Raw genomic sequence first — 144,179 nt, forward strand, 5'->3', positions numbered from 1 at the left:
TAGTCTGAAAACTGCAATTCTGCCAACAATTTATTTTTCTTATAGAAGTGTAGCTTTGTAAATGAGAGGTTCTTCCTACCTTGTGCTTGCTCTTCTCGCCCCTATCCCAAGTATCAAATTGAAACTAGAAATGTAATAGGTTTCTTTTTATTTTTCTTAACTTGCATTTAAATAAAAAAGGCAATAGACTAATTCATAAAATAGAATTTTATTGCTTTAAATTTGACCAAGAAAACTTAGTGGCCTGCCTATGCGTATGTTTTAAGCCTTTAAACCTAATGATTTGTATACATCTATTCTTGCCATCGCTTCTGTGGAATTCCGTTTGCTCCAAAAATGTGCCATCTGGTGTGAGCATGAGGTGCACGAGTAAATACGCAGGGGATTCTGGCCTCACTGAAGTCAAGAAGAGTTCTCTGTCTGCAGTAGAGCTGTGATTCTCAGGAAAGGAGCTTCCAAGAGTGGCTGAAAATATTTGAAGAGTGTGCAAGTCTGATACGCAAAAATGCTTCTCGGGTACAGCCTAGGAAAAGCGTGATTTCTACCTGCTGCTGTAACTCAGAACAAGTTAGGCAAGGTTAATTACAGCATAATAGGGTTTAATTTAGCTGGGAATGAGGGTATGGTGGCTGCTAGCAGTGTTTCTCAAACTGCAAGGCTGGCCTCCTTAGGCAAGCTTACACAAGCCCAAGGCAAATGGAAAAACACACTTTGTCTGGGACTTGGCAAACGTAGAACCCCCACATCTATTAATGATGAATCCTCATTTGCCAAGGCAAAAATTGAAATGCTCTCCCAAGGAAAAGATTAATGACCTGTCCCTCTTAAGGGTCTGATGATTCAATACCATTCTGTCTGGGTTCTAATATATGGTGCTCATTATCACAGTGTCTGAGCACCTCCCAAATAGTTAAAAAGTAATACTAGTGTTCTGCACACACAGTTCTCATTAATTTCAGTGGGTGTTGTGGATGTTTAAACAGAGCAGAGCCCTGAAGAGTTGAAAATAGCCTTGCAAAACACACTGTGAGTTTGATCCACAGCTGGCTTGAATCGGCACAGCCCTCTTAACTTCCATGGAGTTACACTCATTTACACTAGCTGGGATTTGACCCAGTGGTTTTTTTCTCATGCCTATCTGCAGTTGATAAGTCTGATCCTCTCACCTTGCTCTGTCAAGTTGTCCATTGGCTTCAGCAGGAGCACTAGCTGTACAAATTAGAATTTCCTGTTTTGAGGGAATCCTCTTCCCTCTTAGTACAGCTCAACATGATTCAGGTTTTCTTTCCCTGTTCACTCAGGTGCAGTGCGCCCTGAAAAAGTTTGGAAGAAACTTTTTAGGGGGTAAGGAAAGAGTTTTTGGTTTTTTAAGGATATTGTTAATCATGCAAACCTGTGGGGGAGGTTGTGTTTACACAGACAAGATCTTAATGTCTTGTACTGGGTTGTCCATGTAAAGACAAACCTCTCCTGGCTGCTTATACAAACTGATGTTTCAATGTAGTCCATTGCTGAAACTGGGGAGTGTCACAACATTACTGAAACATCTCTTTTACATGTGTTTTATTCTGTGACATTTTTAGGGTATGGTATCAGGTTGACTTCTAACCTTTGTTTTTCTTCTCTCAGACTGGGTGAATTCCTGATGACAGGCTTGTAGTTTTCATAAGCTGGCAGTAAGCCACATGGATGAACAAACAAACAAAAATCCCCAACAAATTCACAATGAAAACCTCTGGTTTCATTGGCAAAACAGCCCTTCCTTGTGATATTGTCTAAGCTAAGCAGAAGCCTGAGGGGATGAAGGGAGGAGACTTTTCTGCCAAACTTAGTAAAATGTTGCCCTGCAGTTGCAGAGCATGCTTTTAGCTCTTACTATTAAAGTCCCAGACAATGTTTCAGTTGCTTATCACTGGAATCTTGGCCTTTGGATAATAATATTTAATTTTTTTACTCCCTTTTAAAATGATTAGCAAAGGTACTACGACCAGACTGGAAGGATAGGTGGATTAAACCTCCTGGTTTTGGACTAACCTCTGGACCAAGGAGGTCTTTCTTAACTGTCTGCTCTGCCCAAGAAAAGGAAGTAGAAGCACATTCCTCCCTCCCCACCCTTTTCTGTAGGCTGCTTAATGCTTTGGCAGCATCCAGGAGTTTCAGTGCACACACGAATACATTGGGTGGGATGCTGATTGGTCAGAGATTCAGGTAGCAACACCGAGTAAAGTATGCATTCAAATCAAATGCACATTTGAATTAAGAAAGAGCAACCCAGAACACACCTTTCTTGGTAATCTGCTGAATAATGCCCCTCTGCACAGAAGCAATCTAGATGCTGGTGCTAGTAGCTCTTGAGTAATGCTGTAATCAGGGCATCCTAGGCACCATACTTAGGCGTCATGCTTATATTCTTGAACAAGAAGAGTTGCATCTCTCAACAAGGTAGTTGCATTTCTAGAACTCTTTAAAAATAACAGTAAAAGTTGTTTTATGAAAATACCAAATAAACAGTATATATAAATATCAGTAGTAAGCATTCATGGCAGGAAGTTTCTGCTTAACTTCTGGGATTGTACTTGCAGTGTTCACACAATAATTTTCATGCTGAGAGACCACACATCTACCACTTCTGTGTATCAAAAATTCTTAGCCCTGATCTGACCATGTGCTTTATTGACCTGGGGGACACAAAAGATTCACTCACTGCTGGAAGCTTGCAACCCTCTAGGCTTGAATTTAATGACCGTTCTTTCAGCCTGTGTAAATTGGTGTATGATCTTTGATTTCTGTGTAGCCATAAAGCTTACCCCAATTCAGGTGCAGGTCTTGAAGTTATTTCTCCCTGTGAGTAATTTTCTGCTCAAAACTGATGATGGAAAATGCAGATAATTTGTGAAAAATGTATTTTCCAAATACAGTTAATTGCCCATATCAACAGTAATAGCATCTCCATAAGATAAATGGGGTGACAAAGTCTGTGCTTGGTAACAATGAAGGCAGGATTTCTTTGCTAACTGGTTTGGTTTTGGTTCTGTAACTAAAAAAATTGACAACCTGTGATTTAGAATTTGCATGATGCTCATTTTAAGGGTATTCATAGTATCTAGCAATTTCTGAGAATAAAATTATTCAGTTGCTACAGTGTTTGTGGGAGTCCAGGGTGAGAGAGGTGGTGCTGGGTTAACAGTTGGACTTAATGACCTCAAAGTCTTTTCCAAACTAAACAGTTCTGTGATGTGAGTGGTGGTGATGATCTCACTAACAGAGACCAGTGATTTGCATCTCCCTTTAGCTTACATGGCTTCATGTCATCTTTTTTATGTTCTTAGATAGATCCAGCTCACAGATAATGGTTTTTGGTTGGTTTTTTTTATGGTATTTGGGAATACCGGTAAAGGAAATGGCTTTTGAAAGCACTAATTTCTGCCAAGCATATTGGCAAAGTGTAATATCCACTGTTAGAGCTGGTTTGTTTTCTCTCTTTTTTTTTTGTAACATATTTGAGTCCTGTGAGGTGGAGGTATAGCTGGAGTAGTGTTCTGCCAATTTACCTTTTATTGGACACTTGGATAATACTCACCTGAAAAAAAAAAAGCAAATAAAATTTCTAGTTGCCCAAACTAATTACATGGTTAGTGCAAACAAATGGCTATTCTCAGGTGTGATTCAACTTGTCATTTTAAGCTGGGTGGCTGAACTAAGGGAGTCTCATTCTGCCCTAAAAGTACCTGTTTCTCTTAGTTTGCCAGAAAGTGGGGCAGCATCACTGAATCAGTTACCAGACTTACACATTGTGGACCATGGCAACTTAAACCCCCTGAGAGTCCCTCCTCAGCCTTAGTCCTATACAAACCCTATAGATGCACAGCTCCATCAGTTATGTCCATCTAGTTCCTCAGCTGCCTAGGTTTATGTGAATCACCTTTTTTCTTGCTTCTTGGAGTGCAGCGGGAAGCAATTTTTAGAACAACAGGCACTAAAATTAGAAATAGTTCAGTGACACTTTTATAGTAGCAGCATGCAGGAGTACTTGTTCTGAAGTGGTTTAACCTTCACAGTATCATAAAACAGCTGTAAATTTGGCTTTGGTGTCAAGATGAAATCAATTTATAATAATGTTTAGTTACCACATTTTGAGAGTCTTACAGGGAGCTATCCTGCCAGCAGCTTTTTTCCTGACTCCATCAGATATCTGGTCTGGCAGAGCTGGCATAAAAACAAAGCCCCAACTGGTTTTTTTGGGGGTGGGTTTTTGTTTGATATTCTTTTCCCTAGGAACGTTGTGCATAGTTGATCTGGGTTAATACCCAAAATGTATTATGCTGGCTCTTTTTTCACTTCAGGCATTTTAAATCTGTTTCAGCAAATGTCATATTTTCTGGGTTTCACTGCACAGCCAACCTTATGAACCTGTTCAGTGTTGATGGTTCATTAATTGCTCTGGTATTTTCATCCCAACTACCTTCTTAGCTTAGTTTGTTAGATTTTTATCCCCAAAGGCCACAGCTTCAGGATTTGTGTGATTTAAAGACAATGAGAATCTTTATTTAAGACAGTTCCTAGCTCCCATTGTGGTAGAAGAGTCTGAAATAGTAATCTGACGACATAGAAATGCTCAGAAACTGGTAAACAAATGGAATTAGTGCCATTTTTACTCTCGTGATTTTTGTTGAAGGGTGGGGATGAATGATTCATTATGTCCTCTTTTTTCTTTCATTTTCCTAATACTTGGAATTGGCAATATTGCATTGTAATAAGCCTCTAAAGATGTTCTCTATTAATATTATGACATCCAAAAGAAAGCCAAATCTTTTCTCTTTCACATGGGCTTAAACCCAGAAAAACACCAGTTATTTGTGTACACTGATTGAACAGAATAAACAGAAGATGCTAAAACTGCTGCAATTATATGTGGATTTGTCATTTCAGGTAAAACCAGGGATTCCCAATCCCAAATTCTGTCTTGCCCTGTCTGAGTTTTGCTGATCTATTAGCAGGTCAGAAGCTCAACTGACACATGGAAAAATTAGTTTTGGTGAGCTATTGAGAAGAACAGTTTAAAATCTGACTGCAAGAGATAGGAAAAGAGGTTCCCTTGATGACTCTGTTGCCTGAGGACAGAATGCATAAGCACCTGGCTCCAGGCAAAAGGGATCTGTAGCAGGAATAAATGGCTCTGTGCACCATAGCCTTTCTTTTTCCAATGTTGAGAGCTTCCTTCTGGATTTTTCTACCCTGAAGATCAGCTTCCTCAGGAGTATGATGACTTTTGTGGATCATGTTCCTCTTAATCTCCCCTATAGATGGATAAGATCTAAAAGGTGATTTAGGATTAGGAGGTTGGACAGGATTTTTATTTCAGTTTGATCCTTCCCCCCTCACTGCAGCCTGTATGTAAACTTGCCACATTCACACAGCTTGGTGGGGACTCAGCAGAGCTGTGCAGGTTTCTTTGGGATCACTTTTGGGTTTGCACCTGAGCAGCACAGTGCCAAGTACTAAAGGTCAAAGTGGTGGCATCCCAGGCTCCCTCTAACCAGACTCAAGCACAATTGTAAAAGGCAGTTTTGTGCTCATGTCAAATTAATAGTGTTTTATTGTTTTCATAGACTTGAAGTTTGTAAGGCCAGAAGAGGATATTCACATGACACCCATTTTAGATGGCGTATCTAGAGAGGCTTATCTTCCCAGACATCTCCAAAGGGAGGACAGAGGGCTGTAGGAAGGCTCCTGGACAGCATCTCCTTTGCTGTGGAGGCAGTGTAGAAGACCCGCTTACATCAAATTCATGGCGGGGGGCAGTGTGAATGCCTTCCACTGGGATAATCTACTTCCTTCTCTTTCATAACACTGCTAATAGGATGTCCTTGGAATATTTATGGTTGGGAGTGGAACACATCTTTAACAAGGACATGTGGTCCAATTGAAAAAATAAGGCAATTTCCAGAGTCTCTAAAATAAACAGGAGATTCATCACATATAATAATGTTGTTCACGTCTTCCCTCTCTATTTTTCTTTCCCTAGTAAATACAAACATATTTTTCCTGGCTCTTCTTATGCATTCCATTTGGTAATGAGGGTTTAAAGAAAAAAACCAGAGTGACCACACTACTTTGAAAACAAGCACTGGATTTTAATGTTTGTACAGACTGTGTATTAAGGACCTAATATTCCAGGAGAGGCCAGCCTCCTGCAAAGTTCATTCCAGACCCAAGGACTAAACTTAGCTCCAAAATTCATATTTAGAATTAATTTTAAATGGTCTAGAAAGTCAACATGGAAGATACTGCATCTTTCAGGCTGTCAGCATCCAGGAACACAGACATTGCCAGTATTCATACTCATCACATCTGGGCTGGTGTCAGTCTGAACCCATACAACTGTGACATTAGATGCTATTTAGTGATGCTGTAGTGACCAGTGAACAGTGTTTCTATCACAGAGCCTGTGGATATGGCTCCACGAAGTTATTTATTATTATTACTTATTATTTATTGATCAAATAGAAACATAAAACTGTATTTTTTTTGACAGAAAGAGAGAACTAACCTGGCTTCAGGTAGCTTTCTACTGAGAGCACCTATCAATAGTCTTCCATGTACCACAAGTTCCAGAAAGAGCAAAAATATTATAGTCAGCTTTTTATATAACATCTCTTGCGAAACTTTCTAAATATAGTGGTAATAAGTTGCTGCCCATCTTCCTTTAAGAGATGACTTTCAGCGTGACTGGGCATTGTACAAGGGATACTTTGCTGCTGGTAGCAGCTGCTCTGTCCTGGGACACTCAGAGACAAGAGGAGACACCTCTGGGCGCTGTGTCCCTGTAGCTGCTTTGCCATGTTTAGCTGTACCAACAGTCATATAACTGAGGCAGTTAAGGAAAAAAAAGAGACTATGAGCTGACCTAATTGTAATGGCAAACCATCCACTCCTGTGCCTCTCCTTCTCATGTGTGGGTTGTTAGTTAAAAAAGAAAGTAGCAAAGGGCCATTTGGTGGTAGCATGTGCTGTGTCACCCTGTTTGTCCGAGCTGGAGAGAAGATGGAACCATTGAAATCCCAGTGTTATAGACTCTAATCTGGATGGCTTAGGTCTTTTGAGTGCTTTCAATCATGGGTTTGGGGTCACTGATGTTGATAAAATGGAAATGATCATCATGCCAAGGTAAATCAGCAGTATAACCAAAGACTTTACTGTTGTCACCATCCCAATAGGTGAATGACTTCTGAGTGTTTGGGAGTCTGGGGAGAGCACGTGCAACCTTGTACAAACTGGGGTTGTTCCTGACTCTATACTGCAAATTGAGCAAGATCTATTAAGGAGCTGAAAAGAATAGGTTATTCTGGGGCCAGGAGAGCTGCTGTGTTGCCAGAGGAGCTGGAAACTCTTGCTTGGCCTGGCAGTGGGTGGATGGGTATCTCGCTGCAGGATTGGTGTGGGGAGGTGCTGGCCTAGGAAAGCAGCCAGGCTAAGTGTTTATTGTGCTGTACTCAGCTCGTGCTTGTGTCTGCTTGATAAAAGAGGTGAAAGGAAGGCAAGAAGGGGATGGATGCCCTGGTATGGGATTTAGGATGAATCTGTTAGGAAAGGGCTAGAAAAGAAAATGTCTTAGGTATTCATTTATTTTGGGGTCTTTTGTAACAAAGGTTTAATTCTTTATCTCCCTCCCCCAGTGAGGCATCTTCCTCTGTGTGGGAATGCTAACTTTTTGCCCTCCGACTTTGCTTGCTCTCTGTTTTTTTCTCTTTTCCCCCTTGTCTCCTTTCATTTTCATGCCTCTTCTTCCTGTCTGCATTCCCCAAATCCTATTCCACTCTAACCTCTTCCTCCACTCCCACCTGCCAGAAGGATAACCAGAGGAGAAAGTAACCTTTGTCACTCAAATCTCTTGCTAGATTTTCCAGGTTAGACCCAGTTATGGTTTAGTTAGCAGAATCAGTCAACCAGGGAGATTGCCTCTCCCAGTTATTGTTTTAGTCTTCTGGAGAGATGTGTCTGAATTCTGTCCTTCCCCACTGGAAATAAACTTTTCCTTTGTTTGAATGATCAATTTGCATCTGTTATGTGATGGACTGTTTTGTCTTGATGCATTTAGCAGAGCCAGCTGAAAGCTTCTCAGCTATGCAGGAAAAAGAACCAAAATTTGACACATTGTCCTATAAATAAGGATTTGGCCAGGTATCTTCTGCAATAGGAAAAAACAACACTTGGGGGTGTGGGGTGGGGATTCTGGCCTGGTGTCCCTACAGTTTTGATAAAAATGTGCCTGTATGAGGGCCAAAATGATCTTCCATTTTTCCACAGTAGGGTCCTTACTGTCTGGCCTGGATTTCTAGAGCTTTGGCAAAGGGAACAGAGGCACTGGAGCTCATGGTCATTTGGCCATGTCTGATGTGGCCTGCTGCTCTAGAAAACTGCTTGCTTTGCCAGTGGCTGTAGCTGGTCCTGCTCTTCATTTCCCCCATGTGTGTTGACTCCTGGCACAGAATGGGCCAGAGGTACATTGGTAAGCCCATAGAAGCCTTGTGTGCCAGCAGGGTATTTGTAGCTTGAAAATGTCTGGGTCGGAATGGGTACAGAGGGAGTGCTTTTCCAGTTTAGGGAGCCATTCGTAGTTTGAACTGTCATATTTTGCAAGAACCTGTCATCACTTTTTGTGTCATAGGCTCTCCAGCAATGTTTTCCATGTGCAAGACTGATTCTCTCACACCCCCTTTCTGCCTTGTTTCACAGAAAACAACATTGATTCTCCTTTTCTTTCTCAGGCTGTCAGCGCCCTGATAGTGATTCAGGTCTTCGCCCTTTCTATCCTAGGACAGAGAAAAGACAATATACAGCCAAAAATTCAGTGTCAAAGCTGAATAACTAGAAAAAGGTTTTTTTTTTACTGAAGATCAATCAATTGATTGATTAATTAATTAATCTAGCCACTTGTTTTTAAAACTTCCTTTGTAAAGCACCTCCTTGCAGGATGGGGTGGGGTAAGGTGGGGAGAGAAAGAACTACTGATGGTCTGCTGTTTATTTATTGTGACATTGTGGATTGAGAACTGGCTGAATGGCAGGTCTCAGAGGATTATGATCAGTGCCACAGAATGTGCTGGTGTGTCCAGTTCTGGGTTCCTCAGCACGGGGCAAACATGGAGCTCCTGGAGTGAATCCAGTGGAGGGCAATGCCAGTGTTTAAAGGACTGGAGCATCTCTCTTATGAGGAAAGGCTGAGGGAGCTGGGTTTGTTTAGCTCCAAGAAGAAATGACTCAGAGGGGACCTCACCAGAGGATGTAAATATCTGAAGGGTATTTATAATAAATAAAAATATAGTATTATAACTATATATAATATATATTATAATAAATAAATATTATAGTATTAAGGTAAATATCTGAAGGTATCAAGAAGTTGTAGCCAGGCTCTTCTCGGTACTCCTGAGCCATAGGATGAGATGCAGTGGGCAGAAACCGAAATGCAGGAACTGCCACCTGAACTTGAGGAATAATTTCTTTACTGTGCGGGTGACTGAGCACTGGAACAGGCTTCCGAGAAAGGCTGTAGAATCCCCCTCACTGAAAATATTCAAAAGCTGTCTGGACACAATCCTGAGTAACCAGGTCCGAGAAACCCTCCTTGATCAGGGCGGTTGGACCAGATGGCCTCCAGTGGCCGCTTCTTACCCGAAGCGTTGTGTGATTCTGCGAAATGTGCTTTTTGGGGGGGCCTTTTCTAACGTGCAGAGAGCACGGCCGCATTCCCGCGGTGCCACGCGGCCGTTCCCGGTGTCCCTCGTGCCGCGTCCCGGAGCTCCCGAGCGCCCGCGCCCCGCTCGCCGCGTCCCGGCCGCTTCCTGGCGGGGCAGCGCCACCTGCCGGGAGCGCCCAGCACCGGCCGAGGGCGGCCCGGGAGCGCCGGGGGAGGGATGGGAGAGGGAGGGAGGGAGGGATGGATGGATGGATGGATGGATGGATGGATGGATGGATGGATGGATGGATGGATGGATGGATGGATGGATGGATGGATGGATGGATGGATGGATGGATGGATGGATGGATGGATGGATGGATGGATGGATGGATGGATGGATACTCGCTGGTATGTGTCTTTCCTCGGGTATGAGAATCCAGCGCCTCTGGTGTAGTTCTCAGAATTACCAATGTCTTCAGTCAAAAAAGTTCCTGCCTCTTGCAGCGAGTGGAATCTGCTCTGAGGAGCAACTCGATTGATGAAATATAATCACCTGCCCTGTTCTGCGCCTCTCACTGGCAAACCAGCCTCTTTTCGGTTGAAAGACACAATTTTCTCTTTTCAAATAAATATATTTTAAAACTTGGTTTGGGAAATTGAATCTCATTGCTTGGTTAAAGGATTAATAAAGTGCTCAGCTTTGGTTGGGGCCATTAGAAAAATGAACTCAAGGCTTAACGTGGTGTAGAAAACAAAACCAGTGATTTCTCCAGTAAGTAAGCTCCACTAATGTAAGCTGAGAAGAGATACAAGATGAGGCCACACCGAGCTCTCTGTAGCACATTTATTGACTTTGTTGCTTAGGATATAATCTTCATTGTGTAGGACAGGATAAGGGAGGGGAGGAAGCTTTACTTCCAGGCTATGCATGGCCAGCAGAGCTGAATCTTTCTGTTGCAGCTCCTTGGATATTCTCATGTTTGTTGTCATACTATTTTACCTTTGATGGAAATATGGTTGTGTAGATGCTTGCTTTTAAAGCGAGTCTTTTGTCACAAAGTGGACTGTTCCTGGGAATGCCTCTATGTGTGCCCTACTGGGGAGATGGAGAACTCTTTGATTAAGGCTAGAAGTCAGCGCTGAAAAAAAAATCCCTTTTTTTTTGCCCTCCCCCCTGCATGAAATCTTCCCTAGTTTCCGTTTTCTACCCAGGATTCTCACAGCCCCACGGGAGGGCTTTTTCCCGGCCATCCGGAGTCACTCTGCTAGGAGTGAGGAGGAGGAAGAGGACACTGCCAGTTCACACCCCTGCAGCAGAGCCGATTTAACCCGTGGCACCCTGGATCTGGGCAGCGCGGGGCTACCGCCTTGTTTAAGGAACAGGTGATTTTCCTTGCTTCTCACTCTGTTTGTGCGGGTTCGGTAATGCAAACCTATCACGGGAGAGAGCACAACAATCCTCCGAGCTCCGTTTCTGCGGGAGCGTCCGTCATCACCAATCCCTCGCAGCCCTTGCCATCCCTCTGCCAAAACCACAAGGACACTGAGCCACAGCTCCCAGCTGCTGTCAAAAGCTCTTTTTCCTTTGACATCTGCCCCTCGCTGAGGCGGAGTCGTGCGGGCACGTTCTCGGTTCCTCCGCAGAGGGAGCGGCCGCTGGCGCACGGCCGGAGCGGAGCCGCTCTCCAGGGTGCTGAACCCCGCCCGCCTCCCCGCTCCGGCTCCGGGAGATGCCCCGGGCTTCCCGTGCCTGCCGGCAGCACGGAAAATGCCTTTGTGCCCGCCCCCTGTACTGCACAGCCGTGCCGGGGACTCCTCGGAAGCATGTCCCGCACCGGGGGAAAAGGCGGTTCTAAAGTGGCAGGCAGAGCACGGAAGAAGTAATCCTCACTCCTGCCCTCCCCTTTACAAACCGCCCAACCAGACATTGAAAAGGAGGCAGTTGTGGGCTTTGGGATTTTTCGTTTTGTTTGTTTTTGGTTTGTTTCTTTGTTTTCCACTCTTCCTACGGGCTGTGGCTGCTCAAATGCATCTGGGCAGAAGTCACTGGAATAGTATTAGAACCTCAAATCTACACTGCAAGCAGGACACTTGTAATGTGCCTGAGCAGGCAGTTTCACAGAGATGGTAGCTAGGACTGAGCATAATAAACACGTAGGCAAGCAAGTGAGGGTTAAACTGGCATGATTAGGGTGACAAGAAATTAAACGCGAGACCATGCACGGCATACTGTCTCCCTTTATGACATGCAAATTAGAATGGAAATTAAAAAGCTTGAACACAGAGATCCCCACGCCTCCCAGACACGGACAACTGAGCAAAAGATTGTCTGTAACTGTCTTTCATTAAGTGGTGTCAGGCTTTCCTTCCCCTGACCTTCACCAGTTGTTTACAGGAGGGTTTTCCATCTCCCGTTGGAGAGCAGGGTCACGAAGAGGCGAGAGACCAAGACAGAGCAGACCCGAGATGAGCTCTGAGCTGCCAAGCCCAGGCAGGGACAGGAAAGCCCTTGCATCAAGCTGTTTCCCCCAGCCCTCCCTACGAGGCAGGTCACGACCTGGGCCTTGCTAAAGCCACTGCTTTGCTCCAGACTTGTGAGATCCACGCTGTGGCCTGCATCGCCCTAAATGCAGGCGGGACACGGCCTTGGCATGGCAGGGAGCCCCTTACTGTGGTGGGAACTGTGGAACGGTGTTCTGTAGGCTGGGCTGGGCCCCGCAGGACAACAGGTGTGGTGAGGAAGCACTTGTTAAAGTGAGCAGAGGGCAGAGCTCCAGAAAGAGCGCAGAGCTGGAAGGAGAACCACTGAGGCAGGACGGAGTTCCCTAGTCCGACTCACCTCGGGGACAGAGGGGAAATATGCCTGTGGGGGAGAAATTAGTCACTCTTCTCCGTGTGGTCCCCTCGTCCCTTCCAGTGCAGGCATATCCCACCTGCGGAGTCTCTGCTGAGCCATTGAAGAGTCACCCCGGAGCTGGTACTGGTGTCCTAATTGGTGACAAGGAGAGGGCCGGGGGCTTCTCCGAACACCCTCCCCCCGGGCCCCAGGGATGTCCCAGGCAGTCGGTCCAGCCCTGCAGCTTCAGCCGGGCATCCCCAGCTCCTCCGGGGCAGCCGCGTCCCCACCTGTGTGTGAAGAGGCGCGGGGGAAGGCGGGGGGCTGTGTCTGCCTTTCACTCCGGTTTCACCGATACCATCGTTATTCTCCCCGCGGTCTGCAAGGGCTGAAGTTTCCCTTGATGGTCTCAACTGCCCGCCCCGCAGATCAATTAAACCCAGAGCCGGCCTGATCAACATAAAGGGGAGGCCACACAGCAAACAAACAAGCCAACCCAAAACAAACGGGCGCCCCCGCGGCTCCCAGCGCCCCCCGGGGTGGAGAGCGCCCGGGAACGCCCCGAAACCTGCAGCGCCCCGCGGGGAAACAGCTCCCCTTTACCCGCAGGGAGCGGGTCCGGACACCCCCGGAGCCCCCCCGGCTGCTCTCCGAGAGGGCCGGGCCGGGGGCTGCCGCCTCCGGGGCGGCGGGGAAGGGGGTCCCCGAGGGGTCCTGCTGCCCCCTCTGAATTCCAGGCCCTGCTTGGTTTGCCTCGGGGCCGGCTTTGAATCGGGCTGTGCCCGCCTCCCTTGGCCACCCTCCCAGCCCGCTTCGCCATCGCTCTCTTTAAAGAACCACTCATTTATCGTGTTTTCCTAATTATGTTTTATTTAGCTATTAATGAGCTATTTGGTGTTCCACTGACTAGGGTTATTCCTGCTCTGCTTTCCTTTCCCTCCCTCCTCCTCTTCCCTCGCTTTGATGTCCTCTTTCATATTATACAAACAAGATCAAAAGCTACTTTTACCACCTCCGCCCACCTCACACAATATTTGTTACGGGAGAAAGTGTGTTTCGGGTCAAAACGCTGGCTTGTTAGAGAGAGGTTCTCCCCAGCTGAAACCGGGGGAAGGGAGGGGAGAACGGGAATGGGGGGCACAACATCAAGTACATGAACTTTAAAGTGAGCCCTATTACCACGTTATTTAAAGGTCTGATGGTGTCAGGTATAATACTGAAGAAAAATGTTATGTCGGACAAAATGCTTATATTTTCCTGCGGTATTAATGAGAAGCTTGCCCTGGGCTATTTCCCCATCTCAGAGGGCAGCAGATGCAGAAAGTCCTTGGGGAGTAGATCTTTGAAATTTCATCAGCATTCATGGGTGACCTAGCCTTTTCAAGCACAATGATAGACATGATAAATCATCTTTGCAACGAATTCTAATTATCCTTTATATGGCCAGGTTGCCTCTTGAAAAGCAGACTCCTAACACTTATCCATACTGCTTCCAGATTTCAGTGAGAGTGTCAAAAGTCTTGTGCCATCATTCTTCCGTGCTGCTGACCATGTTCTGTGACATCAGCCCTGAACTCCTGAGTGTGCTGGAGTCAAACTACTCTATTAAGTTACATGCTTGCCTGTATTGAACTAAATTTAATTCCTTTCCTCTCTTACCCAATGAAATTATGTGGTGCAGTGTAAGATAGGATTAGAAGTATATCATTATAGCAATTAATACTATAATGCCTTCATGATTAGTGTGCTACATTGAATTTCATGGATTTTTGCTCACTCTTGCCTAGATTTCCCTTGGGTCCTCTAGCCCAAACCATTGTATTCTTAGTAAATTAAATGTGAAATCACAGCAATATACTTAATAAATCCTCTATCACCTGTATGGTGTATTAATAAAGGGGTCCAGTGCAACCTGTACAGCGTCACCTTGCAGCCTGGGGTGCACACACTGGGAAGGCCATTTCCCTTGAGGTGGGAGCTGCCTGCCATGTCCCTCCTCTCCTCCTCAACTTTCTCTCTGTTTGCAGAGCAGGCCCATGGGAGCAGAACGGTGGGAGCCCAGCACTACTCACCCCAAAGCAGGGCACAAGGCAGATGGATTTCGGCTTGTGGCTAGCAGGCAGAATGCGTCACTCCATGGTTATTTGTGGAAGGGAATGCATTGTAATGCAGTAACCCCACACCATGCTTGGGAACTTGGATGAAATCCCCCACCCAGGGAGGTTCAAGCCTTTTCCCACCTCCCCTTAGGGAAGAGGCAGGGGTCTTTAAAGAGAAGCCTGTTTGAAGTGGCCCTGATGGAAATGGGGTTATTTCAGAGGTGCAGTAATGGCTGTCTGGTTATCTGCAGCCAGGGCTCTGTGGCGGGGAGATAAGATATTTATTAAGAGACCCATTTTAATGCTCAGGGATCGCTTTCAGAGGGCCCAAGAAAAATGGACTTTATCTAGTATATTATTATGTACAGTCACCCTGTTGATGTTTTACTTTAGTTTAGACACCACGAATAAAAGGTAATAACTTTCCCTTCAGCTTGTTTATCGGCAAGACACCTGAGGGCAGTGAGGTGGGGAGATATTTGCTTTAATAGGGGTGATTAAAGGGAGACTCTCCAGGATTAGGGGTGAGGTTGGGGTTGCATAGGGACCCTCAGTGCCTGACATTCAGGGCATATTTTAGACCCAGTCCTTCCTAGGGACTTTGCCAAGAGTCAGGGAAAAGGGATAAACTGTTGGGGAAGGAGGTCATGGTGGGCTGTAGGTGCCATGAGGACAGGGAAGGCCTGGGCTGTCTTTGAGCATGGCGTCAGTGCTTAAATTTGGTTGGTCTGAAAATGTGGGGGATGGTGACAGATGCCTCAGGCCTTCTTCAGAGCAGACAACAAGCCTTCCTGGCCTGGCTGAGTTTTTGTCTGCTGTTGAATGTTTCCAAGCCAAGCTGGGAAAGACTCCAGTGAATGGGAAATGACATTTCATGCTTCTGGTTCTGGTGAGGGGCACTGTTCTACATCATGCTGAACACCTGAACCGAGTGCCTGGGTGGGAACACTTTTTACCTGGATTGTTGATGTCCATACCACCCTTTTTTTGCTTGAATTGTCTTTCCTTCTGCACTCCTCTTCACCCACTTCTTCCTACTCCCTTGGTAATGGAGACTTTCCAAGCACAGGCATCTTCTGCGGTAGGGGAACATCCCACTTGTGCAGGGGAGGATGGTGGAAGACCTTGGGAAGCTGGGACAGGGTTGGTGGGGGATGAGAGGGTGAGTGGCCCAGGGATTGAGTCCCTGCAGACACCATTCCCAGATGGGTTCAGGGACAAGCTAACACACTGGCACGTCTCTGGTCTGATAGCTGGACATCAGGAAGGAATGCAGCAAGGATCCAAACAAACCCTTGCACCTTTGCTGTAAGCATCTCATCACTCCAACCCTCCTCTCCTCCCTCCCTGCACTGCTTTAGTGCCTGCCTGTTACACCTGTACCCCTCCATCCTACAGAGACACCTATTAACCCTCTTCCTTCAACTAACACACAGAATCATTGTGAGCTGGGAAGCCCAGAACAGACAACTGAGTAAATTCAGCATAAACTATGGTGTCCTTTTGTGGCCACAGAGACTTAAGACTTCCCTCTTTTCTCTCTTCTCTTTCTCTATTTCCTTTTCCTCCCTCCCTCCTCCCTTCCCTCAATTCCTCTTCCCCCTTTTCATCTCTATCCCTCCTTTCCTCCTTCCCTCCCCGCTTCCCAGCAGCCGGCACCGTTCCGTAGTTCCCTCCCGACGTGCTGGGCTGCGGCCGGGGCCAGGCTGCGGGGCAGGACCTCAGCCCTGCCCCGGACGCAGTTGCGGTGGGAGCAGCGGGCCCGGCTGCCCCCGCCCCCCGCCCAGCAGCAGCAGCCGGTGTCCGGGCGGGGCGGCCGGCGCGGAGCCGGGATAAATAGATTATTCGACTCCCTCTCACTGCAGGGCATATGAAGCTGGATAATGCTTTTGTCAGGGGGGATTATTTATTTAGCGGGAAAGTTGGCGGGAAGGGATTAGCCCTTTGCCCGGAGCCCCCTCCCCGCTTCCATCCATCCCGCCCGCCCCGACGGGACGGGCCGCGCCTCCGCGGGGACCCCGAGCCCTGCCCGAGCCCCAGGCTGGGACACGCGGCTGCGGCCGGAGACGCAGCCTGCAGGGAAGGCTGCCGGACCGGGAGCAGCCATCGGGCACCTGTGTCTCGGCCCCTAGATGAGGAGGAGCTCGCTCCCTCCCGCCGTCCGCCTCCCGCCGTCCGCAACCACCGCAAATACAATTAAGCAGTAGGGAAAAAAGAAGGGGGAAGCTTTTTTGGGGTGAAAGGCGGCGTTCCTTCCGGAAAGTGCTCTACTCTGCTCCTTCACGCTTTCCTTTTTTTTTTTTTTACCTTCCCCTATTTTTTTCCCCCCCTTTTTTTTTGTGCGTGTCTTTCTTCCCTCCTAAACTGACTTCACTGGCAGCTTTTCCCTCCTTGCGCTCACCGCGGAGGAGGAGGAGGAGGAGAAGGAGGAGGGAAAAAACAACCCACCAACCCAGCCACTAAACCCACCCAGCAGTGGATGGGGGGAGGCAGGAGGCTCGCAGTGCGGGCTCCTGGCCAGCGGGCGGTGGGAGCCCCCTCGCTCGGCGAGCTGATGGCCGGCGGCGGGGGAGCAGGGCGCTGCCGGCCCCGCGCACCCAGCGCAGCGGCGGCCCCGGCCGCGGCCCCGGCGCCTGTGGGGCGCTGAGGGCTCCGCGCCCGCACTCGCTCGTCAGGCAAGGTGCGCTGAGGGGGGGGAATAAAACGGGAGGGAGAGCGGCGGAGAGCAGCAGAGAGAGGCAGGGAGACTGGCGGGTCTGCCCGGCTGCTGGCTACCTCATCCCGGCGGCGCATCCTGGCAGATGACGGAGTAACTCACCCGCGTCTGGCGGTTTTTTTTTTTTTCTTTTTTTTGTCTTTTTTCCCTCCTTCTTTTTTAAAGGGGTGGGAGGTGTCTGCTATTTTATCTTTTTTTTTTTTTTTTTTTTTTTTCCTTCCCACTCTGTGTGCGTGTGTGTATACAAATACATCGCCTCCGCTCAGGGAGCAGGATATTTCAAACCCTAAACTATGGCTTTTCAAAAATCGCCCGATGCCTCCAACGCCACGAGGAAAAATCCCAGCCTCTTGGAGATAGGAGCCTTGTGCTTGGACTCGGAGATCATCTTCGGCTTCACCAGCCACCTCCTGCGGAGGAAAACCAGGGTAAGGGGATCTTGCCGTGGTCCGGGGGAGCTGGGGCCCGGAAGGGGTCGACGCTCAGCTCACGGGAAAGGGGTGGCAAACTTGGCTGTGCGAAGTTGCGGGCGGCGGTGCCGGGCAGGTTTCAGCACCACGAACAGTCCTGGCGGCTCCGCGGAGCGGCGCGGAGGGGCGCGGGGGAGCCGCGCTGCCGGACCCCTCCTGGGGCTTCCCCGTGGGCACCGCGGCACCTTATGTGACCCCGGTGCCAGATGGGGAATGGTGGCACCGCGTCCCGCTGTTTCCAGGAGGGTTTTGTACTTAACAAGAAAAGGAGATTGCTCAGCCCCGTAGCGCGGCTCAACCCAGCGTCGGCCGGGGAGCCCACCCCTTTACCCCCCGCCCCGTCCAACCCGAGCCTTGGAGCTGCGGGAGGGTTTTGCAGATGGTATTTGGGCACAGGAAATTTCGGAGCAACTTCCCGGAGAGCAGCATTGGCCCGAACAGGCGGGGAGAGGGGAGCCGGGGCGCGGCGTCCCTGGTGCGTGTCTGTGCCAGTCCCGGCTCCCCGCCAGCCGCAAGAGGGGCGCACGACAGCCCCCGGGAATCAGCCTGTGTCCCCTCGGTTTCCGCTTTACTCCCGCACCCAAACTTTTCCCGGGCGGGCGGGGGGTAGCGATCACAGTGCAGGGGGGGCTCTCTCTGCCCGCGGGGCGCCTCAGGACTGTGCTCGTCGCCCACTGCCCCAGCCCTGCCCCAAGACATGCATGCATCCTTAGGGGTGGGGCCGGTGGGGCGCTTCACACACGTGCTCGGGCGAGCCAGAAAAGTTTAAGCGACGATGGAAAGGTGCCTCCTGGGGCGGGATTAATTTTTCCGCTATCCGTATGTGTCTCCCCACTCTTTGTGCTCGGCGATGCCCACTTCACCACAGACCCCACGCGCCGCCAGCACCCACTCGCGCGGTGGTGGGGAAGGGGAAGGAACCGCGCTGGCATCTCCGGGGAAGCGGCCGCCATCACCCAGCGCGGCCCCGTGGAGCTCCGGTTCGGGATCGGGCTCGGGCTCCGGTTGGGGCTCGGGCTCCGGTTGGGACCCGGGCTCCGGTTGGGGCTCGGGCTCCGGTTGGGGCTCGGGCTCCGGTTCCGGCTCGAGCTGCTCCGTCGCGGGCGGGACCGCGGGCGCGGCGGAGCCGGCAGGGGGCGCTCTGGTCACAGGGACGGCGGCGGCCGCGCGGAGCCCGCGGGGCCCGGGCACGTCCCGGCTCCGGCGCCGCCGCCCGCGCGGGACCGCCGTGACAGACAGCGGCGAGCACTCCGCTCTCTGGGGGGAAAAAACTAAAAGAAGGAGAAAGTGCTAAATATACGAGCCGGAGCGGCAGCCAAGTAGACAATTAGCTGCGAACGTTAATTTCTCCATCTGTCAGGTCAATTTTCGCATGTAGGAGCATCCCGTCGCGCCCGCCGAGCGGCGGGAGAGCCGGGCCCGCGGGGCCTGAGCCCCGCGGCACCGCGCATCTGCCCGCGGGGGCGGTGGGCACCGTATCCCAGCCCGCGCAGGAGAGCGGCAGCCGCGGGGCGGAGCGAGGGGAGCGGAGCCCGGCCGGACCCCTGACCCCCGCTGGCAGCTGGCCCGCACCCCCAGCACCGCTTTTCTGACTCCGCGCCCCGCGGCGGGACCGCACCCCACGCCCGGCCCTTTTTTTCTGACTCCCGAGGAACTTGGGTGTTAGAGTGTGAAGGAAGCAACGACTTAAGTCACACTGATTTTGGCACTCTCCCTGTAGGGTCATTATGAAATGGTATCTTTATCCCCCCGCCGCTATCCCAAACCTAAACCCGAACCCCAGCCCGCCCCGGCCGAGGCTCCCCCGCCCCGCTTACCCCACCCCCCCCGCCCCCGCCCAGCCCCTCCTCCCCTGCCCTCGGAGCACTTTTCCAGCTTTTTTTGCCGACGTGCTCCCGTGCTCTGGGTCCTTCCCCGTGCCGCCGTGGGGAGCTCACTCCGCCTTCCTCTCCCATCCCAAACTTCGTTCCCATCTCAGCATGGGAGGCAACATCACCTAGAGCGGCAGTCCGGGCGGCGGGGACCCGGCGCGATCACTGTTGGCACCCCTGACCCTCGCCCCGCCATGGGCGCCCCGGGCCGGCCGCGCCGCCGGGCACCGCGCCGCCCGCACTAGCGGAGCGGGCAGCGGAGCATCCCCCGCTACCATGATCGCGGCCGCCGGCAGGAAGGCTCTGGGACCTGATCCCCGGGCGCCGGGGGTAAGTTCCTACAGCACTCATCTCCTCCCCGCGATTGAGCTTTTCTTTGGTTTTTCCTTTTTTTTTTTTTTTTTTTTTTTCCCAATAGTCTTCCTTCCTTACTTTTTTTTTTTTCCCCTTCTTTTTTTTTTTTTTCTCCTCGCGAGGAGGGTGGGAGCAGCGTTGCCTCCGCGTCCCGCGTTGCTGAGCTGTGCTGTCTCCGCAGGTGGCGGAGGGGAGCGCGGTGCGGGAGCTCTCCCCGCGGAAGAGGCCGCCGGCCGCCGCCGAGGAGGAGCGCTGCGCCAGCCGCCCGCCGCCCGAGGGAGCGGGAGCCGCCGCGGGGGCCGAGCCGCGGCCGCTGGAGCGGGCGGCGGCCGGGGGCTGGTGCCGGAGCTGCCAGGCGCAGCTGGCCGAGCTGAGGAGGCAGGCGGCCCGGCTGGCTGCCGGCGGCTGCCCGCCCAACGCCCCGCCGGTAAGTGCAGCGCTCCGCACCGCCGGGGGGTCGGGGACGGGGGGTTGCGGACCCCGGCCCGCGCGGGGTCACAAGTACATCCCCAAAGGATCTGGGAGGGGGAGCGTGTTGGAGATTTCCAACCCGGGGAGGTTCTTCAAAAGTTCAAGGATTTCCCGTCCCGGACTTTAATCAAAAAGCGAAACTGTGCGGCTGGACGCTCAGCCGCTGCTACGGCCACCGGGTGCCAGAAACAGTTAAAATGAAAACAGGGAGTTTGGGAAGAGGAGCTGCCGTGGAGGTGCTGCCCGGGACGCGCCCTCAGGGCCGCCCCAGACGGCTGCCGGGGGAGCTCCCCGTGTCCCTCCTCAGGACCGGGGCCGCCCAGACCTCCTGACACCGCCCCAGGGATGCCGGCTCGCTCCTGCGACTGGGATTTGCCTTCATCCTTCCTAAGAGAAGCTGCCGGTGGCGGGCTTTCAGCTCCTCCTTCCGAGAAGCCCATAAAGTGCAGCTGAGAATCAAACACTTGTGTCTGTGGCGCTGGAGGAAACTTTGAGTGGGATGATTTTTGAGTGGGCTGTGCTTTCGCCCTCTGGGTGCTTGAACGTGCCTGCCTGGGTGATGGGCTCACTCCTGTCCATAATGTCCCTCGGGCATGCACTGGCCGTGTCATTTTCCTCCAGTTTCTGCTGCACCATAGCACTTAATACCTGTAGGGAATGGGGAAAGTACATGAGGATGGCAGGAGGTTCCCTCTAACACAGGTGCAGCTTTATTAGCATGTATTCTGATTGTCTGCACCGTTTTTCCTTTCCGTGTTTGTTTCCTGTTTATCAAGGGCCTTTATTATCCTTGTCCCTTTTCCTTTGTCAGAGCAGGTAGAGCAAAGCTTTTGAAAGTCTTGATACAGTATTGCCTAGACATCTGAAGAGATCCTGAGAATTAGCTGATGGGGCAAAATACAACAGAAGACCCTGAGATTCTGTTTCAGGACACACAAAACGTGTGTTGGGGTTTTGATAACATTTGGAAGTAATGTATTGTTTTCTAAACAATGCTTATCTGGATGTTTGCAAGAATGGGGGGGAGGGTCTGAAGAGGAAGCCAAACCCTACTGACCTTCATTTTCATTCAAAGAGTTCCTGTATGATCTACAGAATTCCCATTGAATCTAAATATAGTTTTGTTTGGAAGTGCATTGTGCAGCAGTGTCCAAATGCACAGTGAGGTTTGCATTTTCAGGCCAGATCCAAAGCCTTTTGAAATCGACAGGAGTCTCTCTTTTGACTTGCTGGGTTTGGAGTAGGCTCTTATTTCTGTGGTGTAAAAGGTCACGTATCTTATCTTATTAGATTCAGGATTGCTGGACCTTTTGTTTTCTGGATTGCTGCAAATGGTGGAAAGAAGTTTTATTTCCCTTGTGAAGTGCCTGAGATAGGCTGCTTCAATGAGGAGCACAGAAACCCCTGTTCCTGTTGTTGGGGTGGGCCTCTGCCATAAAGAATCTGGTCCTATCTGTGAGCGGATCTCTGCCATGGGAAAAAAAAATTCCCAGTGTAGGAGAGTCAGGGGCCTCAGCCAGGTGTTCAGGTGAGGAGACCTGTGAGCAAAGGCCTATTTGTGTGGTCTCCTTCCTGCAAGTCTCGGGGGACTTCCTTGATAAGCACTCGATGATGGGTAAAATAATCCCCCTTTTCTGCAGGGTTTCAAAGCATGCCTTGGAACGTAATAAAATAGGAGTCATCACAGAGTCAGAACCTCAGCAGACCTGAGTACGGAGTAACAGATACCTGGAGTTTACTCACTGTGCAGCATGCAGTAAGGCTTGATGGCTGAAATTTCTTAAAAACTGCATTCTCTGACACTTGAGACCTGTAGCCTAATTGCAAGCTCAGATTCCCTCTAATCCTGGTGTGGTGAGCAGCTCCTCAGGAAGGAAGATGCAATAAACAGTTGTACTTACTGCCTTGTGAGCGTGAAGTAGGCTAGCGGGAGATAACAGTCAGGGGTTCGGCTACTCAGCTGCTGAGAATTGGCCTTGCAGAGGGAATCTGATGCAATATGCTGGCAGGGTGAGCACTGTGTAATGTTTGTGCCAAAAAGGCAGCTTGCTCGATTTCCCCCCCTCCCTTTCTTGTTTAATTATATAACAAGACATCTGAAAAAGCAGCTCCTCTCTCTAAGAGTTTCATGCCCATACAATGCAAGTCCAAAGTTCCCTACAAGCTCTTCTGATGCACTGTCAAACTAAGCAACTACTGGATGAGTAAACACCAGAAGGCTACTGCTTGGAGCATGCTGCTCTCAAAGGATTTACCTCCTTTGCCATAATAATTAAGAGATCTTTCAGCACAGATTCAGAAAGGTTTCCACACCTGGTTGAAAACTCTTTGGAAAGGTGGGTGGGTGCCTCAGAGATGAAAGAAGGGCTAGTTTCCTGCTGTTGATACCTTTCCTGATGAAAGAGTGGAGGTGTATTCTCATGCGTGGGGCAGCTGACAAGGGATTGAATTCACATTAGAATAGAAAACCAACATACTGTTTGCAGTCTGCAGGGATAACAAATCTAATTACTTGAGAGGGCTATGATTCATACAGTTTGTGTTGCTATCCTTTCAATTAGATGTATTTAAAATATATAAATAATTTAAAGTTTCAGTGCTCAGATGATGTGCATTGATTGTAGAATACTGTTAGTTGTTTGTGTCTCTTCAAAGTCCTCCAAACCTCTCTGGACAGCTGATAAAAAGATACACCTCTTTGCTTATGTTGAAACTCTTCAAACAGTCTCCCAAGCACAAGATTTATTGCATCCTACACTCTCAATTCCCTTCATTTTACTGCTGCTGCCTTTACAGTTTTCCACCACAGTGAGGCCTGTGTGTGAATCAAAATGCAATTTTCACTAAGTGTGGATGGAACCAAGCAAAGTTTAATCTGAAATTATCCCAGATTAACATTTTGGTATTGCAGTCTTGGCATCAGTTACTGGGTCATGTCCTGAACTAATGCAGGAGGGAAAAACAAGGTGTCTTGGTTTATCCCTAATTGAAAGTTTTGAAGGCTGCGTCCCTGGAGAGTCGGTAATGGGATACAGGATCTCCTAATGCCAGTTTTGGCTGGAGTGCAGAGCAGGTTGCTGTGCCTGGAAGTTGTTGCTGTTGGCAGCTGTGGGACAATCCATGGGAAATGAGTTGGTGGTCTGTGTTTCACTCCCAGTTGGCAAATAGCCTTGTCACAAACCACAATTACCACTAATTGGCATCATTGTTGGCAGTTTCAGGAAGACACTGAGGACTGAATGGGATGTAGATTAAATTAGTAATAATATTACTTAGCACCTAAATTCTTCATTGTGCTTCACAAATGCTAATTAATTAATTTGTGTGATTGCCCCTGTTAGGTAAAACCCAAACATGCTGTCATTTCTGAGGAGGTGTATGTCAGAGTGAGGTGTGTGTCTCCACAAGTGGAGAGGCAGGGACTGTTCAATATGAGAATTGTGCTCCTGGAGCTGCATTTCTGGAAGTAAACTCTCTGCTGCCTCTGGCACAGGAAATAGCCTTAAGGATATACAGCTACTGTAAAATGGTTTTAGCTAATCCCTTATGAGCAGAGGAGAAAAGCTCTCCTGGTGTGAGGAATGCACACATGGATGCAACTATATCCACAAAAGGGATTTATACTAGTGTAAATATTTTGGTTGCAGAAAAGTAATGCTTGTTCCTAGGTATACTGTATTACAAGATTTTTTTTTTTTATCAGAACTGAAAGGAGGCAAAGACCAGCAGAAGTTCACTTTGAAAGTGGTTAGCATTGATGATCATGTTTCTCCCAGCCCAGGGATTCAGACACTGCATTTCACTTGTCTCCATCCACACTCATGCCCAGACACCCCCAGTTTGAGCAGTGTATACTGTACTGCCAGTGCAGGCAGGTGCCAGAGGCAACATTAAACAGGGCAGAAACATTAATTTTGTGTTATAGCTTGAGTTCAAGAAATTCTTCCTGTCTTAAAGAGCTTATTTTCTTCCCTGTTCTGTTGTTTTGCTTTAAATTTTTATCCCCATGAGGCACACCACTGAACGGCTTCCAAGGGCCTGAAGGACAGACAAGAGAGTGTGGCTGTATTTCCAGTGGTGGGCTTGGCAATCTTCTGTTCCCCAATACCTAAAAAGTCCTGTATTCCCAGCTGCCCAGGTAAGCTGAGCTGGGTACAGAGGATCACGCTGCCAGCCCTGGTCTGCAGGGAGCCTCAGTGAGCAGAACAGGTAATACCTTTGTTGCTGATGAACCATGAATCATTTGAGGTAGCTAAGCAAGTCCTAGCCTGCTGTATCCTTGTCAGGGCTCAGTGTTAAACCAGTCAGAGTTGGAGGAATTGCTGGTACTCTGGGAAAAAAGGGAAGATGGAGCTGGCTTTATATGTGCTGCTTGTGTGGATGTCTTACCTGTGCAAATGCCAGGCAGTGCTGCGGGACTGAGCTCCCATCACTCCTCCTTCTGGTCAAGGTGATGGTCTCTTGGTGGGAGCACACCTGTGTGTGCTGCTGATTGCATCACCTCAAGGGGAGATGAAGAACAGAGTTTTGGGCTAGGCAGGCTCTTTCCTGTGGGTTTCTCCTGTATGCTAAATAACTCCCCCATGTTTCCACCAGCAGCAGAACTAGGAAGGAGGGTTTGGTAGGATGGATGTTCACTGCATTTGTTCTCCCTATCCTTCTGCATTAATCCCAGCTGTTTCCTCCTTGGAGATGACTCCATAAGAGGCAGCATCTTCTCTGCAGCTGCACACACTGTTTGGTTGACAGTAAGCTAGAACTTGGACATCTGGCTTCTGCCAAACAACTAATAACACGTGGGTACTGCCCAATTTCTCTCATAGTTTGCGGAAGTTGTAGAAACTTGTTCTGTGCCTTCTACCTCAATTTCAAATCATTTGACAGGTTCAAAAGCTGTTTAGGTGAGCTGTCAGTAAGAAGGATGGAAAGAAGGACCATGCAGTAGTTGTTATTGCTTTGGAAAACCAGGCTGAGAGGACAGGTATGGGATTGAGAGCTGTAGTCTTGATGTGTGAGAGTCAGGAATGCTTTGTAATTCCCATTTTGGCCACTCTGATGGCCTGCTATCAGCAGGAGCAGAGGCAAGGAGAGCTCATGTGTGATCCCTGGCCAATACCTGTCTCCTCACTGTGCACTGCTGGCTGCTCCAGGAGCCTGTGCTGCTTGTGGAGAACCCTAGGAGAGGGCTTTGTGTCCTCAGTGTTTGCCTGCAGGGTCATGCTTCCCTGAGAGAACAAGGATTCAGAGCATATGGAGACTTCTTGCAACACTTGAGGTACATGTGGAGTCGGTCTAAGCTTTTAGGAGCAGTCCTGGCTTCACTGAGTTTTCCTGCCTGTGCCCATTGTTTTCTGCTAGTGTGTCAGCACTTACTGCTGGGGTAGCCCCTTACTGCCTGGAATTTGGGAGTCACAGTGGTGACACAGCTGAGTCTTGGCTAAGTTTGGGGTCCTCTGTTACTTAGGGGCTCTTCTTATTTTCATGGGGGGGTCTTTCTGCATCTGGGTTGATATGGATAACGGGAATTGAGTGGAAGAGCTGTCTTTTACAGATTGCTCTCTAGAGGAATCCAATTTTCACAGCTCTTTACAAGCACTAAATGCGCCTTAAAATGTTCTATATTTAACATTTCAAAAATGCGTAAGTGGAAAAGTAAGGTCTTAGTTAATAAATATGAAACTACGGGGCATTTTTTTAAGATGCACATTTAATATTTAATTTTGTGAGAGAGACTCTTGCAGAGACTTGGCTGTGGAGTGCTCCAGGCAGTGTGCTCAGATGTGGATTGCAGGTACGTGTGCAGTCTAATAACAGGGTTAGTGACAGGACTGTGTCAAATGTGTTGACATGAGCAGTTCCCATCTTTGACTCGGCGCAGTTGTTCCCCGTGTGACGGGACAGGCTGTGGAAACTAATTGTAATGAGTTTGCTTTAGATGCTTCGGATTTTCAAGCATGCCCTTTTAAAATACAGGTGAGAGGGATTATCTTGCAGTTTGGATGCTGGAAGCAAGAGACCTCACTGGGGGATCTGAAGAGGGGATTGCACAATTAGCTGAAGGTACTGTGGTCTCCTGGGTAGCTGAGGGTAATTAGTGTTTCTCTGGCTCTTTCTCTGGCTAATTCCTTCAGCACCCTGCCCTATTAGGGGAAAGGGAGGAAACACATAAACCATTTCAAAATCCCAGGGGGTGGAAAAGAGCATCTGCTCCTAACATCTGAGGTTACTTTGAACCTGTTGAAATATGTAGTAGCTGCTTTATTGTTTTTGCCAAGAGTTTCCACCTACAGTGATCCCAACCTCTGACTTGTTAACAATGAGGTTGTTGGAGGCAGTAGTCATCCTCCTCCTCTTCCCCAGCTCACAGCAGCTGACAGTGGCTGCTGCTGTGGACCTGGCACTGCAGGGTACAGGAGTGGGGATGACTGAAACCATCAAGATTTTCATTCTTTTTTTTTTTCTCCCACCAAGACCAGGATTACCCACCATGTTCACAGTTGCTGCATGTGTCTCCTGCTGCTTGGGTACCCCAAAATAGCTGCAGTCTGTGGGCCTGAGTTGTCCTTGCCACAGTGAAGATGCTGATGTGGGGAAGAGCCAGCTAGTCCCTGGGTTTTCAGCTGGCAGATAAATGTTTTGTCATGAAAAGTGAGCAAAGATTTTGCTTCACCCTGGTTGGATGAGGAGAATCTCTCTGAAAGCATCTGCATGTCTTATGGAATATTTTTCCATATGCCAATGCTGTTGCCTTTCTCAAAATTGGATTACCTTCAGGAACTAGATCTGTTTGGATTTTGGTCACACTGTGTATGTCAGGCAGCTGTCCAGTTGGAAGTACTGTTTCTGCTCTTTATTATTTACTGGAAATCAGTGGAATTTAACTTGTCTGGATTTGTCTCCTTGTCCTCTGGCTGGAGACCTTCAGCACTGAAATAACTATTTTATATTTACGTGTCCAGTATATCTCCAGGTGGAAGGGATCTTTAGGAAGGTGGGAATCTTGGCTATTCTTGGCTATGCTTATGATCAAGACCTGCATGACTTCTTGAACAAGTGTCTGCTAATTTTGTATAATGATTTATGGGAGAAAACTTGAGCCTTACTTTAAGGAGAATCATACCCCCTGCTGCCTCTGTTAACAGGAGTTGTCCCACCTCAGAGATGCAAATTCTGAATTAATCCCTGGATCTGTCACTGAGTTTGTGAATTTGGGCAAGCAGCTTAATATCCATGGGCTTAATTTCTCCTTTGCTCAGCAGAGAAAAAATGCTTCCATCTTTTGTTCATTTCCAGTAAGAACTTTTCTTGTGATGGGGACTCTCTCTTGCTTGTATGGCATGAAGCATCAACTGCTGTTAGTAGAACTGACTGCTCCTCTAGTGTGCACAATAGGAATATATAACACAGGGACAGAGAAAATAGGGGACTCTGTGACTTGTAACTGAACTTTCAGGTCAGGTATTGGGGAGGAGTTTCTGGAGCTGGGGTCACTGCAACAGCAGAAAGAGCTGAAAAAGCCGGGAACTTCAGGTAAACTGTAAAGGCAGTAACAGGTAGTCCTGAAAATCTGCTAGTTCACCAGGAGAGGAGTGGTGAGGCTGTGGAAGGAGAGTGAAGGTCTGTGGTGTGTGTCCAGTTGAAGTGGAGCTTCAGTAAGCAGCAGGTATGAGATCAGCTTAGGGAGCAGGGGTTAGAGCTGTGCTGATGGTACCTAAAAAGGCTTTATCTGTGTACTGCATGGTGCCTTCCTGTAACTTGAAAGCTGCCTTGTGGAAATGTGATGTAGCCTTGTAAACTGGGAGCTCTCAGTGGCTTCAGTCCCTCCTACTGCTGTTGAGGTTTATGCCAAGGTGTATTAATTACTAGTTTTTCATTAAAAATATTTTACTTTTAAATGAAAAGAAAACTAAATTTTATGGAGGAACTTAAGAGCAAAGCTTCAAATTATTATTGCTATCATTTGGAATATGGTGAGAATATGTCACTTAGCAGGAGTAATATATTCTTCTTTAGAATAAGCTAAAGGAAGTGCAAATCTTTGGCATATAGTTCTTTGGACTGACTTTACTTCGAAGCTGCTCGATCCTTTAAGGTGTAGCTGGCAGATGTTCATTCTCATGTTGGAGAAAAAAATGTTTAGTATAAATATATCCATCTATTTTAGGCAGCATAATGGCATTGTTGCCTGTTTGTTTTATCACCAAGAGTCTGGCTGCTATGTACATTACCCTAATATACAGTGAATCAGGGAAATCTCAGCTCTTGCTCACAAAAAAAGGCTTAGGTGAGTACAACCCTCCTTGTTTGAGTCAAGTCTTAAAATTTGTCTTTGATCAGCATTCCAGAGCATTTGCAAGCTGCTCTGAGTTTCAGCTGGGGCTGGGCTGCTATTACCAAACATCAATACCTGTGCAGGATTGACTGGAACACTGGACAGCTGTGGAAAGATGATCAATTTTTGTTTAGCTCTTAACAAATCTTCCCCTGATGTTGCTGAGGGTGAATGGGATGGGAGGGATGTCCAAAACTGAAATATGATACTTCTGGCTAGGCTGGACATTGGCTTGGCTTTCAGCATGAACAGTGAAAAAGAAGCATTAGTCCTGGTTCTCACAGCATTCAAAAGGTTATGTTTAAATGTGTTTCCTGTTTTATTGCAACATACCATTTGTTACAGCATGGTTTGTGTTGCTGTCTGTGTGTATAAATTGATCAGTGCTGATTATACTGTAAATGGGCAGCGTTTGGCTTTGTGTTTGAACTCATTTGGGATGTTAAATGTACTCAGTTTGTATTGTATTCTGTTTTTATTACCTTATGTTGTTCTTACTGTATTGTATGTTGTAACATGTATTTATTCCTTTTGGCATTGCTGCTTTTCTTCTAGATCTCAGACTACAGCAGTTTCCTACAGCTTGCATGTGGCTTTATCAAGTAAAAATTTCTTTTCAGGGATTGCCTGGTGCTTTTGCATCTTATGTGGCTCCTGAGGAGTTCAGTGATGGTGTCTATGCCCAGGGTACATCACATGGCCTTCAGCAGAGTGGTGCTGCTGAGTGTTTTGGAGGAGATGAGACTGCTGAAGTGGTTGAGATCAATGGCACTTTGCCAGACTGGTGGCACATGTCCAATTCCCACCCCAAAACAGGGCAGCAGGAGCTGTCTCCAGAGACTCTGTGGAATGTGACAGTCAGAAACTTGAGGACTAACAAGTGTCTTGTACGATCAGGAAATCTGGCCATCCTTGTTTCAATCACTCTGCTCCTTGTGGGTCACCCGTGGTGTTCCCAAACTGCTGCATGGCCCTGGGAAAGGAAAGGCCCAAGGAAACACTCATTAATGATGAGAAACAAATTTGCTCTGTAAAATTTGGCCTTTGAAGGGTGGAGGTGAGGGACAAATGTCTTTGCCACTGTCATTTCTGGGCACTGCTTGGTGCTACTTCTCTGGTCAGTGAGCAGAAGATGGAAGGGCCAGTTTGTCCAAAATACCCTTTTTAGAAGATATGCCTTAGACTTAGTATGACCTACAGGTACTGCAGAGTTTTTGTAAGCTATCTTGGAAACCGTGCTGTGGGTGAAACATGGGGCAGGATTTAGCCTAGAACTATTTTGCCAGTAGCTTGAAATTCAAAGTTAAACCCTGAATCTGCTCTTAAAATGTTCAGGTGTTAGTGTAACTTGTGTAACTGTAAACTGAACTATTTGTTTGTCTTTTTCTGAAGATTTTGTTGCAAAGGCAGGCAGATACATTTGACATTCCTCCAACAAGCTCTCACAAGGGTAATTTTGTGTGGATGATTGAGTGACATGGAAACACTGTAAGATACTGTCCTTTTGTGGATTTTGTGAAGAGGAGATACAGTTGAAATAATTCATAAGTTGCACAGAATCTCAGCAGACTGCTGAGAGAGCTTCTTCCAGCAACTACCTGTAAGAGTAAAGTAAAAAGCATTTATTATTGATATTCACTTTTTACATATTAAGAAATATTTCTTCTCATACTTTTAATTTTTTATTTGTAGGCTCCAAAGGAGTCTAGAATAAGACAAATGTGTTCAAGGAAGAAAGATATATGAGTTAATACATTAAGTTTACATATTTTTAGTTTGATGGATTTATGGTTTTTAATTACATCTTCATGTCTTGCATTGGGATCCCTGGGGGCCCTTTCTGAATTTCATACTTGTACTCTTGTACACATGAGATGCTTTAACCTGCCAACTTGTGCAGTCTTACTGCTGCTTGACTGACCTCTGGTGAAGTTACTTGTTATTCAAGTTTAAAATCTGAGACTTCTACAAAGAGCTAAATGATTAGAAGAATATTTGTGTGATTGAGAGAGTTTCTCATGCTGACATGTTGTGAAACACACAGGCTGTGAATGGGTTTCTCTGATTTTTGTGTGGAAATTAGCGCTCAGCATTTGCTCATTTTATCATAAGGAGCAGCACCCTGGCTCAGTCTTACTGGCTCCCTGAGGGCAGTTTGGCAGTGGGAGGTAGTCATGTCTTTGGTAACAACCCTTTGGGGAGCCATGGCTGGGTTCAGGGAAGAGCATTTTCAGCAATACATCATCCTGAATGTACATCTCCCTCCTCCTGTCTCCGGTTACATGCAACACTGGATTTTCGTTTCATAGCAGTTTGCATCATGGTTCTTTTACTGACAGTGGAATCAATAACCTGTGTTAACAGGTGGGAAATGAAGTCTGTTTGCTTTGTGCAGTTTTGGTTGATTTACATGGGTGAGCTGCAGTGGAAACCAGACTGAAGAGCTGGTCAGTGTCAGTATTCCAAATCCATCTCTCAGTGTTGGTATCATTACCTCCGTCTGCTTTTCTCCAACACATCCTCTTCATTTTTCTGCTCAGGGGGAACATAATTACCTGTTTATGTGTATGTGTGTAGAAGTAGTGCCAGGATCTATTTGTTATAACTAGAGGCAAAAAACCCCAGCTGACAATATTCAGGCTTTCCAAAAGAAACTTGCTTTTGGGACTGACAGGGAGTGTGAATATTCAGGCACAACTTGAGCTCCTATTCTCAGATTTGTGCTCAGTGTTCTTTAATTATTCTGGTCATGTCTGCTCATAAGCACATGCAGCTCAAAAGCAAAATAGCTCTGTTTGTGCTGTAAGAATTTAGTTGGGTTTCAGCATCATGTTTCCAAGTCTTTTGATGACATGAAAGATGTGTTATATGCAGGGTTGGCTTTCCTGACTTACCCTGAGTTCTTCACTGAGTGTTTTATTCCTGTGGGAGGGTTTGGCTCTTGGAGGATTGGGTGCAGTGAGAAGTGTGGAGTAGATAGTAAAGAACTGAAATGCAGAACACTTCACCCTGGGGAGTGAACACAAGTGAAAACACAAAGTCATTGTCCTCTGAGGTGATTAACTGGAAGTCTCTACTTTTTTTGTTTTCTTTTTACAGTTTTTATTTTAATTTCTCTTCCTAGAATCATAGAATATCCTGAGTTAGAAGGGACCCACAAGTCCAACTCCTGGCCCTGGACCACTCCAAGAATCTTACCCTACTGGTCCAGGCTCAATCTGATTTTTCCTTCTTGTCACTGGAGCAACAGTCCTGTTTGCTAGTGTTAGAAAATTGTCCATGGCATTCTGTCCTTCCAAGAGGCTGTGCTTGTGCTTTCTTTGGGAAAGCTGTCTCACTAAGCATAATGGTAAGAAATGGTCCACCTGCTGCTAAGGAAGTGAGCTGAAAAATGTCTGGTTATTCAACGAGGGAAAACATAGATTCACTGAGTGAAAAACATACTTCTTTCTGTACCTGAACAGGATTCCTGATATCTGTGCAACAGCAGTTAAGGTAATCCTGATCTTACAGAGTGAGTTAACCCAGGATTTCTGTAGCTCAGCTGAGTACAATACAGCAGTGACATCAGTGAGAGATTAGGAGAAGCTTTGTTATCTTCAAAGACTGTTTACTTAGTGGTTGGAGGATCGCTGTGTTTGTAGGCAGAGGTAGGAAATGTCCTGGGGCAGGTGGGAGCTGACAGCAGCACACAGAGCCTGTAGTGCCTCTCCTCATGCATCCCTGTGTTACTTCCCAGCCTGCTGCCTGCCACTGCTTTTGTGTACACCACCCAGACACAGGTCTTTGAGAGATTGCCAAGGTTATTTTGGATGCTAAACACTGAACCCAAGCAATAGCCTTAATTTCTATGAATCCTGGAACAATATTACTTGCATTTTTCTTACAGGTATACATCTATAAGTTTTCCTTAAAATATTGGTTAGAGGTATTTTAAAAATCTCAGAGCTGAGTTCTGAGGATAGTTACCTACCCTTCAGCTATTGCTTGTTTCACATGTAGGATGATATGGTTTTTTTGAGGATTCTTGTGCAGCTCTTGGGTCCTTTCTGCAGAATTCCTTTTGACAGCTGTTAAGTCACATGTGATCTCCAGAAAGAGGACAACTCGATTTACAGATTTATGTATAAAAAACTGCTATAAACTTAATTTGAAGCCCTCTGGGATACATGTCCCACGTGCAAGGGTTTCACAAGTCCTTTTTTTCTCATGAAAAGTAGTCTTGAAACCGAATTTTTGCCTCATTGGCATTTTTCAAAAGACAAACACAGATGCAGTGTTCCAGGCAGTTATATTTTTGTTCCCAGCTGTTTTGAATACTCATTTGATGTTAAGTCTTTGTTCAATCCAATCCTGTCATTAATGACTCTGGAGTAAGTAGGTATGCAGAGCTGGAGGAAATCCTGTTTTATGCATTCCTATTCTAGGAGAGCCTCAGAAAGACTAACAATAATGCAGCTCGGTGAGGTAATGGGTAAACATAGTAAGAAATAAAATGTACTTGCTCCTTACTGAAGCAGAAAAATAGCTTATGAAGCATAATGTTGTCTTTGATAAGTGTAGATAATCTGACCTGCTTCAGTCTGTGGATTAAGACATTAACTGGGGAAGGTGAACGGCTTCTCGTAAAGAACCTGTCCCTCTGGTTGTAAAGCAGGTGTCAGCAAATGTTAATGAGAATTAAGAAGGAGTAGGAGCCCAGTCATAACCCAGCAGGCACATGAAAGGCTTGCCCTGCCCTTGGTGGTCAGTGAATTCCCACCTGAGGCTGAGGGTTGTGTTCTGCAGTTCAGCCTTACCCTGGCTCCCAGCTGGGTGCTGCAAGGCCAAGGTTTGGTGGAGCCTTGGGTCTGTGGGTGTCCTCTTGATGGTCCTCCCAGTGTGCTGTGGGAAGGAGAAAAATCCCCAGCTTTTCCTTCCCTCTGCTGTGTGAAGTTTAGGAGAAGTGTTTGTTTTCAAGAGGAACCAGAGTTCTTGTAGGAATTTCTTAATTGAGTTTTTGAGGAAGTTAAGGCTGGATTTAGAGCTTTTGATCCTGGTCAATGGATAGATAACAGGTAAAAAAACATGATGAAATTTTGTGGACTTTTTTTTTGAGAAGAAAATGTGAAATTGTTTAATTTTTCCATCATCCAGCTTCCACAGCAGCACGTGTGAATTCAGCAAAACAATCTGAACTCCAGCCCACTCACAGTGTGCTGCAGGCCTCCCTAGGGGCCCAGGGCAATTCAGCTAGCATTACATTTTTAGATAAGCTTACTCCATTTAGCACATGCATTTTGATCAGCCTGCGATTAGTGACTTGCATGCATATGTACCAGGGCCCCGGTGTTGGTGTTCCTTAGACATGCACTGGTTTTACGAGCATTAATCTGGTGTGTGCACTTCAACTTTATTTCTAGTCCCTTTCTACCTTCATCTTTTTGGCTGCAAAACAGCAGAGATTCCTTTTATTTGAGTGAGTAGGCAGAATCATACTTGTGACATGTTTTAAGACTGCTTAGAAGATACAAACTTATTAAAGTGCTTCTGATTTATCTGGTTTTGCTTTATTTGATTTCTTAAATTTCAGCCACTCTGAGCAGTTCTAGGATTTTCCTCCTTTATTTGGGAAGTGTCAGTTGATGAGAAGGCAGCTGATGTGCTGAAAGCATCACTCCTTTAGGAATTTGGTGTGTGAAGTGTTTAGCTGGGAAGAAAGCCCTGTGACAGTTACCCTTTTGTTTTTGTTTTCTTTTGCTCCCCCCCTCCCTGAAGAGCTTCGGTTTTGTCCTGCTGGTTTAATGGTTAGAGAATGCTGCAACTCTGTTCAGCTGTGCAGTGCCTTTCAGGTTAGTGAGAGGTATCTGAGGAATGAGAGGGATCCCATGGGAATAACTGGTTGGCACTTGGTTGACCTGATCTGACAGGTCCCAGCTCCTGCCAGGAGAGCATCTGATGCAGCAGCCGGGGGTGTGACCCCTCCTGGTCCAAGGGGCCTGTGTGGGCATGTGCCTCCCTACCTGTCTGGTGGGTGCCTCCAGCACAGCCTGTGCTCCTGGGGAAGGCAGCCCCTGCAGGAGACCTTGGCCTGGCTGGAAGGAGCTGTTGGAGCCCCGCTGGCAGCAGGGATACCTGAGTGCATCTTCTGTAGAGGCTGGTCTGGCTGCCTTATGCACACAGGGCTTCTTGGTGCAGTGTTTAGGGGAAGGGAGTGAAGGGGTGGAAATGCATTTAGCGTGATGAGCTTGTAAATGCCTGGTGGAAAGTGCAAGGCTGGAGAGGGCTTGAAGCATCTCCCTCTCCTAGACCCCACTAGCTGTGGTACTGGCTCTACGGGAAGGATGGAAACCATCCAGTTGCTGCTTTCCAGAAACACTCGAGATCAGTCTTATGGGTATGTATCGCCTCTCATGTATCTTGCTTGTTTCAGGTTATGTTGTGATGGCAGTCCTGATCATTATCTCATTTTAATTTTCAAGAGCATGATGTATGTGGATACACCTACTGCGCTCAGAGATTTCACTGCGAGATTAGAGACATGTTTAGGAAATTAGTAATGAGAGAAAAACACATAATTAAAAATGATATCAGTTTGGAAGCTCATCCATCTTCAGCCAGCTTGCTGGAAGAGAAAGGACTCTTACACAATACCTAGTGGTGGGAAAATGCATTTGGCTCTCCACATTTTAAACAGGAAGGAACTATTTAAATGACAGACTTACAATAGTAATTGGGGCATTTACTTTTGAACACTGGATAACGTATTGTAGCTGAATAATATTGCAGTAATTCTGTATAAAGTTAAGGCAGCTCTTGTTATATTTGTTTACTTTTAATGATGCCTTCACACAATTTTTAAAAAACTTATTTTGAGCCTTTCTAAAACAATTGGGTAATTGTACTGAAAACAGCATTCATATTTTGAGGTAGTCATATTTACATATGCCAAATACTGTCTGTAACATTACGAAGATGCACACTTAACAATTAATTTGTTTCCTGAGAGGCAATTTTATGTGAAATGTCTTAAATTTAAAATCTGCAGCAGAATTTTAGCTCTTCATCCCTGATGACCATTATAAAGTTGCCATATGTCTTAAAATGTGCTCAGCACAACTGCAGTTTTTCAGACTGAATTTCCTCACATTTTATGATGAAATCCTTAGTTTAGAATAATTTTATTCTTTAGTAGGAGAAACACCATTTGGTCATATATGGTTCATTATGCAATGTAGTAACTTTTAAGCATTTCAAACACTACACATGCTTCATTTGAGTTTGTATGCCATTTTTCATGAACAATTAGCAGTACCTTGTCATTTTTCTCATGAAATGCCCATAAACTCAATTATCTTCCTGTTTGGTCTCACTCGCAAAGACACAGAAAACCTAAGCAGATGTCAGAGCAATAACCAGGTGTATGTTGCAGTACTTTGCAAACTTTTAATTGCTGCAGGGATGTTTCCTAGTTAATGGCTGTGTTTATTAAATGCTCCTATCAGTTGTGCCTTGTTCAGGAGTGTATCTTACATGTGGTATGGTTTATCCAGTGACAGGGTTGGAGTAACCTCGCAGAGGGATGTGCTTTTTCAGTTACATTGTTTGTAGTGTAGTTAGCAAAACTGCTGAGTAGCTCATGGTGTAGGGTCCTGTGTCATCAAGTATTTTGTGACCTTTGGGTGGGTGCTCATGGTGGCTGTTGACTGTCCACCTCTCCAGAGGTGTTTTCTGGGAGGATGGACAGTAGATGAGGATGGTGTGGCTAAAATGACTCACCAAAGGCCAGCAGTTCTTGATGGTGCTTGGAAAAGAGGGCCCTTAGTTGGTGGCCAAGGGACGCTTTGTGTCTCAGAGCTGGAGGTCAGAAACTGTGGTGGAGAGGGTGGGCAGCTCTTGGCATTCCCTGTTGTGCTTACCCATGGAGAACTGGCCTTCCTGGAGGGATGTGAGGGGAAGCAGTTTTTCTTTACAGCCTCTTTGGGGTCTGTGCTGTTGTGCATAAATGGGGAGATACAGATATGGACTGAGGATATATCCAGTTGCTCGGTTCCCTGCCAGGAAGCAATGGCAGCACAGGAGAAGGAGACCCTTGATCCATGACTCTGTGCAGTTCTGCAGATTTGTACCCAGACCAGGCCAGAGTGCCAGGATTGGTTCTGAGATGTATTATGTATTGATGAAACAACAAGACAGATCATCTTATCCCAGGAATTAAATTATTGCTACCTGGATGAAAGGACCCAACATCTGGCTCTTGGGTTTCATGTATTTTATAATTTACATCATTTACAGATGTAACTGTTTGATTTGTTTCTGCAGTAACATTAACCTACTAAGGTATGAAGCTGTTTCAGGTCAGTGAAAAACTGCATATAAATCTTTATTACATGTACTTCATTTTCTTTAACTCTTTATAAGATATAATTAGCACCCAGTAATCATACTGCAGTGCTATTTCTGTGATTACCGTGGTCATTAGTGTGCAGTGAAATCCTGGTTTTATAGACTGGATCTAATGTTAACTTGATTGGAATAAAGGACAAACATCAGCCTGTGTTATTGGCCAGGTAATTTTCTCACCTTTCTGCTGCCCAGTTCCATTGCCTCCTGCAGTTCTGATTCAAAAGCCGTGGTCTTCAAAATGTGGTGCTTCAGGTTGAAGTGGGGCCACTTTCAGCAGTGGTGTCTGTGGTGGGAGGGAAGAGGAGGATTGTGGCAGGTCTTCAAGGATGGTAACTTGGCAAAGCGCTAGTGCCTAGAAATGTTTTGATCCTATTGTAATGAATAGCTGCTAGTTCCTGTTGTTGTTTCTGTTTTGATTGAGTGCCCAGCTGGTGTGTGGTGCAGATAGGATGCTGGGGCAGGGAAAGGAAGTAACTGTCAAAAGTGCATCTCCCTCAGGAAAGCAAGAATGTGGAGGCATGGTAGAATTGGGGTTTAAATAGCACTTATTTTTCCTTGGTTTTCCTAGTGCACTGACCATATGCAATTTTCCACATGCTGGGTAATGGAAAATTGGCCCCAGAGGAAGTCTCTTTGTAAGTCAAGTTTGGGATTATAAAATCAATCACTCTTGGGTCACTAATTGATGTGGAAGATAGGAATTTCCTATACAGCATGATAAGTTCATTGGTTTCTGGCAGGGCGTGTACAGTGCACTGTTTAGCCAACGATACTCTTTCCTGATTCTGTTGTTAACTCAGGAAAAGCATCAGGTCATTTACAGCTACACCCAAATTGTGGGTTTGTTTCTGAGTAGCAAGGGGAGGGTGGAGGGAGTTTCTCATGTAAGACCTACATGTGTTTCATGAAGTTTGTTTTCATCTCTTTGTGGCATAATAGCAAAGCTTGGCAGCCATGTGGGAATCATGAAGATTGATTGCTCTTGGTGTTAAGCATCTCGTATCTCTGAGTTTATATCAACACTACCCTTCTTCCAGCAGCAGCATCTGGCTCATTGGCAAGCTCTGTGGACAGTTGTTTTGACTGCTCTGGAGATGCCTCTGGCTGTCATGTGGCTGCTGCCTTGGCCATGCTGCTTTGTTATTCTAGCTGGTCCCATTTTACTTTGTTTAGTTTTTGGCTTGCCTTTGATTCTGATCAGTTGCTCCAGAGACTAGTCTTGAATAAATCTTGCCTAACACTCTCATGCAGGGACTTCAATGAGATGCTGATGTTAATTTATTTCAGTGACTGTTTGCTGATGGAGCTTGGAGCACTAGCAGCCCAGCCTTCTGTGCAGGTTTTCCCTGTGAATCACAGCATCAGGCATGTGGAGTAAAACACACATCTTTGAGCATATCCTGCGTAATGGCTTTCTCTGAGACTGGAGCTGCAAGCATACATCAAATATTAACAGTGCACAGTCAGTGCCTGGAATGGTGCTGAGAGTCCTGGAATCAGCCACTTGGATTTTCCAAGTTGACCATTGGGAGCAGAGTTTCTGGCTTTGCTGATACAAACTGTCACAGGAGCAAAGAGTAGTGTGTATCAGTTCTGGATTTATATCCTCAAGTGCTGTCCCCACCTGCTTGATTGTGTTTTTTATTCATATACTGTGTACTTTAAAAACGTTATTTTTTTCACAAGTACTGTGGGTTTGGAAGGTACATGGGCTTAAATAAAAGTGAGTATTTATTAAAATATTGAAGCATCTATTTTCATTAAAGAAGCCTGTCAGGATCATTACTTCTTATGGTTGAAATTATCAGAGCTGTGATGTGCAGGAGGTGGGACAAGGTACTTATCTTCACTGCCTTTTACCTCTGATGATCTCTAGAACTGCTTCACAGTGGGGGCTATTTGATAAGCTGTCAGATTTTACAAGGATGTTAGCAAGGCATGATTACACAACTGGTTTTAAATGTGTATTTATATCTGTAATGATAATACTAAGGGAACTTGGGTAGCAGGTTTTATTTTAATGATTCACTGCAAATTTGACACAAATAATGCCAGAAAACCTTGTTTTAAAACAAATGGGGAAATTTTCACACCAAATGTAACCCAACAACTATAAACATGCATTTCATGGGCATTTTATGAAATGGAGAGGCAGGTTGGTGAGAGTTCACTGCTAATTTGAAATTAGGAACAGGGATGTTTCAATTTAGAGGAGGATATAATGACTTGCACTCATTCAACTCAGTATGAATGTTGCCATGGATTTCTTTAGGGCCCAGGTCTCATTCTGGGGCTATAATTTCTATTCTTAAAAGAACCCTTTCTTCCTCTGTACTTGGCCTTTTCCAACAGGTGATGAGGCAGCTTCTTTTCCAAGGTCCCAGAACACAAATTAAAATAAAAACATGCTTTTATGTAGTACCTTCAATTGAACGGAAACATAAATGTATCCTATGATGTTAGGCATTGTCTACAGTTGTGGAATTTCTATGGAGGTAACGTTAGATACAGTAAATGTTTAAGAGCCTTGTTAAGTGTGACTGGTAGGACGAGCTAGTGCCTTTCATCTTTTAGTTGCTGGTTTTAATAGGATCTGGCTTGAAGGGTTTTGAAAGTTGTTGCCAGGTATTTGATTGCTTCTGTGTCTCGGGAGACAAGGCTTGTTTTGTGTGTGTGTGAAGAGCCTGAAAGGTTGCAGAGGTAATTTTGCCAATCATCCGTGGGTATGTCTATGTGTGCATGTGTTACAGGCAGACATAAGCTCACTTTGCTCATGGGTTTAATGTGTTTATATCCTGTGCCTTAGCAGAGTTTATAAACCCTATTAACATAGCTTTTGAGTTGCTTTGAGCATGGGTAGAGTGGGTTTATGTCTGCCTGTGGGCGTAGCCCCATGGATTTATGTTTGTAGAAGACAGACCTTAGGCAAAGGGAGCTCCTCTTTGATTGCACCAGTCCTCTGGATGGTGAGAGATTGCACATCTTGCAGGTTTCACAGGACTGCTGCAGGGCTTCCTAACAAGAGGGTTACAGCTGGATATTGATCACCAGACTGTTGTCATTCTGCTCACATGAGTGTGATTTGTTGGGCTGGTAAAGGCAGTTCTTACCGAGCCCTTCTTCTGAGAGCTGCTCTCAGTCTGTTCTTCCCCAGCCTGGATTGGTACTGGGGCTTGTCCTGACCCAGGTGCAGCACCAGCCCTTGGTCTTGTTAAATCTCATGAGATTCTCATTGAATCATCTCTCTGGATGGCATCCCATCCTTCAGGTGGGTCAACTGCACCACTCAGCTTGGTGTCATCTGCTGAGGCTGCCCTTGGTCGACCTTAACGAAGATGTTAAACAATGCTGGTCCCAGTATGGACCCTGAGGGACACCACTTGTACCTGGTGTCCATTGAGATGGACAGATAGGAGTAGATGGACTTGCACCTTCTAATTTAAGCACCTCATTTGGATTCCTAAAGCTGGTCTCTGAAGTTGTAGGGAGCAAAATGTAGCAATTCCATACTTTGTGTCTGTAAAGGAAGATTAAAAGTGGGATATAAAATGTAGCATAATTAATGGTAAAAGAAAGTTTTGTGTGTGGTGATGATTGGCTATATTTGACAGAAGATTTCAAAGTATATAGAGGGTCACAACTAGGACAAGAGGTATGAAATTAATGTAGGAATGATGAAAGTTGGAAAACGCTGTGAGCAAGATAGTGTAGGTTACATAATAACTAGCAGTCATCTAAGTAGAGCAGTATTTTGATGTCTGTGGGGCTTGGACTCAAGCAGCAAGTCTGTGCACAGATGTTGCCCATCTTCCCAAAACTAGTATCATAGGGCTGGGGAACGACCTTCAGATCTTAAAAAAAGTAGTCTAGCTTCCTCCACTGGAGTGGGGTCATCTATCTCTTGATAACCTCCACAGATGTTTTTCACCTGCTCTTCAGAAATTCTCAAAAGAACAAGATTTCTCAACACCATTCTGTAGCAATTGCCAATGCTCACTCACCTTTGCTAGTTTTTCTTGAGTTACCTTTGCTTAGAAGTAGAATGATTTCCTATTTTCCTTACCCAAGTGGATCTGGAAGCAATTTGTCAGCAGTCTCTCTGTAACCACTTTTTGTACTGCAGGGCTTTGATTACTTTTCACTCTTCTAAACTAAATAAACCAAACTCCTTTAACTTTGTACAACGTTCTTGTTTTTTAAAATGCTATTTGTTCTGTAGACACACCTCAAATGGTCTGTCTCCAGCTGTATTTTATCTGGCTGGGATCATACTTTAATGAGATTCCATAGGAGGATCACTTGATTCTTTGGGCAATGTCCTCTACCTGAAGATAGCCCTTGGGATCTGCATATTTATCTTTTCTTTCTAGTGTAAGTTGAGCTGAGCAGAACGAGATCAATTACTTCTATGTCCTGGCAGCCTATCTGAAACTGAGGGACAGCAATGGAACCTTACTAATATCCTAGTCCAGAGATACTGAGAACACAGGACCAGCAGGTAGCTGATCGCAGATTTCTGAATTTACTTGCTGAAGTTGTGGTATAAAAAAAGCCATCCAAGAATCCACATTAAAGAGCTGCTGGATGAACAGCTTGGAGAGGGAGGAGGTGTCTCATATGTGCCACCTAGTAAGCAAAGGAACTGAAGCAGACTCTTCAGGCAGAGTGTGGCCAGTTTATGGTTGAGGAGTTGCAGCTCTTCATCATTCCTAGGCTATTCATCCCTCTTAGGTTCTTTTTCCCTTGATCAAGTCCAGGCAACGAGAAAAAGTTAAAACTCAACTCCACTACAGTGCTCCCTAAATTCAGATGTAAACCCAAAATTTTTCAGCCAACAAGATTTTTTTTTTTTTTTTTTTTTTTTGTGAAGCAGTCAAACCGAGGCAGTGGAACTTAATTAAGATGAAGAATAAGTGAAATCCACTTTTGTAATAATAAAAGCTGCATGGTGTGCTAACTGTGCACTGTATGCAGTAATTTGTAGCTTGCAAGGGAGTGCACAATGGGCAGCCTTTTGGTTGTGAAGGCTAAATTGTTTCTGTATGGTCTTCAAGTATTCATTTACCAAATAATTGATAAAATGAGCAAGTGAATGAGACACTAAGAGAGTGTGATCCAATGCCAAGTGCTGGTTTCCATAGTTGATTTTAAATCTACATTATGCTAATGATGTTCATTTTGAAAATGTGTCCACTCCCTAACTTCTGCCGCTGAGCGTTCTGTTAATTGGATTCAGATGGTTGGACTGAAACAGTGGTAGTGTTCGTATACAGAGGAGTGTTCCAAGCACTTTTTTTTTTTTCCTATGCAGTCTTTCTAAGCTAGAGTTGCTTTCACTCTGGCTGGTGTCCAGCTGTTCTTGAGCTCCTTCATCAAAGGTCTGTCTGATACAAATGGGCACGGTTCTACTGGGACAAATGAAGTTATGATCACTTAAACATGAAGATCTCATCATGGGTGTGACTCCTCGCCCAGTCCATTGGGCTGGCTGGGCTGGGTTGCTGGTCAGAGTTCATCACTGAGGGAGTCCATTCCACCAGGCTCACAGTGCAATTTGTAATTCTGGAAACACAGGCTGTCGACTGAGTTCTAATAGCAGGAACAGCCTTTTGTTTCCCATGAAATGATATTAAATGTTGGTGTTTCTGAGGCATTTTGGCAAGGTGGCATGTTTCTGTGTAGTGGTGCTGTGCTCTGATTTTCATGCCTATGCTGGAATTGAGCTATTTTCTTATCTGGGCAGCCTCACTGAACTCAAGCTGTATGTGGAGTTGGTGGCATTCAATGTGCTGGCATTGGACAGCATTGTTTTCCCAAGTAGCTGTTCTAACCTGTGAGTGCTTGGCTTGCTTTGAAGAGGAAAGAGAAATTGTGACTTTTTATGCAGTTGCGACTCCAATGGGCAGAGTTTTTATAATCTGATTTACTGTGCTCATGGGCTAACCAGAACTTATTCCCTGATTTCAAAGAAAAAATAATTAGGGATGGAAAGCTCTTTATCTTTTAAACAAGTGTCCAATTTCTGTAAGAGGTTTTTTGCCTGAATTTCTGAAAGTCAGCTGCATCCAAGTGGCTATTTCTGAAAGCAGTATCAAAGGCTTTTCAGACACTGAGTATTGTGTGGTGCAACTATTGCTACTTGCTGCTATTCCAAGTGATAATACTTTTCCAAAGGTTTATAAAATGAATAAGAGAGAAATTAAAAAAGACACAACGTGTGTTGGAAGATGGTGTTTTCACATGAACAAAATCAGTACTGAATTTACATTATGAAGTTATAGTAAGCCTCAAACCCAAGAGGGAAAATTAAAAGATTACTTAAAACCAACAATAAACATGCAAATTAAAAGTCATAAATTTTAAATGAAGGCATACACTATTAAAAATAAGCATAAAATTGCATACTAGTTTGGATGCGTAGTTTATAGAACACACCAAATGTTAAAATTGGATGAAATTAAGAAAAACATTTTCCAAAGGCAAGTAAAATATCTGTTTAATTAGATTGTAAAGAAAGAAGATTAAAAGTAATATTTTGTGAAACAGTAATTACTGTTTTTCAGAAGTAGTCAGGTTCCTGTGTGTTGATCTAAATTTACCGGTGATAGCAGATCTCTTTGGGGTCTTTTGTTTTGTTTGTGTCTTTTAATTAATTTAAATGGCAACCACTACCTTTATTTTGTTTTCTTTGCGCTGAGCACACTGCATGGCTGTTTGCTCCAGTACTCTGCCATCTCATGAAAGCAAATCTGGGAGATCAGCTCATCCCCTCTGGTTCTGAGAGGTTAAAAGCCAACTCGTTGCAGGGGACTATACAGCAAGATAACAGGAAAGGCAGCTGAAGCCATTGGGAGGTGGGCTGAGGTGCTGATGGGAGCCTGAGATGTAAATAAACCAGATTGCTCTCATTTCCTCCTTCCACTGTATTATGCATTCCAATAGCACTATTCATCTTTATGACAGACACCTATTGCTTTAACTTTACTGCAGGCCACTGAAGTACATTAAAGTGGGCAGGAAATGGAAATAAATAGAGTTCAGTGGAGCTGCCGAATAACTAAACACGGCGCAGTCATTTTTAGTGCGGGGTCATGTGGTTTTGAGCAGATTTATCATACTGCTTGGCTTTTGTTAGAAAGATGGGCACTGTTTAAAAGAGATACTGTGTAATTTTTTTTTTTTTTATAAGTAAGAAAACGTGCTTGGATTTTTTTTTTTCAAACTCTTTGGGATGCCAGAGATGAAAAGAAATTGGGTTGAGTCTCAGCTGGGTAGAGTCAGGGGGATATGTCTGTGTGCATTACCTCAGGTTGTGGCTGGAAACAGAATAATGGAATTGGAGATTTGAAGAAATCCTGGTAGGAGATAGAATGGGAGAAGGGCCACACTCCTTTGGCTTAAATTAACCTTCCACCTAAAGGTAGTGAGACATTAGTGTAAAGAGGCCGAATGGAACTCAGCCTTAAAAATGTATCTACTTTTTTCTTAACGCCTGCACATTTTGCTCACTTTGGAAATGTGGATTGCTCTCCTGCTTGTTCAGAGGGATGTTTTCAAGGACAGTGAAGTTACACTGCAAATTCCAGATACCCTTAACCCACAGGAGATGGGACTTCAGGTGAATTCTGTTTTCGTGAAAGCTTCATGTGTTTGTTTTTCCTTGATTGTTTATATTCTGATAAGATGAGGTCAGTGACTAAATGAATTCACAACATGGGTTACTTGAAGACTTAAAGCTCATATTTTCAATCCCTTGAGATTAGTCAGATAGTTGGAAACTTTTCTTAAAAAAAATAATTATTAGCACTGTTTTTTTTCCCCCTTGATTACATTGAACACACTCTGGATTTGCTGAATATAGTGCTTTTTTTTTTTTTTCCCCTTGCTTATTTTTTTTTTTTCCCACGTTGACTGCTATATAGTTGAAAGCAGGCATCAGCCTTCAAGGTATTTGTCAATGTAGAAGATATTAGGGGATATTTCACAATGTCATGTAAGATAAAAACTAATTTGTAAGCAGTGTGGCAGAGATCTGGAAGGACAATTAAGACAAAAAATCGTTAGCATTGATTCTTTTGCACTGGGATAGTACATTCTTTTCTCCAAAAGCATCCTTTTAAAATGTTGTTCACCTCAGTTTGTATTTAATTATATATTTCAGTGTGACATTCAATGACTCTTCTTTCTCTTAAATTATATTTCTATCAAAACTTTAATTTCATTGAATGCCAAATACTTCTCCTGATACACTCGCACTGCAGAAACCAGTGCCAGGCAAAATTGTGGGTAATTACTGAGGATGGTTGTTGGCAATTTGACTTTTCATCATTTGTTCGTCATCGTTTGTTCGCACTCTGTGCACAGTTCCTCGCTGAAGGGATTAGGTTACAGATGGGTGGGTATTACTTCAGGGACTTCTTAAGTGAGAATCCAGATGCTTTTCTGCCTTCTCTTCTCTTGCTTAGTTTGAGAGTTAGAAGTCAGTAGCTGCAGGTAAGATTCAAAGCTTCTATCTTTCTTTCTCTTTTGCTATGGAAGAAAAGCTCTCTATTCTTTCTTGTTAGTTAAACAGAAAACCTAGCTGCAAACTCTAAGTACTTGGGAAATTACAGATTGACCTCTAATTTCAAAATAATCTAATTTAAGCGCAGTTATCACTGACAAACTGCTTCAAATTCTCAGAATAGTTCAGGTCCAGGGAGGTAATTTGGTGTTTCATGCTTTAAAAACCTGGCAGTGACTTTGGTGTCTAAGCTGTAGCAGGGATTTTTGGAGATACTGGCCTTTGGCCACATTCCAGTTGCTTTGAGTTATGGCTCTAGTTTCAAGGGCAGTGATCTGGGGATGTAGCATTTTACAGTTGTGAAATGTGGGTTTTGTTTGTGTCCCCACATGGTGTTACCCCAGTAGCTGAGACCCTGCTCGGTCCTCACTGTCTCTCCTGTGGAGGCAGCACATGAGAGCTCACATTTGAGCTGTTACATCAGAGAGGGAATCCTCAATTAGAGACTTCTGGTTTCCTTCTCGCTGTTACAAGTTGCTGGATGTGCTTTCAAATCTGTGCTTCTTTTCCCTACTTCTGGTTTCAGAGGTAAAGCCTGAAGGCAGGCTTCAGGCTAAACGCTGAAGGAAATGGGTGTTTTGCTGTGTGTTCTAGTGGGAGCAGTCCTGGTTTTCCAAGTTTACCATCCTGAACTTGCAGACCATTTCTGTGAGCTCCTCTCATGTGGGCAGTTTGCATGTGTGTGTTTAATCTCCCAGCTGCAGTTGGCAAGCTGGCTTGTGTCTGTAAGAACTGCTTGCTGAAAAGCAGTGGTAAATTCAAGCATTCAGAAAATTTGTCCACATATAAGAATATGGAATTATCTCATTATCTCCTGACCTTGCTGGGGGCGGCTGGGCTCCTCAGTTCCTAGTGAGACCATTTATTTTACAATTCTACCAGTCTGTGATGTTTGAAGATCTAAAATTTGTATGCAAAAGTTAACGAGCTGAGTCTGAAAGAAGGGTTTTGGTTTCTGCAGTGGGAGGGGAAGCTGTGAATGTTACAGCATCACAGTATTCTGCTTATCCTGCTTGTTCAGGAGGAAAGAAGAGAATTTGGAAAGTAGGTGTGACAAAGACAGCATAGTTTATTTATGCTGTGGAGAAACAAAGTAGTCACGTTCTTTGTAGCAGACTAAAGAGGTGTTGGAGCACTGTTTGGAACCGAGGCTTGTGTATTGCGTGTTAAATTTTTGTGCCATTCCCCTCAGCGATTTGCACACCCCCTTTGTCTGGTTTGCCTGTCTGCTGGTGGAGCTGCAGCAAGGATGGCTTTGGCTGCTTCACTCCTCCCACGTTTGTGTCACACATTTGGTCACCCAAGTTTTATTTCTTCCCTCTGTTAAACACGAGAGTGCAACTTCCACCCCAGCCTTGTTAGGGTGCGAGCTGCGGGAGCTGGGGCTCCCCAGGACCAGGCATTGTCACCGGCAGTAAAACCTCTTTAATGGGGCTGGCTAAACTTCTAAGTTATGGTTAATGCTTTTAACAGTAACTTGTGTTTCCTCTGGCCTTCACGCCCAACCATTAGCCAGGTGTTTTTGTCTCTCAGAGTGGAAAAATAAAAGTAATCTAACTGTCCAGCTGGGCCCTCCCTGAGGTGCTGGAAAAGGCTGGCCACGATGTGAGTTGGGGGTCACAGATCCTGGATGTGTGGGGTAAGAGGCTATTTGTAAAGCTTGGCAAAATATAAGCATTGAAAATGAGAAGCCTTTTTTTTAAAAAAAAAACCCCAAACTGTAAATAAATTATGAAGTTTAAATTTGGCATGCTATATTCCTATAAGCTTTGCTCTGTGTAATTTTTTAAATATATATTTTTAAAAAATTTATTTTTGTTCCCCCCCTTTAATATGACATCCACTTGATTTCTTTGTAACTGCGAGACAGGCCTGACTCTGATCTGCCTTATGCTGTAAACTGTGTTTATGGAGCTAGAATTGGGGTCATTAATTTTCTTTACATCAAAAGAAGTAATTTCTTTTAAATGAGAAGCCTGTTTCACCTAGTAATTCGCTTTAATTGCTTATTTGAAACTTTTGACATTTGATAGCAATTTAAGCATTGCCAGATGAGGCTCACACAGTTGGGACGTGCAGGTGCTTCCTTGTGTGCCCAGCTTGGATGAAAGGAGCGAGCCCAGGGATGTGCGTGGCCGCAGACGGGGCAGCCACGCTGGAAGGTGCTGTGTTTTGGGGCTGTTTGAATAGATGCTGTGTGTCAGCCTCAGCAAGTATTTGCTCAGAGGGCTCTCCCTTGGAGAAGTTTCTGAGGAGCACAGAGCACGGTGCTGTTTGTTTTTCTTGGGAGATAGACTGCATGGCCTTTGTTTTGCCTGAGGCTAAATAGTGCTTGCAGCGCTGAGTCTGTGTTTTTTAAAGTCTAACCAATAGCACTTTCTGCTGAAGGGATAGAAAAAAGTTTCTAAAATATTAATTACTCTTTCTTTTTTTTTTTCCTGACTATATCTATTAAGTCAATATTACCATCTTCTGGGAGGTTTGGTGGGAAAAGAATTTTCTTCTTCACGAGGGTAAGCAAATGGTGCAACTTCAAAGGCATTTTTGGAGGATCTAAAGCCCAATAAAGAGAAGAGACAAAAATGAAACAGTGTCTTTCCCTTCACTTTTAGTGAACATGCTGATTCACTAATGTGAATCAATTTATTGTTCAGTCAGTGGCAGGAGTAGCTTTTCTTAGCCTAAGAAGTATTTTTTATTTTAAGTCAATAAACAATAATTTAGATTATTGCAGAAGGAGCAAGTTTGGTTAATGGCTTTTGGCTGTGGAATAATGTGCTGCTAGATATACTTACAATGGTTTCTATCAACACTGACCTGTGTCTTGTGAAAGATGAAAACTATTGCAGTAGTAGTCCAACAGAAATAAATTCTGCTGCAGAAGTTAAGCAGTATTTCAGTACTTTCTGAATTCAGAGCAAAGCCAAAGTACCAGTGCCAAGACTTCTTTAAAGAGTTTTATTGATGTGCATTGTAATTAAAACCAGAATTAGTTTTCTAATAGGACATTCATTTCCTAGAGAGCAATTGCTGCTTGGCATAAAGTAATACATTTTTAAAAACAAGTGCCAATCTGGGGATATCCCCAGCATATGTTGGATGGCTGATTTACCAGCTATGTGTGTCCTACTTACTAACAAGAAAATTAAATATTTTCATTTAAAATAATTATACAAATAAACCTTTGGCTGCGCTGTGATTTCATTAAAACCTTAATTGTTCAGAGAGCTCTATGAGTGTGTGAAGCTGGGTCAGTTTTACTGCCTGGTGTTAGTCTCGATAGCAGATTTACGACAGGGCTGGATTTAATCTCTTGCCTAATCTTTACAGTAGCAGGCCTGGGATGGGGAGGCGTTTGTGTGTTTCAGGAGATAGGTAACTCTATCTCTGAAGTGGAAACATGGTGCTGGGTTTTAAAATGTCTTAGCAGCCTTAAAATGAACTAGCCAAGGGATAGTGGGGAATTGCTCTGTGGAAACAAAATAGGTGTTGCTTTTGAATCAGGGTCTTGGTGTGCACATTGTCACACCTTCACACATGGCTGTAGGCTCAAATCTATTTCTCATTAAAGCAACTGTAGCAGAAGGGAATATTGTGACCATCTGTGTTGCAAAGATCAGAGGTAATGGTCCTGTGGGCAGCACCATGTAAACTGGCTTTTATACCACTTGATTAATCATTTCTGTGGGTAAGGGTGGCAAGATGTTTACCAGGTAATGCATTTAATTTTCTTGGGTTTCTGATGGTGGTATGCCTTTGAATCAAGTTATGATATTTGTAGGTTCAGCATCTCAACTAACATTGTTCCTAGGCATGGGGAACACAGGCACTTTAGATGTCTCCAAAGGAGAGTTAATTAGAAGAATGAGCAGTTATCAAGAACGCCGCAGCTCTACTGTTTAATTTCGATGATAATTTTCATGCTGGGTCTAATACAAATGAATTCACTTATGGTTTATTAATCCACTGTGGGCCTGTTAGGGTATTCAGTGGGAAAAATGCTGAGAGTTACCAGAACAAATTTAAAGTAATTCTGTGAGCAGAGAGCAAATCAGAGAACTTTCTTTTTTCCTCTCCTTTTTATCTTTCTGCGCTGCTTTAACTGAGTATGGTGTTTTTCTCCCCCTTTCTTTGCTTCTTTAGGACCCACGATTATCAGCTTTAATTTTTGACAAGCTTCAAGTGCCTGACTATTTACAGAAAAACAGGAATGAAGGAGAGAGCAGATGCGAAACTTGTGCCACTCACTTGAATCAGCTGAAGCAGGAAGCCATTCAGATGATGCACACCCTCAGCCAAACCAGCTACCCAGAGATGCCTGACCTCCCGCCCGGCGCCGGGGCAGTGACCAGCATGGTACCCAGGATGGTCGCTGTCTCCTCCCAGAGAGACCTGCCACTCATTGCTGGGCAGGTGGGCAGGCAGCCTGGAAAGTCGCCCGGTCTCTTCCCTGCAGCAGACAGGAAGAAAGGACTCGGATGGTCTCAAGGCGTGGGCAGTTTTCCCAACTCCAGCGTTCAAGTGACAGTGGCTCCCAGCGGTCTCAGTGGTGCCCTGAGCTCCGTCACCATCCAAGCTCAGCAGTACCTCGAGGGCATGTGGAGTATCTCCAGGGTGAACAGCTTCCTGCCTCAGGCTTGTCTAGTAAGTAGTGATAATTCATCTGATTGAGTTTTGTTTGCATGTGTGTGGACATACAGAGAGATGTAGATAAAATTTGAGATCTATACATATTTATCTTTGTGGGGATCAGCTAACGGTATTCTAAGGCATGTTTCAAGAGCTGAAGGGTTAAAGAGCTTTGAAAGATATTCTATCAGATGTCACGAGGAATTTGCTTTCTTATCTCACATGGCAAGATCCTTTCCTCAGATGTTTTGCACCTATTCTAGCTCCATGTATGCGGGTGACGTTATTTGTCTGTCACATACCTGGTAACCCCTTTAGAGAAGCACAAAAGGCCAAGTTTGTCACACATGAAGCTCTGGGAGCTTCATGGGATTATATCAAAGATGAACTTGACCCTCAAGTCTTAGTGCTGAGTTTCTAATGCTGTGTGCAGTTCAGCAGTTGCTGTTGATGGACTGTGATGCACAGCATTAATCTGCAGCTTAGATGTGTTGCAGAACAGTTTGCTGCTGAGGAAGGGGCTCAGGAGGTTGCTTCAGAGCCACATGCCTGTAAATGTCACTGAACTTGGATTTTAAGCCTTGATGTTGATTTCCTGTATTCTGTGTGCATTTTATGAACTCTTGTGGGAAATGGAAAGGCTTTATAGAGGTGCATGTTCCCTTTAAAAGCAAGTTCATTATGTAGCTATCTGTGGAACTGTTCTAAGAAGGATGCAGTATGTGGCTGGTTTTGACTAAGATTTATTCCTGACCAGTTTTCAGGTAGTGAACAGGGGAGTATATATAATAATGAAATGTGTACAATTTGAAGTAATGCTTTTCACTTAAGATGACATAGCAGATCTTGCAAGATCAGGTATTTTGGTGCCAAGCAGCTTTAAATTTAACATAATGCCTTATGTGCTGTTGTATGTAAACACTGCCTAATATTGCTTGGTAGCTTCAGCTGGTTGAGCTCCAAAATCATCCAGGATAAATATTTGAGTGCTGCTATGTAATATTACTTTTCCAGGCTGACTTGTGTTTTCATCCAGAAAAGGCTTGGAGACTTGATTGCTCCCTCCCATACTTTCCTCTCTTAAAGAAATTTGTGAATTCACATACATTCCACCTCTGAGGGGTGTTCCCATTTAAGTCCAGTGAATCTCCACTGACATCAGGCCATTCACTGAGAAAAGGGGAAATGGCCCATTCACCTCTTCATAGTTTATAAGGAACTTCTGCTATGAGAGCTTTTCTCTAAAGCGTTTCTTCATGCATTAGGAATCAATTTGGCCATGTATGGTGTATGATGTTACATTTAAATTGCCTTTTAAGTTCTTTGTATATCACAGAAATAGAGAAAGAAAAATGGGAAAGCTGCTGGGCTAAGAAGCCTGCACTTTGAAAGCAGAAGTATTTGTCTGCTCATTCTTTGTCTGCCCTTATTCTTGTTCTGAATAATTCAGTTACAGCCAGCTACAGATTTCTTCCTGCTTAACCATGCTGACTGATAGATGTGGTCTTCCCTAACCACTATGCTATTCTAAGATAAAACTGTTGCCTCATTTAACCCCTGTGAAGGAAAAATGTGTATAATGCAGCAGAGCTTAAGTGTGATTTAGAAATGTGCAAAGAAACTCAGTAGCCTGGAAAACAGTGACCTTTAACGAAAGGACAAACACTGCAAGTGTTGGAGGCAGCTTGGATGTGATCCAGTCATCTGCAAGGATCGTTTAGATTTATAAGCAGTTTTTGGAGAGAAGCTAGTCTTCAGTTGTTTTATATCGCCTCTCTCTTTATTTATTTTATTCATTTAAACCTGAATGTAGTTACTGAAGACTGTGAGTGCATCTCTTTCCAGATGGTGCTTCTTGTGTCTGTCGGAATTCTTCCACTGCCTTTTGTATTGTTAAGAGCCTTGTCTGATGAAGTTGTTTGGGTGGGTGCTTCCCCTACGCTCTTCCCCTGAGGAATCACAGGTGTTGAAGGAAATTGGATTGGAGAAATTTCAGGAAACAGCTAGTCTAGCCCTTGTCTAGGACAGTATCCACTGCAGGACATTCTTGTCCAATTCTTATCTTACATCTTTTTACAATTTTTCAATGACTGGGATTTTCCAAGTTCAATTGATTGTCACATCTAAACTTCCTTCCCTATTAGAAAAGTTTATTTGATTGATTTACCTTTTTTCTTTTTTTTTCTGGTTAGAGAGATAAGTTTGTATTTTCTTTCCTTAAGTTAGAGACAGGGTTTAGGTTTCAGATTAACCCAGAAGAGAAATGTGCATATACATACTTTTAGTGATGTCTGTCTTTAGTAGTACTTCCTGTCTTGTGGAGGAAAGCTGGTCTGGCTAGAGGAATTCTGCAGCAAGAACTACTGCAGTAGAAAGAACAGCACTGAATGTACTATTTATTATGTGTGACTGGATTTTTAAGACTCCAGCCCCCATTTAGGCAACATACTGCACAAATGCAGAAGAAAAAGATGGCTCTTTTCCCAGGAAGTTTCCACTCCTGGTAGTGGCACCAGTTATTTTGACCACCCTGTAAATACTCCTGTTTCACTGAGAATCTATACTTACACCTTTTTTCCTTACTAAAGGGTACTTGAAACAGGTGCTGAACTCCCTGGTGGGAGGCTCCTACCCAGTGCTTACCCTCCCAGTGATTTAACTCACTGCTGCATATGAAGTGGGCATGATTAATTTTACAAATTTGGGAAGACGAAGGTAAAGGCTAGGGTTCATCTCTCAAGTATTTTTAATTGCCAAAACCCCAGGCATTTATTATAAAATAATTACTGAGGCTTCCTTTGTGGCTGTGGAAGACCAGCAGGCATTTCCAAGAGATTCTCTGTCTGTCTCATCTTGGATGTCTGTCTTGGCCTGCCTTGTCCTCCAATGGTCCCTGTGGCTTCCAGCTGGTGCTGCTAGAGCCCAGGTCAGTCATGGGGAGCAAATCCTTTTTTGGATGCAGGCTCCTGTGTATCTAGTGCCTTCTGGGTGTGAAAATACACCCCAATGTACATCTGCCAAACCTCAGGAGACCTTGCAGCCGCACACATTTCTCCAGGATCTGTATTTTTTGTTCATGGTTGGTTCTAATAGTAGTGAGAATGTAATTGTCTGTGTAGAGAAAATAAAAAAAAAGGTTTGATTTCTGCTCCTCTCATCTCCCTCCCCAAACTCACATGTATTATCTTGTAATGTCACTTATGGTTGTGAAAACACTTCTGTGCTGAATGTTGGGGGTCAGAAGTGCAGGACATCGTAAATTTTTAATATGTGTTTGGAGTTCAAGTGTGAAAAATCCATTATATAGATTATAAATTTTTTGAACAGGAACGTGTGTTTGAGGCATAGTGTGGGTGCTCAAACCAAAATAATAACCATGGGCTTTGGGAGCTGTGAAGAGGAACAATAATTAAGGATCTGGAGGAAGGTTCAGGGAGGGGAGGACTAGGATTGCAATCAAGGTGCAAAAGGTGAAGATGTAATCAGCTGCTTTACCCAAGTGGCCTGTTGTGAAAAATTACAGAAAATAATCACTAGTAACAGTGATAAGTTGTCTGAGCAGACAGTGAACACAGTGGAGGGGAGGGAGCTGGTGTAACTCTGGGTAAGGCAGCTGATTTGTGCTGGACACCTGACAACTATAATTAATAAACAGTTTTATATTGATGTTTTTATTTCTAGACCTGACAAGTGAATATAAGGTTACTACTCAAATGAAAAAAACACATTAGCAGTGCTCAGCACTGCCACTCAGTTTAATGCAAAAGGAGAGGACTGAGGGGAATTTGGGCTCCCCAGATGTCTTGGAATCTGGCTGAGAGGTAGAACAGTAAAACCACTTGTACACCTTGTATGCCTATTAGAAGTATCTGCATTTATTGTGTATTGTAGAAAAAAAGAGGTCTTACTGTATTTTTAAAATTGACTGTGTTATTATTATGCAGTGCTATGTACTGCACGAAAGTGCTGAAGTAGCCATGCCATGTGATATAAAGACATCTCAGTGAAATAGAGCTTATTTGCAAATTGCTTTTTCTTTCATCTTACACAAAATGAAATCTTGGTCACACTGTATTTCTTACTTGAATATATACAACTGGCACTGGTTATAAGGCAAAGTGTTGTGGTTACTTGAGAATTTACCAATTTCTAAGTGGATTTAAAAATATATTAAAAAATGCACCATTAAGAAATTGAAAAAGTTGGAGCACTAAAAAATTTGAAGTGCCTTAAGTAAAACTCTTAAAGCCTGTGCATGCAAAACTTTAAAATTATCAAAAGCTCAATGTATGTTCTTGAGAGTATTCACAAATTTAAATTTAGGTATAAGTTTATTATTTGGGTCTGTAAGGTTCAGAGAGGGAGGGTTCACCCACAGCACAGCACATGTACAGAGAACAGCACAGAGCTTATGTTTATTTGTCTTATGTGAAAAACCTACGAGTTATTTTAGTCACAATTCAGGCTTTCCTGTAGTTTGAATGTGTCTTCTGCTTACCCTAATCTAAACCAGATGGATTTGTATGAGAGTAGAGTAAAGCCTCTTTGTTTATAGCAAGGGTGACTTACATTTTGTTTAAAAGATGCAATAAAAAGCTGACTGTGGAAAACAGAACAATGACAAGATTTACTTTCCAGCATTTACTTTTTTACTTTGATAAATGTCATGCCAAATGGATTTTTAAATTAATTTTTAAAACCCTTCTTGATAGCTTTTTCAGTGACCTTTTATTAATACAATGTGGGAAATATATTTTGTAATGAAACAATTAAAACACAGTGCATTGACCATAAATCTTTTCCGTGAGACTTATGGATGTCTTTGAGCTTTGGGACATTTCTCAGACTCCACGTATAACATCTTCATCCTCAAGAAGTCAATGCTAGATGGTGAGGCAGGGACTGCACTGAGGCTTTTCTGTTTTCCCTTTAGCTCCAATAGTGTTGGTGTCACTGCTCTTGTAGAGGAAGTGCATAAAGGAAAGGGGGGTGGTAAGAAAACTTAATTTTCAAAGTTACTGTTGGTCACCCTCCACAAGTCTCAAACAGAAGGAAACCTTTTGGTCCAAGTTACTAAATGCTTTCTCATATTAATCTATTTTATGTTCCCATGGAAAAGACCTTTTCTGTGACTGCTGCATGTCAGCTGGGCAGTCATGCCTTGCTTTGAGCTTTGGTGCCGTGGTGAATGCAGAGGGAGGGGTGTGATGTGGGAGGACAACACTGCCCCTGTCAGTGAGACCCTGCCCCAGCAGCCAGTGAGCAGACTGGCTTAGAGAGAGTGGGCTGGAAATTCAGCCTTAAACATGCAGCTGAAAGCGTAGCCCTCTGTTTTTGGTAGTTGATGGGACCTTTGTGCTCTCTTATTCTAGACTGTCCCCAGTGTAGGGTGCTGAAGGTGAAAACAAAGTTACTTTTTAATATATTTCCAGGTATCACAGTGATACAGGAAAAATATTAAGAGTTAACAGAAAGGTTATTGGCTACAAGATGGAAATGAACATTTTCTTGGCTGAGGGTGTGGATCGCATTTCTTTTTATTGTGTTTGACACTTCCACCATAGTATTGGTTTTACAGTTGTGGGATGGGGTAACTCTTTGAGGACTCAGACCCTCTTGTGGCTCAAATTACCACCTAAAACCAGTTCTTTTGATCTTTCTCCCCTCCAGGCTAAGCAGTTATTATTACAGCTCTCATGAGGAAACAAGTCCATACTTGCCTCTGTTGACAATTGAGTTCAACAGGCAAAAATAAGGAATGTTTGCCCAGACTTCACCTATAACTCATCAGAGATAGATTTAACACAAGCAGACTTTAGAGATTATGTGAAAATGATAATCCACTGGATTTACCTTTGTCCCGCAGTTAATTCTCTCATCTAGCAAGTGTATCATAAGCTACACTAAATACCCCAAATACTTAAATTTTCTGCTCTTGCCTTCCAACTTGTTTCTTTGGCCTTTTCTGTTCACTTTGCTTCCTTCAGCTTCTTTTGCTTCCTGCTGGTCCATTTATTGTCTGAATTTGCTCCACTACAAATCCTTTGGTGAACTGATAATCAATGCATCCCATGCCACCCCAGCACTAGAAGTCACCATACAAGGAAGGTTCATACTTTGTGGCTGAAGCTCAGAAGTGGTGTCATCCAAGATTTGAGAAAGAACAGCTTTTTTGAGGCTACTGTTGCATGGGCTACATGGGTTAAGGGGGGCCACAGATGAATTATGCCCTTTGGCTTCAGAAGTTAATGCAGCAGAGAAACCAAATAAATTCAGGCTGAGCTTAGTTTAGTGCAGGCTGGTGAAGGGGAAAGTCTTGCAGTGGTATCTGTTTAGAACATGACAGGAACTAATTTGTACAGCTGTATGCAGGTAGGATTGGCCAGTGGTCCTGCTTGTGTAGAACAGTATTTAAACTTCATCTATTTATTTTTTTTTTAAAGTGCTTTGAATCTGACATTTTCTCAACAGGCTGTTTACTGGAATAATGACATGTTGAGGGTCTGGGCCTTCAGATGGTTGAGCTGTGCACAGTATGAGCATTGCTGAAAGCATCTCCTGTTGTTTTGTGGCACGAGCAGCTGAGCATGGGGGAAAAATTGGTGCTCTTTGTTCCTTGCAGCTAGAGTCACTGAAGTGCCTGGTAGCTTCTGACAGGAGGTTTAAAAAGCATCAATAGAAAATGATGTATCTATTTTTGTGTTTTAGTACTTAGGAGAGAATTTATGATGTATGGATAGAGTTCATAGATATTTCAAGCATTTTGTATGTGTGTGTTTAATGGAATGGATTGCCACTTTAGTGAACATAGCATCAAATCAGCTCTGTTAATTGAAAAAGATTTTTCACATTATTGCTAATGATGTGACACAGTTTTGTTAGAGATGGTGCATAAAATAGCTCTACTTCAAGTGACATTAATGTATGCATTTAAATTCCTTTTTTCCCCATTTACGTGCATTATTGATTTTATTTCATTGTTGAGCAGCTAATGGATTTATAATTTGAATACAGTCACTGTAATCAATGATGGGATTATTAGACTTATAAATAGAACTTTAAAACTACAATGAGATAATTTCAGAGTGACAATATAGAGAGTGGGCTGCCCAACCAGGAAGATTGTGTTGATAGCTCCTCCAAAGACAGATAGGAACAACCTCGTGTTCAGAAGTCCTGGTCCTCATGAGGGACCTCAACCACCCTGATACCTGTTGGAGGGACACCACAGCAGGGCATAAAGCAATCTAGGAGGTTCCTGGAATGTGTTGATGATAATTTTCTTCTCCAAATGACAGAAGAGCCAGTGAGGACAGGTGCTGTGCTGGACCTTGGTTCTGATCAGTGATGCAGAGTCTGCTTGGAGCCCTGTAGCCAGTGGTGTTCCCCAGGGGTCTGTGCTGATTCCAGTTTAGTTCATCGTATTCATCAATGCCCTGCATGGAGGGACAGAGTGCAGCCCTGGGAAGTTTGCTGAGGAGTGGCTGGTACCACAAAGTGCTGTGCTGCCATCCAGCAATACCTGGACAGGCTGGAGATGTGGATAGAGAGGAACATAATGAAATTCAACCAAAGGTAGTGCAGGGTTCTGCAGCGGGGGAGGATTAACCCCGTGTACCAGTACAGAACTGACCTACCGGGAAGAGCTCTGGGGGTCCTTGTAGACAGCAAGTTAACCACGAGCCAGCAGTGCTCTAGTGAACAAGAAGGCCAGTGGAATTCAGGGCTGCATTAGGAAGAGCATTGCCAGCAGACTGAGGCACGTGATCCTGCACCTCTGCTCAGCCCTGGTTGAAACCACATCTGAAGTGCTGTGCCCAGTTCTGGGCTCCTCTGTTCAAGAAAGACACAGAGCTCCTGGAGAGGGTTTTGAAGATGATGAGGGGAGAAGATTCTCCAGAATCTCTCATGAGAAAAGGCTGAGGGAGCTGGGCCTGTTTAGCCTGGAGAAGAGACAATTGAGTTAATTCCTCTGGATTTGCATGGCTGCTACTATTTCAAATAGGGATGAGTTTGTCCTTATGTGAAGGAAGAATTTGAAAGGTTCTGTAAGCATGAGTTTGTTGCTGTGTTTTTAGTGTTGTTGGATAAAGATAATGGATCTGCCATTCAGAACTGTCTCTGTTGTGTTTCTCAAAAAAGAAGGTGACGGAGTTGTACAAGACTGTTTTATGGGTCAGGTGGCAATGGAAGAATAAAGAAGGGGAGAGTGGCCCTTGTGATGCCTGGCTTGGGAAAGGTCTAGTTTGTTCATTCAAGGTAGCTGTGTGGACATCTTCTTGAGTCTTGTCAGCTTCTCCTGATGACTCTGAAGTACTGATAGGGGATATGGGAATAGTGAAACCTCCTCTTGCTAATTACACTAAGGTTCTCTTAAAAAGATTTGAATGGGAATGATAAGAACATTAGTATTGTCCTGCTGAGTCTCAGCTGCAGCTTGTCTAGCCCAGGGCTGTCTCCAGCAGTGAAGCTGGAAATGGTATTTAGGGAGAGCTGTGGAGCCTGGCTGCTTTTTGTAGTCTGCTCATACTCCCTGGCATGCTCAGCTGGAGAATTCACAGGGACACATACCTGTCTGTTCCCTTTAGGGTCTGTTTAGGGACCTGCTGTTCAGGAATTTATCCAAACCCTGTCTGACCCTGAAACACTCTCAAGCTCCACAGCCTTCTGTATGCCAGCAGGTTCCATGAGTTCACTACCCTAGTGCAAAGAAGTATTCACTTGCATTCAATTTATTCTGTACCTCCATGATTTTGTAAGCCTCAGTCAGGCTTTCATCAATCTTCCCTTCTCCAACCAAGAGTCCCAGCCTCTTTCATTCTCTCCTCCTAGGGCACCTGCTTTATCTTCTTGACTATTTATTTGCTTGTCTTTCTGCTTGTCTTTCCCTTACTCCACCACCCTGTCTTGAGATGCAGTGCTAGACTCAGTATGTGGTGCTCACTATGTGGACACTGTCCTTGTTCTTTGTGCCCTGCCTTGTGATGTCCAGAATTTGCTTGCTGTTTTTTTTTTTCGGCTGCTGCTACATCTTGATTTAGAGGAACTGTCAATGACCCTTAAACCTTCCAAGCAAGTTTAGAGCTCAGTGTTGTTGAGGAGTCATTTATGTTGTTTTTCCCCTTTTATTTGGTCTTACCTATGTCGAATCTCACTTGACACTTCTTCGCACAGCCACACTTGGAAATTTCTTCTGAAATTTTTTATTATTGGCATTTGGTTACTTGAAAGAGCTTTGGGACATCTGCAGGCTTGAGGATTTCACTCTGGTCGTGGTGAATCATGTCTGGGTTACATGGCCCCAACACTGGGAGCAGACAGCGGGGTTGGCAGGAACACCCACAAGAGAAGAGTGTCACCTGCACAGCTCTATCCCTGATTTGAGACCTTGGTGTCCTTCAACAATGATCCCAATGATTACAGCTGTCCTTGTCTTTGCTAACGTAATGCTGCTTCATGAGCTTGCCTGTAACTGAACCTTGGTCTCTGAATATGGGTGTAATGAAGAGCCAGTTTTTCCCTTCAGATAATGAGGGCTTGTACCTATTCAAGTGAACTACTAGTCAATGGGTGCCTTCATGTGGTAGCTGTCAGGCAAATTGATCCCAATGGATGTTCTTTTTAAAGCAGCTACATCTAATACATAAGCAGTTCAAGTGTGATTGAGATAGAAATTAGGTATGACATTCTCTGTCCACCTTTGCTTTATTTGATGACATTGTATGTCAATCACTATAACAATACAGTGATTTTAATGAAACTAGGAACATGGTAATTTCTTTTGCTGAATAGAGAGTAATCAAGACATGGTGAAGTTTTGTTGAGTTGCCCAAATCATTGAGAAATGCTGTTGTGGAGTCAGGAAGGTGACACAAGTTCTCCCAGTTCAAAGCTCTGCATGTCTCCTGTGTTTAGTGGCTGTTAGAAACACGTCTGGCCCATGGAAGTCAGTCCTAATGGAAAAGCATTTATCTTTTTGTAGGAAACCCAATCCTAAAATGACAGAAATTTGCATTATTATGAGCCTGTTAATGAATTCCTTTGCTTGCTCTTATCTGCCTTGGACAAAAAGCAGGGATTTTTATTGTATATTTGTCCATTTAAATAAATACCTAGGGAAGTACACAGCTAGATTTTTTGGCTTCGGAGGCTATAGCTATTGTAATAGAAGTCAACAGGGAAGGCTCTGGGCAACACTTTCTGATGCTTGCCTAGAGGCATTAGAAGAAACAGTTCCTCTAGCCTGGCTGTTTTAAATCCACTGCACATGAAAAGTCCTCATTTGAGGGTGTTAATGTGCAGCAGGATCTGTGTCCTTGTTGGTAGCTCATTTCATGACCTCCTGACTTTCCAGGTGGTGGGTTTCTGTGTGCAGATAGGAGGGTGTTGTTCATGTGGCTGGCAGTCAGATCGCTGTGAAGAAGGAAAGAGAAAAGAGCATTGCCAGCTGTGTCTTCTGCTGTGGGTGTCCTGAATAGCTTAAATGTCAAGGAATTGGTCTGTCACTGCCTGCTGACATCTTTGCACTACCAGAGCCCTGCCTGCAGGGATTTCCCACATTGCCAATCTGAAGGAAGAAAGGAGTGATGCTCCATTTTGTAGACTGAGGCCTGCCCAGAACCCTAATATTTTTTTTTCAAGGGCCAAGTATCATGGTTTGGGAGAGATCTGGGTCAGACTGAGATCAAAAGCCCTTGGTCAGAAGGGAGAAGCTGCTGATTCTCCATCCTGGTATGGCCAAGGATGCCAGTACTGGATGTAGCTGGATGTGTGCCCTGCCCAAAAGGATGAGGTCCTTTTTGCATGGAGCACAGACTGCTAATGATTTTTGGTGGTAAAGATCCAAACCTTAAACCTGTTTTAGTAATTCAGATATTATTTCAAAAAGCAAGAGCTCTGAGGTTGCCTTTGGATCGCCTATATTACTTTCCAGTCTGTGACAGCAGATGGGCCTCCTATTTCTATTTAATTCTACTTCTCTATAATTTTTCTCCTTCTGCTTCATCTTCAGAGATTGATCATAAGCCAGGCATTAGCAACTCTTGTAGCTGAAAAGCCTTTTTTGAGAGAAGGGATATTATGCTCTGCATTTGATTTACACTGAACACGAGATGCATATAAAAGTCTGAAACTACAGGTTTAGTCATTCTTGTTACCACATCACAGCTGCAGGTTATAAATGACTACAGTGGTGTATTGTAGTTATAAAATGCCCTACTTGCTTTATAATGAGCCCTGGCAGAAACAATGCCAAATGGCAGTAAAAAGTTTATCCAGAACACGTTTCACTTCAGCCTGGCATATGCTGCCCTGTTAACTTTATGTAATGCTCATCAGTCAGGAGGAGACATTTCTCACAGGAGACACATGCAGGACTTATCCACGCTTATGGGAAAGAAGGGTTTATAGTGTAAGCATTATCCAGCTCAAGATTTACGTCACATTTGTTCCAGTCAGTGGTAGTAGGTCATAAGAGTCTTTGCATGAATCATTTAGGTGGAAAATTATTGTTTTATCATATATAAACAGTAGGTTTAATAGTTTGCAAAATCATTGCATCAAGCAGTTTTTACAGTTTAATTGACTGTGACGTTCTAGTCAGAAAGGGGGAAATAGTAAGTTAGAGCAAATTCTCAAAATTCTGTCTGCCTGCTAGTCAGAAAGGGGTAAAAAAAGTTAGAAAAGGGGAAAAAATCACCAGTACAGACTCAAGCTGTACCAGAGCACTTAGTGCTTCACCTGAACTGCCCTGTTAAGTGCTTTCATTATATAGGACCAATTTTTTGAAGTAAAATAAATTATACGGCATTGTGATTCTGATAAACAGATGTGTGTCAGATTCGTAGAGGCTCTTGTAATTTTCTTTGTTAGTGATTCTGTTCTCGATACTCTTTTGCAGCTTTATCCAACCTTCTGGTTTTCTTCTGCCATGACAGTATTATCCTGGGACTGGTCTATTTTTCTATAGATTTTTATAGTCCTGTGTTTTTCTTGCCTGTTGCCAGATAGATATTTTGCATGCATTTCAGAGACCAAGTGGCATGACCTTGTTTGGCTTTTTTGGATCCCTGGTCATTCTCTTGACAAAGGTTAATGTCCAGAGAATGGAAATACTCAGAAAACTGGAAATATTATGGCTTGATTTTTGGCTTGGCACTTCAAATATGTAAAGAGCTTGTTACAATTGTAATTGTCCTTTGGATGGTAATGGCCTGACAGAGTCCTGTGTATCTGGAAATTTAATCTAGGGCCAACTTCTTTATAGTGTAATTTTGGACTAGTCTGACTTGCTTAAGCCTGGGCAGATGTTTCCTGCCATCTTAGTCACAACAGTGAGCCTGTGTGCTGGAAATCAGGGATGGGACAGGGGGTGCCCCCATCCTGCCCAGCACACCTCCCCCAGTGCAGCCTGAGGATGTCAGGTCAGCTCCATCTCATCCTTCCCTTTTGCCCTCTTAACTGGGAACAACTCATGCTGTAACTGCTTGTTGTGGCCCTGCTATCTTCAGCTGTGTGTGTGGATGCTGCCAGCTGGGAATGCACTGTGGCTGACTTGCCCCCATGTCCTCAGGATGGGTTCTGGGACCTGGTCCCAAAACCCTCCTGTCCATGACACAGGCACTGACACGAAGCACCAAGACATTGCTCATGCCTGCACGTGCAAAATGCTTGGTGTGACATTTTCAAATGTCATCCTTGCTGTGCTCTTACTGGTGCCAGTTTTCATGTGGTTTTGGAGAGAGTAGAGGGAAGGGGTCCTATAGAGCAGTTTTGGAAATCCTTCCTTTGAGGTTTAGCATCTTTCCAGAGGGTTTTTGGTTTTTTCCAATGGCTTTTGTCCAGCAAATATTTTTTTAGAAAATTGAAACAAACGTTACTCTCTGGATGTGGAGCCTTATGACATTTTAAATATTCAGTGCAGTCAGTAACACTTTATAGTGACAAGGCTGTGCTTTCTGCATTTGATCATTAATGATTTATGAAAATTCATTAAATGGAGAAGCACAGTTCTCTCTCAGCTGCCGTCTGGAGCCTTCTCTCTGTGCAGACTTGAACACTTGGAAAAGTCAAAAGTTGCTCAAATTTCTCTAAAGAATTCTGTTTTTCACACACAGTCCTCAGAAAAGTATTTGTTGAGATGAGGGAGGTCCATTTAGTTTATAAAAACCAAAACAAATCAACCCTTTTTTTTGTCATTGTGGTGTGACAAACTGGAGTGTCCAGGCCCAGGAGGGTCCCATTACATGTCTTCAGTGTTCTTTCTTCAGGGTAAATGACCTAGACCTAACAAATTTTGTCATCCCTGAGCCTTTCTCATCACCTGAGAGATGTAGCTTCTCAGGGAGAGCTGCATATGGCTGTGCTGGAAAATCCTGTCACTTTGGATAGTGCAAACAGTCCTTGAAACTAATTGGAAACTTGGAAGAACTTTTGTTTTTCAGCTTCTCACCATGCAGCAAAACTGATGTTACCTCTGTGTTTAATATTAATTGGGTAGTTGAGTCAATGAAAATTATATGGGTTGTCTTCTGCAGTAGTCTTCTGATGATTTTATCTCATATATCATCACATTTTGCTCCTTTACAAGAATCAGTCCCTTCTCATTGGCTTCCCCTCATCCTCTTTTTATGTTCACACAGAACTGAGAATAAAACTCACAGAAACAGAAATTACAGTTTGAGTTTTCAAATGTCTTTAATGTGGGAATAGCAATTTATCCAATTTAGATATGTTGGTTTGGAAAGTACATTAACCATCTGCCATCTGAAATATCAGGTTTGATTCGGATATTTCAATTTATGTGCCTGATATGTCCACAACCATTGGTCTCTTGGAAATGTAGGGTTTTGACTTTTCATAGAAATAAAAAAGCAGTGTAAAAGGAATATGTGTTACACATGGCTTATATTTTTAAGTGTGAATAGCTTTTACAGGAATTGATCTGTTAACAGATTCCAGTCAGTTCTTACAAGTCTGTTACACTTTGCTGTAAAATTCAATGAAGTTCTGAAGTTTTTTTTATTTGTATAATACTCTACAGATTTCATATTTAGCTTTAGATCATACCATCATTTACATTATACATTAATTAGTGTGATTGGTTAGAAACATCTTGCTGCTCCTGTCTTTTTATCAAAATGTGGCTTAAACACAATTTTCTTTGTGTCAAGGTCTCTTGTCTAGTATAGCCCCTGTTGACAGTGAGTGAAAAAATGTCTTGAAAATCTGACTTGAGCCTGAGACAGCAGCTTCTGTGGCAGAGGGTTCTGGTTGTTTTCCTGACAGAACTTGAGGAGCATTCAGACACAGATGTCATCCTGCCAGTGGCTGCAGGTTGGGTCCTCCTCTGGCTGGCTGTCATGCCAGTGCTGCTGAGCATGGCAGCCCTGGTGTGCCACTCTGTAGGCTCCACATGCTGGCTCCAGAGGTTGTGGTGTAGAATTTCTTAGTTTGTGAATTGCTGAATCCATATAAGCTCCGCTTGCTGTCAGTGCTTTGTGTCAGTTCGTGTAACTCTGAAGTTCGGATGTCGCGCTGGATTTTACCCATCTGCGTGTTGTTCCACGTGCCATATTCTTTCTGTGACTGGTATAGGTCAAGACCACACATTTTTTGCTTCAGTGCATTAATGATCAAATACCTGCTTTATCGACCCCCTCAAGGTTCATTACTCCATCACTTAGTTATAAGCAATTAACCACGTGAGTGGATCTGATCCTTTTCCAAGCTTCTTTGTTCCTGGCTGTCATTGCCAGTAGATCATGGATAGGACGGACAGACAAACTCCCTTTTTAAAGTCCTTTTTCCTGCCACACCATTTCTTTGTGCCAGTCTTGATCTCTAACAGTGCTTGGTCTTTCTGCTTTCGTCACAGAGAAATCTGATCTCATAAGACTGCTGTATTACAGAGTGAAGGGTTTTGCAGAGGGTTGTTCGAAATTTCCAGTTTGGCTTCTAGCGTGAATAGCTTCACTAGGATTAATTTAATCTGCATGAATATTATTCTGTGTCTCAGGCTCAGATCTCTGGTGAGCTCTATAAAAATACTTTTTTGTGTGGCACTCTATGTTAAAGCATTAGTTAACCACTCCATAATACTGATAATAATACTAATCTTGAAAGAGCAGACCTTCAAAAGATCTGTGTGCACTTTCTTCTTGTTGACTTTGTTGGGAACTGGGAATACAGCATTCAGCCTCTAGGAATGAGTCCAGATGAAATTCCAGACAGGCTTTCATGTACCAGTTGAGCGCTACTTGGTTGGCAAAGTTTTTTTCCTTGGTACCTAATAACCAGGTTGTTTCAGTTCTCATGAGAAAATCTCTATTTGTATTGTCAGTGTATGAGAAAATTCAGGGTGTGTATGTAACTGGGAGTGTCCTATTGCCATGTCTGCATATCTGTAGTTGTAAAACATGATCTATGGCAGCTCAAAATTCAAAATTTGGTGGCATCCCAGGAAGTACCTAATTGTGCTTGTGCTTCATTACAAGGCTGTCTCCTTTCCTGGAATCTATTTTAGCTAATTAGTTGGAAATGTCAAAGTAGTATTTCAGATGACAGAAGCATCATATATTATCATACATGAAGCAATTAACTCTTTTGACAAATATTTATTGTGGTGTCATCTTTAATTAAATCTTCAGGACTCCCAGACAGAGAGCAGGTTCTTCCAAAGAGGAGGCTTCCCAGCACTGTCAATGAGCATTTGACTGATGGGGCTTAATTGAACTCGGTACTTGAAAGAGTTGGTGGCCTTAACATAAAGATATAGACCTGACACAATTTCACAATACAGACGTCTAAAATTTTGGCAAAATCTCAAAACAATTGCCCTCTTTCAGACTGTGTCTCAGACACTGCAAATGCTTTATGCTGGAGAAGATAGATCTCCAGGATCTCCTCATCTTACACTGGAAAGGTTTGCAGGAGAAAAGTGTTACATGCTTGTGCTGCTAAGAAAAATAATACTGAAAAACAGGGCTGTATATATATTTCTAAAAAAAAATCAATTTTCTTTTATTTAGTTCTTGGGGTTATTCATGTGGAAACATATTACAAGTGTGACTGTTTGGTTAGTTCCTCTTAAACAGATAGGTCTTGTAGGTGATGTGCCACTGAGAAATAATTCCTGACAGTCATAACTGAACCAGATAAACAGTTCTGCCAGCTCCAAAATAACATTGTAAAACAAAAGGGTTCTGCTTATCGTTTTCCATTTCTTCATGCCTGTCAAACTATTTAACTGTGCATTACTCCTCACAAAGCTTCTCTGTGTTTTTCTGCTCCTCCACTGCAGTCGTGGTTTTTACTTTTCTCTGTTGCTTAGCCTACTGTGGTGCACTTCTCCACCTGTATCCTCATATATCCACTGTGTATCCTCACCTGCTGCTGGTCTTCACCCTCACACTTGCAAAGACTCTCTTTGGAAGTGCTGTGTGAAATTTTTCCCTGTTGTGGCCATGTATTGAAGTGTACTAACATGTTGGTATGTTTTTGTTTTTATCAGGCAGAAGCAGCACCAGAAAGTGGCCGAGATGTTCCCAGTGTTCAGATCAGCTCAGGGCAGCACAGCTCCGACCCCGCGGGCGGCACGGCAGCCGCACAGAGCGTGGTGGCTCCAGCCGGGGTCTCGGCAGGTACCTCAGCTGCAGCTTCCTTCTTCATAAGGTAGGTTCTCTTCTTTCTGCTTTCCATAACTGCTTGTGGGTCTTCAAACAGCTGGGAAGTGCTGTGTTTGCCATGGTGCTGGTTGCTGAAGGGTGGAGTTGGTCACCTGGTCGTGACTGTGGCTTTCTGCTGCCACTGGAGAGCAGGGATGGGATGGGGACAGCCCGATTCTCTCTCTGGAGACCTGGACCCTCTATTGACCAACACCCAAGGAGACGTGTGTTGGGCTTTGTCTAGTCCTTAATGGCCACCTTCACCACCAGTCTGCTATTCTGTAGGTTTCCAGGGAGCAAAACCTGAAGTAACAAGACTTTTTCACTCAGATCTAGGTAAAACAAAGGTATTTTTTTATTCGGTAGTGTGACCTATCTGTCCAGATAAATTTTCCATGGTTGGTAGAAACAGCTGAAACAGTTGGACATTCTTTTAGCAATAGCCCAGAACAATCTTTTTTTTTTCCTATTCTGGTGTCCTATGACAAAAATATGTTAGTTTTGTTTGGATGTTTGTTGTAATTAGCAATGTTGATTAAATGTAATATGCTGTCAAGCAGATGGTATTTAAAACAACAAAACTCAGGGCTTTGTACTTGCATTCCAATTCCTTTTTTAATTCAGAACTGAACATATTTTGAGACAATTTTGAAAAGCGTATGTCTGTGAATGGCACTAAAGTAAAATTTATGCACCAAGAATCCCTCATAGAATGTAATCACAATGGTAATTGTATTGTTTCCTTTTCATTGGTCTTTAGCATGTTTTGTGTCATTAAATAAATGATGTTTACTACAAGTTACAATCTGACCTCAGAAAGAGCTCAGCTTTCCAAGTTGTGCTTTTTTAAAAGAGCATAGCACAAAGATAGTATCCAATGCCTGTGTATCACAGCCTGTCTGTCCACAAGAGACTGGGAAATGACTGCCCCAAAAGCACTGTGTGTAAATTAGTGGATTGTCTCTGTGCTGTGGGTTTGAATAAACACAGAGAAATGGTGGCCTGCCGAGGATGATTTGTTTCATTCAAAGATAGATATCTGAAATAATCAGTGGGAATGGAGAGGAAAGGTAAAGGGAGAAGCTCAGATGTCTCTTTTCTTGTTTAGTTACCTAAGCAAGGACAGATGCATCCTTTCCAGAGTACTTAGATGGGACTGCAGCACAGATTTTTTTACTGTATTTCATATTGAGGGTATGATGTTTTTGTTAATCTACTTTGGATATATTTCAGTGTTAATAAGGAAATGTGAAGATTTTTCCCTTTCACTGGAGAAACCAAAAAATAAAATACCTTCCTTGAAACTGAGAGAAAGAAATCAGTGCCTAATAGTATAAAATAAGACCAAAATATTTTCTCTCAGTGATGCTTTTGTCACTGGTCAGCAAAACTCAGTTCTGTTTTTATTGTCAAGTGAGTATCATCGGCTTAATTCAAAGATTCTTGAAGTCAGCAGCAAGGCTGCAAATGACATCACTGTATGTTGGATCAGGCCCTAATTGCTTCTCATGAATCTGTCTTTGCCTTGAGTGAATCAGAATTTTATAGCTTTAGCAGCTCTGTGATAGCTAAAACATTTTAAAACCCCATTAGTACATTGCTTATTCCCTACCCATGTTTCCTATATTCAAAATTGATTCTCTTGAACTTTTTAACTGATGGACAGAGCTGATGGAATTTTCATGCACAGTGGACTTTTGTTTCTTATTCTGTTGTTGTTGAAGCACAAGGGAAAAAAAAATCTCACAAAGATTTTGTAGGGGAGAGACATCCATCATTGATCCCTGGCACTTGTAAATGGGTTGAGCAGATCTTCAGGTGGGTACAAAATCCTGGCCAGGCTGCTCCCCCAACTTTGGCATTAACCTCAGGAGAGGCTCACTCTGCCATTGCTCCTTCTCCCTTCTGCCATTGGGACCTCAGTGGATCAAAGTTTTCACACTGAGTCCTCTACCCTCAGGCCATGCAGTCCTCTCAGCAGGAGGGGAAAGGAAGAGGAGGAAATCCTCAAGGATGAGTGAGAAATGACACAGATACTGGCTGAAATGGCTTTTCCAGGAGCCACAAATATTAGGATATAATCAGTTTGGGGGGTTTTGTTCAGTAAATGTGCTCTCAGGCCTCTTTGTTTCAACCCTTCCACTCCTGTCTGCTTCCCTTTGCACTATCCAGCCTTGAACATGTTGAGGAAGGTCATCCCTGTCTTGACTCTTTTGCAGCAGTATTCACTTGTCTCTCCTTCATCTCTCTGTTCAGCTAATGCTCTCTCAGGAAGCACCTGGAGATGAAAGAAGAGTCATGGCTGTAGTGTCATGCTGTAGTCCCCAGTCATTATATTTGCTGATTTTTTTTCTATACTGAAACTCCTCAGCCACTTAAGATCTGAACTTCATAGCAAGGCCAGTTACTCACATTATGCAGAGCCTGGTAGATTTTGTTCGTGTTCTCTGTTGGAATGAATGAAGTTAATATATTGACAGTTGCACAGACACACACATATATTTATTTTTTTGCAAATCACTGGCCTTTCTTTGACCAGGTCCACTGAGGACCTTCATATTTTACATGAGCCTTTTGTGAGAGGAGCTGTGGTTGAAATTTTGGCTTGTTAAAAGGGCTGTTTTGCCTTAGGAATAAAGTAGCTAGGCAAAAATATGCATATATGTTAATGTCCAGTGTATTTGGGTGCAGTGTTAGTTACTCTGGAAGACAAAGCCTTCACAGGGTATTGTGGAAGCTGCATCTGTATTTCCTGAGCCACAGCAATACTAGATACAGGTTTTTTTTCCCACATGAACGAGGTATTCCAATCTTACTTTTCATGAAACAGGATTCACTGTGTTTGTACAGGTCCTAGCACAATTAGCTTTTGGGTTGTGACATGGTTTCCTGGCCACATACAAATGCCTTTTTCACATTAAAGCTGGAGTTTCTATTTGCTGAAATAACACTCTTACACTCTTGCTTGGGGACTGTTTTGTGCCTGGGAACAGAGATCTTGCCGGATTTTTTTGGTTGGTTGTTTTGTTTTTTGCTCTAGTTTGTTCCTTGATGAGAATCAGTTCTGTGTTTGTAAGGTCACAAACTCTGAAGACAGGACAGAGAGTTCATTTCCTCACCTGGAAAATTATAGCTAAGAGATGCAACAAAAAGGATACCTGGTCCCCATGGTTAAAATGAGTTATCTTTAAGATATTCTTTGCAGGGAATGCATTGATTTTGTTAAGCATATGTGCAGCCTGAAACTACGTATTCATCCAAAGCTCTTTCTCATTTGAATGTCATATATAATTTCTTCAAGCTTAATTATGTTCTGCTTAAAAAAAGGTATTTTATTCATTACCAAGAAATGCAGAGAAGCACTAAGTATTCAAAATCAAAGCCAAATATTAAAGACAGCAGACAGAAGCGTATTAAGAAATTAAATCAGTTTTAAGCTTTTTTCCTTACTGTGATCTGTCACAGAAGGAGGAAAGCTTTGATTAACATCTGACTGTGTCACGCAAGCAAATTGCCAGAGATTCCTTGGTGGTTGTGTTACCAGAGGACCAGAGGATTTAGCAGAAAATGGAGCAGCAGCAGGTCACTGGCAGAATGAGAAAGCCAGGGCAAAAAGCACAGCTTACGTTCATGGATGGCTGTGAAGAGACTCCCAGTTCACCCTTACATTTCAAGAGAAGTTTATTCTTGCATTCTTCAGATTTAAGAAGAATGCAGCTGGCTTTGTCCCTTGGTGTGGCATGAAGTGTGCCTTGCCTAGTGCTCCACACTTTATACCAGTTTCCAGGTGGGTTTTTTGTGTAAGGAACCTGAACAAACTTTATATTACTAAGGGAAAATATGTGAGATAGTTGTAGGACCCTTCTGTGGGCTATGCTTGCAGCTAAGTAAATATTGCATATTTTGTTATAAAGCTGTAATAAGGTTTATAACAAAGTTGGGTTTTCTTGTCACGCGAGCAGTGGGGGCAGAGGGGAAATGGTGTTTCCAAGATCAGGCAGGAGAAGGGCAGCAAGGACTAGAATGGGCATGCACTTGGGAAGAGGTTAATGGGCTCTCTGACAAAAAAGAAAATACCACTCCCTTGGGAGAAGAATCAAGACCCCAAATAAATCGAAGCTGTCACCATTAACGTGCCATTTCCGCCTGCTGGTGGCTGGTGACAGTGGTGGCAGCAGTGCCTGTGCAGCTGGGTGGGGGTGTGGGGTTTGGGGAACAGGGATCCCCTCAGTGCACAAGCTGGAAAGAAGATTTCAGCAGTGACAGGGCAGTGAGGAGGAATCAAAACTGATTAGAAGAAAATAATTATCTAAGCAAGCAACCCTGAGCAGTACTGAGCAGAAGACAAACTGCATTAAGTTCCTGTTCTAAAATTCTCATCTTGTTTGATGTTGATATTTTCAAACTGGTTGGCTTGCAGGGTTGCATTTGCTGTTGTAGGACTGCTGCCTTTGAAGTGGGGAAACTGTATAGTGGAACTACTTTCCCTTATATCCACCTGCTTTTTTTTGAAAAATTAATCTTCCAAACATAGCACTCACTAGTTTTCAGGTTTCTAAATTATTTGAGATGTTGCTGGGCTTTGCTAGATTAAAACCATTTAAGATAATAAATCTGGAGAATCACAGTGGTGAATTATCTTTCTGCTCTCATCATCCTCCTGCATGTTTGGGAAAGCTGTGTCAATTTAGGCATGATATAAAACATTGCACATGATATGCTTTTTGCAAGCAGATTTTCTTAACAAAATATACAATCTCTGAGTAATGTAATTGAACATCTGAAGAGTTAAAATAAGCGTAGTTGTCTTTTTATAGAGTCAGGATATTCCATCATATTTTAATGCCTGCGAATTTGGATTAAAGAATCTAATTATTCACTAATGAGCAGTAATGGTACATATAAACTAAGGGTCACTATCCTATTACAGGCACCTGATGGTTCACTGATAAGCATTTGGTCATTAGATTGACCATAAAATATAGTCAATAATTGAGGTTACTCATAGAGCAGACACCTTATCAGCTTTAGGCATGGTGGGACAGCTTGTCAGTACTCTGTGTCCTGATTGTGCTGTGACTGAGCATATGATTAGGGTATTGAAGCAGTCTGTATCTAATGAAACTGCAGGAAAGGCATAGCAATATTAGCACAACCACTAAATGACTAATGTGTTTTTGTTCCAAGCCTTAGACACTTCAATTAGTTCCAATAAACTCTGATCCAGTGTAGTGGTAGGCAGAGAATTCAGATATTTTTTGTACAAGCTTTCATTACACTAGTTAAATTTGTAACATTTAGGGAATGGATGAAATCTGTATGGCTTTAAATAAAAAATGGTGGAAATAATAAAGCCTGTCATTACTGGTTTTACTTATTTTTTTTCAGTTTTATTTTTGCATCTTTTAAATTTAGAATACTGAGACAATGCCTCCTGCCTGATTTAAAAGATGAAGCTGATAGCAGCAAATTAGATGTCTACATTTTGGTTTAAAGTCCATTCATGCAGTTCATGTAGGCATGTGCATATAGATCTAAACTTAGAATGTGTTCTTTAGCATTTTGTACCATATGGAACATTAGTCAAATAGTCTCATCTTGAAAGCTTTTGCAGAGATATTGATTTTGCTGTGCTTCAAACTGTTGCAAAGAAAATAACCTCAGAACCTATTATTTTATGATTTTTTTTCCTCGAGGATGCCTTAACTTTCATAAATTATTTAATATGGTGAAGGATGCAAAATGCCTTTTGTCTTCCTGAACTGCTGTTCAGGCTTCTCTGATGCGACCTTGGAAAGTAACCATAGAAACATGTTAAAAGCATCAACTGAAAATCAGTAGTTCAGTTTGACAGTGATGCAAATTCTTTGAAAGAAGATTATGATGTATTAGGAACACTTGAGGCATATATTACTGCTAACCTGTTAAACCTGATTATTCCATGACTATCAGTACTTTCAGAATTTAATGCAGGGGAGAAAAGCAAAAAAAAAAAAAAAAAACCACATTTTTTTTAATAAGTTGCCAGGTTTAAGATGTTTCTAGGTAAATCACTTCAGCCTGTCATTCTCTGTCCTGTTAAAAGCAAGAATTATATTTCTGCTAAGCTCATAATTATTCAACCATTCACAGTTCCCTGTATTTAATAACTGTAAACTTCTGCCCACTACCATGCTGGGGTGCACAGGTATCCTGGCTTTGTGCAGAGCTGAAACAAACTAAATCTCTTAGATAATATTAATAACTGGGTTATGAATAAGTAGTAGTTCATCAAAAGGTGAAGAAAATCTGTGATTCATTGGATCCTGAGTTAGAGATTTTTGTGCTGACCTGTGATAGTTGAGCTAGTGTGTGAGGCTGAAACAGAAATCCCTGCTATAGTTGCAGGTAAGCACAGCAAATTCTTGATGAATCGTGGGTCAAGAGAAGAAGCAGAGTAACTTGTTAAAGCTTCCACAGTAAACACAACCCACAACCAAGAAATCCTGTGTTAATGTGATGTGGGAAAATTTAATTTGAACTAGTTACCTCAGAAAGTGGGGTACAAGCCCTTCCTGATTGGGGCTGCTTTGCTGGCAGATACATTCCAACCCCATGGCTGTTTTGTCCCTGTTTCACAGTGCCATAGCAATATGATAGGAGCTGCAGGGCTCCTCAGGGATGTGATGGCTTGCTGGCATTAATGCAGCCCAGCAGCCCCTCAGTGCACCATCACTTCTTTGTTAAACGCCCCAAAAAGCCCCACTTTCTCTTGCTGCCGTTTGGTCACTGCTCAGGAACGGTGGCTGGGAAATTTTCGGCTTGCGGGAGAGCTGTGGATGTGCAGATGAAGTGGAGCATCCAGCTGTTTCAGGGGCAGCCAGATACATAATTAATGTTTTCTCCTTAATGAGCCCCTACTCTGGGTTTAGAGTAGAGGACTGGAACAGCCTGATCCTGCAGTGTGCTCCCCACTGGTGGGGTTGGAGAGGGGGTGCCCTCCTGTCCCTTTTCCTCTCTGCATGGAGCCAGGGAGAGCGAGACAGCCTCATGCAGGTGTGCAGGGGGAGCAGGTGTCACCAGGGGCTGGCCTCGACTCGCCACTGCCATTCCACGCTGCTGGAATGTGGCTGCTCCCTGTCCCCGGAGAGCCCCGCACGTATCACAGCACGGAGATGGGGCAGGGTGTGAGGCTTTGTGCAGTATCTTGTATCACTTAGGGCAGCTTAAGCTTTCCTAGTTGCTGTGGCAGCATAATACTGCCTATAATTAAGGACAAACAAAGAGTGTATGCTTTAGGTATATCCCATTTCACGTTAGCCCGTGAGGAGGATAAATTAGGAGATAAGCCTGAATTTATTAGGCTTTGTTCTTGGAAGCACAAATGACTCAGGACAGCGTGTTTAACAGCAGAACATCATTACTGGTATCACTACTAATACAGCATCATGCATTTACACACTGCATTATTGGTGTGTGGCAAGGCAGGCTCCCTGCTAGAAACAGCTCATCTGTGATAGTGTGAGACTGACGGGGCAGAGATGAGGCCCTGAGCTGTAGTTCAGCAAAGGGAGAGGTGAGGAAATTGGAGCAGCTGAGAGAAGAGGGAAAGCAGAGTTTGGAGATGAATAGTGCTGAGTTAGAACACTGTGCAAAGCATGAGAAGGTCCCAGAGGCCAGCAGGTCTGTGGTCAGGGTATGCCAGTTGTTTTAGAGAGGAGAGGCACTGGATGATCAGCCAGGGTGGAGAGCCCATGGTGAGGGTTTGACACTCTCAGAGGGAACTGGGTGGTGACCAGATGAAGCAGGACTGGGCATCTGTGAGTCACTGCCTTGGAAGACAAAGCTCCTGTATGGAGTGTTAGGGATCATGGTATGGGAGAGCAGTGTCAGAGAGATGCTTGGAAGGAGAAGCCTCTGTTGGATAGCACAGGCTGTAGGACTTGAGTGGGAGCAGGTTGGACTGTGCAGGAGGTGGCAGAATAAAGAAACGAGGATGCCAACCAGATTGGCAAGAAAAATGAAGAGGCAGTGAAAAAGGGGGGGAAATGGATCTAGTAATGTGGGAACAATGTGATGAGGTCAGAATTTTGGAGAGGATGTTCTAGGTCTTAACTCCAGCTTGAGAGCAGAAGCAGAATTGGGGCACAGCAAAGCACTTCCAGTGTTTTCTGCTGACCGAATACCTTAAAGATCTTTATAATTTGCGGCCACACCTGAGGAGGGCTGATTTTTATCAGTCCTGAGTGCCTTCATGAATGATAATACAAGAGGTTTTGGAGCAGCAGAGGCTTCTCTCCTAGGAGGTGTGGTGACTTTTTGAGCTGCTGTAGGTGGTTCAGTGTAGACAGTGGTTGCAGCAGTTGTGTCTTGGATTAGCTATAGATACTGAGGCACTCTTGATGCCCATGAGGAAAAGAAAAGAATAATATAAAGCAGATGTGCCCACAAGTAAGGGAGAATCTATGCCTTCAGAGCTACCAAGGTTTGCATTTATTTATTGGGGTAAATAGTGATCAGTGGATTTTAAACTAGGAAAAGGTCTGAAGTCTTGACTGGAGTCATGCAGGTATTTCTTCTTACTTTGTCCTCTCTTGGATCTTCTGCTCACCTGGACTTGATATTTTCTCCCTTTATTTTTGTTATCTTTTTTTTTTTTTTTTTTATGTTCTCCTTCCTCCCTAGCTGAATGCACTTGATTATTCTGTTTTCCTGAGTGTATGGAATCTCACTGCTGCCTAGCTACCAGAGTCTCTCTTTCCCCTTGGATTTTTCCTTTCTTTCTACCCTTCCTAGCTTGTCAAGAGGAGCACTTCTCCTGCCTCCCCCTCAGCCCAGCCCTCCCAGTGTGCCTGCTTTTTTGGTTCCTGGACTCCTGAACACCAGCGCTTGCTCTGACTCCGTTATTTGGGGCTCCTCAGCTTGGCAGCAGTGGCAGCTGCACTGGTGGTTTTTCTGCAGTGGGAACGGAGCATTCCATAGGTAAAATGATAATGGTGACTTTCCTGTGGGGATGTAATTTGACAGTTTGCACCTGTTTTAAAACTTCATTAGTGACTTTCAGGCTCTTCCAATAACAAATTTAACTATTTTAATACCATTGTTAAGACAGATTTAGCAGGTGAAATAGTTTTAAATCAGATTTGTAGTTAATTGAATATTTAGTTTTTGTGGCCAACTTGGAGTCACTCTAACATTCGGTTTATGGTGTGCAGGATGTGGTTTGCAGGGCAGATGGACTTTGAAGTGGCACTGTCTCTTTTCAGAGCTAAACTGCTGTGCTTGCTTGTGCTTGTCGCAAAACAAGACATCCCACATTATCATTTATGACAAAAAATAAAATGTCAAGCCAAAACAATGTACCAGCACTATAGCTGCAGTGCTTGATCAACTGCAGGATTATTCTGATACTACTTTTAAATTCTCTATGAAATATTGAATTTTGGCTTTCTAAAGCTTCCTTCATCCTTCCTGCTGGAGTATGGAAGATGTTTCTTTTGGCAGGACATTTCAAAGAGCAGTGTCTCACTCATCATTAGTTAGTGCTGCTATTGGGTTTGCTTTCTGCTTTGTTTGGCTTTTTGTGTCCTCAGTGTTGGAGCTCACTTATTAAGAACCACTTGCCCTCTGGAGGAAAGGACTCAATGGATGTTAATCAGCATATAATAAATCTAATCTAAATGTTATTAGTGAAGCTTTCTGGACTTCAGGGCTAGCTTCAGAATATCATTTACTAATGTGTCTCAAGCAGGTCTTCAGGAGTTGCTCATTTTTACTGAAATTTAAAATTACCATCTTTGGGTCAGAAATAGTCAGATCTCTCCATCTGCAGTGATGGAAAAACATGCATCTCAAATTTTCCTTCTAAGTGCTATTTTGAAGGGTGATGCAGTTATCAGCCTGTTATACCTCTGAGAAGTATCACTTCAGAGCTGATGTCAGTTAAATAAATCATAGTAACCCTGGGTTTAGAAGCCCATGTGTCCCTCCTCTGTTTAAAAATACTCCTTGTGTAGGCATACCACTTCTGGACTTGGATGATTTCCACTGCATCATTTAGTGCTGTCATTGACCATTTAACTCACTAAGAGTAGGAATAAGTAAATGTCCCCCTGAGAAGTTATTTGCTTGGCAGTATAGGTGTCAAGCCTTTGACTAAGCATCTGAAATAAAACCCAGCTGAAGTGGGAATGGATCCTTTGTGGGTTTTCTAGATGTGCAATAAAATACGGAACCGAGGGAGCTGGAATTGATGAGAAAGGAATATCTGTGGGGATGGTGTTTTGGGTCAAAGGAAGGTAACAGGAAAATATAAACCGCCTCAGAGCTTTTATTGTAAAGAAGGTATTATATTCACAGATGCTAACTTGTATTCAGACTGCTATATGCAGTTAGGAACATGGAAATACTGAATTTTCCCCTCTTTTGGTCCTTCTCTTTCCTGTCAGATGTATTTCTTAATCTGGTGTTTCAGACGAACCCCTGTTAGTCAAGTAATGTACGTTATCTCTCATCTTTAACACTTGAAAATACATCTACCTCTTCCCTGGAGCAGCCTGAATGAGCAGAATGATTTTTGTACACCAGGAGCTGATACTACAAAGCAAAATTTTAAGTAATTTATTTTAGTGTTACTTCAATAGTGAAGGGGTAGTTATCACCATTGTTTCAGTTGCATTACTTTGTTGTTTTAAAAATGTCTTTCTTACTTTTTCTTGACAGAATACAAATGAGACTAGAATTCTATTTTGCTCAACCTGACTGTTTCATGCATCTGTGTCTCCCTGGCAAATAAGTCCAACTGTTTTTTTGCCTAAGGAGTGAGCTCAGATTGATGTGGTTCTGCCTGCTTAGCTCAGTTAGCTCATGAAACAGAGTGGGGAAATACAGCTACCTGAATGCCAGCAGTATTTTTGGTACATAGCTATCTGTGCAGTGTGCAGCCTGGGAACTGACATATTTCTGTATTAGGTGTTGACAGTCTTGCTTACTTAAAGATTAACCTACACGAGTTTTCAGCAGTTTGTCATATGGTACAGCTGTAAACAGCGAGTGTGGAAGTGCAGCAATATGTTCATCTGCTCTTGCTTTGTTTAACATCATTAGTGGGCAGAGCTGGAGATGGTATGTGGCAGGCTGCTGTGACTAGCTGTTATTCTGAGATATATATATATATATATAAAATAAGCTCCTGAACACTGGTTCTGGCTGCTGAAACAATGTTCTTTGGTCAGAAAAATGTCTTAAATCTACAAGCTGAAGAGAGCATGGAAGTGACAATTTTGCAGCAGCAACTTCATAAGCTGCTGGTTTGGGAGAGCAGGAAAGATGATTGGAGTGCCATTGTCAGTGCTTGTGAGGATCTGCCCTTTGGTGTTTCTTAAACTTGGGGAAAAGTTCAGAGAAGTGTGCTGAAAATTTCATCTTGGATACCTGTATGCAAATTGCTTGAATACTTGAAGATGGGCTAGATTGGTTGCTTCTGTTAAATTAATAAACTGCTGAGTGGAGAGACCACCTCTTGGGTATCTACAGCATGAGGGAGCTCTTCTAATGTCAGGAGTATCTTGCAGGTTTGTTTTAGCTTCTCATCTTCTGGAGATTGTTTTGAGTTTATCCCAAAGTGGCTTTGCTTGGCCTTTCTCTGTTCTGTGCCTGAATTCAGGTGAACCTTGATTATTGCTCACTGATGCACAAAGCCTTTTTATTCCATATTTTATGAAGTTGTGAATAGAGTTGGGGGCAAGCAACAAGGATGGGCAGAAATCAAGGGAACCTGACCTATGAGGAGAGGTTGGAAGGATTGGGAGTTCTTAATTTGAAAAGAGAATACTGACCAGGGTGTACTGGTGGTTTTCATTCAGATAGCAGCTGCTGCAGGCAAAGGAAATAAACTCTGCATGTCTGCTGCTGAGGTGGGGGGAAAATAAGGAATGGGAGACATGAGGTGTGAATTTGCTAAGAGTAACAGTAGTTAAAAATTGTCTAGTGAAAAACTGAGACAATGATCCTAATATGTCAACACTGCTGATTTTTATTTCTGCCTTGCTGATTTTAATAAGAGATAGTATGAGAAAATTACAAGGTCAAAGTGAGAGTCTGAAATTCAAGTCTGAATTGCAAGATTATGCTATGTGCATGAGGCAAGGCATGAACTTTGTCTCGAATTGGAGATACTTGCTCTCACAGTGTTGGTGAGGTAACATCCTTGAAATATTAAATGTGGTTTGACATTTTGGAATGTTTCAGAATAATGGGTTTCTATTGAAACTTTATTACCCTCACCCATTATAAAAATGCCATTGTTTGAGGCTGTGCATTGTGATCCAAATGAACTAATTATTTATTGAGGAAGGCAAAACACAGAAATAAGGAACATTAATTGTTTGTTCTTCCTGGCAGTGCTTCTCAGCAACATTACTGGGACAGCTAAGAAAACAAAGTTTTAGTGCAGAACTTTTGTAATGTTATGAAGTGGGAAAAGTGTTTATGTCCTCCAGAAGTTGTACATCCGTCACAAGAACCTAGTAAGCTTGGGGGAGGAAGAGACCCTACCCTCAAAGTTTATCATATGCTTTATAAGTGGCTCCTTGGACAAAAGTTACTCTAAAAATACAAATGGAGCCTGTCCTTTCCAAACCTTCATGATGTACTTACACATTCCTGGTTTTCTCTTTAAAAATATGTTTTTTTAAAATCACACTTCGTTTTCCATGGTGAATGCTGTTAGTGGGAAGATACCTTGTTGGTTTTTAATTTTACTTGGGGTTTTGGGTAGCAACTGATTTTTTTTTTTTTTCATTGTGCTACCTTTCTAATTTTTGAACCACAAATCAAACAGCAATATCAATAATAAAAATAATAATGCCAACCAAGTTTATCCTGTGAGTTGTGGAAGGCCTGGGACAGGGTGCTGGAGGATGTATTGTAGGACATCCGTCTATTTGTCCCTGTTTTGATGAGTGATTAAGGAAACAATAACTGGAACTGCAGATAGGATGACAGGCTGTGACTTTCCCACTGCTTCCTTTGGAACTGGTTGACAGCAGGAAAAGACTGGGATATTGGTTATGTGGGGGGATTTATGCCTTGTTGAGCTGAGAACTGGGAAAGTTTGGGAAAGCTTTGCTTTAAAGTCGGCTGGTTCTCAGTGTAAGCCTGCATTCATAATTTTCCAAACTTAGGAGATGGCTCAGAATCAATATAAAAATCACTTCCTTGATGTCTGTCAAGGTCAAACCAAAAGTCTTGAGTAAGCATAGTCGTGCAAAGTCCAAAGTTCAGGATATTTAAGGCTTGGACTGTACACTTGTTTGGCCTTGACCCTTTCAGTAAAGCCTTTCAGCATTCTCACAATATGAGTAATGATAATGATCTCTGAAAGATAAGACTAGCTAATAACACTAAAACTGTTAATATTTAATGAGTCATGGTGAAATGGATGTGCAGAAATTTTCTTTTATTATTCTTGTCAGTGGAGCTTAATAATGGGAAGCAGGATTCCCAGTTCTGACTTGTGGCAGTTTGTCCATAAATGTACTGTGTCCATTAAGTCCTCTGCCTTTATCTCAGCTGGTCCATTTATAGTATGTCCCAAAGTACATTTCATAGCTCTCTTGCTTCTGAAGGTTAATAAAATTCACAAAGTTTTAAGCAAAAATTTTGTAACTTTGCATAGTTATGAAAGTTTCAAATCTAATTTTCCTTTTTTTTTTTTTTTTTGTGGAGAAATTGCGCTCAGAAGGAGTGCTTTAGAGATTTAAATTGTGATGTTTACTTTCACAGCTATAATGTTCAGAATCTGTGCAGGGAGTGTAAGCTAGAAGCAGCTTGCTGTACATCAGAATATCTGAAATGTCATGCTAACTATATAGGCAGAATTTAAAATTAAAAATGAGGAGGCTTTGTAGCTACTGTTGTTGCACAGTGTTGTTCCCTAGGTGCTGAGCATTATGTAATTGATCTGGCCATGGTTTTCCTCACTGGTCTCATCCATGCCTGGCAGAAAACCCAGTAATCTGTAAATCGTGTGGGGGAAGGAGCAGGTTAGACACTGTCCCTTGTCATTTGATATTTGAGTGCCCCTGCATGTGCCATATATTAGTTTTATTTTCTACCATGACGCCTAGCTATGAGGAAAGAACTCTCCAGAGCGTCTTAAAAGACATCTTCTATTAAAGAGGGAAAGAGTTAAGCAAAATGCAGACAGTAGATCTCACAGCTGGAGGTAAAAACAATATACATGGATGTCTCTCATGCTTTAATTGGAAGAGAAGTGTAAGAGTGTGGGGCCTAGTTTCCCTTGTAAGAGTGTTTTGTAGAAGAGTGGTTGTGAAGGGCTGAATGGGGAAAGAGTAGATGGAAAGTGTAATGCTCTGTCAGAGCAATGAAAAATATTTGGCACGTGCCTGGAGAAACAATTGACTGTAATGCTTAAATTTTGTGTAGAATTCCCTAAAGGTCATAATTTTCCCTGTGAGGAAACAGAAGTTGATATTGAACAAGGTCAGACAGCCCATTGTGGTGCTGAAGGTGTGTGTGAGGGCCTCCTGTGCAAGATTAAATTTGAGAAAAATAGGCAGGTCAGGCAATGGACATGGCACCAAATTAGGCTCACTGCAGAAAGTGATCTGGCATGAGCTTGAGTGCTGTCTTCCTGGTGCTGGGTGAAAAGGGCCCAGTTTAGGAGAGCTTTTCCAACCCTGTCTCCATGGAACAAGTTCCCTGAGAAAAGGAATTCTGGAGAAAAGAAAAAGCTGAAAGCTTAACCAAAAACTTAAGTGTAAATTCAGAAATGTGTTGTTGGCTAAGGAGTGCAGAAAGTCTGACACTCTGGGGCGTCCCAGGACTGGCTCCATGTAAATGCATCCTCTCGTGAATTTTACTGAAGTAAAGAGGTTTTTGAAGTTTGATTTTGTTTGGTTTATTTGGGCCCATGTCCAGACCAGCTTGGCCTATATTTTGGCCTAATGAGTAGGTGGCTGGGATGCCACCAAGTGTATTGCTTGTTCTGCAAGAAGCACATAGGGATTGATGAGTGTTTCTGTTGTGCTCTTTGCCTGGACCTGTCCAGGAACTCAAGCAAAGCATGTGAAAGGGGCTGCCCAACTGGATTTTTGTTAGAAGAACTGACTGTGCTTTTTATAGGAGCTGAGGATGACAATTACTTGAATTCATATTCAGAGTCTACAGTTTGATAGTGATGTTTTGTTTTGGCTTAATTGCCCTATGCTTTCAATTAGATCCTTAACCTTTCCCTTTTAGGAAAAAAAGCCCAAAACAACAAACAAAATCAAACCACGTTAGCTGTTTGATACTGCTTTTGCAAGTTGTGGTGTTTCAGCTCCAGAAATAACCTTGTTTTAATGTCAGACAAATCCATTCTTACATTCAAACACAGAGAGGTTGTAATTAAGCTTTGTGTACTGTTACCTGACAAGAGATGCTTTTTAAGTGTGAACCACACACATCATTATTAGTGCAGTTGGCCGGTTGCCCATCAAAGCACTGATTATTTTCTACAACAGCTACTCCAGTTCCTCTGCTTTCAGTTTCCTGTTATCTCACATGGACATCAACAGTCCCTTTGCCAAATTTCTTAGTAAAGTCATCGCCCTTCAGACTCACAGGAAGAGGATTTATCAGCACTACAGCAGTTAATTGCTTTAGGTAGCGTATGCCACTGTCCTTTGAACAGTGGAGGTGCAGGAAGGTCACACACTCTGTCAAAGTGAACCAGTTTGAAAGCAGTTCTGTCTTGGTGCAGAAGTTAAGGCAGTTAGTAACAGATTGAGAATCTTGGATCTGCTTATCAAAATGTCCCAAAAATGTGCTACTGAGGTATTTTTATTAATGCCACTTTTTAGAAGTGTAGCATTTCCTGTTCATTGTTTCTATGCTTTGCTTAGCTTGGCCTTTTTGGGTGCAGTTACTCATTGAGTGTTAGTGCTTAGTTAGCTGCTTGAACACACAATTCCTGAGTAAATTTGTCCTTTGTATCTCATTCTCTTTCATGTATGTTTCCCAGAGGAGCCCCTTCAGCCGGATCTGTTGCAGGAGTAATTATTTCATCAGGATTTAATGTATATCTTGATTGCACTTTGAAGACATTCTCTTGAGGAGTTTTTATAATTTCAACAAGGGATCATAGCATGTAAACAAGAAAATAAACATTATCTTTCATATTAATCAACAAGACGATTAAATAATAAGCAGGATTGTTAATTGGTACTTGGAGATAGGTGCTAATGACTGTCTTGAGTTCCACAATGACAGTACCAACAGGTAGAGGCTCTTTTCTGCACAGTAAAGCTGCATATAATTTAGGAGGCATTACAGTTTTAATGTGCAGCTGCAACCACAGTGAAGTTGTGCAACTGTGTTCCCAGTGTCCTATTTCAGTGTATGTTTTCATACTGAATGAAGTATTAGCAAGGGGGTTTGAGATTCAGGCAGTTAAACCCATTCTCATTGCCACCAAACCCTTGAGGTTCTGTATAAACCCATGCTTGTGGTGTTTTGCTTCGCTGTGGGATGCAATTCCTGCTGGTTTCAGGATGCAGTAGGAGTCAAAAGCTGCTTCTTTCCTCAGAGGCAAAAGTCCAACTTGTTCCTCAAAGGACAGTGGCTTTGGGCTCCCTCTGAGTTTGGAACTAGAGCCTCGTTTTTTCATCACACGCATCTTTGTCTTTTTCTAAATAGTGTAGTGTTTATAGAGGGAGAAGGAAGCGTGTAGGAGGCCTGCATCTCTAGAAGTTGAAGTAAAAAGGTTCAGGAGTTTAACACACAGGTTTTGGAATATAGAGAAAAGGACTGGGAGTTTTGGAGTGTTGAGAGTCCTGCTGTTGTACTAACTAGCTGTCCAATTTTGGCTCAAGTGTCCAGTTTTGACAATCAGACACAGACAATACTTTTTACTGCTGCTCATTTGAAGCCAATAGTGCAGCTGGAAGAAACTGTGCAGCCCTTCTGCTCTTGGTGTTAATTTTTATTCCTAACCTGCAATAAATACAAGCAAAGGAACAGTTTCCCTCTCTGATCAGATTACTAAGCCCGAGGCTGCCTGCCAATGATGACAAGATCCGTAGCAAGGCTGGGGTTCTAGATTTACCCTTAATTCATTCTGACAGCAAAACACTGCCTTGGTTCCTCCATAGTCTGTTGCTTATAAAACTTCACAGATGCTAGTGCCAGTTTGATCTCACTGAAAAGTACTTGGGGATCTTGGGCTAAAAGACATGATGAAAGTATAAAGTAGTCATTGTGTAAAGATACTAATTTGTATGAAGTGACAAGCCCTTATATTACAAGCATGGACCAGAGGAGTGGTGTGTCCCCAAAAGACCTGCTGGCATCAGTAGTGTGGTCTGGGCACAGACAGGCAGTGGGACACCTTGTGCTTTTGCTGCCCTAACAGGCATTCAAAGCAATGCTAAAAGGTAACAATTTGGATGCTTTTATGATACTTATCTGTGGATGGACTACTGAGAGTCTTAGAGTCAGCTCACACGTGTCTTTTTCAGGTGTTAAAGCTCTTGTTGACTTTGAGAGAACTCAGATTTCACCCTCATTGCCATGCCCAGTTGCCCAGCATGTGCTTGCTAGCATACATATTTTGTTCTGCTTAAAATAATCACTCTACAGGGTGAATTTTTTTCACACGTGGGTTTTGATGTAGGGAAGAGTTTTTGTTTTGGTTTCTTGCTATATTGTTTGGTGCTGCTGATGGGGAATAGCAGAAAAAACAGATTATGTTCCTATTTTTATTCAGAAGGAAGAATGTTACAATTTTAATTGTATGTTCTAATTTTTCCTCCTTCATCTTTTATGTTCTGAAATTCTACATTTAAAAAACAGGATCATTATCATTCAGCACATTAAAGCGTGTCTTTTAAATAGCTTTCCATTTTTATGTGAAAGAAAGGAATTGGGGAGGAAAAACCAATCTGTCTTGAAGGAAATTTTCTGTTATCTAAGGATTTTCTGTGCAGCCAACAGGAGAGGATCTTGAGCTCAGCTGACTTGGAGTGCAATCCTCTGCCTTGAGTAACTTGTAGAGTACAAAGAACCACTTTCATAATGTTATCACCAGCAAAGTCCATCTGGTTCTGCCAGTGACAAGGGGATTATTTCTGCTTTTTATTACGTCAGTGAGATGTTAGTTTTTTAAGATTCAGATGTCAGGCTGTTGGGGGAAAGAAGGGCAAGTTAGATTATAATTGAAATTCTGTTGGTGGAGAAATAAACCGAATATTTTGCCAGTAATTTTTCTACCCATATTTCCTTTATTAGTGTCCTGATGGCTTGTCCTTATGAAATCAGATTAGAAAGCAATGACCTGATTTGTTAACCAGACAATGAGCATCTGTTTGTCTGGTTCAGATTTCTGTTAACACCTAAGTAACATTGTCCTTTCTTGCTCTTACTTTTATACAGAGCAGCACAGAAGCTTAACCTGTCTTCGAAGAGAAAGAAATACCATCCACCCCTGCCACACACACATGACTTCTCTATTTATGCTACTAACTTTAGTGGCATCCTGCAGCTCTGTCCTCCCCCAGCACCACCATGCCTTCTGAGAGCTGTGTCCAAAATCAAGGACAACCCTGGCATTGGAAAGGTAACTGTGGATTTCAATATTTTAAAATATTTTTCTAGACAAATTTTAACTGGGCTGGAAACTTGTGGCCTAGAACAGAGCTGGATAGACTCAAGAAAAGGGTCTTGGGATAGAGAGAGAGCCACATCCATTTGAATGTGCCTGAGTGCTGTTGCCTCCTGTGGACTTTGCAATGAGTAAGAGACAAAATTTCCTTTGATATCCAAGTGCACTGGTCCAAACCCAATGCCCATACAGGCTTCAGCTGTGGAAGAAGCAGTGTCTGTGTTGCTGGCAGGACTCAGGCATTGGTGCTGTCTCTCTGCTGAGGTTAGGAAGATATGCTGAGGAGGCTTTGTTTCCATATGCTTCACATGTCATTGTAAGGGTATGGAAATGGAGTAGCAGTCTTGCCAACTTAGAAAATGCAGCACCTTTGAAATTGAAGAATTCATGCAAAGTTTATCTAAAATTAATTAAAATACAACCCAATTACTTAGAGCTTTATTCATATTTATAACTGTTTAATCACCCACACAACAGAGTCTGAATACTTATTTATATAGCCTACAAGAGATTAGTGTTTGAAGATAGAATTGAAGTATGTAATGTGCACAGGAGAGCTAAAATATGCACCTAGAGTAACTATACAAATCAGCATTAACATAAAGAGTTTGTCAGCCTAAACACCTGGAGCTGACACTTGCTCACTGAGAATACTCTGTATTTCCTAACTGGGTTTGTGCTTAATGGAAAATAAAAGAGTAATTTGAGCTATTTTAAGCAGGTGGAAAGTCACAGAGGAAAATGGATTGTTTTTTTTCTCCTGCTTTTCCACTGTCTTAAAAAAGAGGATGTAATGATGGAATACAGTAAACCTGGCACAGTAATTTAGACATTCCCTGGTGGAAGAGGGTTTGCTAAGGAATGTCCTTTCTATGTGTGAGTTTAAACAAAACCCATTTGTTGTGCCTGTTTTTTTTTCTGTGAGACTTTGTGCTTGGCCATGGCACCAGGAATAACAGGGAGCATGGTATTTCTGAGACACTTGCCTTAGAAAAGAAAGACCTTTAGAGTATGATTGTGTATCCTTGTGCCTACAGCTCAATAAAACTGTCTGTGCACTCGTGTGCCTGCAGCCATGTGTAGCCAAGAGACTTCAGCCTTTTTCCTGTGCTTGAGGGTGGCTGGAGGAACTTCCCAGCATGACTCGTACCTCATGGCAAACCCTGGTTTATCTGGTGTCTTCAAACAGATTAACAAAGTCTGTGATCAAGTGCATGATTCCAGAGGGCAGGAGGTAATATGCCTTGGGTCATGAGCTCTACCTACTGTTTTCATTAGTGAGTAGAGTGGGGAACTTTGCAAGGAAAAGCTTCACAAGAATTCCAAGGATATGGCAGGACCCTGATCGGCTCAGCTGCGGGAGCTCTTCCTCCAGCACAGGATGGCTGTCTGTTGACCCTCAAAATGCCTGTTATTCAGCTGTCAGCTGAAACATTAAAAACATAGAATCACAGAATACCCCGAGCTGGAAGGAACCTACGAGGATCACAGAGTATTGAAGATTCTGTTTGTGTGATTCTTGGGGATGGTCCTCTGCAGGGCCAGGAGATGGACTCAATTCCAACTCAGCATGTTCTGTGAATCTGTGAGGGTTCCAGCTGTGTCCTTCTCACCAAATACTTTTTGACCACAAATTGGAAGAATCCTATGCTTTGCTGGAGAAGATAACAGCTCTCTGCTAATTGAATCAGCCCTTTAGTTCTTGAGTTAAGATTTAGAGCATCCAGATGATGATGGGGTAGGCTAGTTAGCAGTTTTAATGCTCCTCACAATCCAAAGTAGTCATCTCTGGAAAACAGTGTAAGATATGCAGTACCTACTAAATGTGTCTAAACCCATTCCACTTTTGCAACTTTATGAATATCAGGGTTTGCCTTAAAAAAATGCCTCCAAGAATACAGCTTTTTCAAAAAATTATGAGCACAAATGAAATGTCATGTCTGAATTCTTAGAACTTGTGATCCAAGGAGAAGTGTCACTCCTCACTACCTCTGTACTCCTCTGTAGGTGTTCTTTAATACTAAAAATTCATAGTTTCACCTTTTCTGATCAATGCCAAACAGCCTTTGGTAGCGTTTAGCTCACTATGCATTAGCATTCTCCATTATTTCCTACTCATCAGCTTCTGCTGATCAAGATTTACTCAGCTGGTGTCTCATGATGAGGGTGACAGGAATAAAATAATTACATTTCTTCCTCACTGCTTTAAGTATCACAGCAATGGAGAGAGCAGTCAGTAAACACTGGCAGTTGTGCTGTGGTCCTCTGTTAACATCAGTCTCTCTTCTAACAGCTTTTTACTTCACACTCCTCCTGGTTATCATTTCCCTCAGCTTTTTCTTGCAGCCTGTCCAATAATGAGTATAAGATACACATATGGAACAGAATCTCTGATGAATTCTGGAGTCACTTTTTCCTACCACAGCATCTGTGGCTATGGTTGGTACTCTGTGTGGTTTGGGTGATCATTCCCATGTCAGCAGTGTCCCTCACTATTACTGTGTGGTTACAGTGGGTTAAGCAGCTGGTGAGGCAGCCTTTTCCTCCCTCTCCTCTGAGAAGTTGTGTGAGAATGAAAAATAGAAGTAACAAACTGGAAACCCATGCAGTGTCCAGGATGCTTCAATGAGAGGAATGTGCCTCCCATTATGAAAAAATGAAGAGATGAATGATATGCCAACTATGCCAAAATGCTATTTATTCTCTGTGAGTAGTGCCTGAATACTACAGTGACTAATTACTGTTTGTACTGACACAATCTGTGCAGTCCCATTTCTCTCGTAAATCCACTGGAAGCTTAGAGTAAAGTACACGTTGAAGCATTTTCAATGGCAAACATGACTGACTTTCTTTATTGTCTCTGCAGTGGTAATTCTTGACATTTATTCCATCCACTGATACTCAAGGTTGGCTCAATATATTGTAAGAGACACAGAAACAATTTGGAAAATGTGATATAACTTTTGGGGCCAGCAGGGAAACTAGAGTTATTCTGAACTGAGTGATGGGCCAGTTGAATCTAAGGAACTGATTGAAAGTAGCATCTGGACTATCTTGTGTTCCTCTATGGTGTCAAGAACTGAACAGGTCCTGCCACTGGTTGTGGGACCTTGTCTTGAACATCTGAGCACAACAGACATTTGGGGAATGGAAGAGGCTTGAGTTCTTGCTTTTCATAAGCTGCATGGCTGCAGCAAATGCAGTTAGTGTGCATTGTGAGCACTGTTGGGCAAGGCAAGAATGTGGAGAGGTCATGATGGCCAATTCTTGCACTTGCACTCAGTTATTGATTATTTGAGTCCAAGATTTAAATTTATTCTTAATTTCACATCATCTCCATGCATATCATCCATTTCTTCTGTGATGAAATTACAATACAGCTTTTATGGTTGAATACATTTGTTATTAGAGACTTGCTGCAGTGGAGAGCCCTTACATATCTTCTGCAATTTGTATTTATAATTTCTCACTGTTTCAAGTATTCTTCTGGAAGGTGGAAAATAAATGTCTTATTAATTTCTTTACATTTCAGAAATACCAATTTTTTCTGCTTCTAATAATTTCAGCAGCAGTGTGTGGACTTGTCCTGTGATACAAATCTTTAATTAAGCCTTTTGCTTAATTTTCTTTAGTAAGACTGCAAAATGTTACACACTCTCACAGGTGCTTGCTGGCGTTGTCAACATGCAGGAATACCAAGCAGGGAAAAGTTGAAAAAAAAGGACAGTTTAGAACAGTAGGTCTGCCTGGGACCTGTGTTTCATATAATCAACAGTAATAAAACTCATGCACAAAGGAAGATCCCACTATCAATTCAAACTGGATACTGAAAGGAATTTTGCACACTACTGATAAATGTTACGTTGCAAAATTCATAGCTTTCTCTTGAATGTGCCAAAAGCATCAGAGTCCAAACCATTTAGTTGAATCCTACTTAAAAGGCAATGATCCAGTGCACTATGATTCTTGTAACTGAATCATTTTTGTGGTCTCTCTGGGTGTTATTAAATTTAATGTCAGAATAGTAGGAAAGACGTCTGAAAGCCATTTAATATTGTCACTGGAAAGAAGTTAGATTATGCTCAATTTCTGACATTAATGTGCTACTTAAGATAATTTATCATATTGTGGTATTAAGAAAGACATCCTTTTTACAGTGGTTACTATATAGCATTCTAATGTGCTATTTTTCTTTAGCATAGTGGAAAGCTTTTTTCATGCAAAATGTTATTTTCTGGGGTGCTATTCAGCTCATTCTTTATAATACTGCATCACTTACAACAGCAACTTTAAGTGCTTGTCTCTTCCAAGGATTCTGTCAATTTCTTTAATGTTAGAATGACAGAATGCTCCTATGTGAGGCAATTGAAGTGGAGCATTTAAAGAGAACCTGAATTGTCAGACATGTTTCTTGGACAGGTATATGCATACTGCTCTCCATTTATGAGTTTAAGACATTTACTTCCATTTATGCTTTACTAAGCCATATCTAAGGTACTGATAATATGATTTACTGATCATGCAGGGTTGTCTTAAGTGTGTTGTGTCCCCCATTCACTGGTTCTGATGATGGATAACAAATAGGTACTTAATTTTGTCATCTTTACTGCTCCTCGTTCCCTAACGACTGAAGCGTTATTTTTGATATAAGTCATGTATCACAGGAAGTTCTTGCCTGTTGATGTAGGTACCACTGTATCATCCAAGGTACTTGCATTCCTGCCAAAACACCTTGAATTGCTTAAACAAAAATGTGGAAAAGTGAGATAAAAATACAGAAGTTCTTGTACTTCTTTTTTTGCTATTACAACATTTTTTCACCTTAAAAAAATGAAGTGTTTTTCCTTCATGTTTCCTGGGAGTACAGAATCAATTCTTTTTTAGCAGAGTAGAATATAGAAGTGATTTTTTTTTTCTTTTTCTTTTAGGTTCTCTCATGGGAGCTAGATGGTCTATGCTAGCGTGGTGATTTTGCATATAAATTTGCCATCCATTGGTAGTGGCAGTATATGAAAGGCTTGTAAGAACCACCCACAGTAAACCAATTTAGCAAGGGTTATATATCTGTCAGTTACAATTAAATCCATGAAAAATATTGGCTCTGAACTAGGACTTTTGTAATTTGATTTACACTGTAGTTGAAAAATAAGTGACTTTATTGGAAAATGGTCTTTATTCAATGGAATGTGAATTCTTTGTCATTTCTTGGTGAGAAATCTTAATTCAGAATGGTGGGTGTCTAAACATAGTTATTTAATTAACCTGCTGTTATACGCCATTTTGTGAACATTGGACAAAATTAACTTCCTGGCTGCACGATGCCTGTCAAGGATGCGTGTTTCTAGGGAATATTTAGTGTCCATTCAAATTTGTTATAATGACATTTATTGCTAAAGACCAAATTGCTTGTTCATTTAGGGATTATGATACTGCTGTAATGCAGAATATGACCAGCATTTTTAGAATGGATTCCAGTACGGTGCCAGCACCTTCCCAGAATACAGACAGACAAAGTCAGAGTTTATTTTAGTAAGAAAGGCTTGAGCACATGTATTTTAAATTTTTAAATGCTTTTTGATCCATTACTTTTATTTTTTTCCTTCTCATTATGTCTAGTATGAAACTTGACAACTATATAAGCATCAGATGCTAACAAAGCGTCACTACAAAAACATAAACACTGCACATCCATTGATTTCCAAGGAGGTACCATATGTTACAGTTATGCCTGTGCTAACATACTTGGCTGGGTCAGGATCCTAATTTCCTCAACATTCAAAGTGCCATGGAGTCTAGTCATTACCTAGTGAATTAGTAGAGTCTTCTCTGTCTACATATCTGTCCCTAATTAAACTGTGTTGAGTGTTTGGCACCCTCCACTGAAAGATGAATGACCAACTTTCTAATAAACACATACATACATACATATATATATATATACATAATATTTTTTGTATTTGTTGTCTAAAACATTTAGTAGAGGTCCATAATAGTCTTAGGAACAGAATTTAAATCATCTGGTTTTTTAAGTGTGACATGGTTCTTACCCTTTCTCTGGTCTCAGAGTTTAAAGCCTTTCCATCTCTCTTGCTTATGGGGTAATAATGTATGAGAATCTGATTGTCAATCTCCTGGCTGTTTCTATCTAGAGTTATGTAGGATTGTGTCGTTCTCTCTGTTGACCAGTGGCTCTTTTCTCTGCAAATTCAGGCGTGGACAGGATTTTCTATTTTTTTAAAATAGAGCCTCTATCCAGTATTCAATGTCTGCATGAATGTCTATGTACAAAGTCTTATATCCTTCATAATTATAAACTTCCACTTGTAATTATTTTTACCTTGTGTCATTCTCTGCATTGAAGAAAAAACAAAAGGGGGGAAAAAGTAATAATACCCACTTTTAGCAAAAAGGGTAATTCTGATCACAGAATGGGTCTCTGTGAGAGCTCTCCTTAAGGAATATAAAAGTTGTGAGGCTCCCTGAGCCTGAGATGACTTCTTTGAAATCACCAAATTTGTATTGTGTTTCCTTTTTTGTCTTCTCTCTCTGTCTCTCTCCCCCTGCCCCCAGTCCTTTTAGCTCTCTTCTGTTCCCACCCCCCTGACCTGTTCTTTTTCCTTTAGACCTGTCTTACTCTTCCATTTCTTTATTAATTCTCCTCTAAATTCCTTTTCTTGTTGTTTCCTTGCTTTGTACAAATGTTAGCAGCAGCTGGTACCACTGCAGTTGGAGTCCCAGAAACCTGGGCATACTGTCAAATAATTTCCCACAAAAGGTGTGATCTTAAATGGGCCTGAAACTAATTGCACTTAATTCTAATAACTCATTTTCATAAGCAAATAAAAGGTTCAGTCATTGCTGATTTGCTCCCTAGTTATGGGCCAAAGTTACTTTCAAATTTACAGGCTCTGTTTTATTCTGAATCCTCCCTTCCCTGCAAGCCCTTGTTTCTGGATGATTTCCTGCATCTCATATTGTCTCTACAGGTGAGCATGCCTTTTGTATGAGAACTAGACAAAGAGACCCAGGAGAAGCTGCAGTTAAATTGATCCTTAAGGCAAGAGCCATGCTGGCTCTATAGTACTCACACTACACTGTTTTCCTGCAGTATTAACTCCAGAAGAATACTGGGATGAACTTCGGAGCTGAGAATAGAAACCTGTCACTTAAGATTGGTCCTCAGCCACAGGCATGCAGGAAGTGTGAGAAGAATAAACAGTATTACATCAAACCTTTCCTTTTTACACACAGAAGCATGTGCATGCACCCGGGATCTGCCTGCTCTTAGTTTCTGCTCCTGTGAAGGGATGTGTTTGAGTAATCTTTGTGCTTGATGGTACTTCCATGAGCATTCCTGCTTTTTTCCAGAGTGAAATCAGTCTGGCTCAGCATCATGAATGAGTGTGGCACATTATAACTCTACAATTACTGATAGATATCACTTGCAGATATATGTAGTGGGCAGGAAAACTAAATGTGAAATCAGTGTTTTTCTACTCTGCAAATCAGCTTTTTTACACAAAACACTAAAAGAGGAAATCCCTGAAGCTGCTTTTCTCTCCCCTCTCACATTTGTCTTGAAAGCTCACTTCCATTGTGAAAATGAGGATGACCCTTGAGACCTGTTAAATTTGGGATCTGATCCATTATGGGAAGCTATTTTAGTATCTTTCTGATTCAGAGAGGTGGTCTTAAAAAGCTAATTTGTCACACAAGGATTTTCTGTGGGTGAAGCCATCATTATGTTTAGGGGGAGCAATGCTCTGATGGAGGTAACTTGCTGTTTAGGTCAGGAGCAAACCAATTTTCCTCTTATCCAAGCTCTGGCTCCTATAATCTAATAATAGATGGAAGAGAGAACAGAAAGGACTGTTTAGATAAGTGCTTTGAAAACAGCATATATTTTAAAATTCATTTTAATCAAGTGACCCTGAAGTGGGCATTTATACTTACATATATTTATATATTTAGGTGGCTTTTTTTGTTTGGTTTTTTTGTTGTTGGGTTTTTTTTGGTGGGTATTTTTTTGTTTGTTTGTTTTTGTTTGGTTTTTTTTGCTATTTGTTTTGTTTTGGTTTTTTTTTGCCCTGAGGGAAGTTATTTTTTATGAGCACCTTGGTAGCATGTCAAGGTTGAGCTAGCAGGCTAATACACAAAGCTGCTTCATGCAGCTTGAGAAAGCTTTTATGGGGAAACAGCCTTGAGTGTGTCACCTCTGATGCACTTTGCTTTTGAGGCAGCTGTTTCATTTATTTTAAGGTTTGCTTGTTTTCTGGAACTGTATTTTCATATTTATGTTACAGTGAAAGGCAAAAGAAAATAAAGTTTGGATTGGGGACAGCTTGAGTCAAGAGGTGGAAGAATTTCCTGCTATGTTTGGTGGAGCCTTCTGCAGTGTTTGTGGGAAGGACTGGTTGTTTCTTAACCTCTTTGGAAGAAATGTTAGGAGAAAGCTTTTTAGAGCGGCTTTGTGGAAAATATTTCCTTTGAGAGTGCTTGAGGAATTTTATAAGGATGCCCGTGTACAGCTTAGCCCCCACAGAGAGAAGGAGATGGAAGAATGGGACAGTTGAGAACTTAAATGTTGGGATTACCTGCCCTCCCCAGCTGGTAGAGGCAGGGACAGTTCAGCATGGTGCTTCCTGCTGCTCCCACATCTGCTGTGGATCATCCAGGCTTGGCCACTGCATTTCACTGCACACCCTGGGTGCAGATGTGTCTGCTGTCACATTTTCATCTTGTCTGCTATGAGGGCCAGTCCCTGAGGGTGGCTCAGCCTGCTCTGCTCTCTGCTTGTTGCCTGCATTTCACATGCTGTGCTTTGCTGAAATAGGTTTTCAGCTTTGGTTCTTCCTTTGCCAGTATCTCTGTGGAAGTGACGGGGAAGTGCTGACTAAAAAGTCCAGTTTTTTGGTAAAGACACGAAGAATGTGTTCATGGAATAAGTGCACACCATTTTAATGACATAATGTTCTTGAAAGGAAGTAGCAGTCAAATTGTCCTGATGCATTTTAGCAAAGAGCTTACTGAAACACAGAATCATTCTTTATCAGAGACAAGTGCTTTTGAACCCAGCTTCTACATGCAATATCCAGCTCGGGGCTAAAAGTGAGCCTGACTCATAGAACCATAGAATTGTCTAGGTTGGAAAGGATCTTCAAGATCAAGTCTAGCTGTTAAACCAGCACTGCCAAGCCCACCACTAAACCATGTCCTTTAACAGGAGTGGGTGTTTCGTGGCTCAGTAGCTGTGTTGCAGAAGATGAAGTTGCTGATGGGTGCATATGGAAATTGTTCCAGCTGTACACTGTGGAATATCACTGTGGTATATCACAACCACTGAGGCTCTTCAACCACCTGCTTAACTCTGGTGCTGAGAGAGTTGTCTGGTAGTTGAAAAAAGAGATTATATTGTTGTTCAGCTTGTTACTGAAACATTTCATACGCTGTGGAAAAAGTAATTCTCACTGAACATTGCTTTTCTCTGAAGTCTGATCTGCGGTGCAGTTCAGAGTTGAAGTTGCACCTGTAATAGTAATTTACTTCAGTGCAAGGTGTATAAAACATGCTGGTTCTGACATGGGAGCATTTCATAAGGATAAATGGTTGTAAGTGGGTGTGAGGCAGTATTTCACAGGTTTTTAAAGTAAGAGTATGATTTCCAGGAAGCTTAAAAGAAGCAGGTGTGCAGCTGTTGCTGAATTTTCCTGAGACCCAGTCACTTGGCTCCCATAAAGTGCTTTGGAAATCACAGCTAGCATGTCGGAGCTTTCTAAAGATACTGTCTTAAAAACCTGTGTGTAGGATACCATAATTTGTAGTGCTGCAATAGAAACAGAACCTTGTGAGAGATTTCTTTTCAAGCTTTTTGATCTTTTAGTGGCTTGTGGTTTGGGTTTTTTTCCCTTTTTTTCCCCATTAAATCTGCAACTAACTGCTGAAGAGCTTAGCAATGACAGCATAAAGGCAGCTGCCTGGGACAGTTGTAAGAGAAATACCTTTTTATTAGAATGATATGAATGAGAAATTGAAAGTTTCTAGACTTACTTCAAATGCAGTAGCTGTCTGAGCCCTGTGTTATTGACTGGTTTTCAGAGTGTCCTTTCAGTCACATTGGGTACTTGAAGCTAAGGAGACTAGAATTTTCTTTTCTTCAGCATCATATTACACCTACAGTGGATCATACTTGTGGATCAGACATTTATAAATTGAGTTGGTAAAACTGGAACAGTGTCAACTAAAGAGAAAACGTGCACCTTTGAAACCTAATTAGTTGATTGAAGACCCCAGGCTGGAAAATCTGGCTTTGTTTTTGTCCCACGGTTGTTCTGACACACCTAAACATTACAAGCAAACACATCATGGGAAGGGGAGTGAGTTGGGAGGAATGTTTTGCATGTGATTATCAGTAGCTGAGAACTCAAGTTGTTGCTTTCTTCTGAATCCTTGCAGGTGAAAGTGATGGTAAGGATTTGCTCCTCTCAGGGAGCACACGAAACGTCTGAATCCATGTCCTTCCTAAAGGTAGACCCACGAAAAAAGCAAATCACGTTTTATGATCCAGCAGCGACGGGGCCTTCCAATGCAGGTCACAGAAGAGGTGTTGTTGCTGTCCCAAAGATGTTTGCCTTTGATGCAGTTTTCCCCCAGGACGCTTCACAGGTACTGGAGTCACATAAACATCTTGAGTCTTCTCTTGGCCACTGCATTTGATTGCCTGAAGAGTTCCTTCTGTTTCTGGGGAATTTTATTTGAATGACTTGCCTTAATGCCTGGAAAAAAACCATGGTAATTAATAGACAAGTTGGTAAATTCTTGTATCTTCTGTAAAATCAAAGAATAATAGCTGGGGAGGTAGATTTGCTGACTAAATTACCTTCTCATGCGTTCCCTTGTTAGCGAAAGGCACACCACCAGCTTGAAATCCAGTTTTCCATCCAGCTAGGTTTTAACCCATTTGATGGGACTGAAATAAAGTTTTTCCACACAGCTTTCAATGGGAAATAAACATATGCTTAATGTTAAACTAGGAGGCAAGATAAAGCTAATCCCTTGGGATTGTTATACTGGAACAGGGTGCTTTTATATTATCTGCTCCTTTTCCAGTTTGTTTATACTGTGGTTTTGTCTGATTATTTTATGTTTATGGTTGTGCTGATGGTGGTGCATGTCTTCCTTTTGGCCAGCAAAAGGGAGCATTTATTCAGTAGTAACCAAAGACCTGAAATCTGCTACGGACAGGATAGCTGGTCTTTGAGAGGATTGGGGTCTGCAGTATATCCATTGAGGTTGCACTCATGGACATCTGATAATTCCTTCTGTGAAAAATCTTTGCTTCAGAAAATAAAACCCTAGAACAGCTTTAAAAAGAACTAATTCAACAGCATTTGAAGAACTACACCAAGTATGAATTGCTGAAAAAAAATAATGTGAAAAATACAGTGCAAAGAGTCCAAGATGAAAATAGTCTATTAATGTTGGTAAAATATGACAGTGTCTAGTTCATAATCCCCTCCTCAGATCTTCTCCTAGGGTTTTGTTTAATTTTTTGGGTCCCAGACTGTATATAGGAAAATATTTATTGAGTCTAAGTTCTAGACAAGCACTAAGGATGGAGAATAACTTCCCACACACCTCAGTTCCCAACGCACAAATATTCCTCTCCGAAAGCTGTCTTTAGACCCTTCATAAGTTCAAGTAGGGTCTTTGTGCAGAAGTATGCAACAGCAATCTCAACATTAGTCCAGAACTGGCAGTGAGGTTTTCTTACATGTGCTGCCAGCCCTGCTGCAAGGTGGCTGGTCACAGCCTGTGTGTCTGCTGGTTTTGGCACCAGTCCTTCAGGCTGTTGACCCCAGCTTTGGGATGGCTTTTCAGTTCCTTGTAGCAGGCCTGGTGTGATGTGTTTGGGTGATGTTGGCCACTGCAGCCCCTTCTGTGGAGGCATTATAGCTGGAGGCAAGCTCGCTGCCATGCAGCTGCAAACAGAGCTTTATCATTTCACTCTAGTTACATATTTACAGCAGCCCCCTCCCCTGTTCCCAGTTGCTGTACTTAATAGATCATCTTATTATGTATTTGAAACCTTCTCTGACATGGATAAACTGGTTTTAGCACAATCAAGTATTTTAGCAAGTTCTCTTTATTGATGATGATGTTTCTGCTGAAAGAGGAAAATGTGATACTCTGAAATCTTATTCATGGATCTTAATGCATTTTCTCCAGTATGGATGTCTTTTTAATTCCTGTGAGCACTCCTGAGTAGCTTAATTTCAGTGGAGTTGCTACTATTACTGAATAGCCGTGGCTAAGCTATTATACCAGCAGGAAGCCTGGTTGGATAGCATTCAGTTTGCTACATTAGTCATAGAATCAATATTCCAAGAGAATAAGTTTAATAGAATTGAAAACTATTTTAGGCTGTAGTAGCATATTTTATTTTTTTTTAAGATAGCATAGTTACCAAAAGAATAGGACTGATGCCATAAAAATGGGGAGAATATTGTGCCTCAAAAATATTGAGTCATTCATTTCATTACAGAAGAGTAGTAAAAACCACAGCAGTATATGCTCATTCACTTATTTGTCTCCAATTTTTCTTCCAGGCTGAGGTATGCTCTGGAACAGTAGCAGAAGTAATCCAGTCTGTTGTGAATGGTGCAGATGGTTGCATATTTTGCTTTGGTCACGTCAAGCTTGGTGAGCTCCCAAATTCGTTACAGTTAATTACTATGTCAGTCTGGTAATTACATGCTGTCAGCTCCTGGAACAATAAACCTGGAGTATATGAATAGATTAGAATTTCTTTTTAATTAGCTTTGCAAACTTATCACGGTTTATTTCTACACTGTGATTGTAAGTTTTAATTTGAAAAGGTAAAATGTAGCATCAGATTAGCTTATTCAAAAACAAGTTTATGTAGGTGAATTGTGATGAAAATCAAAAGATCAGAGATGTTTTTAACAATCAATTTGCTGTGGGTCCAGCTTACAAAACCTGCAAACCTAATTGAATAAATAGTAATGGATTATTAATTACATACTTTGAATTTTTTCATCTCTTCTTTCCCTTATCTGTGCAGCACATGGCATTACATGTAATGTACCGTGGTGATATCAGGTAGCAATATGAAGACACACTGCCTTGTACAAGAAAGGTTAATTGTGTTTATGTTTGTCTTTTCATTCTAGGAAAATCTTTTACCATGATTGGGAAAGATAACTCCACACAAAGCCTTGGTATCATCCCCTGTGCAATTTCTTGGCTGTTCAAATTGATCAATGAACGTAAAGAAAAAACTGGAACTCGTTTCTCTATTAGAGTATCTGCTGTAGAGATCAGTGGCAAAGATGAAAACCTTAAGGATTTGTTAGCTGAAGTAGCCACTGGCAGCCTTCAGGATGGCCAGTCTCCTGGGGTTTATCTGAGAGAAGATCCAATATGTGGAACCCAGGTATAATGAATATCACAACATAGATTTTTCTGAGCCTGACTTTCTTCTGCTTTTTATTTCCTTTTATCTGACAACAAATATGACAACTTTTAAGCCAGTAAAAAAAATTTATTACTTTTAATTTATAAGCCCTTCTCCCATGGTGTACATATTTGTTTCTCTTAGTGCCCTGGAGATTTAGCATGTTCAGCAAAAAATAATAAAAAAAATGCCCCTGTGCTAATTAGTCATTTTCTTGTTTATATTCAAGCTTCAAAACCAAAGTGAGCTAAGGGCCCCAACAGCAGAGAAAGCTGCCTTTTTCCTTGATGCTGCAATTGCTGCCAGAAGCACCAGCAAGCCTGAATGTGAGGAGGAAGATAGGAGGAATTCACACATGCTCTTTACTCTTCACATATACCAGTATCGCATGGAGAAGAGTGGCAAAGGAGGAAGTATGAATGAACTTACCATATTGTTCATTTTTTAATGATGTGGTTGGTGTTGCATTAGTTTTACTAATAATTTACAATTAACTTAAAAAAGAAAAAAACTCTCAAGCCAGTTGAGTCACCTTTAACTTTTGTAGCTGTGACTAATATCTGGTTTCCTTACAATTAAATATTAATTTGGTCATTATCCCATGCTGTATTCATTATTCTTTTCATTTGAATGCCTTTTGAATACCAGTTTTGGCTTGAGTCCATGCAAGAACGTGATGTACAACTGTTTCACCCCTTTTTGTTTTAGTGTCTGGAGGACGCAGTCGTTTGCATCTCATTGATCTAGGGAGCTGTGAAAAAGTGCTGAGCAAGAGCCGAGATGGAGGAGGCTCTCTATGTCTGTCTCTCTCTGCCCTGGGCAACGTGATTTTGGCCTTAATTAATGGTGCTAAGCATGTGCCATATAAGTAAGTGAAGTCTAGTCTGCATTATCTTAAATTTGTGGCTGGTGTTACCTGAGAAATGGATTGTATCAACAATTTACTGTTTACCTAATATGAAGTTAAAGGAAATTCTGTCAGAGAGGGGTGTCTGTCTTGTTTTAAGGTCACTCCTACAGATACACATATCTGTTCATCTACTTGTCCATATTAACATAAACACAGGCTTTTAAATGTTTGAGTAATGTGGAATTCTTAGTTAGATGGCCAAAAATGGTATATTGGTACATACTGAATTTTGGTGAAGTGTTGGGGAAGGTTTGATTGTTGAAAACAGTGAGGGGAAAATGTCTAAGATGTTTTCTTTTCTTCACTCTCCCCTTTGTTTCCTGGATTTGGAATTTTTGGCTAATCTCAGCCAGCTGGAAATAAGTGAATAATTGAACCCAAATTTCATACAATTTTCTCTTCTTTTTGCAAATGTAAAAGTTGTACTGAAATTTTGGAAAATAATTGAGTATTGATGAAGCATGGTCATCAAAGATTGTTATTTCTGTGTCTTTTTGGATAATACATATTTTCAATTAAAAAAAAAACCCAAAAGACCACCATGTTGCACATTAGTTTTAGCAGAAGTGAATGTTTATGTGTGTTGGCCTTCAGTCCTTAAATTTAATTGCTGCTTGTCTTAACAACAGCACAAAGTTAAAATGCATTATCAATGGTGTCATTTCACATATTTATCTAGTGATGAATCTCAAACAGGTGTTTTTTTCTTTCTGTATTAGCCAGAGAGATATTTTCCTCAGGCTACTTGCTAGCTTTGTGTATGGAGTAGAGGATGGATGGATTAAAATAGGGAAGGGCAGATCCTCAACTTGGTCACCTACTGTGGTTTGGTGATCAGGGATGACAGGAGTTCCCTCAGGTTGGAACTGCTTGGGGTGGGGCAGTAGGAAGCAGGGAGCTTCCTATTCCAAGGAACCTTGGGGAAAGATGTCCTGGAGACCAGTGAGTACAAAATGTCATTTGTCTCCTCAGCTTTACTGTCCACAGTGGAGGCTTTGCAGGAAAGCATCCAGAGATAAGTTCTGCTTCCCTTTTGCTATGGCAGAGCAGACCACAGGTGACAGAATGGAAAGTAGATTAGTTGGGGTGACACTTGTATTTCTGGTATCTAACATTGTTGTATTTGTTTAGAGACTTCCTACCATTTCTGTTGACTTCTTGTATTTCTTACTGTTAAACGTGTTTGCATAGAGCTCACAGAGTGTAACTATCCAGGTACTAAGTCTGTTCAGCTGAAAATATAGCACTCATGAGCTCTTTTGGGTAGTATGACCTAAACCTAAGAAAACGAGTTATCAGTCAACTGGTTTTCAATTTGCTGAGCAACAAAATGACTTACCATTCTGTAAATACATAGGCAGATAAATTAAAATATTGGTACCTTTGTGTGTGTACATTTAGACATATTTTAAGTGTGGTCAATAACAGGAGCATATTTCTTATCTTATGCATGCACAAGAGTGAAAGTACAGCTTGTGGTGTAAAATTCTGCAAAAAATTTTGTGGTTTCTTTAAATAATCCTGGTGTTTTCAATTTCTGCACAGGGACAACAAGTTGACAATGTTGTTGAGGGAATCACTTGGGAACATCAACTGCAGGACTACTATGATTGCACACATTTCTGACTCCCCAGCCAATTATGCAGAGACTCTCACCACTGTTCAGCTCGCATCGCGAATCCACCGCATGAGGAAGAAGAAATCCAAGGTTGGTTCACAAACAAGCAGAAATGAATTCATTTGAAAATGAGTTTTCCTAACCTCTCAGTAGGGAAACATGGGATTTCCCGACGTGTGGAAGTAATACAAAATGCATAAAATCTCAGGAGAGGAACTGACAAATGAGTTGGCACTGAGCCATCATCCTGCTCCCAATCCTTAATCCTGAAATTCCCTTCTTTTTGTTTCAAACACGTATTCTTTCTTTGCTTACATGTGGAACTATCTCAAAAGCTTCTGTCAGTATTAATTAAAAATCTATGAAGGAGGAACAGAAAACTAGTAAGAAGAAAGAAATGAATAATATTTAATAGAAATTATCTGAAAAGGTGTGATTGTTAGATTATTATTAATACAGTAAAATCCATTTAGCATGTTATTTTAATTTACCTTCCCTTCTAATATTTTCCCACTAGATGTAGTTGTGATAATATACACAAAGCACAGAGTATATTGCAGCCTGACCTTTTAATAATTTACTGTACATGTATATACTTATTTATCAATTGGTACTAATAACTTCTCTGTTCCTTGTCATTTGCAGTATGCATCCAGCTCATCTGGAGGAGAGAGTTCCTGTGAAGAAGGACATGTCCGGAGACCGCCCCATTTGCGACCATTCCACCCACGAACTGTTGCCCTTGACCCTGACCTTCCTGTCCTGAATATATCCAGTGATCCTGATTATTCCTCCAGCAGTGAACAGTCTTGTGATACTGTCATCTATGTTGGTCCCAACGGTGCAGCTTTGTCTGACAGGGAATTGACAGATAATGAAGGTCCACCAGAGTTTGTTCCCATTATCCCGTCCCTAAATAAGAAGAGAAATAAAGACAATTCTGCAATTGGTAGGAGTTCTGACAAGGACCATTTCAAATGCAACACTTTTGCTGAACTGCAGGAAAGGTTAGAGTGCATTGATGGAAGTGAGGAACCCATGAATTTTGCTTGTGGAGAAACTGGGTCCAATTGCAGTCCTGTTCCTGGAAGTACAGAAAATCCACAGTCTAAGTTGATAAAGGAAAAAGTATCCTCCCCTTCTGGGGGATTTAAGAAACTGATTCCACAAGAAACTGCATCCCCGAAAAAAGGAAATAACCTTTCTTTCCAGGCTGTTGCACCAAGGGGTGGCAATGGCAACTGTCAAGAAAATAGCACACCTCACTTGAAAGCAGAGCTTTCCAAGCTGCAGAGCAGAGCTGACAACAAAATAATAGACTCTGTCCTAGAGGGGGAGAGAGAGACAATCAATGATTCCCTGCAGACATCAAGGTGTAGCCCCTTGAGGAATCCAGAGCAGAGTAAGGCCACAGCTGAATGTGTCACTAAGGAAAAGTCCTTGTATGTGAAGAGACCTTTGCCAAGCCCAGCGCCTCCCCCTCCACAGCAGAGAGAACACTCCCCAAGCTCCAAAGCTGAGAATTTGGAGCTGGACAATAGCAATGCAATTCGGACTCCTCCTGTGGGAATGAGCAAACAGATGGCAAACAAACCTGAGCAAAATCCTTTAGGAAGCACATTCCTTGTTGGTAGCAACACCCAGAGTCAGTCAGGTGCGATAGAGGTACACAGCTTCAGGTCAGCATTCAGAGGGAAATGTTTTGATCGGGATATACTGACCACCACAGTGACTTTGCAGCAGCCTGTTGAGCTGAATGGAGAGGATGAGCTTGTTTTCACAGTGGTGGAAGAGCTCTCTATTAGTGGAATTATGGATAATGGGAGACCTTCCAGTATCATTAGCTTTAACAGTGACTGCTCCCTTCAGGCCCTTGCGTCGGGTTCGAGGCCAGTCAGTATTATCAGCAGCATAAATGATGAGTTTGATGCTTATACCTCACAGGAAGCTTCTACTGGTGTAAATATTGATATTGTTGTGCCCTTTGCTAAGGATCCCTTTACCAGCAGCAGACGTTCCTCCATCAGTTCATGGCTTAGTGAAGTCAGCATTTGTACAATTGAAAGTGATGGAGCCCAGTCTAGTGACAGTTTTGTCCCACAGTTATCTTACAACTGTAATAAGTCCGAGGAACCCTTCAACTTGGACTCATCCCATTTATGTGTCCCCCTGAAAAGTGCTTTGAATGACAGTGGATTTTGCTTCTCTGAGCTAGAGAGTGAGAGCTTGAGTTCCAGCAAGCTTTCCTCAGGCATCAGCAAAAGCCCTCAAACCTCTGAAACTACCAAAGCATCTCAGATAAAAAGTGCTTTTTGTGTCACTGATCAGCCAGTAAAAATTAAATTTAGTAATTCTCGTGATGCTCCTGTGATAGAAACAATACATTCTAGTCTTCCTAGGAAAACAAAAACTACCTCTTCTCCAATCCACAATAATACTGTCCTCAGCTATAAAGAGCTGCAGAATCCACATGGTATGTTTGAAGATCCTTGGCTGTTACGTACCGATTATCACTTGGAAGCAAAACCTGCAGAGTCGCTGCTGTGTCCAAAACCTCACACGTTTGGTACTGAGAAGCAGCCAGAAAAGGCTGCCCAGTGTTTTGGCACAGCATCCAGGCCAACGAAGTCACAGACTATGGTCACCTGTTCACAGAGGGTTGTGGATGGTTGTGAAATGGCCTGTAAATCCTCCAGCGGAGCTGCAAAGAAGTCAGAAGTTGCGATGAAGATGCCACAGCTGAAGAGAGGAGCCACCACACTGGGAGTGATGCCAGTGTCACATGCTAACAGTACTTTGCCAGAGTCTGGGACCCGAGGAAATTCGGATGCTTCCTTGGCCACCGGCAGCTTGAAATCATCCCTGGGAAAGAAGAATGCACCACAGAAATCAACCATGTTGCCCAGACCAGGTGGACCAACACCTCCAACACCTCCTGTACGTAAATCGAGCCTGGAGCAGAAACCTGTTGGTCTGGGTAACGGTGGGGGTAAAGCCTGTGGCATGGACTTTGCCAGAGCTGCCACGCCAAAGGCTGAAGATGAGGCAGATTTACGGTTGAAAGCCGGCTCTTACTTTAGTGAAAGTGCCAGCTGCAAAATGAACTTGAAGGGTGACCACTCTTTGCCCAAGATGACATCGAGCTTAAAGGTGAAGGCATCAAAGAGTGAAACTGTGCACCGATATGGGAGCCACATGTCTCTGGAGAGGTGTGACAGCCTGACATCAGTTGGATCCAAAGCAAGCGTGGTGAGGGACAGCGGGAGCACTGCTAACAGCCGGGCAGGGCGCTCTGTCCCCAGGCTGGGGGTCCCTCCTGTTTCTTCCAGTATGGGTTTACCACTGCCCTTCACCGCCCCTGCACCTGGTAAAAACAGCCAGGCAAAACCCACAGCGAGCCAGAAGGTGCAAGCCAATGGGAATAAAAACCGGGGCCTCTCTGCCAGCGGGTCAAAGTCTCTCAGCTCCTCTGTGAAGTCCCTGGCACAGCCTGCAGGGAAGGGCTCTGGCATGGCCCCTGGTGGGAAGGCAGCTCCCCGTTCTGTGCAGCCTGTCAGCAGCAAACCCGGCCGTGGGACCATCATGGGCACCAAGCAGGCCATGAGGGCGGCCAACAGCCGTGTGAACGAGCTGGTGTCGGGCGGCTCTGCCAAGGCGGGACACTTCCGAGGCTCCACCGACTCTGACAGCGGCAATGACAGTGGCATCAACCTCAGCGACGAGAAGTCACAGATGCCGGTGCTGCCGTCTCCCTACAGCAAGATAACGGCGCCGCGGCGGCCGCAGCGCTACAGCAGCGGGCACGGCAGTGACAACAGCAGCGTCCTCAGCGGGGAGCTGCCACCAGCCATGGGGAGGACGGCTCTGTTCTACCACAGTGGCGGCAGCAGCGGCTATGAGAGCATGATTCGGGACAGCGAGGCCACCGGCAGCGCCTCCTCGGCACACGACTCCATGAGCGAGAGCGGGATGTCATCGCCGGGTCGGATGAGGAGCCTTAAATCCCCCAAGAAACGATCAACAGGTAAGACATGATGGGGCAGGAGGCCAGGTGTTCACTGGTGCTCCACTGCATCCTGAGGATGGAGGTGTTCTGTGGCATCTCTGACAGAGAGGAGGCTTGGAAGGAACTCACAGCAGGGAGGTGGACTGACTGCATGTGCCTGTGTGTGCATGTGCATTGCTGTGACAGCAGCTAATTGTCATTTATTTTACTTCAAAGCTGCAGGTGTGACACAGGTGCTGCGGTGGAGAGGGCAGGAGAGGTGTGAGTGCCCCGGGGTGCCGGCAGCCTCTCTGCGAGGGAGGAGGTAGCAGGTGGCTGCTGGCAGATGGGGGATGACATTCCTTCCTCCCTCAGCAGGACCAGGACCAGGGTGGCCCGAGTAGGAGGGTGTTATGGGTGGGTTGGGAAAAACGAGGTGCTGATGAGTGCTGATGAGTTTTTGTGAGGATTGAATGAGTGACCTGGAGGACTGGTGAGAGAAGGGCAGTGAGGAGAGGAGGAGCTCTGCTGCTTGGTGTCTGTGAGGGAATGCCAGAGACAATGGCTAGGATTGTAGTTTAGAAATGAAGGAATGGGCTGGGAATGGAGAAGAGTGTTTGTGAATTAATGAGGACTGCTAAATGCACATTAGATTACCCAAAGGTAAGGCTTAGAGCAGTAGGGTGTGTGTGTAAGATGCAGCGACTCTTGGGTTAATGCTACCAGCTAATCACAACATTATTGTATTGCACTCTAATAGTATTTATATTAAGAAATTCTAGTGTGTGTGTGTGGATACTCTAAGCAGTAGGAAACTGGGAGAGTTGCTTGGAAGGGTCATCTCTGGCTCACTGTGTCTGACCATGCCAAACAAACGTGGGCATATGGGGGCCAGCTCCCCTTTCCTTCCCTCTGGTGCCTTTCCTTATTTCCTTATATTTCCTTATTTCCTGTATTTCCTTACTGCTTTCACTGCTGGTGCAGCTGCAGTCAAGTGTGCGTGCAGTCAGCTTCAAAATCTGGGTCATATGATTGGTGTTATAGTGTCCATTTCTCAGATCTAGTTTGAAATCCTGTGGTATTGTAAAGAATCTTTGGCAACCAGCAGCCTTCTTCAGCAGCCTGGGCATACTGACTGTTGGAAATATAGTGGGAACTAATATTAGCAGTATGCTGGATCTGAAATTCTGGTTGGAAAATGGCAATTGTTGCAATCCCTCTAGATAGCCATGATGCTCTGTTCTGGCAACCAAATGAAATGAAGTTGATCTCATGGTGCTTTCTGGTGAAGTAAACTGAGTTGCTTCAGCAAGTGATCATTTTGGAAACAGTGCAACATTTGCTGCACTTCTCTTTGCATAGCATATCAGCTTCTTAAACCTTTCCTACAAATCAATATTAACAACTGTATGAGTTGCACGCATATTGAGAAGGCATTACTCACTGATGGATTTTTATTTGGTTTTGCCCCAGGAAATACTTATAAGGTCTTTAAAAATGAAAAACTATTTCTTTTTCCAGTTATAATTGCTCTATATCAGTAAATTATGTATTACTTTTTTGGAGTACTGTAGACTTTGAGAAAATAATGTGTTTTATGCATGAAATGTGGTTTCCAGGAAGTGCATCAAATATTTCTTACGAGAAATGCTTGGTACAGACCTATTACTGTTCTAAAATTATTGTAATCTTTGCACATTATTAGATATTCTTGGAGTAGCTTATGTAACACTAGACTATGTTGGAGGCTCTGGATTTAAGGACAGATCCTACTCCCATGTATGTCACTGTAAACCTGTCCCCTTACCCTGTAACTTCATTCCTGGAGAAAAGCCATTGACCCTGGCTTGTACAGTGGAAGGAGATGAAGTTTTCCTGCTTATTACAGGTGTTTAACCACAGCTGTTTGGTGTTTTCCTCAGAGGGATCTCCTGTCACCAAAGCAGTTACAGGATCAGGGTTACAGTGTGTGGCTTCATCCAGCAGGACTGTAGTGGTGTTTCAGGCTGAATGGATTGGGGTTGTGAGAATGATTTTGTAGAAGCAGAATCAAGTCTTCCCCTTTTGAAAGCATTCCCATTTTGTCCTTGTTACTTAGAAATCAGCAAGGGCGCAATTAAGAATGAGGGATGTTTTTCTTAGAAATATGTAAAGCAGGTAACTTTTGGGGTATCAGTGGAGGTGTGTTGCTTTGGGGGTGCCTGCTGGGATTTTTCTTCATTTCATGTTGAAGTTCATGACAGGGCTTATCTGACAGCCTTAGTTTGCACTTAGTTCTCCTGTAGAGGTCTCAGCCCAGAAGTTATTTTGGCAGTGTTGTCCTTTGAGCAGAGCTGTCTCGTCTGTTTGATGTTCTTCCTTTTGTAAGAGCAGAAGAAAAAAGACTCTTCACCTCTGAGTTAGTTTTTAATAAGAGGAGGCAATTAAGTACTAAATTTATTGTCACCAGTCACCTAAAGCCAGCTTATGCTTACTGCTACTTGTGTCATTTCAGCTTGTTTTTGGTGGTCTTCAGCCCTCCTCTTCCTAGGGATTGGACTGCAGGCTTGTTAATGTTGCCTGACCAGCTCTATGCATGTACTCAGGCTTGAGACATGCTTTGGCTTGTAAAGGTCAGATTTTTAGAGAATGGTAAGAGAGTTAATAATCACAAAAAAAGCTGGGCACCAGAGTGCCAACTCCTACAATCAAGAGCATCAGCATTTTTGAAGGATATAATTCAGTCTCTGCTTCAGTGAAACTTGAACCTTAGCAGAAGCATAACAGATCAGGATGATTTTCTTGCAAAATCTGAGAGCATTCTATTGAAGGCTCCCAGAATTGGTGAGTTTTGTCATGCACTGACCTTCTGGGTGCTGGTGCAAAGGTGTGAGACATCTCAACATTAGAGGCGCTCAAGTTGCAGCTTGGTTGATGCCTTCTGAATGTCTCTCAATCCCACTGCTGGTATTTAGCACCCTAAAATAGCAGTAGTCGTTCTGGAGGGAACTGTTTGAGCTTTGCAAAGATGTAGTGCAGTGACAGGGATCTTAGATAGCCTTGCTTGGCTTAAACTGGGGGAGCAGAAGATTTCCAGATAAATAAGCCATTATCAGTATTAGTTTTAGATTATTCACTATCTCACTGCCTTTGCAAGGTAATGAATACCATTGTAGTCCACCAAACAAAAATCAATCCAGGCAAAATATTTCTGCAAGGAGAGAATAAAGAGCTGATGTTCAGACATCTGTTTTGGGAGCAGAACTGCTGTTGCTCCCATCTGGGAACCAAGTGAAACCTACTTTGTCAAGGCAGTAACTCAATTAGCAGCCTGAGGGTATTTTACTAAAAAGAAAAGATCAAGAAAAGCATTTCTTTCTAAGTATGCTGAGAACCTAGATCTTTCTTTAATTCACTGCAGTATGTTCTGCAGCATGTTAGTCTCTTGGAGCCTGAGGAATGTTTGTTTTTGTATTTTAGGTCTCCAGCGTCGCAGACTGATTCCTGCACCATTGCCAGATGCTGCCTCCTTAGGAAGAAAACCCAGTGTCACTGGCCAATGGGTTGATCTACCACCTTTGCCAGGCACTTTGAAAGAGCCATTTGAAATTAAAGTTTATGAGATTGATGATGTGGAACGCTTACAGCGACACAGACAAGAGGAAACTGAGGTCAGAACATATTTTACAACTGTAGACAAGTTAAATTACAATATACAGACAAAGTCCTTGCTTGAATGCCAGAATGGTGTTCAGGAAATTGAATGCAATTAAAGTACTATAATTATTAATTTTACAATTCATATGTTGGGGTACCCTTAACACAGAAAATGAGAATGATTACTGCCTAAAATTAATTGTGTCTAACATGACTGATGGTGTAAATGGAAGTTACCAATGAATACATTATGAGAAGACTTCATAATCCTAGCCTGGCTGGTGGAACCTTACCGCGTCCCTCAACAACAGGGTCATTAACTCTTTATGTAAATGACAAGATTCTATTAAATCAGGGATATACTGAGTTTAACTTACTTGTATTTGGAAAACACTTCAGCTAATTCTATTTTAGAGACCACAATTCTATGTTCTACTGATGCCTTTTTCCCCTTTCTTTTGTAATAGCCTTTCCAGGATGTTGAGAAGGTAGGAATGCTTTTTAGAAAATAAGAATTCATGTTTTAGTGTTAACTGTAACTCTGACATTATTAGGCTGGGTTTATCATTTTCACTACTGGGAAAAAAAATAATCTACAAACAGTAGTAGTTTCAGAATGTATTAGGAGATGTTTGCTAATTCAGAGAAGTGCAACAAATGCTCAAGTGATGAAGCTTTCAATTCCTCTAGATAAGAATCCATAAATGTAAACTTCAAATAAAAAGACCCCACAAAAACCCATAAAAACCCCACCAACCCCACAACCAAGTAAAACAAGCCGCCTCCTCACTCTTACAAATAGTGATCTGAGAGCAATTTTTGTCAGACTGTTATGGGCCAGCTCACAACAGGAAAATTCATGAAGTGATCTTTCTGTGTCTTAAAAGGGTCTGATGTATTTCCATACCAAGCTGAAGATACTGGAGAGGCGCCAGCAGCGAATCAGAGAAATAAAGGCAAAGCACGAATTTTTGAAGGAAGAGTTGGAGGAGACAAAGTGCAGGTTGATGATGGATCCAAATAAGTGGAAAGAAGACTGTAAGTATTTTACAAAAACAGCAAAATGATCAGCCCTCTAACAGATTTTTCAGCATGTCAGCAGTCCCACTGAAAAACTTAATCACTTGCTAAGATGTTTTGCTGAATTGAGTTCTAAAATACTCTATGACTAAATCTGTATTTTTGTAATACACTATTTGAACAAAAAACCCATCCAAACCAACCAGAAGAGAGCATCAAAATGGTGCCATTAATATGAAATGTGATGTTTATTTAAATTAAATATATACCCTTTTATTATTCTTCTTTCCAAAGAAGGAAAAAATTGTTTTCATATCCATATTATAGCTGTGAAATTGAGGCATGAGATTTGTTCCCAGACTGAGTGCTTTGCATAACTGGAGCCTCAAGGTAGAGTTTTACATCTGCTGAACAAAGGGGAAAAAAAACCTTAGTTCAAGAGAAACTAAATTTTATTTTACCATATTGGCTCCTTTGTGATAGAATAATGTTTTATGATAAACTGTTTCTCTTACTCAGTTCTTTTTTTGTCTGACAGTTGAAGTGGATCCTGACCTTGATAAGGAGTCACAGGAGTACCTGGAGGCACTGGAACAAGTGACAGAAGAACTGGAGCAGTGTGTTAATCTGTGCAAGTCACATATCATGATAGTGACGTGCTTCGATATCGGGATATCCGATGCGCAGGATGGAGTGAGGGAAGTGGAGGTTTGAAGAGAGGTTTTTCAAGGGACTGAAGGAAGTGAAGCTGGGTCGTCTGACATGAAGAAGTAAAGGGATAAAGTAGCTGGGAAGTGAAGGAAGAAAGGTGAAGACTAAAAAGCAACAATGAATGTTGTAAGAGAAAGAAACAGCTGAGGAATGGGAATGTTCATAAATCATTTGGTGCCTCAACGTGACCTGAGCTGTACAAAGATGAAAGTAGGATCAAGTATTGCTTCTACCAGAGGGAAGTGAAGAAATTTAGTACAAAACCTGATGTTAATTAACAAACAAACAAACATGAAATGGAAGTGCCTTTAAAGTTCATTTGATTTTCATTTTTGTATTTGGTGCTAGAATTAAAGCCAGCAAACCTAAGCAGACCACAAAATGTATTCCTACAAAATATTTTATACTGTATAGTGTATTTATGACTATATGTAAAAAACAAACAACATTGTAGCAAAAGCAATAAGTAAATTATGTTTTCATACCTGAACTTGCCTTCTTGTTTCATAGAAAAGCTGTTTTATGTAGCAGAATTAAAATTGTATTATAATTGTTTCCTTGGTTAGGGTTCAAGATATTTTTATGAACATTTATCTATTGAAAAGGAGTATTATGGCATTTTGAGATGATTGTTTTACCTTCAGGTTTTGTATTATTACTTTTTCAGATCAAAATAAATGTTTGTTTTCCATTTTATATATACATATATAGATATATATTAATTGCTTACCTACTTCCTTGGTTACTAACCTCACTTTTCACAGACCTGGTCTTTTTGGGAGTCGTAAACTTAATGTGAGGAAGTCTACAAAGGGCACTGTGGTTTTGTTCGGTTTTCTTTTTTCCTCTCTGACTGCAGGAACTGAGAATTACGTTTATTACCAAAATCATAAAACAGGCAAAAAAAAAAAAAGGAGCAAAAAGTTTTTGTAAATGTTAAGTTAGGTCCATATTTTTATATAGTTTTGACTATAAATATAGCATTTGCATTTTGAACTTTTAAGACAAATAGTATATCTTTTTACAGTTTTTCTAAGGAAGGCAAACCCTCAGGATCAAGTTTATACATGCTGCATGAGATTTGTGCTTTTTTGAAGGAGGCCACTTAAGTGTGGAAACTATTGATAAATTGTTGCCAAACAAATACTTTTGAAAAGGTTTAATAGTGTATGTAATACCACATTTCATAATGAATCATATTTTCTAATCATCTTCCTTTTTATGGTTTTTTCAAATCCTTTGTATAAATATGTATTATAACAGCTTGCTTCAGTTTTTATCTGTGAATAAAAGATACATCTATTGTTACGAGTGCTTTTTGCTGTGTGTGTGATTTTAATGTTCAGAAGAGGGAGGATGGTCTCTGGTACACTGTGTTAAATGTCACATTGCATTGTCTCTTTGCCCAAGAGGTGTATAACTGGGAACAGAGTTCTGACATTCGTCATCATAGACCAATCAGGAAAGAGAGACAAAACACCAAAGGGTGAAATAAATAGCAGTGCTAATACTTACATTTTCTTAGCACTTGATAGTTTACGGAACAAAGACCTGCGGCTCACATACTTGTTTTCCCTGATGAGAAAAAGCAATTAAAAATGGGTCTGAAACCACAAGAAAACTAGGAAGTGGAATCAAGCCCTGGGCCCCATAGGTCCATCAAGGCAAACTGCTACGTTCATTTTTCTGTGTCACTGCTGTGTTTGCTCCCTGGCTGGACAGCAGCTGTGCCTGGTCCTCAGCTCCTGGTGCTGGCTGGAGCCTCCCCAGGCGGGGTTAACGTGGAGCTGGTGCTTCTAGAGACACCACCTCCAGTGTTTTCTGGCCTTTTGGCCAAAAGACTGATATGTGTGAAATTTCCCCCTTGCTCTTTTTCTCTCCTTAGGGAGTCTAACAGCATGGCATCCATGCACTGTTTTCTTACCCTCACAAGAGGCTGTGAGCTGGGGTAAATTCCTTCCTCCTCATTCTGCAGATGGAGGACTGGGGGAGTCAGAGCAAGGGTTTGATGCTTAAACAGTTTTTTGACTGCATGGGTTACAAAGAGTGCCCTTCTTTATCCCTTTGATTTATCCCTGGAAAAGGGTGCACCATGTTGGTTTATTGATGTTTGGCACTGTGTCTGGTTTTATGCAAGGGAATATGGCATCTAGAATTTCTGGAGAGTCCCTTTGCTGATACCCTTGAATACCAGCTATATTTACTGACTTGTAAATTCCATCTAAATTTACTTGCTGTGTGCAGAAAGTCACAGTTCTTCAAATATAGAATCAAAACCATGAAGTGATTCAATACATTGTGGATTTTTCAGAGCAAGGATTGTATAAATAAAAACAAAGTAAAAAAAAAGGAGCATCAGGCCGAGGAACAAATATTTATTAGCAAAAGGGGAAACCTCCATAAACATGATGGCAAAAAGAGAGGAACTCTGCACTTGGTGTTGGGTTCTACACTGTGCAGAATGGTGCTGTGGCAGGATGAGTTGACCTGTGGTACCTCTGAGCCCTGGGCACAGCAAGGCTGAGCACACACTCTTTTTCAAGGTAGCCTCTAACACCATCTTGAACGGACCTAAGGGGTTTTGTTTCTTTTATTTATTTGCCAGCCACCTCATCCTCTCCCTGGAGGTCTTCATTGTTTCTCCCCCACCCTGGCAATATTACCATCCTCTGAAGTAAAAATCAAGCTGTTAATCATCCATCCCAGTGTTCATAAACCTGCTAATGTGTTTATATATTCCTCTGTATTGCGTTTGCTGATCAGACTTTGATATTCTCTCCTTCGTTTCTAACTGCTGTTATGTTTGCCACAAAGAAACAAACGAGACATTTCAGGGCTACTGAGTTCCATGTCAACTTGGCAATCATATGCATATTAAATGTATTTAGCCTCTGGCTTGGTGGCACAAAGCAAGCCTGACATGCAAAATAAGGTGAGGGACTGATGGATGAAATACAGAGTTTTGCCTATGCAGGTACTGTTCTTTTTTGGTAGTTGGGGGTAGTAAATGATCTTTCACACCTCAAGACTTGAGATAACATTTTAGCTTACTGTTTTAGCTGTTGCAGTTCTGTCCAGCTAAAACTTATACAAATATATACTTAGTTTATTATTTGAGTCTATTTTACAAAGAATTATATCAGATTATGGATGAAAATGTCAAAATTAAAATAGGTGCTTTATTTCATTCCTTGTCTATTTAAATTTGATTATTTAAAACAGCCATTAAATTGCACACTTAAACACCTGATTGTGTTGAGCTTGTTACGGTATCAAATAAAACTTTAGAAACCCACTGGCTTTGGAGAGCTGCCTGAATAACTTTTGGCAGAGATAGTTCACACTGGAATACTTTTTCCTTTGCTTGCAGTTCTTTCCATGAAATTCCTCACCTTCTCCTTGCTGAGGCAACACTTTCTAGGTCCCTTGATGGCCCAGTTCATCAAGCAGCTCACATCACACCTATTTCCCAACAGGGAAAAAAAAATATTGACAGGTTTTTTGGAGTGCAATGCTGATTCAAAGCTTAAAGAGTAAATTTCAGGGACACAAATTCCCTTTTCCTCAAACTTCACATCTCACTAGGTTTCACAAGGGGCCGGAGGTGAGCTTGTGTGAAGGACAAGAAGAGGAGAGGTCCTCACATGGTCAGGCCTGTTTCAGGAGCAGATGAAGTATGGACTGGAACAGAAATCAAATGAGAAGGCAGGACTCTCATCTGGTGATCAGGAACTGGAGAAAATGAGGAGGAACTTGTGTTCTGGACATGGCCTCTAACCTTACTTTTGCCTTTTCTCATTCAATGGTCATGGTTCAGTACATAAAACTGTTCCTGGGAGATGGGGTTCCTGCTGGGGACATTGCTACAAGTGTTTGGAATTGCAGTTAGTACAAACATAGATTCCCTATAGAGAAATAAGATGCTCTGTAGACAAACACTTGTTTAATGTATGTGTAAACCTTTTTCCCATACAGTGCTTCTGGTCTAACCAGTTCCAGCTAAGGCAGTTCTAGGACACTGTAAATACAGTATTGAAACACTAGTGCCAAAAGAGAAAGCAGTAGAAAGAAAAGATTGTGAGTTCTTTTCTCAGCATGCAGAAAATGTCTCATTTATATCTATTTTGAGGTACCCTTGTATTATCTTTCTAGTTATAAACCCACGTTTTCCAGTCAGTTGCATTTTATTTTTAAAGTTATGTGTGGAACATAACTCCACAGGCAGCTGTTCTATAGTGTGGCTATAGGCAGGGTTTAAGACAAAAATGTTAGCTATAAGATGACCTCTGTATCATATGTCCAAGCTGGCAGAAGGGGACATAAATAAATTTGGGACCCATTTCACTACAGCACTTAGGCACCTGTTTAAGCAAGCAAGTAAATCTGGTTTGTATCCAGCAAAACACTCCAATTTTGGCTTATATCCCACTGACTTGGAATTTTTTTTTTGCTCCAGGGCTTCAGATGGTGTAAATTCCTTTAGCAGTGGTTCAGCGGAGCTACCTTGACTTTCACCAGATGAAAATCCTGCTAAAAACATTTTATTTATCACTGGTATTTAGGAGAAAGGAAAGAATATTTCTGCTGATGTGAAATGATATCGCAAGTGCAAATTAGAAAGTAGTAACTGCCTTCCAGGCTGCTCCTGTGTATAACATCTCATGGCTCCATGCAGAATCTGACTTGCAGAAAATATGCTTGTGGAATACAAAGAATAAGACATAACCCTTGACAGTGTAAATGCTCAGAGATTTATTATCAGACCTGAGGGGAGCTGCAGGATGATGGGGCGTGTTTGGCATGACAGTGACCTTAGAGCAGCTTGCAGGGAAGCCAATGGTTTCACTCCTTGTTTCCCCTTCCCAAGAGCCTCTCCACAAGTGGAGGGTGGCTGGGACAGCTGGAGCATGGAGCCAAGAAGAGGGGAATATTTCAGAGCAACCCACATGGGGACTCCAGGTGATGCACTCCCTCAGCAGCCTGTTTTTAACCTTGTTAAACCTTGTCTTTTGCTTCTGAATTTAGCTTGAGACAGGTAATTCCTGGTTTTAATATTTTCCTGGGACCCCCAGATGCGACAGAAGGGCAGGTATCACTGGAATGCATCTCACTGTGGGGGGTAAGAGTAAAGGGATACTCTTACAGAAGACACAAATAACATATCTGCCATCTCTCCACTGCATCAACACATATTCAGTAGCACTGAATTCACTTGCTGCATTTTTATATTAATATTTTCTCCTGAGACTAGGACCTTTCAAATCTTGGTTGTAAGGAGGTCTCTCTAAGACAGGTTTTGTTTGTTTTCTTTGTCTTCAAAGTGGACAGCCCAGGCCCTGGCGTGAACCAGTGAAACTTCACTCTGCCAAGGTTTTGCTTCATTTATTTCTTTAATGTAAATATTTATTTGGAAACTTCCTATCAGGTCTGGAGAAGGACGGCAGCAGCTCCTTTCCTGTTTGGTCTCACCGGGACACCTAAAAGAACTTGTCCTGACTTTTGAGAGACTAGGTTTTGGAGTTCTGCTGTTGACTTCAGTAGGAAAAGAACTAGGTCACAAGTTAACTCCTGGCACCTCTGGTATTAAAGCAATATTGAATGACCAGAAGGAGCAAAGCTTCAGTCCCAGGGTACAGAAAAAGCAGGTCCCACCTCCTTGTTATCTGGCTTTCCTACCCGAGGTCAGCAGATTGTCTGAGGCTATGCCCTTCAGTGTGTCAGGGGTCTAATCAGACTGTGGAGCTCCTGCACTTGGCTCTCGTGACTCTATTTAAAGCACATTTTAATTGATCTGACCTTGTATAGGAAATACCTTTGGAGTCCTCGTGTGCTGCTCTCTGGGAGGCAGGCACAGCACCTCAGGGCATAGGCAGTAGAGAAATAAGCAGACATTTTAGAGTTTGGCCTTTGACTGGAAAAACTGACTTTTAAATATTGTCTCACCGAGACCTTTCCCTTTGCCTGCAACCATGACCCTCCATTTGTCAGCACCTGGCAGAGATACACTTACAAATGCTGCTTGTTTTGAAGAGTGCCACTCATTTTGTTGTACATTACCATTTAAATGAGTTACATTTGTACCTAAAGGCTTCAGTCTCATGGGGCTAAGTGCTGTACAAACACAATTTTTTAGCCTAAATAGACAGGGAACTAGAAGGAAGGACAAAGTGGACTACTGTGTTTGCCTTCAAATTGAGCACATAAAAGTTCTTAAAAATATGTCTCTTCCAATGTCCTTTGCTGAATACAGAGCAAAACATTCAGCTGTGGCAGCTGAAACCCTGCAGACAGGCCCCAATGGGATGCCATTTTCAAACTGCTCAGTTTTCAAAGAGAAGATAATGTTATTTACTTATGCAACAGGAAATGATGGAGAGCTTTGATTCAGCTTTTGGAGGCAGAAACAGAAGGAGGAAAATGTAATAATGTATACAAATACATCCATAATGGAAGAAAATACCAGTACATGGATTGTGCACTTCTTTTCAAAGCTGTGCATTCTGGGCAAGCACAAGGGAGTGGAGAAGATTGAGGGCAGCTGTGTGTTGCTCCCCTGTTTATATCCTTTGTCACAGTTTTGCTCAGCCTCATACCAACCAAATCATTTGCAACCCCTCTATGTATATCTTTGATGTAGAAGTTTTCTAAAACACTTTTGCAAACACAAGGTTTCCCTGTTTTCTCCTTTTCCCAGTTTTTAAGTGTTTGGTAGGACATTTTCAATTCTTGCTGTTGCCTCTTTGGGTGCCTCACTTGGTCTCTGATTTGTTCTTTAGTATCTAAACTCTCTTTCTTTCTTTCTTCCTGATCTTCTTTACTAATAATCCTGTTGTAAATGCAGTTTACTATTAGGTGTTGTGCAATGGTAATGAAGTTACTTGATGGGGTTGTTCTTGATAGACAGGTGACCCAACACAAACCAGTGCCTGAAACAGCATCAAAGCATTAAACTTCGGTGACATGTCTTACTTATTTTTCCTCCAAAATCAGAACTAGGAAATCTCTCCAAGTCTAGGCAAGGAAGGTCTTCCAATACACTGACAACACACTGACTAGTTTACCATAGCAACTAAAGATCACTTTTCAGGTGTGTACATTGTAACTACAGGATTGAAAATTTTTGTAAAGTTAACCCCTCCACGGTATGGATGTCCTGTTTCAATTGCTGATGTTATAAAATCTGTTAATGTAGATAGATCTGTATATGCTGGGAATATGGCCAGGAATCTTGGCTCTGTGTGCAGCAGGCACTCAGCTCTACAGTCCTTGCCCTCCAAGGCCTGTCCCCGTTAGCAGTGCTAATAATCGGGCTGGAAAGGAGCGCAGCAGTCTGACAGCACTGTACACAAACTAACCTTTGGGAACCTTTGGAAACGTGAGGGCCCTGCCTCCCTCCCCCTGGCACAAGCCTCTCTCTGCTCTTTGCATGGATGCAGCTGGTTAATAGTTTTCCAGCTGATGGTAAGTGAGATGCAAGGCCGCTGGCGACCCTCGAGGACCTGTGCCAGTTGTTGCATTTCAAGTGGCTGCCACTTGTGTTGCTGCTTGCCCAGAGCCCCCAGTGCTTTGCAGGGGGTGATTTAGCTGCAGCCTACCCCAGCAACAGGCTGCAGTGGTTCTGCTGTTTGTATGTAGGTTTAAAATGTGGCAATACTTCAACAAAGCCAGCGTGGCTCTGTGTTTACAGAGGTGTTGCATCAGCCTTGCCTTTGTTGTGCTATCATCTTATCAGAGTGAATGAGTGATGAGTTTTGCCAGCCTGCAGCACACTGGCACGAACTCCTCTAAGGAACCTGCTGCTCCTTTTCTTTTCTGAAGTGCACCCACGTAGGCTGGGGAGCGTCAGCGCATGACCGAGCAACTCCACTGGCTGACAGAAATATCTGTGGCAACCAGACTGTAACTCGAGTTCTCCTGCTAGTTCCCAGTCCTTGGGAAGTCCAGGGTCTAGTTTAGCAATATCACAGATGTCAGTGCCAGCATGGCAGAATCCTGTAGGCAACCTGAAACTTGCCAGTTTTTGTCATTATTACTCTGCATTTGCCATTTTATAGGTTTTAGACCATTTAATGTCAAGATGGGAGTTTTGTTAGCATTTACATGCATCAGATGATGAGCACTCCCACTGCCCAGGGGGATGCAAGACTGATGAAAAAAATAACAGATTTCCCTGTGCAGATTTCCCTGTGCAAAAAGGAGTGAAAAGGCTGTAGTCTTTATTTGCACGCAGAGAGGGGAGCGGTGACCGTGTGGAAGGACTCAGCTTTGTACTGCAGCCAGCTAAAGTGACAACTTGACAGCCCTGGCAATGTGCTGGTGACTCACCACACCTATCAATCCAACAAGAGCTGGAGACTTGCTCTGTATAAAAAGAAACTGCTCTTTTTATTTGCTTTATGTTGATTCTTGCCTCCTCTAAGATACATGACAAACCAAGGACAGTGGTAAGATGTTTCATACCTTAGCAAACAGGCAAACGTTTTGTCCAAACCTGAACTTGTCCAGTGGCCTTTGAATAGAAACAGTTTGCTTTTTATATTGGGTATACATGCTGGCTTTCAGACATGTTCTGACTGCATCATAAAATGATAGTAGGAAAACTGCAGAACAGTACAGCAGAAGAGAACCTGCAGCTATTAGTAACTCTCTCTGAGCTGATTGTTCTGCACTACACCAGCACCATTCCCACAGACACCAGGAACAGACTCAGTATTAATATTAAAGCAAGAAAGCTTTGTCCCATGGTTTGCGTTTCAGGCTGTGCATGGTATCTGGCAGGAGCAGCAGGATTTCTTATGGACTTAAAAATGCCTCCCACTACAGTTGATCTCCTGACATGCTCCCAGTGACAGTCCCAGCAGACAAAAGGCAGTGTGTGCCTTGGCTAGTGCAGAGCAAATTGTGTGCTGGCTGCCTGGCCAATTGCTGCCACAGGGATAGTGAGATGCCTGACTTCCCTCCCCTTGGTGGAGGAGTTAATTTCCTCCTCTATCTCACTGCCAGTTTTCATGAAACCCTGTGGGAATGTAATTATCACTGAGATTTCTGTCCTTGATCAGATTTGTTTGATGTTGGCCAATCCTTCTCCCAGTTACTGAGGAAAGGAGGAGAGTAGTGAGTTGTACAGTGCTATAAAATAATATGGCTCAGCAGTTAGATGCATTCCTATGTGCAGTATGTATCTAAATAATTTGCTTTCAGAGCTGAGCATGGTATTAGAACAGAATGAAGATACACAGTCCTGAGTGATTCAGTGACTTCTTGTCCTAAACCTGAGGTCATCTGCCTATAATGAGATCTGCCTATAATGAGATACATCTGAAATAGGGTTTTGCTCAGTAAATACCACCTCTCTCTCCTTTATTCCCTGGAATGAATTGCAAGTAGCTGAGAAGAGAGAATATTGGTGCAGCCAGTCAGTCTGTGCTCTGTGGGGTTAGAAAAGCTGAAAACAGCACTGTCCTGATATTTGCTTACGAGGATTTCTGACAGCTCCAGGTTCTGGTTAGAGATTACACTGGCACAGGTTTACCTGAGAGCACACTCAGGCAAATGCAATTTGTTTGAACTTACATCAGTATTGATGAAAAGAGGTTTTGGTCCTCAGTCCTTCATTGAGGAAATCACCTGTGTTTTAGAAAGGCTGCTCACACTGTCTTAGCTCCCTGCCATGCTTCAGGAGGCACTTCTCTAATTTACGGGCTTCGTGCACATTATTGAATGGTACCGAATTAACTGGAGGTGAAAACAATTCTAGCACATTTCTTCGGCTGCTGGCAATACATGTAACTCCATTGTCTTTAATAACAAGTGCTAATTTTACACCTGTTAAGGACTTGATAAAGAGCAGCTTGGCAGTGCTGTGCCTTCTGGGGTAGATAATGAGCCATTTTGTATCTCTCAGTCCTGGCTTTCTCACTTGCTGGTGCTGGCTGGAGTGCTGTGAGGGTGAGATGTGGATTTTATTTGCTGCCAAGGCTCTTATGTTATTATTCTGCCTCCCCCTTGCTGCTAGTAGCCATATGGGTGACTCTTCTGGGAATGTTCAGGCACTGTATTTTGACTTACAATCCTGTGTGAATGGTTTTCTTGACCTGCATGATGAGCCTCAATATGAGGAGAAAATTTGAAAATAGTCTTGACTTGCACATACCTTTGTCTCAAAAAGTGAGGGGAGCCTTGGAGGAGTTCTAGTGAGAATTTTTTGAAGTCAGTAATTGTACAGGCCATCTGCTGTGAGGGGGAGAGCTGAAAAATGGTAGGTATTGTCTTAAGTGTGCGTAATCCAATTTTTTTTGTGAATGCAGCCTTTAATCACCACTCTTGCAAAGTGAGGCATCTGCTTCTGAATTTAAGTAGCTGAGACTAATCAGACTAATTCAAGTCTTTCTGCAATGGGCCTAATTGATCAACCTAATATCTCTGCAAAAAAAAAAAAAAGAGAATAATTATTTATGTTACTCTTTACAATAATGAAGATGAATATTTTAATCACTTTGCAGGGTAGTCTTGAAAGTTGATGTAGAAATCTGTTTACAAAATACACCTGTTCTTATTTGTTGCTACTTCAAAGCCCGCACTATGCATAAAGGGAGAAGAAAGTGCTGATGTGTGTACTTCCTACTGGAGTCCTCTTATTCTCATCATAGTGCAAAAAAAGTTATGTTAGTTTGAAATACGACTTAGCCTGAAGAGGGTGTGAAGTATCCCAATGCAAATTGTTAATTTGAGCTGAAGTATTTAGTATGAGAAGTTTTCAGTTAAGCCTTTTCTCATGTTTGCATGCCATGCCAAAACACTTTTGAGAGCTGAGCACCCTGCTGTGAAATTATTTGTATACATATTTACATGCACAGGACATGCATTTAGTATGTTTTGCAAATATTAAAGCAAGCTATTATTAGAAGAGTATTGAGGGCAAACTGAGGAAAAGCAAAGGCACATGGGTTAGGGAGGCAAGAGTGTCTTGGCTCCTTGTTCCCCACTCTGGCTGTTGGAAGATAAACCACATCCCACAGCTTCCAGGATAGTATTGCCTGGACCTGCCCAAAAGTTTTTGAATCAAATACAGAGATGTTATTTACTGGACAAAAATGTGCCTCTGAGAAATGGGTGCTTATCACTGTAACACTAACAAACCTGAATTCTTTTCAACTTGCCTTGGGTAGGAATTCACTGATATTTTTACAATTGGATATTGTCACATTCCTGAAGAAAGCTGATGTGGATGAAATGATTAATTTTATTATGCACATAGACACGCATTCAGGCAGAAGATTGTGGTAGCAACAGCATTGCATTGCTCTGCTTTGTGATCTTGTTAAAATAAGCTGTTTTATTTGCTGGTGTTGAAAGCTAGAATAGACCCCCCCTTATAGCTTCCTGACATTTCACACAGACCTCAACCCTGGGCAGATTATTAACCCTTGAGTGAAGTCTAATGCGTAGTGAAAGTTATTCATATACCGAAGTCTTTATCTTAATTATTGTTTGCCTACTGTATTAGGGAATGGCTTAATGTGCCAAGGGCAAAAAGCCTTCTGCATTTCAATTCAGCAAGTGCCCATGGCACCAGAAATTCTTTTTAAAGTTAGAGAAAATAGATGTCCTCCCACTGTCCTTGTGATGGTAACATAAAAGGAAACCATAGTATTGAACATAGCAATTAAATAAAGCCTATTGCTTTGTAAGGCTAAAGTGAAGAAAAACCAAGGGAAATGGCAAGAGTAAGCTAGTGAGAGTTAACTTAGAAAAACCTGGCATTATACAGAGTCAGAAACATATGAAAGCTTCCAGCTTGCTTTATTTCACTTAGTTAATGTTTTGCAGAGTGTTCGCATGTGTGGTGCTGATCTGAACTAAGATCTAGTCCATCTAAGTCTTTCATAAGGTAAATAAACCAACATCCTCCAAAGAATATTTAAGCATAGATAATCATCTTGGCTTAATATGGCAAGAACATTTGTTACAAGTGTTCTTATCCTTTTCTCCCCTATCTTTTACAAAAACAGCCTAATAACATTTGTAGGATGTATCTGGAATGTTTCTTAACTCCCGGAAACTGCAGCATAAATATTTCTACTAAATGATGTTACTTGAACACTGTTTTTGACATGTTCTTTTCTTTGATGTAACCAGGAAGCACATTGCTATCCCTGCAGATGTAGAAAGGGACACCTTGGTCTCACAGGTGTTGCCACAGCCCAAGATGTATTTCATCACTTTGAAATAAGTCCTAGGACAGTCTTGGTCATAGTCCTGGTGCTTTAATGTGGTTTGCTACTCTGTTGGTGGTGGTGTTGGAAGTCTATTACATTGTAATGCTGGGAGGAATTTTTATTCTTGAGTGTCTCATCTATTAGTAAGTAGTGATCCAGTTCTGTTTAGGATGAGGGGATGTTCAGGATGAGGGCATTAAGGGTGTCCTCAGTCAGCTTGTTGATGACACCAAGCTGGGTGGGAGTGTTGATCTGCTGGAGGGTAGGGAGGCTCCACAGAAGGTTCTGGACAGGCTGGCTCAATGGTCCCAGGGCCAGATGTATGAGGCTCAACAAGGTGAGGTGCCAGATCCTGTCTTTGGGTCACAACAATCCCCTGCAGTGCTACAGGCTGGGGACAGAGTGGCTGGAAAATGGCACAGTGGCAAAGGACCTGGGGTGCTGTTGCTGTGAGCCAGCAGTGTGTGCATGTGGCCAAAAGGCCAGTGGCATCCTGGCCTGCACTGGGAATAGCATGGCCACAGGACCAGGACAGTGATTGTCCCCCTGTTCTCAGCACTGGTAAGGCCACACCCTGAGTGCTGTGTCCAATTCTGGGCCCCTCATTTCGACAAAGACATTGAGGTGCTGGAACAAGTCCAGAGAAAGGCAATGGGGCTGGAGAAGGGTCTGGAGTACCATTGTTATGAGGAGCAGCTGAGGGAGCTGGGGGTGTTTAGCCTGGAGAAAAGGAGACTCGGGGGGACCTTACTGCCTTCTACAGCTGCCTGAAAGGAAGGTGGAGCAAGGTGGCCTCTTGTCCCAGCCAACAAGCAATAGCATGAGAGGAAACTGCCACAAGTTGTTCCAGGGAAGGTTTAGATTGGATATTAGGAAAAATTTCTTCACAGAAAGGGCTGTCAAGCATTGGAACAGGCTGCTGAGGGAGATGGTGGAGCAACCACCCCTGGAGGTATTTAGATGTATGGATGTCATGCTTAAGGACATGGCTTGGCAATGCTGAGTAATGGTTGGGCTGAAAGATCTTAATGGTCTTTTCTAACCTGAGTGATTCTACGATCTAGAAAAATTTGTTAAATGAAATGTCTGTAACATTCTTACCAGAGACTGCTTGGGCACTGGGCTGGAGCTGGAACCAGTGATACTGATGGGTCTCTTCCAACTTGGCCTATTCTATGATTCTAGGGGCTGGTTTAGGCAGGGAGCTCCTTATGAGCTGAGAGGCTCAGAGGGGCTTTTCTGAAGAACACAGGGGCTGGACAGCCAGTAAGTTTTTCTTTCTTTTGCACGTGCAATGGGGGAAAGGTGAGGTGTGAAAGTGAAGGAAACAGAAGGAGAATTTGGAGAGATAAAGTGAGAAAGTTGAACTAGGCAGGACTGTGCCGAAGCTGTTACTGTCAGGTAGTGGGGTTGCTTGGATAGCAACTAATGGGAAAATTATCTGTCTTACTATTTTGTTACAGTCTCTATCATGATATATATATATATTTTTTACTGGAATGTGGCTACAAACAGGATTCTTTAATACGTGAGAAGACCCTTCCCACCCTCAGTGTGATGTTACTGTCCTTTCTGAAGAGGAGAACATTGTATTCCCCTCATCTCAACAGTCTGCAACAACAGGAGGCATGAAGGTATTTTCAGTCTGAATAAATGATGATGTGGTTTGAAAGTCAGCTCTGACTGAACTTAGAATTTCCTGTCTTCTGGTGTGCAGCCACTTGCTGGATTTGAGAGACAGAAAGTATGAGACTTTCTAGAAGGAACATGCAATATAGTCCTCTTTTCTTTAATACTGGTTTAATAATCTTTCAAGGCCCAATTCTGATCTCTCACCCAGAACTACCAAGATTGGAGTAATGCTCTTATTTTGAGAATAGAAACAGTTTTATACTTATAATTTTCCTGTAGGGATTTTTTTTCCATCTCCCCTTAAAGTGATTTAAGGCTGCTATGTGTCTGTAGAATAAGTGAGTTTGAAATGAAGTTAAGTTTTGATTTTGGTAAAGTAAGTAAGCTTGCATGGTTGATTCAGGTTTATTCATCTGCAAACACTTGAAGCGATATATCTTTACAGGAAAGGTGATATATTTACTCTGTATCCTGTGTTGCGGAGGGATGTGATTAATTTAAGGGTCTTTCTCTGCTCCACACTTCCAATTCAGGTCTACCTGAATCAAGCCTAACAGATTTGAAAGTAGCATTTCAAACCCTGCTCTACTAAGTTCCTTTTTGAGGTAGTTGTAATCTGAGCATTGCTTCATAAATGTGGTACTGTCTGTAAGAGTTCAGGAGGTTCTTCTTGCACATACTTTTGCTCATGGACCGTAAATTTAAACCCTGGCATTTAGTTAGGGTGTTGCAAACAAAACCTGCATACCTACATGATGGTTTAAATGAGGCTGCATAGTCCATTCACTTGTCCATGTCTTGCAATTTTCCTTGCTGGTTAAATATATTCTCCCTGCTACAAGTTGAAGTCTACAAAGGCTAGAGTAGTTCATGTGTGCTTAAAGCCAAGACTGCTTCTTTCACATTCTATCCAGGTTAATCCATTCCAGCCAAATTTGTTAGCTAAAGCATTTAGAATCCCTCCCTTATAGAGCACCATTTGATTGTGCAAATGTCTTTCCAGGGATTCTGATAGATGAGTATCTGGTTAAGGGATAAAGGGAAATCAAGATGTCCTTAAAAGAGTTATACAGATTCCTTATGTTGGGATAGATTTGGTGTTGAAAAGCTTTGAGAGCATTAGACCAAATGGGGTAGAACTGACAATTCAATTAGGACACACAATTATGGTTGTTTTGTTGGTTTGTGGGTTTTTTTTGAACACAGGCACTTCTGCAGATTTCCCTTTATGGGAGAAATGTAGATACTTAGGCTATATCCTTACTGAAGGGAAAGCAGTGTGGTTTTACTGAAGTTAGACTGATATTACCTCTATATGAGGTGTCCTTTAGCTTGAAGTATTTTTCATCAGTTTGCAGAGCAAAAAAAGTGTACATTCTTCTAAACGACATTGTGTTCTCTATGGAGCTTCATTGCTGAGCAAAGAGAAGTCTTTCCATTTAAATAACTATAATTTATATGGATGATAATATACTGAATTCTGTAACCCCTTCCATCTCTCGGAAGGATCTTAATACATCCTTGAGTTTTGGACACTGTTTCATCTGGATGTAGTAGATGGATGTAGATGTCATGGGGTCTTTAATTTTCACTCTTTAGATTCATTCCCCTTCTTTCTGATTAATTTCTCTATGGGGTGTCTGCCTTTTACATCACAGCAAATGGAGTGCCAGGGGGAGGGAGATGTAATGTTTTATCAGCGGCCTCTGTTTAATGTAACTGTGCTAGTCCTGTGAACTAAATATGCTATCAAATGTAATTCCCCTGAGAAGAACAGACTTAGTGATACTGGGAGAGCTGCAGAAGAACATATACAGGAGAGCTTGAAGAGCCAAATCTTTCCTCTACCTTTTTTCTAAGCCTTACCCAGGGGTCTTCTCTCTTAATCTTAAATTTTTCTTTCTTGTTGACAACGAAAGGTATTTCAATGTATGCCAGTTAATTGAATGAAAAGGTTGAAGCTAATGTGTGATATGTACTGCAGCAGCCCAGAGAAGCTATCAAAGACAGGCTGAAAAGAAAACAGTGTATTAGGAGCCCACATGCATGGGGGTGTATTCTCTTATTAAGCAAGTTTTTGAATAATTCTATTGATAGCACCGAACTGAAGGAATTGTGAAGTCAAAGCCAAGATCCCTCTGTTACATCTTTGCTGTCGCATCTTTAATTCAATAAGACTAAGATCCATATTGCTGCTTCTGTGGGCTGTTTCCCCCATTAGTGTGAGGTGGGGTGGTGGCATTGCTGCTGAAGCACACCGGAATGAACATTTATCCTAAAGCCTGTCTCTGCTGGAGGAGGCTAGCTGCGTCCCACCAGCATTCACAAGTCTTCCTGCAGAGCCTTCTGTGTATTTCTTTGTGTCCCAATGCCTCTGCTGCCAAGGAGCAGCTGCACAATCACCAAGGGGTGTAGGACCGTCCACATGGCACTGATAGGCACAAGCAGCAAGTCATGATGTGAAGTGCACCAGCACAAACTTGCCCACATTCTTGGGGCTCCCAAACTGCCTTGATGTGAAGTAATTTTCTACTTTGAAAGGATAGGTGGAATAAGATGCTTTGTGTACCTGCACTGGGGGTGGTATGTAATCTCCTTGGATTAACCTGTGCTTTAGTTCCTATTGTCTAGGACTAAGCAGCTTGCGATTAAAAGAAGAATTATTTTTCCCTTCCTACATATGAGAAACAACATTACTGCACAAACAGTACTGGCTTGGGTTGTGTGTGGCTGGGTTACTTTAACACTTTCTATGTTTATCTAGCTCCTGTTTAATTAGTTTCACCCACTTGTACTAAGGATGAACCTGGAGATATTTGGAAGCATGCCAGACACAAAACAAAAGGTGTATGGGAAAGAAGTGACTTCAGATCTCCCAAGTATCAATGTGGTGCTTAGCTATTAAGCTGCCTTTTCTTTGCTATAAAGAACACTTTGAACCTGCCACAGACTATTTAAGGGATCTGAGGGCAAGATACTTGGTTTCTCAATCTCTGTTTACTTCTGCAGCGGTACAGTAATAGTAACTGGAATATTATGAATCTTGTGGTGATTAATAAGTGTTCTTGAGAAACCCAGTTGCAATATAGCATAGCAATGATGTAATAATGGTATCTTTACTGATCAAAAGGTGATAATTTTTAATACATTATAATTAGATGCTAAATTTTTGTAGCCAGTGCTAGCAGAGTTCATTGCCCAGATACTTTCCTGCTCTATAAATCAACAGTTTGGATGTTGACATTGACAACCAAATTTATATTAACTAGAAGTATACTCAAGAACTTAACACATCCCTAGTCATGTGTAAAGAAGTGATTTTAAAAGAAGGTAGTATCCTTTGAAGAGCTAGGAATTTTGCTAGTATCTCTTTTCCAGTTAGAAGGGGAAAGTAATGCATACAACTGCATTTCCAATTGGAATTTTGAAATTTAGGTTCTGCATGTGATATTGGAGCTAAGAAAGGGACCTTTTGATGCATGCCCACCCCTCATGACAAATGTTCCATGACAAATGACAAAAGTAAAACATCCTACCCTGGTTCAATCAGTGATTTAACACCATTGCTTCCACTGATGTCTGCTTTCCTGAACCACCTCCTGTGATGGTATTGTGGTCAGTAGGGAAACAATTCACTGACCAGTACAGCTCTATCACAAAAAGGCCTGATTCTTGAACGGCATTTTGCTGGGGTTGTTGCAGGACAATTAACAGAACAATTTTCTTCACTCTGCAGAAGAGCTGCTGTCATGCAGAGGCATCTGTGGTCAGTGACACTTCCACTCAGTTTTTGCACTGTATCTGGTTTTCATTCTTGTAATTTTTGTCCGTGTTCACTGTCTCAGCCTTTAAAGCAAAAAGCCAGGAAAAACTTAAGAGGAGTTGTTTTCTCTCACATGCTGGGATTTCTTTCTCAGTGGATGGTGTTTCTTAGGCCTTCATGTGTCCACTTGAGTGTTCACAGAACTCACTTCTGATTTATTGTTGATATTCCTCCTGGAAAGGCTGAGGGGACTTCTGATGCTTGATTTCTAACACCTTTAGAGTTGAAAAAATGAGTGCACCTTCTTCTGGAGCAAACTGCTGTTTTGTTGTCTTGGGGGACAAATCAATTATCTTCTCAATAGCTTTGCCTGTTGAGGTTGGAGATAAATCTGGAGTCATGTTTAGTAACCATGTGCTTTGCCAGAGCACCTCCTGACACACCATACATGGAGTGCTTGTTTCACATGGGAATGTCCACCCAGTTAGATGGAATTGGACCCTTAGTTATTGCACACCCACCCTGAAAGCCACAAGATCATGCCCTGCTTTTTTTCCCTGTTGTGACAATGTAAGGCACACAAGTCACCAGGTTTAAGCAGTCAGGGTTTGCAGTGGGCCATGAGTTCTGTGATGGTGACCTCTGCTGCCACTCACATCTGTGGCAGCTGAAAACAGCTGGAAAAGTGGGCACTCACTATGGGCCAAAACCTCAGCCACTTAATGTGTGGTTTTCCTACTCAAACACATTTAAGCAAGAAATACTTCTTAATGAAAGACTGATGGTGCCCACTAGACCTTCTGTCTAGAAGGGGCACCATCACCTCACCTTCTACCCCATCACCTCACTGGGGTAATTCTGACTGAAAATAAGGCAAATTGAGACTGGACAGTGGGCATAATACATGCTTTATTTAAGAAAAAAGTCAAACCACAAACCAAAAATCTCCACTTCATTGTTTGTGTATAAGTGTCCTTTTTCTTGATGCCCAAATTAGTGTTCAGAAATGTGTATCATTTAGTAAGAAATGAGATAAAATTCTCCTCACTTGTATTTCTGATGACAAGCAGAAAGGTTAAAGCTGGTAAACTTGTTTTAAAAGCATGCTCCCAGATCACAAGCCTCTGAAAATGAGTGTTGGGTGCTTAGAAGAGCTTTATGAGCATGCTTTTGTTAAATAGCTGCTCTGATCTTGCTTATTCAGTCTTTAAATTAATGTGTAAAGGATGCCCATAAGCAACCAGCAGCTGAATTGACTGTGATTAGATGGATTATTACTATTACTCAGCCCAACAAGTTGCTATATGTTTTGTGTACTCAAGCAAATTTTGCTGTGCAGACAAGTGGAATGATATGCACATGGGCTATCATAAAATCCCTCAAAATATCCCAGGATTAGACAAACAGATTTATGGAGCTGGAATAGAAAGGAATTGCCTGTGTTTCTAAATTAGAGGCTTTCTGGGGTTTATGAACACAAATAGCTTCTATCTCAAAATACTTTGTTTCAAGCAAGCATCAACTCAGTTGCTCCTTTTTTTCCCCGCTAGGAAACGAGAGTAGATTTATCAGAGCATCAAACTGATTAAAAAGACATTATCTGCTGAAGGGGCTCATTTAAAGAGGTCTGGAGCTTCCACTGGGTTGCAGTGTTTGGTTGAATTCATTTCACACAGTAAAACTCCAATCTCAGCTTTAAAATTCTTTAATTCTTTCTTTTGGGGTGAAATAACTAAGAAGTTCTAAAAGTTTAGAAGCTGTACAAGTTGCAGGGTGTTGTGTGGTGATAAAGCAGCCCTGGAGGGTTTGCATTATATGATGAGGAAAATACTTGGCAATATGGACCGTGAGCCAGGTCCCATGGCCAGGCACTGTTTCCTGCGGCTGAGTGATCCGGACTCTGAGATTTCCTTGGAAGGTTGGGAGCTGCTGCTGATGGCCTGGGCTGAAGAGTGCTCTGACCTGCTTTAGGCAGCCACCCAAGGGATGGCCCTGGGGGTAAGGTGGGAGACCTTTCTTAGTTCTGTGATTCCTGGTGAGCTCTGGAACTCTAGCTGAGGTAGGAGCTGAGCACTTTGAGCATGGCAGGCAAACCTGGCTTTGGAAAACAGATATGTGGGTTTGCCAGCTGAGATACAGTGATTGTGTTACCAGGCAGGGAATCAGAGGCCAGGAACATACAGGGAATTAAGGGAACTGGCAGGACCTGTGGACTTCTTGTCCAGTCCCTTTCCAGACCTTGGGGTGGAATGAAATGCCTTGATCTTATTCTTATATACAGAATGTGTTTTTAATAACTGACTGGATTTTCTAGATACCAATTTATCAGGTGCATTTTTTAGGAGAAACTTGCCTTACTGCAAGACTAGAAATGGCCATTAAGACAAATTCTTATTTTATAATTTCCAGGTATTCTTTGGGAAAACTCTGTATGGCAGGGAATTCAAGACATGAGTCAAACTGTTATAACACAAACAGTATTATTCTAATCAAGGAAGCCTCTTCTGGAATAAGCTATGAAAATAGTGGAGAATATTTTATTTCTTCTTTAAGCTGTTGTTCAGGAAAGAATTTAATAATTTTGAGGCTCAGTGACTGCAATGTGTCTTACACATATGTTAAAATATTTTCTTGACCAGAGGCATGTTCCCAGTGAGAGGCAAGCACTCACAGACTATGTGCCTTGCTCCACAGGCCTCCTATTTGGTCTGAATTTGTGTTTGCTACTACAATACAGTTATTTTTCATACTTTTTTCATTGGTCTGTTGGAGCCTGAAGGGCTGCTACTCTGACTGCTGGGTTTGGGAAGAGAAGGAAATTATTGTAGCCTACTTTCCCTAATCTCTCTGAGTCTGGGAGAATGTATTTGCTGATGGTAGTTTGGGCAGGGGATCAAGAAGGCATATATTTTGTGAGAACACAATAGCAATGCACTGAAATGCTGTGGTATTTTTTGTACAGTTTTATAGCAAGGCTGGATCACATTGTCATTAAAGTAGCATCTGCTGAATCTGGAGGGGAGGGCACCAATGTAATGGTGATTTTTGTCCTTTGCAGTGATTTCTGACCAGCAGCTTACAGAGGAAATACTTTCCATGTATTTTTCTAGTTCTGTAAATCCCCTGCAGAGCTGTTTTACACATTATGCTGCCCTTGGGAAGGCCCTTGCAGCTGAGACCTCCCTGCTCTGTCGTGAGGAACACCAAGTAAGTGTTTATAATCAAAGTAGAGCAGGCAGAGAAATGGTGGGAGATGCAAGACATGGAACACCAAATGCAGAAAGGCAGGTCATCTCTAACTCTTCTTGCAGCACACACTTGAGTGCCTCCTGCACAAGCTCATTTCTGCCTATTTCAAAAGCACATTCCGCTGCATGCTGCATAAATGTGGAACCAAAATCTAGGCAAAAGCTTCTGACTTACTGGCCCTGAAGAGTGTGGCAAGCTGAAAGTGGGACTTTATTTCTTGACTTTTTTATTATCTAAAACCCTATTGTGGTTTGCCATGTTGATAAAGATTCTAAGGTGAAATAAAGTCAAGAAATTGCACTTGTGTAGCCTGAAGAATATCCACTCAGTTGGTAAAACCTAGCCAAGTGGGTCCAGTGTCTAAGTAAATCTTCAGTGATCTCTTTAAAGCTTGGAGGTCAATGTGTTTTAATCATATTGCATGCTATCAGTCAAGTGCAAAAACAAACGTCATTTTTAAAAGATTAATTTACTTAATTTGTACAAACCAAACACTTAATGTTCAGGAATTTTGATTTTTTTGAGATCAAAATTCAAAATATTGTTGAGATCAAACATTCAACTCTTTGAATGTTAATTGAAGTAAGATTTCTATTTATATTTTCCATTTATATTTTATTAGAGTTGACAGAGGGGGAAAAATGAATAGCCATCTGCTAATCAGTTTATTTCCCATAATGAAAACAAATCTGCAGTTTCCTTAATCTGAAGGGCATAGAGCACTAACTTTACAGTTACTTGCTGTCCAGGGAGGCTGCTTTCATCTTGTAGGAGTAACTGTTTGTGCAGGACCTTGATTGTGAAATGCTGCTGCTAAAATCACCATGACTCTTGTCTGAAGTCAAAAGAGACCTTGGTAGATGGTGCAAGGCCTATAAAGCAGATATAAATTAGTATTGTCAGAGGCAGAAGACTCTGGATCCATGTCTCAAGTCTAGTCTTGCCTAAAATTCATGCAGTTAGTGAACCTAACCCAATAAACCCTGCTGTGAAGTAGTGTACAGCACACTAAGGGATGTGATAATGTGAATGTGGAGATTTTTAAGCTATGGGTAGGCTCCAGTAGCCTCAGTTGCTGGGTCTAAGATGAGAAAAAATTGAGACTTTTAGTTCCCTCTTCCACTGCAGCTTGTCCAATGCTACAGAAGTGTGGACTACCAACTAGAAGCTGTGTCTTTTGTGTCAGGTGATGTCTGAGAGTGTGAGAGTAAGCTCTTGCAAGCCATCCTTTATTACAAATACATTGTGGAGGTTTTTTTGCCTGATCTAGTGGCTTGTAGCATGTTAGCAGCCAAACTCAGAATGTTCTTGCTTCAAAATTGAGTTTGGGATCTGGATTAAGGAGGAAAGTTAATCTGAACAGACAGGATGTGTCAGTGACACAGCCTGTACACAATTAATCTCTCTGCACAAGTACGAAACAAAAATCTAGGTATCTCCTAACCTCATGGTAGGGCAGCTCATGTGCCTAAAAATCTGTCTCTATAAAGGTGAGAGAGGGAAAAATTTATGTATTGGAAGTAATTCTTACTGATGTTTAATGCAGTCAATGAGGATGATATTGAAAGATTTCAGTGTTATTGTCAGGCAAATAAAAAAAAAAGGAAGCTTTAGGATCTTTAGGATGCTTGTGGCCTGTGTTAGTCTGGCCAGCATCCTGTTGCAGGGAGAATTTCCAATATGAAAGTGCTGGTGTAAGAAGGGGGCGAAAAAGAAAAAAAATTCCTTGCCAACATGTCAGTAGAGGGAACAGTTTTCCTTGCCAGCATCCTGGAGCAAGGATTTTTTGTTTTCCATCTGCACTAACTCTTGCAAAAACTCTTTCAGCATATAAAATGTACATGCTGAAACAGTGGCAGTTGTGACCCTTTTTGCTGCTGCTGCTGTTCTCCTCAAGCAGAATCAAGTGAGGAGCTGGCAAGGTATTCTCAGATGAATCAGTCCATGAGCTGTGGCTCAGATGCTGAAAAGCAGCAGTAAAACTTAGTTTGTATGGAACTGGTGCTCGTGAGAGCTGTGCTGGTCCGAGGTTGACTTCCAGGCTTGAGCAGATGGAAGGGAATGGAGGCCCAGGAGCCCACAGAGAGCTTGGAGAGGGGAGAACTGTAGCAGCTGGGAGGGAGGTAAAGGAGAGGTCAAATATGAAAATATACTACCAAAATATACTACCAAAAAATGAGTAAGTGCACTGGTGATTTCAGGCAGCGCTAAACCCACCACATTATTTTGGTGTGTTAGCTGATAAACTCAGATTGATAAAGCTAAACCACTGCACAGGAGACAACTCTCTCCATAAAATTTTGGGTGCAGAAGTTACATGCTGCTGTTGAATTGTATGTTGTGCTGCTTTTGAGTCTTCCTGCTATAGGAATAAATCAGCAATCCCAGTTTTCTGCCAATTTAGCATGATGACTATGATTGTACCAAATAAATGCTTGAGTATGAATACTGAGGAGTGAAAAATAAAACCCTTCCAAGCAGATTGGAACCCTGTTATTTTCCCCCTGGCTGCTCTGGCAGAGAGGAAGTCTGTGGAACAGGGACAGTAACTCATGTCAGACTTGGTAGCTTTGTGCATCAAAACTTTGTGAGCTCAGCAGTGCCATTTGGAGTGGTCTGCCAAGAGACTGGATGAGGTTTGTCTTTTGACACAAATTGAGAAAAGAACCATCAAATTGGAATAGAAATATGGAAGCTCATTTCTGTGTTGAAAGCTCTTGGAAGCTGTAGCTTTGTGACATGCCTTGTGCTGTGCTGGTGATGTTTCCTACATGGAATCTGCAGAGAGGAAACAAGGAAACACATTTATCACTATGAGCACAGAGGTGTTCACAGTCGCTTGTTAAGGAAAATTTGTAGCTAAGTGGAAAGCTGTGGGCTTGGGAAAATATTTTACAGACTATGGCTTTTGAGTATTGAGCATCAAAGGAACTCCTGAGTCCATGGAAGAATATAGCTTTATCAGATATGTTGTAGAAAGATGGTAGCATATTTTCATATTTGACCTCTCCATGTTCATGTGGAGATTACCTGGACTGATCAACAATATGACATTACCTTAAAATCATAGTATTTATATAGCTTTTGAAATGTTTGCTTCCTTTTGAAGTAGCTTCTTAGACTCTTCAACTCTTCAAGAAAAAAAAATAACTTCATTCATAGTTCACCTTAGCTGCTTTAGTTTGGAAGAGTGTAGATGAATATTTGAAAGTGAATGTAGATCATTGTCTCAAACATGCCAGGTTTTGTTCAGCCTTTCAACATCAGTGTATTTTTATATGAACTCTAAGTGCTATATAAGCAGAAAAATGAGCTTTGTGTCAGTAGATATAGGAATAAACTAATAATCCTGAACTAAAATAATGTGATGTACCATGGATTCATGCTTTAGCCTGTCTGGACTGGAGTGCTTTCTAGTCTTTCTCCTTTGATACCTAATTTTAAGACTTCTTTTGTGGCTGTCCTGGTGTAACATGAATGCAATCTTGTGATCCCTGTCGGCTCTGCAGGGGTTTCTCTCCCTTTCCTGTATTTTAGGAAAGTGCTGATGAGGGAGATATCACAGAAAAGAGATTTCATGTTAAGTACTTCTTGAGAGAGGTGCTAAAGCAGATGTCTCCACATAACTCTGGCTTCTGGAGATAAATCTTCTGGAGAACCTGAAATGTGTGGATGCTTTCCCCCCAGTAAACAAACCAAGGGCTAAATTCACGTGCAGTCTAAATTTGCCTGTAGCTTTTGATTTGAACTACTCAGCTGATGCCCATTGCTGACATTGGATTTGCCTCTAGCCTATAACACACTGATACTCAGGTATCTGTTTCACCGTGAAGCTCATGGGCAAGGACACAGATGGATGCAGCAAACCTTTCCTCAGAGGAGCAGCCAGCAGTCACTGGCTGAGAAGTGACCCATGTAGGCTGTATGCACAGACATAAATTCAAAGTTGTGCATGCAATTCTGGCTCAAGCACATGCTCCCTGTCCATGTGCTTAGTGAATATTTTTAATTGATTTTGACCCAGGTTTATCAACTCTGTTTAGAATGAGCTGGTAGGTGAAGTTCTGGAGGTCTTCGAATTGCAGCTCTGAGAGATTTCATTTTTACATCAATTAAGATCTGGTAATAACTTCAGCTTGTAAAAAGGAACCTTGTAAGGAGAGGAGTGCATCAGTTTAATGTTCATATGGTAATTACCTATTTTGGGGTGACATTTAGTAGACTGAAGTTCACTGCTCTTCATTTTATCCTTTTGTATGAGGATTGCTGGAAAAGAACGTGTACTTAACATTTTGGGATGTGACAAAGGAGGAGAAAATTATACCCCTTGGCTTTGCTCTTTTGATCTTGTATTTTTACCAAGGTGAAAATGTAGTGTGAGTCAGATGCTAGCTATAAAGCACATCTAGGCTATTTTTGGGTGGGACTTGGAGAGAAACTGGTCATTCAGATAGCAAAAGCATTTCTTTCATGGAGGAGAACTCTTTTTGGCACATTATCAGTCCTTTGAACATTTGTGGTTATTCAGACTATGCAGTCACTTTGCAGCAGCCAGGAACTCAGTTGAGTTTGGTGAAATTTGAAACAGAGAGGAGAAATTAAATCTATATTATATCTGAATGTCAATTTAATCTTTTCAGCAAATGAATGGAATTGTGACTTTTTTTTTTTTAAATGGAAGCCACATCCATGACTTTTAAATGCAAATAATTAACATGTGTCCAAAGAACTATAACAGGGGTACAAACCTCAGTTTCAACTGGTGAAAACAAAAGCCAGTAGTATTTATTTTTTATCCCTCTTCATTTTAGTGTTTGAGAATGAGCAATTGCACGTTTGAGAATTAGTGATTTTAATAACAACCAAAGTTAAGTTCTCTGGCACCTTGGGAAGATATGGTGTGTTTGAAACAGACTCAATGTCTCTCAAGGCTTAATAAGGGGCTACCAGCAGGGAAGGGAATTACATGGAGCCTCACTTCCTTACCATGAGTCTGTCTATTGTAAAATGAAGGTACGGATATACAGAAAAAAAGTGAACCCATCATGTCTTCAAGTTACACTAACACATATAAAACTTGTGGTGATTTCTCTCTGTATTCTTTTTTCTACCTCTAAATAGCCTCTCTTATGAAGCAGACAGATATCTATTTTCAAAAAAGCAAGAAATTTATGCCTGAGGAAATATAAGCAGCAAAAGGTGAGAGGAAAATGGGCAAAGAAAGAACTTGGATGCTGATAACAATGGAGCCTGAGAGGCATATTTAAAGCAGCAATTCCCCTTCTTTTCAGACACCCTGCAGAATAGCAGGAAGCTTTTCAGGGAGATTTTCTTGTGTTGCTGAGAGAAATGGAGAACTACTTCCTTTGAAAAAGGCTTTTTCTTGGATGGTTGTATGAGAAGTGAAGCTTTACTGTTATTCCTGCACTATGTTGAAAATAAAGATGCCCAAATAATTAAAAAAAAAATCCTAAATGATGAACTCTTAAAATTTATCATAGGACAGGATTTGTAGGGAGGCAGAGAGGGAAGAATAAGATTATTGGACCAAATCATTGTCTGATCCAAACTGATGGGGAGTGATCTCCTGGAATCACAAGATTTGCTGCTGGCCACGGGTCTGGTGCATTCATCACTGCTTATGTAACAAAACCCACACAATTGCTGATCAAAATGGATTGGATTAGTACACCTGGAAGAACTACACCAGATGATCACAGCTGTTTCTTCTAAAATAAATATCATATACTCTTCTACAAAATATGTTTTCTGAACTAATGAAAACAGTTTTCTGCTCAAATGAAGTACCAGAATCCATCTAGTGCAATATCTACCAGCAGAGAAGTTACTTTAGATTCTACCAGTTTGAGGATCCATCCCAGTTTTTTTGGTCTGATTTTTCTGAAAAGAGGCCAGTACAATTGGCTGCAGTTTAAAGCAAAGTCTGCAAACAATTTTTATGTAAAGTTATATTAAGTGAACTGATTTGCTTTAAAGAAATCAAAGTTACTGAAAAGTCAACCAAATTAACAAAAACTCAAAAATTTGGATTATAGCTGGTGATTTCATTGAGCTGAGAATTTTTACACTTAGAGATTTTTCCAATTTATCTAAAATTGGTGTTATTGGTTTAAAAATTAACAACAATAGCAGAGAGAAGCTTCACAGGGTTACATCCAAATTTAAGTAGCAGTGTTCACTTTTAAATTGAACCAGAAGTACTTTTAAAACTTGTTCTTCCTCTAATGTTATGGGATAGTTTGTGTTGACTTAATTTGAGGTTCTGCTTTGATTTTTTTCATTATGAAAATGTGCTTACTACATTTAGCACATCCATCTCAGTAACTTTAAGATGCTGTTTCTCTCAGACTCTGGAACATCCCTATTAACTAAAGAGCAGTTGTGTAATATAAAGTAGAGCTATTTCCTGAATAGAAATGTACCACAGTCTCAGCTCTAAAAATCCTACTGTACCAGAAGGGGAAGATCAGATTCTTTCTTCTTCTCTAGAAAGATAAATTTTATTATTAAAAAGTTTGAGTGTCTTGCAGTGTCAGAAATCAAAGGTCATGAAGGTAGAAGGCAGGCTTTATTTATTTCTACCCTGATGGGGTTAGAAATTAGAGTCAAAAGCAACCAGAGAGTCCCAGTTTCTTTTGCTTCTCAGTAAGCCTCTGCCACCCATTCTAGAATGGGTGGAGAGAAGGGAGCATGAAATAGACATGTCCTTCTGGCTGCTGATCTTTTAAGGTCTTTGATCACTGTCTGCTTGATTTTTGTCTCCTTTGCAAGAGGAAGGAGCAGTAAATTAAATAAATGAATTTAAATAATCATCCATCTGATGTGGAGAGGAAGGAAAGAGTGCTGCTCCAGCTATGAGTTGCAGAAAGAACCACGTAGCAGTTTCAGTTCTTAATCGTCTTCTGCTCTTGCTTTAATGTCTGTCTTTAGCATTATTCAAATGTATGCACGCTTTTAAATTTCTTTGTTCTTGTTTTTCTGTCTAAAAAATGTGCTGGAGAAACAAAGTCAGCAGGTGGCTAAGTCAGTGAGTGTAACTGCAGCTGCCCTCTGGGCTGTGCATGGAAGCAGCTGAATCTCAGGATCTGAAGGGAGTGTTTATGGCCCAGAAGGTGGTGTGTGCTCTGCACCAAGGCATTTGACCCAGGATGTCATGGTCTCATGTCATCAGCCCTTACAGGCTGATGTGCTGCAGGAACCCTGGGGCTGTTCTAATGTGCAGCAGAGTCGTGACCACTCTCCTTTCCTTGCTTGGAATATTTTGTTTATGATGGAGGCTGTGCTGCTGTATTCTGTATATACCCATGAACATCTTTATGGAGATGTAAACTTGACTAACTGTGGTAGATAATTGATTTACCTCATTCATTAATTTGCAAAACCCATTGCCATAAGGACTGAGGCCGAGGATTTACACATTCCTGAAACAATTACAATGTCATGGCTAAATCTCAGCTGTGTGTTGGGGCTGGGGAAAAAGCAGGACTTTGCTCAGTTAATAGTGAAGGTCTGCTCCCTGGCTGCCAGCCTGGGGTGTTTGGTTACCCTGTTTTGTACATAAGCACCTGGCTGAATTGCCTGAAATGAAGGGTAGAGAGGCCATTAATACTTGAAGATTTGCTTCCCAATCCCATCTTCAGAGCATCAGGTTGCAAACATTACTTTTTGACTGCAGAACTGGTAACATGAGTTATGCTTCAGTGGAGTCAGCTCTCTTGCTCTTACAAGAAAGCACTGGTGTTTTCAGTTTTTCAGCTTTCATCGTGGATCTCAATACCTGATGTTCATCTTAAAGGCCTGTCAGCCTTATTTCAAACTAGTATATTTGAGATCCTTGGTTAAGCTTTTTGGTAAGAAATTTGAAAAAGTGGTTCAATTACTCTAATAATGTCTCCAAATACATGTGAACAATGATAGCACTTCTAACTGATTCCTGAGTGTTGGAAACATGTCTCATTAGGGTCTGGATGACACCAGCTGTACAAGACCTGGCTTTCAGCCTGTGGTCAATCTGTAAAGATTGTCTTCAAATTTGATTTTCTTTTAAAAAAGATTTAAAATAAGTATGTGTTCTGAGTCTGCTTTTTTTATTTATCAAAGTTCCTTTTAAATATGTAAGCACAAATTTTTACATTAAATTAAGCTCTTTACAGTTATCAACACTGTCAAACCTCTGAAACAGCTATTTGGGGAAGGAGGAAGATAGTATGGGGAAAAAATTGATCAAATCTGAGGTAAAGGGAAACTTTAGTGGTGGACTGAAGGCCTGAATACAGGCTCATGTGGTGAAGATGATTAGTGTAGGACGTGATGATAAATGATGCTACACAATGCACAAAAAATATTTATGGTCAGGCTGGTGGCTGATTCCAGCCTCCTGGAAGCACTAGAGAATTCATCTTTTGTTCTGCTCTAGAGGAAGCATTTTAGACAGAACCACCTGGGGACAGAGGCTACAGCGCCATGGAAGCTGTTGGAGTGCAGTCAGTCCACAGCCAGGTAGCTGATGCAGACACTGCATTGTATCACCCACTATTTAAATTTGTGCAGAAATTATATAGAAATCCAGAAGTGCTGAAAACCATGAGCTTCATGTGTGGTACGGGGTTCTTGTGCTGTTGTGACATATTACAGAAGGGTAAATGGAACTTCTCTCCTAAGCAGTCTTTTCTAAACCTTGTTGAATGCTGATGTTCAAGCCTTTTAATTACAGCAAGCTGGCATTTATGGTTGTGTGCAATCAAGAAATGGAAGATTTCATAACACCTTTTATCCCCTGACATGTGGAGAGGAAAAATACCAGCCTCTTTTTATTCATGTGCTTCATTTGTCATAGGGCAAGGTTTGTCCAGTTTTCCCATTTCATTGGAAATGAAATGGTTTTCATTGCTTGTGCAGTTTCTGTGAACATCCACATTGCCCGTCTGTTTTTGTTTCTGAAGTGAACCTAATTGTACATTATTAGGTGATGTGTACTAATCTACTGGCCTGTGCATAATAAAACAACTGTGCATGCATTGTAATGGCATATTTAGCTGAGTGGTGTTGCTTGTTTTGTTGTGTTTCTGCTGTTGCCAGTAGTTTCAGGATGCTATTACAATGTATGTGAATCATGCCTGTTCCCAGGCTCCCATCCCTATTGCCAGACTTTGTGTGGGGCTGGGGTGACAAGCTGTGGTGCTTTCTGAGTGATTAGTTAGTCTAAATAGTTTTCATTCCTATTTAATGTCTATTCTAGAATGGTCTTTTTCTCAATGTTTTTTTTTGTGCCCCCTTTGCTGTACACCTTAATCCCCTCTTTATTTATGATCTTTGTAAATGATCACCTATAGCCCCCCTGAAAGCTCAAGATTCTATGCTGTTTGTAGTCAAGGATTTCCAAGCTGAAAAATCAAATGGTGCTTGGTTTTGGGCCAGTGGAGAGTTTAAATGGCACAGAAGTGGTATGTTCAGATTTTCAGGGTAAAGCTGGTCTACTGCTGATTGTACATATTCAGTGCTGGCTGTGAATGAAGTGTTAACAGGTCTGATTTTTGACTAAAGCAAGAATAAAAAGTAAAGAAAAAGGAGACCAGTTAAAAGCACAACAGGTAAAATGGGATCTCAGTAACTTGCAGTGTAGGTTTTAATCTGTACTCTTAGATGTGAGAGACTTGTGTCCCTTACAGTTTAAGGATATAGCTGTTGTTGCTGGTATTCAAAGCAAAAGAAATTAATTTTTTTTTAATATGCAAAAAAGGTAGCTACTCTAGACATCCAGTCATCCCATTTTTATATTTACCAGATAGACTGAAGAGCCTTTTGGTTTTGGGCTGGGATAGGCAAAGGCAGATGCCTGCCTGAAATTTCACTGGTTGCTGCTGCCCAAGAGCTTCCCACACTTTTCTGTAGTCAGATAAAACACATAAATCTGCATGAAGGTGCATTTTATTGGGTAAACTAGAATTAAGTTACCAATAACCCTCCTAAGGGTCCAGTTCCCAAAATTCCTCTCAGAACAAAACCCATGGATCCTCTAGGGATTCATGCCCTAAATTTACAGTAATTCTTTTCAGAGGTGTGTCCATAACATTTTGGGGTGAGATGGTCTTTAAGTGTGGGTCTCTAGACATTTGATCATTTCTTCAGGTAAGATGGACTCTAACAGGCTTAACATGCTGTTTTCCCTTTTCCATGAGAGCTGTTTTCAGGAACAATATTGCAAGGAGAAGAGTCAGTCATTGCTGGGGCTGAAAGTCCTGTAAAGGGTGAAGCAATGCACCATTCTCAGATAATGGGAATGAACCATAACCATCCTGTACATTTTAGCTATCAAAGGTTTGGTTGCTTGTAGAGGCTTCAAGTAAAGAAATCCAAGAGCTGTGACTGCTGTTTACACAGGGTTGTAAGTGAATGCACCGTGTGAAATCTCTTGATTAGTTTTACACTTAAGTGATGCCTCTTGCTGGGCTTTGAACACCTTCTACTGCAGATTCCCACACTGGGGGAAATCTTCCCTGTTTTGCCAAGGCTTTTTAAATTAGAGCTTCTGATTTCTGCAACCATCCTACTATTTGGCCTTGAAACTACACAATGCTCTATTGCTGTCTTTGGGCAATAATTATTTTCTGTTTATTTTCACACAAAAGAAGGAGAATATAGTGATAAAATATAGTTAGTTCCTCAGCTGGCATAAATCAGCGTAGTTCCACTGGTTGCCCTAATTTAAAATCCAAATTTTATCAAATCATTTCAAGTAGACTCACAGAATGAATTGATAGGAAAAAAAATCCTTAGGTGCTTAAAACCCAAGTCTAATTTTCCAGTAGAAGGGCATCAGCTGCTGCCTTGTGCATTCACAACCTCATGTTGGCTGCTCATGGCTCAGTAAGTGATATTGGCTGTGAAGGAGACACTTGGCTGCTCCTTTGGCCAGCAGAGAAGAAGTGTTGGCTGCTGGCTCTTGTGAAAGAGCAGAGCTATAAAATGAGGAAATAATAAAACATGATGAGTAGGTTAGGGTCACAAAATATTGTAAATAGAAGCATATTGGCCTCTCTGCTCTTTTAAAAGTACTTTGCATGTTGGCTAGCCGGCTTCCTGGATGTCTGCCTTGCTTTAACTCTTTGGTTGTCTAAAGGTGATCTATAAGGCGGGGAAAAATAAACTGTTGGTGACCTTTTGTGCAAAATAAGGCTTGAAACTACTATTTTCTTGAAATAGTTTCCTTTTAGACCCTTATCTTTGGCAATGGTGTCTCCTCTGCCCAGCTCTCATGCCCAGAAGTCTTGGTAGTGTATAGGGCAGTACAGATGAATTTCAGTGACCAGTACTTCTATTAACATGGTAGAATGGAACTTTCAACCTACCTAATTCTATGCAATTTCTAGTTTGTCTGAGAATTATAGGAAAGCAAATATGAAAGAATAGTGCAGCTTGTCAGAGGCTGCTGTGCCAGGAAATGGGAGCAATTGCCAGCAGTGATGCACAGCCATGAGTCGGTGTTTACATGTGAGCTCTTTGCTTCACAGGGGTGAGCTGGCCTGGCTTTTATAAAGCCCTGAGCAGTCAGGAGATATGGAGTCAGCAGGAGTTCTGTTACCAGTAGCTTTGAATATGAGATTGTGTGAGCACTGAGCAATGCTGGGTGTTCCAGGGTGAGGGAAAAGAAAGAATAAATGTAAAACTGCAAGTCAAGCCCATTGCACTGTATCTGCAATGTCAGTGTGGATTGCACAGGAAAGCTGAAGAAGAGCGTGTAGGGCTTTACTGCTGAGTCTTATATGGATGACCTTGTACCATGTGAAGGATTTGATTTAAAGCAAAAGCTTGGAAATGTTATGTATCACTATTCTTTTTGCCCCCAAAGCTCAATATTGTGGATTCCACATTTATTTTTGTGGGTTTTTCCTGATCTTTTACAACCTAGTGTTTTGAAATTTTTTGGGGGGGGTAAATATAAAGTATTTTTTTTCCTCCCCTTTTGCTGTTGCATGCAAATTCCAGGGTAATTTTGGGAAGGTACAGACAGTTGTAACACAAAGACATGTTTGGTACACTTAGCTAGAAAGACTAAACAGCTTTTGAGCTTGGTGCTCAACACCAGTCATTACCTATCCAGGTGAGCTGGGGAGATGGGTAAAAATCCTTCTGTGGACACAGACTGAGGGATCATTCTGTGTGAAAGCTCAGTAGCCTGTTATTGGGGCACAATAGCTTTATGAGCCATGAGAAGTTCTTTTGCCAATT

The 144,179-nt window shown here is 42.4% G+C and overlaps 1 protein-coding gene across 1 annotated transcript; it reads left to right on the top strand.

Moving 5' to 3' along the window:
- The first annotated feature begins 19,707 nt into the window (after window positions 1-19,707).
- On the top strand, window positions 19,708-112,376 carry KIF26A (kinesin family member 26A). Its single transcript, XM_058845243.1, has 15 exons — window positions 19,708-20,003; window positions 20,209-20,454; window positions 49,922-50,422; window positions 66,918-67,078; window positions 85,486-85,669; window positions 96,167-96,376; window positions 98,320-98,413; window positions 98,905-99,167; window positions 99,418-99,601; window positions 99,897-100,056; window positions 101,644-101,806; window positions 102,362-105,740; window positions 109,161-109,351; window positions 110,225-110,375; window positions 110,896-112,376. Exons 1-15 carry the CDS (start codon window positions 19,950-19,952, stop codon window positions 111,069-111,071), a joined length of 6,117 nt encoding a protein of 2,038 aa, XP_058701226.1. The 5' UTR covers window positions 19,708-19,949; the 3' UTR covers window positions 111,072-112,376.
- The last annotated feature ends 31,803 nt before the right edge of the window (window positions 112,377-144,179 follow it).

This window comes from Poecile atricapillus, chromosome 1 (genome assembly GCF_030490865.1).
Source record: "Poecile atricapillus isolate bPoeAtr1 chromosome 1, bPoeAtr1.hap1, whole genome shotgun sequence".
NCBI lineage: Eukaryota > Metazoa > Chordata > Aves > Passeriformes > Paridae > Poecile > Poecile atricapillus.

What these genes read in the sequence shown, in the direction of transcription:
- KIF26A (XM_058845243.1), top strand. Translation starts at nt 19,950, where the DNA reads ATGATCGCGGCCGCCGGCAGGAAGGCTCTGGGACCTGATCCCCGGGCG. An exon ending in GCCCGCCCAACGCCCCGCCG is followed by an intron (nt 20,455 to 49,921) that starts GTAAGTGCAGCG and finishes TTGCTTCTTTAG; the next exon opens with GACCCACGATTATCAGCTTT. An exon ending in TGAGGAAGAAGAAATCCAAG is followed by an intron (nt 101,807 to 102,361) that starts GTTGGTTCACAA and finishes TGTCATTTGCAG; the next exon opens with TATGCATCCAGCTCATCTGG.